The sequence below is a fragment of the Oreochromis niloticus genome, linkage group LG6, assembly GCF_001858045.2.
Source record: "Oreochromis niloticus isolate F11D_XX linkage group LG6, O_niloticus_UMD_NMBU, whole genome shotgun sequence".
NCBI lineage: Eukaryota > Metazoa > Chordata > Actinopteri > Cichliformes > Cichlidae > Oreochromis > Oreochromis niloticus.
Window position 1 is genome coordinate 4,021,901 of NC_031971.2, and position 143,255 is coordinate 4,165,155.

Consider the following 143,255-nt stretch of genomic DNA (forward strand, 5'->3'; position numbering starts at 1 on the left):
TACAATTTATTAGCAAATTTACATGTCACTATATTCACGAGTACAAAGCAGTGACAATGTTTCTCTCTTCTTTGTTGAACTCATAGCTCAGATTTCATGAATTCATTTCAAAGGTGAAGCTAAGTTTGTACATTAACAGGAAGATGTTTGTGATGATGTCATGACTTTGGCTCATATCCCAAATGAATGGCATGAAGGAAAGAAAGGAAATCAAACGAAAGCTTCTTTGCAGCCATCAACTCACACAGCCCGTTACACACAGGGGGGCGTGTCATGAGGCTCCTATTAACCTGGTGTGGACTAATAATCTGTACGATATTAAAGTCAAGGCTGCAGATTAATGAGGACAAAGCTCACCAGGACAGCCATGAGGTGTGATGATAGATTTAAAGGTGGGGGAGGTTTAAAACTTTTCCCCACTGCTGGAAAAACCCACAAAGCCTCGACAAGTTCACAGAAACTTAGTTTCATCAGTCAAAAGAAGAAAGCAGATGGGTTAGCAAGTTAGCCTCTGCTGCTTAAGACAGCAGCTGTGACTCTGTACACTTAATGTGTCTGAATTCAGTCAGTCTGCTGTCCATACAGGTGCTCAGCTCAGCAGCAGGTATGATGGTTCTTGGTTGATTGCTGGATCTGAAACTGACCTGGTTATCAGACATGGTCGTGTTTTTATGAGCACAGAAAAGTTTTTAGTTCTTTCATCAGTGTAGAGGCACCAGGATGATGAGAGCAGTCACTGCCAGTATCCTGTGTCTGAGTGTCAGCATGATGCAGACAGCCAACACTACGGCTGGGAATCAGACACAGACAGCATGCTAACGCTAAGCTAAGAGCCCAGAGTGATGCTACAGCAGAGTGTGTGCTGACCCCAGACCAGCAGCCAGAGCCTTCATCAGGTAACAAAGTGACGAGCAGTCAGCCTCCGTTTCTACCTGAGACGATGGCTTTCAAGTCTCTGTGCTCAGACCTAAAGACTAATACAAACATCACGTGTGCATCCTCACTGGGATTTGTGTTGGTGTGTGGGACACTGGAACACCTCCAGCATGACAAACATTTGACCAGACAGCGTGTAATGAATCTGCATGATGTAATGTCTCTGATATGCTGCTTAGAGATGGTGGAGCCTCTCAAAGCAGTGGCAGTGAGAACATACAGGAGATCTCAGTGATGGAGTTAATCACCAAATCTGTGCCCATCCCCAGCTGATGCTCATGTTGATTTGGTGCTTTTTGTAGAACATTTGTGTTAAACTGATTAGGCGACTTACGTTTCATGTAAATACACACACACACACACAGGAAGCAGGTTACAAAAGACAGAGGTGCAGCAAACTAACGGCAACAAGTGCACCACACACCAACATTTGTGACATCATTTCTGATGTACAGCGTCGTCTGCAAGGAGCTCATAAAGGACTAAATGATGATGATGATGATGATGATGATGATGTGTCAGCATCTCGTCTACTATGGAAAGATCAGAGGTGTTGATGTCTGCCATGTGCCAGCTGATTCATGCTGCTCACAGTTCAGGAGTTACCTACAAGCCCATTCACAGTGTTCATGGTCTGATTGGATACTTCGATAGAAACACCTCTGTGTGTGTGTGTGTGTGTGTGTGTGTGTGTGTGTGTGTGGACTGCTGCGGCTACAGCGGCTCATCCTTACACAGCCCACTCACATACTGCATCCTGTCCCTCATCAATAACAGCGTTTGGCCCTTCGTGTGCTGCAGGTGCGTACACACAGATTCAGATTCCCACACTGCAGATGACTGTGTGGGTGACGTGACAGCAGCTCATGTGATAATATTCTGGTTTAAGCATTCCCACAATCCGGTTCTGTTTCTGATGTAGTTAAGGCTGAGGAAAGTTAGTAGTGTATAAGACTTCCTGTGGAGGAAAAGCTGCAGTGCAGCGGGCTGTGGAGAGTTCGTCTTTGGGTTCAGTGCTGGATCTTCTGATGCCTCTTGAGGTTGCTGGGGTGGGAGAAGCGCCGGTTGCAGACGGAGCAGCTGAAAGGTCTCTCCCCGGTGTGCACGTTGCGGTGGATATCCAGCTGGCTCTGACACACAAAGCTTTTGCCACACAGTAGGCAGGTGTAGGGTTTCTCCCTGGTGTGCCTGGCCATGTGCTTCTGCAGGTCCGACTCCATGAAGAAGCGCTTGGTGCAGATGGTGCAGCCGTACGGACGCTCCATTGTGACGGCCTGGTAGAAGGACAGAGGGAGGGCTTTGTGTTGGACCCCGTGGTGGTGTAAAGTCAGGAGGTGCGTGTCACTGGAGGAGTTGATGCTGGAGGTTCCTGGAGGGTCATCGTGAGGAAGAACAGACCCATCTCCGGCTGAGCACAGACCCGAGGACCGAGTCTGGGGTGATATCGCGTCCTTGTGTCTGTCTCGTCCTCTGATCTGTTCTCTGGTCGTCTGGACTGCATCTGACGAGTCACCCCCCTCCCCTGCGGTCTCTTTGTCCGATGCCCCTCCTCTATCAATGATGATCACTTCTGGCAGCGGGCACTTGGAGAGCTCCAATGCCGCCTGGTTATCTTTGCTGTTATCCTCACAGGAAGCTGTACCCAGCCCGGTGTCAGCACCTTTACTCGAAGGCCGACGGTCCCCTGCTCCGGTCTGCTGCGGCTGGGAACTGTGAAAAGTGTCGCCGCCCTCAATCTCAGCCGTCCCACCGTCAACAAAGCCGACGACATTGGATCCACTGACCTCTTTTTCCCTCAGGTGTCTGGATGTCTGGCCGTCACTGATGCCGAGTGACGTAGCAGTGGTGGAGGCAGCATCTCGTCTCGGCAGCTTGTGGTTAACAGACCCAGCGTCCACTGCTCCCTCCACCTTGACGATCAGCAGCTCGCCCTCCCCCTCAGGCTCTGCTGACTGAGAGGACACACCCACTTTGAGAACAACACTGTTCTTCACATCATCAAACTATTTCAAATGTAATAATTACAACACAAGTCCAAATAAATAGCATGTGTTACATATTTAAAAAAAAACAGGAGGAATTTTCTTTTAACTGTTTCCATCCAGAGCAAAGCTGCAGCTTGTCTGCATATGCATGAAGGTTAACTGACACTTGCACATACCCACCATGATGTTTTGGTTTCTGGTTTTGGAGCATCACACAGGAAATCAGCCCAAGGCCCGTTTTCACAGGCAGACAGGTAACTAGACTGTGCACATTTTAAATATAAGGACTGTTTTTATTAGTTTGCAGTGAATGACGACAGTCTGAAGCCCACAGGCATCAACAAATACTGCGTTTCCTCCCCTGAGACGTTGTGCTGCTTGTCTACTGTGCTGTCATCCTCCAGATATTTATGGACCCAACATTAGATTTCTTATTCACGCTCAACAACGACAAGAACACTTTTCACTTTAAACGAGGGACGCACCAAGGAGATGTTAGACACATGATAGCAGCAGCTAGCTGGAGGGCTATCGTATCACGGAGGACGCTAACAGCAAAGCTGTGGACAGGAACTGAGGGTAGCTGCAAAAACAAACCCTCAAATATTTTGTCAGTGAAGAAATTTGGCTTGGAAAACAGAGACGAGTGAGCATTTCCACCGATCCATACAGGCTTTTGCTAAATGCAGACACGTTAGCTCCTGTTGCTGTAGGTGTTCTTACTACCACATCTGAATGAAAATGCACCAGAAGAAAGAAAAAGCCAATAATGTTTGTCACTGTTGTCTGTGGACGTTACGACATCAGACACATGCTTATCTGTGGGTCACATAAGAAACATCACATCGTGAGAGGAAAGTGTTCACAGGCAGTGGGACAGAAGTGTGAGTACACTCTGTTAGAGAGCGCATTAAAGCACACACACCGTGAAATAACTAAACCACATGTGACTGTGGTCACAGACACTCCACACTCTATTATAGAAATGTCTACATCTGTTCTATTGTGTTCCCTGCAAGCCCACCACGGGGGCCACAAGCTCAGGGAGTCCTCATAGCTCCTCCCACGACTGGAAAAACAGAGAGCGATGGAAGGAGAAGGGTGGGGGGAAGTTAGTGAATCAGGAAGTGAGGTCAGCTACAAGAGGATGAAGAGTGGAAATACACTTGGTCCAGATGACACACCTGTCCAGGTATGAAGATGTCTATGAGAGGCTGTTTACCACAAACTGGGAGAGTGAAGCATGGAGAAGAACTGTACTGGTACAGATCTGCCAACGAGGCTGATGTACAGAGCTGCAGTAACTACAGAGGGACGATGAGCCACAGCAGGAAGACATGAGCTAAGAGCTGTTGAAGCGAGGTTAAAGAGATCAGTGAGCAGCAGATGTTTGCTTTGAGGGTGATGATGGAGAAGAACAGAGAAGGTCAGACAGAGCTTCACTGTGTCTTTGAGGATCAGAGAAAGCAGATGATAGGCTGCTGAGAGAGGAACTGTGGTGCTGCATGGAGAGGTCAGGAGTGTCAGAGCAGTGTGTGAGGGTGGTGCAGGACACGTATGAGGAGACAGTGGTGAGGTGTGTGGGTTACATCAGGGATCTGCTCTGAGCCCATCCATGTTTGAGCAGAAAAAGCCCACACCTGTCATGGATCACATGTTTTAAACGGGGCGTAGAGTAACAAAGGGAGGTCTGCTGTGGCCACTGTGGTCACTCGCAGTCACAGATCCAGCCATGATTATTTAAAAACAACTTAAAACTATAAATAAAACAACTTTTTGTGACAGTCTGTAAGTGTGAAACAGTTTGGACTGGTGTGTAAACGGACGTGTGTGGATGAGGACGGTCTTCTATGGAGGATTTACCTCGGCTTTGGTGGTGGTCACAACCTCCTGATCAGGATCCTGGTCCAGACTGACGAGCTGGATCTTCTGCACAGACTGATGAGCTCCTGGACCTCGGTTCAGAAACCTGGTCCTGCCCTGCAGAGAGGGGCCTTATGGGATACCAGAAGAATGATTAGAGGCTCATGAGTTTGATCATTCAAAATAAAGACTCATATAAACAATCAGGCATTTAATGTAATGCCAAACAAATGTGCAGGTTATGTATTAAAAAGCTCCATGTCCACAGAGTCAGAGGCTCGCCGCTCTGAGTCAGCCCTCCTTACACCGACGGCTGACTCAGTAGATCATCGTAACATCTAAGCTGGATTTCAGTGTTTGGACAAACAGACTTCATCACAGGTGAACAGGTACAAATCACCACCTACTGACCAATCAGATCTCCAGAAAACAGCCACTCCTGGGAGATCCCTGTGACGAGTGTGAGCCGACAGTCTAACGTCTGATATCAACTCTTAAAGGAAACTTTATTGTTTTCTGTTGGCTGCTAACAATTTTACAGTACGTAGTTGTAACCTCTGTGTTGTGTTTATGACTGACAGTCAAACCAACCAGCACTGAGGCTGCAGTAGCTCTGTCCCACTCTACTGAGTGCTTTAACTGGACCAACCAATCAGCTGCTGGTACAATAACCAGTGTGACTGGTCACATGTTGTCAACACCGGGCAGATGAGGGAACCCAGGGTCAGACCGTGGGAGTTTGTTGGGCTCTGCCCTGCTTTGTTACTGAGCAGCCAGCAGTACATATACATATTTACATATTTCATGGCTGTAAATGACAAACAGACACTTTTCTCCTCCAGCCAACGAATCAAAGACAGGAGGAGTGAAATCGCTGACTCAGGCACAGAGGTCAGAGGTCAGCGGTGTGTTTACTATGGACTACACTGAGGCTTTTAAAGGAGATAATCAGCCCACAGAAACAGTGGAACTGCACAAATATTCCTCGGGTACGAGTAAGCCTGGCTATAATAAGCCCGTGGCGTTGACACTCGAGTCCATCAAGCTACAGAGGAGGATGCTCCAAACACAGGACAGGCCCGCTGCTGTGGTCAAACACGAAAATCACTGGGTGCCCAGTGGACTGTGTCACGCTGTGTCACGCTGAGTCACGGCACACTGCCCTCCCTCCGTGTCGTGATCGTGTTTGCCACCCTGTCCTATGACGGTAATGCTTCACCACCCGGTGTCGGTGCTACATACCCGCCTGTGAGTCCCTGCTCTGCCGGCTGAGGAGGCGAACCCCGGGAAAGCGGCTGCTGATGGAGCCCTCTGCCCCCTCGCCCTCTCCGCTCGGTACCGGGCGATCTGCAGCTCCAGCAGCTTGATTTTCCTCCTCAGGAACTCGTTCTCCTTCTGGCTCCGGGACATCTCCAGGTGAACCACCGCGTATCCATCGTCCACAACTTTGCAGATTTCCGCCACGGCCGCGTTAGCCAGCACCTCCATGATGGAGGCGATCTGAGAGTGGAAGTCCACGGCGGCAGACATCTTCAGACCTTCGGCCCTCTCACAGAAGACGGAGCCTGCGCGTTGTTACTGCCGCTATCTGACATGCATAACCCGAGACCACCGCCTGCACCTCGGCTCACAGGATGGACGCTCTTCGAAAGCTTTAACGTCGACGGAGCTTTTCCAGAAGGAAGCCCGGGGATCACAGTGCCCCCTGCGGTCAGGAGCGGTACTGCCTGTGAGCGCTCACCACAGCCAGAGCTGAGGGGACTCCCCGCACTGCTGCACAAGAGCACACAGCCAACCCACGCTGCAGTCACGGACCAGTGTTCACAACAGCACGAGAAGCACCGTGGAGTGGAAACCATGAAACACGTCGCTGGGTCACGGGTGATGCTGATATCAGGGGGCAGTGACACGAGCTGTAGTACATGATGGGTTGTCAGTGGGCTGCTTTCATGATTTGTGTGTAAGTAAACAGCTGTAAAGGGACAGAATGAAAAGATGAAATCCTTGGTTATGATACCAAACTACAGAAACCTGTGAACATGAGGAGAAGCACAGAGCTGTGGGTGGACAGTCGCTCAGAAAGCAGCACTGCCAGTTACACAGCCGTGGGGTGCATCTTACATTACTGCTTCTATTCTACACCTGCACACAGTCACACAGACATGGACCAGTGTTACAGTTCTGTCCACATCTATACTGCGTCACACACAGCGTTCATTGTCCCGGTTTCATGTCAGATTAGGGAAAAGGATCAGCGATGGGCTCTTTGAGCTCTGCAGCCGGACGACGATACAAGACCACCGGTCAGTTTGCAGCTCAGACATCAGAGCACATACTCTAATGAAAGGAGCAAGAAAGGAAAGGACAATGGTTTCAGAAAATCCACCAAACACAGAGAAATGAGACACACGGGAGGGAACAGTTTTCACTCAGGGCCCTGTGACCACTGTGGGAAGCTGAAAGCACAGGACAGGCTTCACTGAAGTGACCCAAAACCACAGGAAGACAAAGAGTCAGCCGGATCTCAGTGAGCTGCTGCAAACGGAGCTCTGCAGCCATGGACGGTTATCAGCAGCTGAGATTTAGTGTTGCTGGTTTTGAACTGTGTAGATCATCCCCCATACCCGCTGATGGCGCTAATGCGCCGTTTTGCTGTTTACCAGCCTCCAATGAAACTTTAAAAAACCCAAGAAGTGTAGCCCCCCCCCGCCGCCGCCGCCGCCAGGAGACACTACGGGAGTTTGAAGTAAGGCCTAAATCTCGCGATGTTTGCCTCCAGTTACACAGGCGAGTTGCACAAGGTCAGTCGGGCCGCTGCAGAGGCGAGCAGGTCGGCGTGTCCAGGCTTTGCGTTGTCCGCTAAATCATCTCCAATGGCCAGAGGAAGCCGCAGCCGTCCCTCGGCTCCAGCCAGGTGAGACTGTCACAGTACCTGTGTGTGAATATCTCAGTGCTGCTGCTGCTGCTGCATTAGTGCAAACTGATTCCGCCGTACACGTGAGTTTGTCACGGGGGCGTGCGCCTGAAACACTTGTGACATTATGGTCACAAAAGGTGAGTGAAGTTTTCCTCCAGGAAGCAGCTTTAGCTAACAGCTTTGAGCTTGGACAATTATACAAATATTAAAAACATAATTTGATCATCTCTGAACTAAAATATGTTTAATGTTAGCTTGAATTCAGTTGTTTAAATAAGAACAGCACAGTTTACATCAGGGGATATGACAGGTGAAATATTCAGTAAAACATATACTGACAGCTCTCCAAATGAAATCAAATGATCCAGTTACAAAGCTGAACTTTAGTCAGGAACAAAGAAACCAAACACTAACATTTAGAAATGATCAAAGTGACTTTGATCGTTTGAGTTTTGGACTGAATGCATTCTGGGATTTTTGGCTGCACCTAGAGCTGGGCGATATAAGATTTTTTCATATCACGATATGTTTTTTTCATTTCAGGCGATAACGATATATATCACGATATAAGCCAAATAACTATATTTGTAAGATTTAAATGTGCCGTTGCTCACAAGTAAAATATGAAATAATTAGCAGCTTGTTTTGATTTAAATATTTATTTCCCATAATAAGTTCAACAGGGCAGATGTACTTAAGGAACATGAGACTTCAGTTTCAGATAAATAAAGGCAAATATTGCAAACTACACAAAAGGCAGCCGCTAAAGCGTTTAAGTTTCAAAATAGAACAAACAAAACAGACTAAATTGTCAATTCCACTTAGAAACAAAATATTAATTCTAAAAATAAATCTTACTTTGTTTTACAGAAGAACAGACAAAATTGACTAACTTTTGTCAATATCAAATAAACTGAGAACTAAAAGGAAATTCTCAATCTCTCCTTGTTGTATAGCTTAGCTTTTCAAACAGTTTTAACAGTTACTTTAGTCTGACAAAAGCCGAATGACAAATTAGCGCTTTCAGTCAGAGATTGAGCATGCACCGCTTTATTGTATTTCCAGACTTGCTTTCGGCACAATTTACAGTGCGCACTACTCTGTTTTTTGTCAGACTTGAAATAGCCGAAATATCTTCACACTACAGAACTTCTGTGGCCCTTCCGTTCGACAAGCTCTCCGGCATTGGACCCATCATCTGTTTTTTCTTCGGTAACCTTCGCTCACGCTCTCGGTTGATTTTTCTCTAGTCGGCAAACTCATTTCCTTCATTACCCGGGCTGCACGGCTGCAAAAACAAATACACATGTGCGCCTTGGCGCTTGTGCTGTACGTAACAAGTCACGTGACGTGACTCTGCGGCTGTGATTGGTTCGGCTCTGCGCTACTTAATTTGGATTGGCTGTTCTTTTTTTTTCTTTTAAGAGGACAAGAGAGATGAGGCCTATCGCAATAGTTTAATTTTTCTATCAAGAAAAAGTTATTTCGCAATACATATCGTTATCGTTCTATCGCCCAGCTCTAGCTGCACCGAGTCCACACAGGTCACCACCATCAATGCACGCTGGATAGGACGGGAGGAGCTGGAACACATCTGGGAATTTTGGGCATACTTTGAATTGGAACAGTACTTAGTCTGCGACGGCTGACGTATCACAAGTCCACACATAACTCCGAGCCTGCTTATTCTGAGCGTCCTCTCTCAGGCTGTGGGACAGTGAACTCTGACGTGAAGCCTACCCTCAGAAACTAACGGCAGCACAGAGAGCACACTCAGCAGCTGGAAGCTCTTGTCCTGCTCTTGTCCTGCTTACAGCAGTGTAGCATGACTTTTTTTTCTCCTGTCTGTAGCCCAGCTCCATCCCACGCTCCAGCTCCTGTTCATGCACCTCCGGCCTCCCTGGCCCCAGCTCCTGCTCAGTCCCAGGGTCCAGGACTCATGGCCCAGATGGCTACCACAGCTGCAGGGGTAGCTGTCGGCTCAGCTGTGGGCCACGTGGTTGGCAGCGCCCTCACGGGAGCATTCAGTGGGGGCAGCAGCAGCAGTCCAGAACCAGCCAAAACTACATACCAGGTAAGAGGTGGTTGGAAATGTCGCCCAGACGACGCCCAGCGTGCCCAACTTGAACCCGTTTCCTCAGCTCTAATGTTGCAGCTGCTGTGGTTTGAAATGCCACGTGTGTGATGTTTCTTTATGCTCTCATTCAGGAGCCCCCCCGGTCTGCTCCAGCCCAGCCGGGCCCCTGTCACTTTGAGGTCAAACAGTTTCTGGATTGTGCCACCAACCAGACAGACCTCACTCTCTGTGAGGGCTTCAATGAGGCGCTCAAACAGTGCAAGTTCTCCCATGGTAAGTCTGGTAAAGGAGGCGTGGAGCCTCATACTGCAGCTCTACTCGGAGCACGCCACAAAAACCTGCAACAACAGCCCACCGGCTTCATGTGATTGCTCTGAGTGTGCAGTCACATGATCAGTGGGGGTGGGCAGTCAATGGAAAACAAACATTCAGAACCTCTAATCCATCCTGGTTATTTTGGTTCCCTCATTAGGAACAATTCCCTTTAAACAAAGTGCGCTGATGGTGTTAGGAGAGTGACTGATGTCTGCAGAGTGGTCACTCGTGTTTGTTTGTGATTGTGCAGGTGTGACATCGCTGGTGTGATGAACGGACCCCACAGTCATGGTGAAGATCACGTGACACCAACGGGAGTGCTGTACTTCAGTGTGTGTGTGTGTGTGTGTGTGCGCGCGCGCTGGTCTGAGCTGACTCTATAACAGTGATGAACTCTTTAATAAATAGCTGCTGTCGACGTCACGTGTTGGTCTGTCCTACTTTGGGATGCTCCAGTGAAACAAAGTACAAATGTTCACTTCCTGCTTTGATTATTTTCATTGTGGGAAACTGATGATGATGATGATGGTGGGTAAACACTGAACATTAAAGGTTTGTTTGCTGGATTGGTGCTATAAGTCTGTTAGCAGCTGGATACTCACTGGTTAAAGTGTGTGCGCCACACACTGCGCTAATGTAAACAGCACACAGATCTGAACATTAAAGAAATGTCAGACTTTTTAACATGAAAGCTGCATTTTAAATTTCACCAGGTGTTTTACTTGTTTTAATAAGCTGTGTCCCAAAACGTCGGCTGCATCCTTCGGAGGACCCGGCCTTCGCGGTCTACGTGGGCCGGGTCCTTCAAAGACCGAGAAGGCCGGAAATGCGAGGCTGTGAAATGGGACAGTCTAGCCTTCAGATTTGCGTCACCGCTGTCTCGGTGGAGTTTAATAAACTCGGCCTTCTGCTCCTTGCTATCTAAAATATAACAGGACACTGGCGTAAATTATCGACCGTCTCACACTTCTGTTTGATCAGTTTTCTGTTTGACGTTTATTCAGCTGTGTGAAAATCCCGGAGGAACCCACCCGATGGATTAATAAAGTTTTAATTAATCTAATAATCTAATAACTTTGATCTCAGCCAAACCGGTTTACTCCGGAACAAATAAAACACCGAAATAAGGCAAACAATTACATTTTTAAGTTATCCAAGTGACTTATATATCATGTTTAACCTGAGTAGCGAAGGAGCGGGGGTCTGAAAACGATGAAGCCGGGAGTCTGCTGCTCTCGCCGGCTGGAGTGACCATTGAACCCCCCCGGCTTGCTATCGAGCAGGTGGGTAACAGACGTCTCCGAAAACGTCGGCGCACTTTTGCAAATATGCGATGTCTTGATAAACCAAGCAGATATTTGAAGTTTACACAGCTACTTTCTCACCTGAAAATATGTTAAAAGTTTATTTTGTGACCCAGAAAGATTCATAAGATTAATTTTAAAACTTAGTAGCGGCCGCCATTGTTGGCAGCTGAAATTTGGCTGGGCCGCGCTATGAATTCTGGGATATGGTGGCCACGAAGGACACACCCGACCCATCCTTCAAATTCGGGGAAATGAAGGACGCATTTGTCGGCCGCATTTGAAGGAGTCGACGAATTGGGACAGCCTTCGTCGCCTGGCTGTGACGTAATCGGCCTTCAAATGCGGCCTCCGGAGGATGCAGTCGACGTTTTGGGACACAGCTACAGTCACATTAAATTTGCAAAAAAAACCACAAAATGAATTGAGCCTTTTTGAGATCTGTGCTGACCGACACACAGGAAACAACAGGCGAGTGTCCTCTGTAGATGTGTCCGTTTGAAAGAACGGCAGCAGCCAGTTAGGACTGTGTGTGTTAGCTCCCAACATGAGCCACACAACACTGCTTTCAAAATAAGACTGACAGTAACTCCAGAAACACTAAATCTAACAGATTATTATCATTGCATCTCTGCCTGACACACGTGCTGTATATCTGAATGATCTCCTGTGTGGCAGCAGAGCTGAGTCTCTTTGCTGCACTGCCTGTTCAGAGGTCGGTGCAGATCATCTATGATGGACACCAGTTTGTTCAGGGCCCTGCTCCCCACCACAGCTTCCAGTTTGCAGCCAATCACAGAGTCTATGGAGGACCAGAAGAGCCACGCGCATCGAAATAAAAATTTCTGTGCTTTAATAATGAATTTTAGAATAAATTCTGCAATTGTAAATTCATTTTTGAATTCCAATTTAATAAACTGCATTTCAAAATCCTTTTTCCAATTGCATTTCAAAATCCTTTTTCCAATTGCACTTTAATAAACTGCATTTCAAAATCCTTTTTCCAGTTGCACTTTAATAAACTGCAGTTCAAAATCCTTTTTCCACTTGCAATTTAATAAACTGCAGTTCAAAATCCTTTTTCCACTTGCAATTTAATAAACTGCAGTTCAAAATCCTTTTTCCACCTGCAATTTAATAAACTGCAGTTCAAAATCCTTTTTCCACCTGCAATTTAATAAACTGCAGTTCAAAATCCTTTTTCCACTTGCAATTTAATAAACTGCAGTTCAAAATCCTTTTCCACTTGCAATTTAATAAACTGCAGTTCAAAATCCTTTTTCCACTTGCAATTTAATAAACTGCAGTTCAAAATCCTTTTTCCACTTGCAATTTAATAAACTGCAGTTCAAAATCCTTTTTTCCACTTGCAATTTAATAAACTGCAGTTCAAAATCCATTTCCCTTTCCTGTTCGCTCTGGGATTAGCTGCTGGATTAGCTGCTGGATTAGCTCTTCGATTAACAACTTGCTGGAGGCTATTCAAATTAGCCACACCGTGGGATGTAAGGAGCTCTCTGATTGGTTGGTTGGACACAGGCTGTCTGCCAGCCTGGATTTTTCTAGCTCAAAGCTTCTCCCTGCTACGAAGCGTGTGTGCTTGTACAAAGGCCGTTCAGCGTCGGGATTTACACTCGGCTCGACACGGATATGTGAAGAATGAAGGGACCCTGCAGCGAAACGGAGAGCCAACCTCTGACTGAGTGCCTGTCTACACATTCTGACCACCTGTTGAAGGTAAGGTGCTAACGTGGCTAACGCTAGCGTCACCGCACGTAGCCCCGTTATTTTAAGATCATCTTAGCTAATGAAAGTTTTACGTCGCAGCTGTACGAGCTCGCTACGTGTTTTATAAGCTGCTGTGCTCTTCACAAATAAAGCTGGAAGCAGCTCAGACTGTTAGAACCAGCACTGAGCCCTGTTACATTTATACGGTGTTAGAGCAATGGCTGCAACCTACAGCCTTTAAACTAGCGATTACAAATGCTGACAGTAAACTCATCAGTCCAGATGTTACCACATTACTCTGTGGTACTTAAGAGTTAAAACAACTGAGACAGGCTGATTAAAATAACAGCTGTCAGTTCTCTCATTCAACATATAAAGACTGGAGATCACACTACTGATTTCAGTTCATTTAATATGTGAGTGCACAGATTCATTCTCAACTGGACATAAATGATGATCAAAGGTTGTATATATGATGAATTCATCAAATCCCAGCCTCTAACACAGTGCGCTGAATCTTAGCTTTGAATGTCCAGTATATTCTAATCAGTGCAATGTAAGCATTCACCGAACCTATAGTATCTACACCTGTGTGGCAAATGTGTGGTAAAGATACAGATAATGAAATTTAATTATTAATACAATATACATCATGAAAAATGAAAGCTGAAATTGATTCAGTTTAGTACTTTTCTCTGTATGCTCTGTGATTATAAAGGCCTTAAATTCTGTGATATATACTGTAAATGATTTTCACAGAGGTCTTAAAGTACTTAAATCACTGCTGATAGTCTGGTTGTTTATATTTTCACATGTTTTTGTGTCTGTAGGGCTGTTTGATGACGATTTGGACTCCTATGGGAGATGAGGACACACCCACATCTGTTCCATACTGCAGCCATTGATGGTGTTACAGCTCTGAGTCAGATTTGGGCCATCAGACGCACACACTGGAAAACCAGCACCTGGACTTCATGCAGGAGAGACGGCCTCAGTGATGTAGGTTCATAAGCGAGTTCAAACATTTCTGGCCTCTTATCACTTAGATTTTGAATGCATTTAAAGCAGGAACTGCACACTAGGGGTGGGTTTTAATAATCGATTCATCGATTAAAATTGCCTGGCTTGGATAACGTGAAATCGATTCATTAAAATCCTGAATCGATTTTTTAATATAAATTTATTTTGCCCGAAACGCCAGAATCTCAGGTGAAACCTCACAAAATTTCAACAACCACCAAACAGCTAAGACAGTAAATGAGAGCAGGTACACGGATTCTGCACAAGGACGTAAACACACAGCGCGGACCCGTGGATCAGAATCAGTGAGATGTCGCCTTTCTCACCCGACGGGCGCTGCAGCTTTAAGCGTCTGCGCGCGTTCCCGCAGACGGCAATCACTTTCTGGCACAACAACTGCACGGACACGGTCGGTGCTGAAAGCTGACAGCTCGCTGATTCTGATGTTTCGGCGGGTAGCGCTTTGTGTTCACGCCCTTTTTGCGCTGATTCTAAAGCTGTTAGTTTTATCTCTCTCCAAACAATATTGACTGAACCAACAGCAAAAGAAGATCCAAACTACGCTTCACGTAAACATCGTCATGAATTCCCTCTGACTTTTACTGTTTTGCTTCACCCACGATAAAATCACACTTCATGCACAGCTCTCTCTCTCTCTGTACTGTTTTCTGCATTATTCGCTTGCTTGTTACGCGCAACTCTACTGTTGTTTACAGAGCTGTCGGCCGCTGTTTTTTTGTTTTGTTTTTTTTGTTTTACATACTTCCGAAAAGAAAACCTAATTTCTGCCGTTCAATACTGAACAAATTTAAACTTTTTAAAATTATGCAAAACCCTTAGCCGTGTCTCTAATAAAACCGCTGTAACGTCAGAGGTAACGTTCATATGTTGATTAATGGTTTTCTTTCGTTTTTGATGTACTGCAGATACATATTTTTATAAAATCCCAGGCCAGGACAACCACCTTCATGTTTTCTGTATTATCTTCAGCTACTTTGACACAAAGGCATCTGCTGTGACGCTCACACCTTTGATAAAGTCTTGCGTGTGTCAGCTTCCTTTTTATAGATACAAAAATATGTCAATGAAATCTGAATTATAATATTTCTGACTGTCAAAATTTCCCAGATTCAAATCGAATTGAATCGAATCGTGGATCGAATCGATTCGGGACCTTGTGAATCGGAAATGAATCGATTCTAGAAATCAGTGACGATACCCAGCCCTACTGCACACCTAGCTGTCAAAAGTTTGGCAGCATGAGTACTGTAAAGTTTTGCAGGGTCCTTGTTAAAAATTCCACAAGCACCACACCACATTTGTCATATACAGTTCCATTTTGTACAGGACATTTTTGAAATTATATCTATATAGATATTATATATCCTAGTTATCCACTTGTCAGTATTTTTTGAGTAAATGGATGTCGCTGATAAATCAGTGGTGATTCACCTGCAAATGTTTTTAACAAACTTTGTTTTTTGTAGAATTCATCAGCAGCTGTGGAGAGATGCATTTGAATATCTTCTGGTTCCACTTTTCCTTACCTGGAAGCTGAGTATTGCTGATTTCTGACAAGGACACAAACCTCAGTGCTTATCATGGGTGTTACATCCTCTGTGCAGCAATTCCAGAGAAAACGAGAGAGCAACGACCACTCATTAAGACCAGCCAGAAATCTGTCCCTTTCTGGCAGCTGTGGAAACTTCCATTAAGAAAGTTTGCATTCTTAGAACAATGCTGGATCATGTGTGATGTGTCATCATATGAGGATATTACATTTTGCCTTAATTCTGCTCAATTAAGTGTTTTGATCGTTGATCCAGTATGGCAGCTTTGTGTTGTGCTGCAAGTTAAAACCCATTGTCCTCATGAGCACAGCATCTAACAACTCTCCTTAAAAAAAGTCGATTGACTTTAACTGGACACAATGGTTTCCAGTGGGAGATACATTCATCACTCATCCGTGACACTGGAGAAGTCACCTGGATGAGTGATAAAACAATTTTCCATGGAAAATCCAGAGGAACTAAACTTTGTTGTTGTTTCTTTGGGCTCAATTTTGCCTGAGGCTGAAATTGAGCCCAAAATGTTTTCTTCTTTCAGAAGAAAACATTTTGCCAATAATCAGATAAAAAGATTGTTGAACCAGGTGGTATTCTCTGGAGTTTAAGACCAAAACTGAACTCAGTGAATTGACATTAGACTGGAAATTCATAAGATGAATAGAAATACTGCTGAAGCTGAATGATATGTGTGTGTATGTATGTGTGTGTGATCTTTGTTTTCTCCAATTCACCAGGTCTGTAAAGTTCAGTATGACTGTGGTACATGATACAAAAGAATAAATACAGAAGAATAACAACTTTATGTGAATAACTTTACTCTTCTTAAAAATAACTCATAAAACAAGTAAAAGTACAAATGTGTACAAGTTAGAGACTTCCTCAGTAAGTTTACACTCTTTTGGAGTGATTTTAATTGTGTGTTAAAGAAGAAAGATTAGAGGTAAAGTAGAGGATGCAGAGTCCATCACTGAGGCCGTCTCTCCTGCATGAAGTCCAGGTGCTGGTTTTCCAGTGTGTGCGTCTGATGGCCCAAATCTGACTCAGAGCTGTAACACCATCAATGGCTGCAGTATGGAACAGATGTGGGTGTGTCCTCATCTCCCATAGGAGTCCAAATCGTCATCAAACAGCCCTACAGACACAAAAACATGTGAAAATATAAACAACCAGACTATCAGCAGTGATTTAAGTACTTTAAGACCTCTGTGAAAATCATTTACAGTATATATCACAGAATTTAAGGCCTTTATAATCACAGAGCATACAGAGAAAAGTACTAAACTGAATCAATTTCAGCTTTCATTTTTCATGATGTATATTGTATTAATAATTAAATTTCATTATCTGTATCTTTACCACACATTTGCCACACAGGTGTAGATACTATAGGTTCGGTGAATGCTTACATTGCACTGATTAGAATATACTGGACATTCAAAGCTAAGATTCAGCGCACTGTGTTAGAGGCTGGGATTTGATGAATTCATCATACAACCTTTGATCATCATTTATGTCTAGCTGAGAATGAATCTGTGCACTCACATATTAAATGAACTGAAATCAGTAGTGTGATCTCCAGTCTTTATATGTTGAATGAGAGAACTGACAGCTGTTATTTTAATCAGCCTGTCTCAGTTGTTTTAACTCTTAAGTACCACAGAGTAATGTGGTAACATCTGGACTGATGAGTTTACTGTCAGCATTTGTAATCGCTAGTTTAAAGGCTGTAGGTTGCAGCCATTGCTCTAACACCGTATAAATGTAACAGGGCTCAGTGCTGGTTCTAACAGTCTGAGCTGCTTCCAGCTTTATTTGTGAAGAGCACAGCAGCTTATAAAACACGTAGCGAGCTCGTACAGCTGCGACGTAAAACTTTCATTAGCTAAGATGATCTTAAAATAACGGGGCTACGTGCGGTGACGCTAGCGTTAGCCACGTTAGCACCTTACCTTCAACAGGTGGTCAGAATGTGTAGACAGGCACTCAGTCAGAGGTTGGCTCTCCGTTTCGCTGCAGGGTCCCTTCATTCTTCACATATCCGTGTCGAGCCGAGTGTAAATCCCGACGCTGAACGGCCTTTGTACAAGCACACACGCTTCGTAGCAGGGAGAAGCTTTGAGCTAGAAAAATCCAGGCTGGCAGACAGCCTGTGTCCAACCAACCAATCAGAGAGCTCCTTACATCCCACGGTGTGGCTAATTTGAATAGCCTCCAGCAAGTTGTTAATCGAAGAGCTAATCCAGCAGCTAATCCAGCAGCTAATCCCAGAGCGAACAGGAAAGGGAAATGGATTTTGAACTGCAGTTTATTAAATTGCAAGTGGAAAAAAGGATTTTGAACTGCAGTTTATTAAATTGCAAGTGGAAAAAAGGATTTTGAACTGCAGTTTATTAAATTGCAAGTGGAAAAGGATTTTGAACTGCAGTTTATTAAATTGCAAGTGGAAAAGGATTTGAACTGCAGTTTATTAAATTGCAAGTGGAAAAAGGATTTTGAACTGCAGTTTATTAAATTGCAGGTGGAAAAAGGATTTTGAACTGCAGTTTATTAAATTGCAGGTGGAAAAAGGATTTTGAACTGCAGTTTATTAAATTGCAAGTGGAAAAGGATTTTGAACTGCAGTTTATTAAAGTGCAACTGGAAAAAGGATTTTGAAATGCAGTTTATTAAAGTGCAATTGGAAAAAGGATTTTGAAATGCAATTGGAAAAAGGATTTTGAAATGCAGTTTATTAAATTGGAATTCAAAAATGAATTTACAATTGCAGAATTTATTCTAAAATTCATTATTAAAGCACAGAAATTTTTATTTCGATGCGCGTGGCTCTTCTGGTCCTCCATAAGAGTCGGCCTTCATTCAGTTTGTTGGTGTCAGCCAAGTGCACCAAGCTCACCGCAGTGACTGAAAAGCAAACCACCTCATCACCTTCTTGTGTGCAGCCTGTGTCGCTCTTCCCTCCTGTTGATGTGGTCGTCCCAGGATACATATAGGTCATGTAGCCCTCCTCCCCCCCGAAGCCCTCTTACTCTCCTTCAGGAGTCTATTCTTCACAGACACTCTGCAAACTCTTCATTATTACCAAATTTCGTCATCATTCAACTGCTGGAGCAAAACTGATAGCAAATAAGGATTTATGAAATATTTCTGATAGCGCTAGTCCTCCGTTTAATTTATATAGCTCCAAGTCACAACAACAGTTGCCTCAAGGCACTTTATATCGTAAGGTAAAGAAAAACCCCAAAATCATATAACCCCCTATGAGCAAGCACTTTGGCGATGGTGGGAAAGAAAAGCTTCTTTTTACAGCACAAACAGGAAACGAGCTCCTACGGAGCCCCGCAAGGTCCACTAGAGAAAAGAACTGAAGCTGTTCTGGTGTGAGATCCTGCAAAAATGTGTTAAGTCCACGTGCCTCCAGGTCAGCACTGAGACCTTGGAAACAACCACAGCGATGGAAGACACGGCCGCTTGGCCTGAACTATGAACACATTAAACCAGCCGTCTGGGAGGGGACAAAGTCATCCCTGTCAGTCTTGGTTTAGTTCATTAACGGTGCTCTGGACAGTCCCTTGTGAGGCTCCGTAGGGCTTCATAAGAACCTGATGTTTAACAGTCCAGACTGAAGCTACCTGCTTCTCTGTGAGTGCTCGCACTTGTTTCTTTCTGCCTTGAAGTGTGGGAGCAGACACAGTCTGTGTGGGGCAGCAGCGACACTGCAGCCGTGGACGGCCTCGTTTATGTTTAAACACATTTGTCCAGGTTTGTAGAAGTGAGAGCAGCTCTGTCCAAAGTGGGACGGATATGTCTCCTGAGGGTTCCAGAAACTTACCTGTAAAGCTCACATCACTTTCTGGACCCCAACCAGAGAGCCGACGATCTAAGGAGAACATGCGGCCAGACATGTGACTGCTGGATGGTGGGGAGGGGGGCAGACATGTGACTGCAGGGGGGCTGTGATTGATGACACCTGACGTCATGAATTACAGTTGTAGTATTTCCCGTGTGTTTACAGCCCAGGTAAAGAGTTAAGGTTTTACATGTTTACTTCCGGTTTCGCCAGCTCTTACGACACATCCGTCTCAGTCTCCCACGGTCACGTCCGTGCGGGCTTCAGCGCTCCAACATGCCTTTCATCGAGCTACAGAGCAACCTGCCCGCCGGCCAGTTCTCGGAGGCCTTTCTGAAGAGGCTGTGCTCCAGCACCGCGGCGGCTCTGGGGAAACCCGAGGACGTGAGTACAGCACACACACACGGACCCCAGCCCGACCTCCAGGCTGACAGGCCTGCGAGCCGAGCGCAGCACACCGAGGATACGTGTCCGCTGTCTGGATCACAGCAGGCCGGTCATCAGCTCTCAGTCAACCCTGATCCACATACGACAGCTGACCAATCACAAGCACCGATCGGGAAGAGTCGGATATGACGCGTGAACCGGTGAAAGTCACCGCGCAGTGAAAGAGCGTCAAAAGTGTTTTTACACGCTTCAAAGAGCCGCTGTGTCAATAAAGTTGATTCAGTATCACAGCTCCATCAGCAGGACTGGATTATGGGCTGTGTCCCAATTAAGAGACCGCACGCTTGAAGTACGCGCACTACGCGTGCTACGTACGGTGCGTACTATAAGTACGGGAAGTGCGGAAGTGAGAGGCTTGTGAAATGGGACGGTCTAGCCTTCGTCGCGCTGTTCAGGTTGCCTAGCAACCATGATACTAACCGCGAGAAATGTTTCAAACAGCTTTGTGTGACAGAAATGAAGGAGAAAAATGTTTTGTTGGTCATTCATTTTTGTCATGACATCACTTTGATTAGTTGAGACCACAGGACTGTAAAACATGATAGTTGGGCTTCATTTCTGTACTGAACAGTCATTTAAGATTAGTTAGTAAATAATAATTAGCTAATGTTGTTCATGAGACTAAAGTCATCTCACTGTGGTAATGTTAATATAATATGGACAATATTATATGTATTGTCAGATTATACACACACACACACACACACACACACACACACACACACACATTACAGCAGTGAGCTTGAACTCTGGGTCAAAGATTCAAGTAGCAGTTATTTATATTTCCTATCACCTTAAATCTTCACTCAAAGACAAGTATCTCTGACAGTGTATATACAGATGTATTATATATAAGAGACAAACATTGTTCTTTCAATATGTTGGCATTATTACATTTGGCTCAATGCTTATATATATGTGTAAAAAGCAAATGTACAAGCTGTGATAACTGTTTCTGATAGAATGAAGATCAGACTGATATATGAAATATTCCTTTATTGGGTGAGAAAATCAGACCATGTCATAACTGCTTTAAGTCATACAGAATAGATATCAGAGCCTTAAACAGGCTGACTTCTGCTAAATGGGTCAAACTGGGCAGAAAGTATACAAACACATAACATCCTTATAGAATATGATGTAACACTATAGATCAACTTACCTCAGAATATATAAAGCATATAAACAATTACAGCAATATGATGCAACAAACACAGCAGTGCTACTAATCCAAAATACTCAAAGCTTCATAGAACTGAAACAAACATTTATTTTTAGCTCCATTCTGCTGCTGATACATACTTTAGGTTTCTGAACATTAAACTTGTTGCTGCCTTTCATAGTGTGTAACTTGAAGGCCCTGAGTACTTTCTCCCACACTGAAAACACTGGGATGATAACATTATTTGAACATTACCTAATAAGACTGATTCAGGACAGACAATTAGTTATGTTAAACTTTCCTAGCAGTCCTTCACAAACAGGGAACAGTCTGTCTATTCTCTCCATCTGTCAGCTGCTGCTGGCTCTTCCTCCTCCTCTTCCTCACACACTGCTGAGTTTGTCCTGGTGGATCATCAGGGGTGCAAAGCCTCACAGATGATGTGCAGCAGTGGGTCCCTCAGTCTGTCCTCACTCTGGACACTTGCAGTCGTCACACATGGAAATCAAATGTGTGATATGCTGCAGGATTCAAACACAAGTGTAACTTATAAATACATGTTCATACTTTTATTCCACAATCAGAGAGAAAGAAACAGAGAGAGAGTGCAGGACAGACAGACAGGTGACAGTCTCAGGTGTACACACTGCTACAAAACAGCACAAGAGAAGGAGGATTTAGTGTTTGTGTTATTACGAGTGCTAAACAAGAAGAGTTCCCAGATGGTCCAGTGGACACATGTGTGACTCCTGTGATTAAAGCATCTTTCTTTCAGCTTAACGAGTGAACCGTCAGCTCGTTCAAACACACGTTAAAGTCCGTTTGGCTCGACACCACCGAACAGAGGCAGCAATATAACATAGCTAACATTAACAGTGCAGTGAATCCTGCTTGTGCCGTCATATTCAGGACTGCAAACCGAGCAGCATCACTGACTTTCAGCTTGTTGTGTTTGTGGATATATGACTGACTTTAATTATCCATAAAATCATCACACTCTGTAAGATTAAGGTCGACTATATATGTATTTAGAAGTAGAGGCTTTAAAACCAAGTTACCGCTGAAAGTACAAACATCACTAATGTCACATAACTTTGCCGACACGTGGCCAACAGTAATGTTTTAATGTTCTTAAACATTCGCACATAAATAAGTGACATCATATTCAGTACTTACTTTTGACAGTTCTCTTCGGCCGCTCCCTTCTGCCGTATTTTGCGGCAAAATTATCCACACCCACCGCCGTGCTATGGATTGTGGGATATATGGGACCACGAAGCGTGCACCGGACCACGCTTGATATTTGGGGAAATTGACGGCGCATTTGGAGTACATTTTGAATTGGAGCTGTGTCCCAAAACGTCGGCTGCATCCTTCGGAGGACCCGGCCTTCGCGGTCTACGTGGGCCGGGTCCTTCGAAGACCGAGAAGGCCGGAAGTAAACGGCTGTGAAATGGGACGGTCTAGCCTTCAGATTTGCGTCACCGCTGTCTCGGTGGAGTTTAATAAACTCGGCCTTCTGCTCCTTGCTATCTAAAATATAACAGGACACTGGCGTAAATTCTCGACCGTCTCACACTTCTGTTTAATCAGTTTTCTGTTTGACGTTTATTCAGCTGTGTGAAAACCAAGGAGGAACCCACCCGATGGATTAATAGAAGTTTTATTTCATCTAATAATCTAATAACTTTGATCTCAGCCAAACCGGTTTACTCCGGAACAAATAAAACACCGAAAAAAGCCAAACAATTACATTTTTAAGTTATCCGAGTGACTTATATATCATGTTTAACCTGAGTAGCGAAGGAGCGGGGGTCTGAAAACGATGAAGCCGGGATTCCGCTGCTCTCGCCGGCTGGAGTGACCATTGAACCCCCCGGCTTGCTATCGAGCAGGTGGGTAACAGACGTCTCCGAAAACGTCGGCACACTTTTGCAAATATAGGATGTCTTGATAAACCGAGCAGATATTTGAAGTTTACACAGCTACTTTCTCACCTGAAAATATGTTAAAAGTTTATTTTGTGACCCAGAAAGATTAATAAGACTAATTTTAAAACGTAGTAGCGGCCGCCATTGTTGGCAGCTGAAATTTGACTGGGCCGCGCTATGAATTCTGGGATATGGTGGGCCACGAAGGACACACCCGACCCATCCTTCAAATTCGGGGAAATGAAGGACGCATTTGTCGGCCACATTTGAAGGAGTCGACGAATTGGGACAGCCTTCGTCGCCTGGCTGTGACGTAATCGGCCTTCAAATGCAGCCTCCGGAGGATGCAGCCGACGTTTTGGGACACAGCTAGAGACAGCCGTCGTCGCGTGGCGGTGACGTAATCGCACTTGAAATGCGTACTTCAAGCGTGCAGATCCTGAATTGGGACACAGCCGTAGTCACGTGTCTGATGAAACGAGGGTGTAGTTTCTATCCTTACAGCTGCAGCCTCTGGATCAGGCGTGGGGACCTGCAGATTTTAGGTCTCACCTGAATTGCATGATGAGTTTATTACCCGGCCTCTGGAGAACTTCAAGACATGCTGAGGAGGTCATTTAGCCATGTAGATCAAGGACACATCTAAAACCTGCAGGACACCGGCCTGAGGCCTGGCGTTCCCCACACCTGCTCTGATGTAAAGAATAAAGTAAATGCTGAATTCCAGCTTTAGCCAGCAGGTACAAACGGGCTCCGTTTAGGACCACTGAGGCTTGGAGAGCTACAAAAGCTTTAAAGTGTTTGGAGCCAACAAGCAGTGAAGCTGCTAATAAGAATCCATATTTAATACTGATGCTCATCAGAGAAACACAAAGACTTTAGACAAACCTGGATGTCGAGGTGATGTTCTGGAGATCTGCTGTCAGTGTTATTGTCTGCTCTTTGTAACAGAACTGTGACTGACAGAGTGAAGAAGAGCACGCTGCTAAAACTAGTTTCCATGGAGCAGAAACACATGAACCGCATTTTAATCAGCATGTTGTTTGTATCGTGATCCAATGATAATATTAACATGTATGTGCATTTGCTTGAACTCTTGTTTTTTACCAAACCTAAAGACATGCTGGCAGAGACCGCTCACATCTGGAGCCCGGACAGAGGACGATGTCTCACCAGTTTACAGGAGAACAGTTAAACTGGGATACTGTGTTAGGTCAGGGCTTGTCAGCATGCAGTTCAATCTGCCACAAGTAGCTTTCAAATACAGTTTATACAGCAGATCAGGTTATTGTGCTATCAGCGTGTAACGTGGCTAATGCATTTCACACAGCTTTGTCTCAACTCAAAAAGAAGGAAAAGCTAATAATAACAATTAAAACATTCTCAGATAAAAAAGACTTACCAAGCAAACAACACAGAAGTATGGAGAGCAAAATGTTCTTACAGGGCGTCGCTTCACCTTCGGTCAGGGTCATAGCCACTGTAGGAGGTCAGAGGTCAGAGTTACTGTTTCCACCTCCACAACTCTGGATTTTAAACACTAATATTTTACACCTCAGATGTACATGAAAGAATGTGACTCTGCTTAGAGAAACATGAACTCTACCTCTGCACCAAGTCTGATAACACCAAACTATTGAACACTGTATTATTCAGTGGATTAACTGAACTGATGCTCGTGACTGTTTAAGGCTACATCATGTTTTGCGTGTGCAGTGAGGACACAGAAGAGTAACTATGGTGCACCTGTGCTGCCCTGCTGTGGAAGTATGCACACTTTGTTTGTTTGATGAAGCCTTGCCCGTGCAGCCTTCTTCCTCAGTCGGGCTTCAATTCGAGTGTCTGTGTCTTTGGTACAGCGGATGAACGTGGTGGTGACGCCGGGGCTGCCGATGCTGATAGCAGGTTCCACCTCTCCGTGTGTGATCCTGTCAGTGTCTGCTATCGGTGTGACTGACACCGCCGAGAAGAACAAGGAGCACAGCGCCAAGATCTTTGAGTTTCTGACCAAGGAGCTCGATCTGAACCAAGACAGGTGAGGTGCACACTCGCTGTAGTTACCTGTTTACTGAGGCTCTGTCTCCTTAACAGCTTGACAGTGATCACATGTAAAGGCTGTGAATGTTAATGATTCACTAACTGAATAAACTAATGGACATGAGCCGCTGAGCCTTTCCTGAATGTAGACAGCTGTTGTATAAATATACTTTGGAAAGAGGAGCATGTATATTTACTACACTCTGCAGAATGCTATAAAGTCAAACTGGGCCCGATCCCAGCACAGCCCAGCACTAATCAATGCCACTGCAGCACACAATCAATCAATCAATCAATCAAGCCTTTTATTTGTCACATGCAAAGTTTACACCTGCAGTGAAATTGGACCCCCCGACCATACATACATAGCACAGGCATCACATGGGAAGACTGGTCGGAGACAGGCAGTAATTTGGAAAAACAATGAAATGTACAACACAATGGGAGGAGTGAAAAAAAGAGACCTCTACTCATACTGGGCTCCTTGTGGGAGGTCAGCATGAGAACAGAAAACAAAAAAACTCCTGTGCACAGAGAGCACATACATGTCCACGTCACAACACCATAAACCACATGACAAGCAATGAGGGTGGGTAAGGGGGTGAGAGGTGAGCCGATGTAGACACAGCCATCTTGCCCTGCAGCTATTAATTCAGCGCTGGGCCTAGACCTGCTGTCTCACCTCGGCCTTGGAGATAAACCTTCCAAGGTGTCCAGGATCCAGGATGGAGGTGTGTAGCATGGGAAGTAACAGTCAGGAACACGTGGCAGGCTTCATCTGATGGTGCGATGGGTTAAGAGTGTCAAGGAGCAAAGTCACAGGAAAGGTTGGAACCATATCAAGCAGAAGGAAAATGAAAATGCTGTGCATTGTAAAACCTTTACATCAGGGACTCCACATCTCTGCAGAGAGCACAGTCTCTGGGAGTGACTGAGGACACCCCGTGAGTCAGAAGCTAAGTTCACGTCTCTGTTGTGGAGGAACGTGGCTCTTATTTACACCCTTGCTTGGATTCATGGAGATTTGTAGGTATTTGTTCATGCACAGCTCTGCTACGGTTCTGGCACACTGTTTGAGTTGAGGTTTGGACTCTGACCATGCTGCTGTAGTGGGGCTCACTGGGCCTCATTCACTTACATTTGTGTGGACATGTACTCGGTCTGTATCCACACAAAGTTACTGTTGGATTCATCAAAGGTACGCACCGTGGTAGTGATTCAGAATCAGTGTAAGCCAACAGCTTGTGCCTGCTGTCTCTGTAAGAGAGAACAGGAGAAAGTCTGAATGACATTAGTGAAACATCAGAGTCTAAGCAGGCAGAGATCTGTCCATAGTGTTTTCCACTGGAGAGATGATGGTTCAAACAAGAAACCGAGGAGGAAAGACCTGACCTGTCAGTCACTCTCAACAATCAGAAAAACAAGCCCAAATCCTCACCTCTGCACCACCGTGCTCGACAAAGCTGGTGCACAGATGTTCGATGTGCTGTGTGTATGTGCTTCTTCCTCCTGTTGTTGCAGATCATCTGGACACATGTGGAACATTTCACATTAGGATGATGTAGAGAACTGATTTGGTAGAAAGATTGGTTTCAGGGCCGATTTTCTGTCTGTGATGATGGTTTAAACACAGTAAGCGTTAGTGCCGCTGTCAGCGATGAGTGTGCTGCTCTCATTTGGATGTCCAGACTGACTGCTGTGTTTGATTGGCAGGATTGTGATTATGTTCAACGCGCTGGAGCCTCACCAAGTGGGGAAAAAGGGAACCGTCATGAGCTTCTTGTGAAGGATCGCCTCCCTGAAAGACCAGCTGTACCACATCAGCACCCGCCCCCCTCTGAACAGTCGTTTAAAGGTCACTTGCTTCATTTTCACACCATGTTCATTTCTGCTGTCTGAACCAAACCCAAGCTCTGCGACTGTTACATTCGCTTGGTTTCTATACTTGTTACGAAGAAGCGCACAGAGAAAGAGCTCGAAAGTTTGAGTTTTGATGCAGCAGAGGGCTCCTCTGGAAACAAGGTTACTGTGATGTGGATGAAATAAACACAGTTCACTTATGTGTGTGTGTTTGCCTTCTTTCACATGTTAGCGGACACGTGTGAACCATCACTGCAGCGTTATTCATCTGCTGCCAGATTCTCAAAGCTCAGCTTCACCTGAAAATGTTCATTGTTTCGTGTGTTCGGCAGGTTCGATATGCATCTTTGCACATTGGTGATTTCAGTCAACATGTTAAAGAAGTGCGACGTACAGCTCGTAGCTCCTGGCTCACACACATCAGTGAGAAAGGTGCCACTTTTTACATGCGTATCCTAAATGTGTTAATATTCCTTATCCAAAGAAGACATGGCTGAATGCCTCGTCCTTACTGAGCGACACGTCTTTATGTGTGAGAGCAGAGTAAAGCTCCTGTGTTGGTTGAGGTAGTGGACCATCTCCATTTGCAGTAAAACTCAATCCTACAGTCGGAAATGTACTGAAAAAGGTGAGTTTAATCTAAGTGATGAACATCAGTGTGAAGGGTTTAGTCTCTGCTAAGTCTTTGGCCTGACTAACACAATGATGAGCTGTAAGATCTGACTTCCCCAGCTGAGGGAACACGGGTACATTTATAAAGGTAGTTCATGCTAGCACGTGTTTGCCATAGGAGGTTACTGACCCTCATCTGTCCCTGAAAGAGCAACAACAGGAGCATATCTCTGAGTTATGTAAATGCTCAGATGACCTTTCACCCAGTGCTCTGCAGCTTGTCTGGAGCCCATCAGATCAGAGAGCACAGAGATGGAGCAAGAGGACTCCCAGTTGGACTGAACTCCCTGAATCATCTGGCTCGCACTGCTGCGGCAGCTGTGAGACCAACCTGCAGAGAACCCTGATATTAAATGGAACACTGATTCTATTCTATTTAAAATAGAACAAGACAAAAACGTTGTAATCACGTAGGTCACCAGTTATCAGTGGAGACGTGATTCATTTTTGGTTAGCGCCATAATAAAAGTTAACGAGGAGCAAAGTTACGATCTTGGGTGATTTTCTTCTTCTTTAGAAGAATCCAAAAACTGCATGTGTTGAATGATAACAGTACTTTTTATGAACTGCTGCAGACGTTCAGCTGGTTGGTTTACGAGTCTCAGCCTCTCCCAGCATCCCTGTGTGACACCAACACCCCTACATCCATGAACCTCCTCTGAGGTCTTCCTCTTTCCCCCCTGCCTGGCTGCTCCATCTTCATCATCCTGTGTCCAGTACATCCACCCTCCCTGCTCTGCACATGTGCAAACCATCCCAGCCTCTCTGACTCTGAGCTGTCCCTCTGATGGACTCATTTCTAGTCCTGTCCATCCTGTTCACTCCCAGTAAACCTGGACATCTGAATATCTTCATGCTGTGGCTCATCAGCCCTCTGTAGTTACTGCAGCTCTGTACCAGTACAGTTCTTCTCCATTCCTCTCTCACTCTCCAGCATTGTGTTAAAATCCTGGTTAGTCCACTGTCCTCCTAAACAACAGACTCCACAGGATTGTCATCTAGAGTAGCTCTTCATAGCTGCCCTCACCTCCTCCTTACTAATCCTCTTCCTAACTGTCCTCCACTTTCTTCATTCATGAGCTGATCAAAGCACTCCTTCCAGCTTTTCAACACTCATCACTCCTAAGTACATTCACATCTCAATCCTGAAATGCCTTCAGTTCAGGCAGATGCTCTGAAAAACGATGACAGATTTGAACTCTTACCATCAGCCAGCGGTGGGACCGTTTTACAAATGCTCTTTAAAGACTCCAGCTCCATTTGTGCTTGGTGCTGCTGTGTGAACACAGACAGAAGCTCCTCCTAGATTTTACCACTCGTGCTTCTCATCACTGCTCAACCATTGTGAGCTAGAGAGAAAATTCAGATGATTCCTAAAGGATGGGACTCATAATTTTACAGTAAAACTGACAAAAATAATTCCAGGTTGCCTGTATGCTACTTTGGTTTGGTGATGATCTCATTAACCTTTTATCACCTAAGTCAAAAGTATTTCTCTCATTTCACATTCAAACATCTGCCAGGATCCACAGATAGATTATTTATCCATGAATCAGTCAAGGTGTGAGATTCCAGCATTCTTTAGCCAGACTTCCTCATCAGACTCCTTAGTTAGTCTGACACTCCACATAAAAGCCAGATGTCTGTTAAACTTGACTCTCAGGTTTGATGCTGAAACACTGCCCATGTTGGCTTCCTCCCAAAACCATCAGGTGACTCTCTAGGAATGAATCAGAGGGAAGGAGGTGCAAGCTAATGCAAGCAAAGCACTACCGGCAGTGCAGCAATGATGACAGACAGGTGGGTCAGCTGGAGTTCAGGTTGCCACACCCATGTGTCTTCCTTCTCTCCATCATACCAACCACCTCTCTGCCTTCGTCAGACTGAGTCTCTGTGTTTATATGTGTGATAAAGTAGGAATATTTTGGGACCCACTGTATATTGTGAAATATTTGTTCTGCCTGGTCCTTAAACGTGTCTCAAGTTGTAATAACTCATTCATGGAACCATGGTTACCTCAGCAACCATATGTTTGTGTAATGAAACAGCTGTTATACCACTTCCTCTTATGCTGGCTGTATGGTCATAATAATATCTTAGACACGCCCACCGTAGAAAACATTCTGGCACGTTGGTGCGGGATTTCCTGCCCCTTGGTGGTTATTAGGGAATAATGCAGGCTTGTCATTGGCTTAATGTACTTTACCTTTGATAGCAACAGATTTGACCTCAAGCACGGCTTTGCGATACTAAGTGCGTCTCATGTAGGGCTGTTGGTAAAAGTTACTGGTGTAGATTCAAAGCGCAGCTTATTTTCAGCTTGTTTCCAGGAGAGTGAAGCCCGTTTGACTCAGTCAGTGTTCTGCAGCTGCAGGGTTTCACCGTCGCCATGAACTCCACTATCAGGGTATCGTGAGGCACACGACAGCAGGGGGCGGGGCGCAAACTATCTTAGAGGGCTTTAAACTCTTTGGTGTCCGCACCCTGCTCAGAAGGAGCCGACACAGGACCGTCAGCTATGGCGCTGGAGCTCTACCTGGACCTGTTCTCGCAGCCCTGCCGCTCCGTGTACATTTTCGCCAAGAAGAACAACATCAGCTTCGACTTCAAGAAGCTTTCTCTGCTGGACGGTGAGTTCACGCACCCACGCACGCACGCACAGAGACAAAGAACGTCGCCAGTTTGACCGTTCACAGCAGCAGTAAGGAGGTTTGGAGCAGCACAGATCTGAGTTGTGAGTCTGTGATGGTGTGGATCAGGGTTTCTTTGAACTTTGGTTCCTTTGCTTGCAGAGCAGCGGCCGCACCGATAAGGCTGCCAGTGTGAACAGCAGATAACTGACGCTGTCTGCAGATCATTCTTACACTTCTTTTCTTGTGACTATGTCTGCGATGATCATGCGATTCTTCCAAATATCTGCTACTAAAATGTGCTCTGTGTGCGTGTGTGCGCGTGTTGGTCCCAGGCGAGCAGTATGGGGAGGACTTTGGGAAGATCAGCCTGATCAGGAAGGCCCCAGCTCTCAGAGATGGAGACTTCTGCCTGGCTGAAAGGTGATTATGTCAAAAAGTCGTGAGTTGAGAAGCGCTGGTCTGCCGTGACGGTCACAGTGATGTCTTCTCTGCAGCATTGCTATCATGTTGTACCTGGCTGAGAAGTTTAAGACTCCCGACTTCTGGTACCCAGCTGATCTCCAACAGCGTGCTCGTGTCAATGAGTACCTGTCGTGGCAGCACACGGCCATCCGGATGCACGGCTCCAAGATCTTCTGGCTCCGGGTACGTTCACCTTCACTGATCTTTGTAAGTGATGTTAGATTAGTAATATCTTATCGCCATCATGTTCTGGCTATGTTGAAATGTCCTTTTGTCTGGTTAGAGTTGTGATGAAGTAAAATCACTGTGAGAGTGATGTCACTGTAGTCTGAGCATGCCTGAGTGTTTCTGGGCCAGCTGGTGAGGGCCAACTGAAAATGATCAGAAATAAATACCACTGCTGGAAAACTGAGAGTTCAGCAGTTCTTACTGTGCACCTCTGTGGTAAAGTTTCATCACTGCCATTTCATTGGTCTGCTCGCTCAGAGAAAGAGAGAGAGAGAGAGAGAGAGAGAGCTGCTCTGAGCCAGTAAGCTAATGTCATGTGAGCAGGTGGAGGCGCAGCACCCAGACACACTTCCTCTGCCTGCTGTGTGACTTATAAACTCAATGCATATAGCTCAAGTCATGATGATGTCATAGCCATTGCCTTAAAATCCACATCATTCGGACATCGTCTCCTCCCCCGGCGTGTGAGAGAAGGCGGCCACGTGTCCGAGCTTTTATTTCCTCGACCACCTCTTTGGGACAGATGCTACTTTTCTAGTTTGTTGGAATTTGCTCCTGAGTCACTGTGTCATCATTCATCTCCTGAGTCAGATCGTGTTTAGCATTAAGCTCATTGTTTCACTCACACTGAATCCATTGTGCCTGTAGCTTATGATTCCCAAGGTCATGGGCGTGGAAGTCCCGGAGGACAAAATGAACGCGGCCTTGGACGATCTGAACTCCTCCCTGAAACTCGTTGAAGAAAAGTTCCTCCAGGACAGGCCCTTTATCGCTGGAGATCAGATTTCACTGGCTGATCTGGTCGCCATTGTGGAGATCATGCAGGTGAGCGGACCAAACGTTCCCGCAGTAGCAGGAATCAGAATCAGTGTTCCCACTATGAGAGGAGCAAACACGTGACCTTAAACTCATTCAGGCCTCTGTCACACCATCATTAAATGCACATCTGTCATTTCTTTGTAAGTTGGTGCATTTTTGGCATATTTGTCACTTTTATCACATTTTAAATGTATTTTCCAGTCCTCTGTCTCTCAGTTTTAGGAATGGTATTTCCTTTTTCCACAAGTTGGAAGTTCATCTAGATTAATGGTGTTTCTCACCAACAATACTTACATTAAATTAAAATGTAAACAGATCCAACGTAACCGTAACCGTAGCAACACTTAGTTGACTATTCGCACACATCCCTGGTGTTTTCAGAGCTCTTCCTGAGCTGAAACAGCTGCTGGGAACGAGGTCGATGAACAAACAGGTCCTGATGAATCCCCTTCTTGTGCTTGTCTCAATGCAGCCTGTGGGCGCCGGCCTGGACGTGTTTGAGGGGAGACCCAAGCTGAGTGCGTGGCGGGACAGAGTCCAGGAAGCTATTGGAAAGGAGCTCTTCGATGAGGCACACCAGTATATCCTGGGAGCACAGGAGAGTGTGAAAACTATGGATTCCAACAAGATGCAGTTCTTCAAGCCCAAGATCCTCAGGCTCTTCATGTGAACAGGATGGCACTGATTCTGGCCAAACGACTTGGATTCATCTCGTATGTGTCAATACAACAAATGCACATAGTGTCTTACATGTATGTCTGTACTAACAGGATAATGTAGTATGCATTCCAGATGTTTCAAGTAAACTCAGTAAACTCTTGTTACATAAGTGCAGGGCTGCTCCATGGAGACAGGCAGACATGGCTCTGCAGACCTGCTTATGTAACAGAGGAATGTGAAACATGAGCTTTCAGAATAAATGCACAGTTATAAAAGTTCAGTCCTCATGTATAATGAACCTGCTGTTAATCTTCCTTCAAGCCTTAATAAACTGTCTGCAGCACTCTGTCAGCCTGGCTTCCTCCCTTTGTGTTTACTGTGTTGGTGCAGATCTGTATGGATGTTTACAAACAACGGTGCACTGCTGCCACCTAGTGTTTCATATTTTCATGCACAGTAATCAGTGCAAGTGTAATACAGAATACAAGCATACTGTAGAACAAACAAGACTTGTACTCACAAGCAGAGATGGCCCTTTCATGTAGAAATTGTTGCCTAATCTGACTGTTCTTCAAAGATGGCCGCCCACCACAACAACATGCTAGTTTACCAGAGGTCTACACTACAAAGCCAGTTCAGTGTACCCAGGATCTCTTCGTTGTCTGGATTCACTTACTCTAACATTAGTGGTCAGGATAATCTGTCACACAGGGCTGGTTATCAACCAGCAGAAGGCTGGAAAGCAGTACCCACAGCACCACCTCAGTGGAAATGACAAATGCATTTATTTGAATGTAATTTCCCCAAACAAATACAAAGAGCTGCCCCAAGGCACTCATTGTCATTAAAGTACATTTATGGATGGTAAACTGAAGTACTCAAAGTAAGGATGTTATTGAAAATGCTCTTTTCATACATGGATATGCGTGTTGTTCTAAAATAAATAATAATAAAGGTGAGAGAAAGTCAAAGTCAGGATGCAGGTCGGTGTCCTGCAGGTTTTTAGATCTCAGCCTGGGTCAACACACCTGAATCTTTACCAGGCCTCTATGGAGAACTTTAAAACACGTTCAGGACAGCGGCCCTTGAGGCCTGGAGTTGACATGTTCAGCTGGTTCAACAGTGAAAAATGTCACAGAGGTAGGCACGCTCAGCTGTGAACTTTGCGTTAGCATAATAATGTACAAGAGGAGATTTTCTTTCTCCGTGAGAAAAGAGAAGACCTCATTCCTCAGTTCCAACAAAAGCTTGATGACCAGTCCTGTCCAAAGGCTTTCACAGTGGAGAAAACAGTGGGTCCACTTAGCTACTGGTGCACGATCAAGAATCTGCCTAATGATGACGTGATGCCTGCCAGTTATTGAAGCTGCGCCATCACACAGTTCTGCTAGCTGCTGTCCCAGCGATAACGAACAAAAATCAGCAGCAAGGCACCATTTCTTACATCAGTGGAGTCGTCTAGTTCCAAAGAGAAAAAAATTGACTACTTTTTATTCTTTCTTGAAGCTGATGCTGTATGTCTAAGGCCATGTCCGTGATACGGTGGCTCACAGTGTCGTTTGAAAGTGGGATGGTCAGTAGCTTCTTTGGAGCAGCCTCTCCGATCATCTCACAGCACATATCTACAGAAATGCCCCAAAATGGCCACGATCCCATGGTTAAGAATCACTGTCTTATATGATTTTAATAACTCCAAATGTTGGTTGCTTGAATCCACTTGTGAACGATTTTCCAGTCATCTGATGTGCAGAGAAGGCAGATTAAACGTAAGGGGAAGCACCAAGACCCAGTGTAAGCTATAACTCAGTGACCAAATGGTCATTTATTGATTCATTATGTTAGTGGTTTGACCCCTGGCTACTCCGGTCTGCATGCCAAAGTGTCCTTGGGCAGGACAGTGAACCCCAAGCTGCTCCAGAGTGTGTGTGAATGTTACATAGAAAGCTTTAAACTTGGAAATTACTGCTTGCATGTTTGCGTGTGAAGGAGACATGTTGTATAAAGTAAGAGCTCAGGCAGAGTAGAAAAGCGTTTCGTAACAACCAGTCTATTAATCTAACAGAGACACACCCTACAACAACTCCAAACGCACGCAAAGTTGCGGCAACTCCCACAGGAAGACAACGCTGTCTTTTATGTAGCTGGTTTTAAGAAGTTTTCCATTGTTTCTTTTATATTATATTAATTTAATGTTTAGGAAAAAAAGATCGTGTTCTGGCTCCGATTGGGATCGACGTGTTATAGTTGCAAGAGCGAGTTATGCATTTTATTTTGAAATTTTTAACCGGAAGCAAAAGTCATTTTTCTTGCGCTACCTTGAAAATAAAGTGGAGGCTGGTGGAAAGCGCTTCTTAAGACGTACATTTTTTTTACAACATGACTCTGTTTACGTGGGGCAGCTAGGAGTCTAAATGTCCACGTGAGACTCCCCGGAGATCAGGCTGTTGGTTAGGCGACACGCTGCGGATGATACATTGCAGCTAGCCTAAAGCTGCTATAGTTAGCTAGCTCCTACTCGCCAGGTTTGACTTTCTTGTGCTTTCCAGGCTGATAGCGCAGTGAGTAATGTGGAAAGTAACGTTAAAAGCGTTCGGCGTTTTGCTGTTGGCATGGTTGTTGGGAAACTTTGTTCTGGGCTGGTTTCAGCAAAACACCAAACCCCAAACGCAGCACAGCGAGCAGCATCCGAGCAGAACCTCGGAGAGCCAGGACCAGAGCTGCTTCTGCCATGTAAGTAGCCCCAAACACGGAGCTTTTGTCACCGGAAAGATACAGCTTGTTTTTTAATAAAAAAGTTTGTTGTTCTTGATGAAGCTTGTAATCTGCGAAAGTCATACCACAGTTTTATTTTTAGGAGCTTCCAGCACTTTCTACTATCATTTTATTTTGACGTCACTGTGTGTACGTGAGATGTTAGTTAGCGACTGTCCATGAGTCCACAAATTGTTTTATTTTCTGCCATTTGATAAATAAATAGATATAGTTACAATTGACCGACGAAATTGGTATTTAAACCGAAATCTCTTCTTGTTTGTACTGAACAGTGAGTCGAGTTCTTAAAGTAGACTAATGAGCAGAGTCAGAGACCGTCCTCCTTCCTCTCCTTGGACCCAGCAGCGAGTTAAACCAGCCGAAGTTCTTGCGAGTTGAGCGAGTAGAAAAGCGTGGTGTGATCTGATTGGCTGTGTCAGAGCGCCCGCTTTCCAGCCTCCTCACGGAGATTGTAGTCTTTTGCGTAGAAGTTGCCAAGTGTTTCTAGCGACCTATGACGTGTAGATGACTACAAACTGGGAGGCGCCGTCAGAGGGGCGGGGTTTGTTTTGACAGCGGCTTGTTTGTAGGCGGGGCTTCTGGCGGGCTTGGAAGTGCGGGTCTGTGATGACAGCACAGCCCACAGACATACAGCTGCTGCTGTGACATATGGACAGTTACATGAGGGGGAAGTTTTAATTTGAAGGAAGTAGAAACACAGAACGCTGAAGGTGAACAACAGGATGCTGAGAAAAATGATTCTTTTCCTGGCGCTCAGTGGACTGCTGCACTCTGAGGTCTGCTGTGGTTTCGGTGTTTGCCATTAGTTTTATGTCACAGTAAGATTGCCTTTGTGTTTATGTAGTATATAAAAGTATATATAATACTAGTGTAAAGGGTTTACAAAGGTTTCTAAAAGTACCCACACGTAGCTTAGGTGTACTGCTCTTTACAGAGCTGAACATTGAAAGTTGCTGCCATATGTTTTGTACGGTCATATCTCTGATAGCTTGAAAAGGAAAAGCCTGTTGTGAAATATAAAGAATGTGGAAGTACTTTACAAGCTTTTACAACTACATACTTGTAAAGTACTTCTGTAGTTAGTTGCTTGGTTTTGGTTCAAATAACTCTCTCGTTCTCTCTCGCTCGCTCGCTCGCTCACACACACACACACACACACACACACACACACACAGACTATTTATTTAAATGCAAAAAAGCCCCCAAACAATACAGTGTGCATCTTTACTCAGTATTAAGGAATCATTACATTGAATATTTTGTTAATAACATCTTATTTATGTTTCATTTTCTCTTAATTTGCAGATTAAAGTGTTAATGAAGCATTTGAGACGCTAATCATGAGCTAACTAAACTGAAAGAGTGTCCAGAGCTGTTCTCCAGCCAGTTAGAGCAGATGTTTGGTGAGGATTGAGGCTCTACCTGCTGTGCACAGAGCTGAGCTACCTAACAAAACTAGCCAGAGCCATTTGACTGAATTTGCTATGTTTACCAAGCTTCTTAACATGTAAAGGCTGGGTTGTGTAATTCTTCAGTTCAAACACATTTGTAGGTTTTAGTCAGCAGCTGACGGTTTATCGAGCACACAATGGGACGTCGGCTTTGTGGGTTCAGGTAACACAGTGTGATGGATGTATTATGTATGAACGTGCAGGTAGGTGGTGGTTTGTCTGATGGTGGAGCATCATCACCTGATCCTAATAGTTTTTCTTACTTATTTTCTTTAATATAATTTCTAGAACATGATTATAAATTTGTAACTGCAGCAAAATTACAATCCAGTATTTATCAGAAATGTGAACCCTACCTGGGGGTGGGGGGTTGTGTCAGGAACGGTATCCTAACTGTTTGCCAAAGCAAACGTGGCTCATTGATAAGAGGAGGCGACGCCACAAAAAGACTTCACAGCAACTGTAATGTCTTCTAACAAGGTGTACTTTAGATTTTTATGGCGTTTTAATTTATTGTAAAGTTATAAAAAGAGCTGCCACCTATGGGGGTCCACAGAACAAGAAGCACAGTAGCAGGTGTAGTGTTCCTTTACATAAAACAACAGTTTTCTATCATGAATTCATGCAAAAGCATACAAATTGCTGCATAAAAATCCACCTCCACGTAGGGAACGACTGTCTAAGTGTCCAAAATAGGGATGTGAGACTGCATGTACCTGCTAATGCTGCATGTTGTCTCCACACAGTGTATGAACTGAGTCTCTGGATCCAGAACATTTCAGCTGAACTTGTGTTTTAACCATTTTGTTCTATCATGCTCTGGTTAAAAAAAATCTTTCCAGGAATTTGTTCACCCAGATTAACTCGAGTCAGTTGGTCAGGAAGACCATTTAAGAATGGGATGATGGTTACTGCTCTTTAAAAACATGGCCAGCTGACAGAGATGTAATAGTGGGCTGCTGTCTCTGTAACTGTTCAAACAGACACTTAGGAGAGGAGCAGATGTATAGCTTTTATTCCAATGTGAGATCTTTCAGGGCTCACTTCTGTTGTCACCCATCAAAGTAAGAGCTTCACGGCATTACTTTTGTCTTTATGTGTTACATCTCCCGCCTCAGTGAAGGCGTAACTATTATCACTGACTTTTAAAGTGCTCTCAGGCTACGTCCACACTAGCCCCAATAGATTTGAAAACGGCGTTTTTGTCTGAAAACGCTCCGCGTCCACACTATCGTTTTCAGTCATTTTCACAGAGTTGTGCGTCCACATTGAAACGGCCGAAAACGCTTACGTTTCAGTCCTGCGCGTGCGTGAAACGCAAGAAGATTCGGCCTGCCTCATTTCTGTCTGCCGTCGAGGAAAAGCACCGAGTTTTTTAAATGGACTAACAATGAGGTGGAGTTGTTGCTGCGAGTAACACAAAAGTACAAAATTGCAAACGCGAGTGAGAATTAAAGAATTTGAAGAAAAGCTATCTGGAACACGTACAGACTGATATTAATCTTTAATAGGGCTGTCAAACAAAACAACTGCTGTGTAATGCCCTCCGCTGTCTTAGTTTAATTGGTCACATGACTGCATCATATGGCTAACATGCGTCATTGTTTTAGAAAGTCTGCGTTTTCGAGTGTGCACACTGCGACGCAAAAGCACAGTTTTCAAATGTATGCGTTTTCGAGAGCGTTTTCAAAACGCTGCGTTTTCCATCAGCGAAAACGCCGTCTCAGTGTGGACAGGAGGCCAAAACGGAGAGAAAACGCATTAGTGTGGACGTAGCCTCAATCTCATCCATGGCAAAACTGAGGCTGCCAAGTCTGGACTGATCGTAAGAGTTTGGTCAGTACAAACTTAAGTGTGCAAACTTTGACTTCTGCGTGACATCAGTCAGGTTTTAGTCCACGCTTATCTCGTGTGTTTCTAGCACAGCTTCATTTAGAACATCTGAAATGACTCGGGGGCATTATGATTATTATTACTGTTTTAAAATGATTAGAGGAAACACTGTGACATAGAGCACAGGTTGTCTGTTATTTAGAACAGATGGGGTGTCATTAGTAAACGAAGCGTCCTGCTTTGCTTCAGCTCACAGGTGTCCTGGACGACTGCTTCTGTGACGTCGAAAGCATCGACATTTTCAACAACTTCAAGATCTACCCTCGCATCAGGAAGCTGACAGAGAGAGACTACTTCAGATACTACAGGGTAAGAGCTGCACCTTCATTCCAGCCACAGGGTGGCTCAGTGCAGTAGTAAAAGTAGTATGTAAAAACAGATGGAAATCACATGGATCTCTTTTCTTTGGCTGCGTGTGTGTGTGTTTGCATCTGTTGTCTTTTTGCAGCTCTTTGTGTTTACTGGTACATGTTGTCACAACAAGAGGTGATTTACTGTTAGACCTCAGTGGTCTGTGTCCTCCCACAGTAAGAGCACATGTGAACATGCAGACACTAGAGCCGGTGCACCTGAACGTCACACCAAAGAGGTTCTTGTTTTAAATACAAGACAGGGCACAGAGATGATACAGGTCCAATCAGTCACGGTTTATTCACAGGCCAGAAAACAATAATAAAACAAACAATCCTAAAAACATATACATGAATATTCCCCAGGAATACATAAACACAATTCTAACAAAACTTTAAAAGTTCTTTGTACGCTAAAATACCACCCAGTCCCACGATGCAACTGCTCCCACAACCCAGAACGAATGTTCTTTATGTTTGAAACCAGGGGAGTAATTTCTCTTTGGAGCAGGGACCACACCAGGCTGGTCCCAGGAGGACGAGGAGAAGCCGCCCGTCTCCGTCTCGTCCCATCACAGCCCAGCTTACGCTCCGCCCTCGAGCCGCACGCTCGCTGCCGCAGCGTCTTCCCTTCCCTGTGGCATCGCCCTGCAAGCAGAGAAACATCGTCTGGGAAACTGGCCTGGTTTATAGCCATGGCGACCCTCTCCCAACACGGCTGCACCTGGTGAACAACAGTGGCGATACTACTCCAATTGCAGGCAGAGGTGCACCTGCACTACGCCCCTGACGAGAGGGCAGCACACTCTTTCCATCACCTGGCTTCTGCATGTTCCTTCCCTTCATATCAGGGCCCCCCAGTGCTCAGCCAGCTTCCTTTCACCAGCTGATAGGCCACCTCAGGACACACCCACACCCAGCAGGTGATCACTATTGGCCAATTTGTCCCAAGCCAAGCCAGTCCACGGTGGGTTAAAACAATGTAAAAACATCAGAATAAATTCATGCAAATAAAAACTACACTCACAAATAAACACTAAAATCAGAATAAAACCAAATATAAAAGACAAATAAAAATTTCCACTGTGGGACAAACATGCTGTGAATGCTTTGGGATGTCAGTCTAAATGATCGTGTGCTGGATGACACGGTCCTAAACATCTGTGTAAATGATTCTCACGTTTAGAATCATGTAGCACTTTCTTTTCCTTTCTTCTTGTGTCTCTAGTTTGGGTGTTACGGAACAGGAAGTGATGAAACAGGCCGCTGCATCTTGAGTCCATGAAAATGTGCGACGCTAGAGAGAAGTTTGAATCCTGTACCAGTGTCGTGTTACGCTGTAGTTTGTCAGTGCTGCCATAAAAAGTCGTGCAGTCTCCTGGAAACAGCTACGTTTGATGATGACGTTGCTACACTTCTATCTAGCTGTGTTTTTATTACTACAGCAGTCTGAACAGTGCTTGTGTAAAGTCAGCAACCATGAGCACGTAAATGCTGTCAGGCGCAGAGGGAGCGAGACACCAGACTGATCTACAGCTACAATGATCTATATCAGTGGTTTCCTCTCAGCACACAGCTGCTTCAGTGCTGCTCTGTGAGCTGGACTGATGAGCTTGTAGATCATCGTGTTTTTAAGGGAAGACAAAATGCTGCGTACCACCTCCCTCATCTGCAGCTTGGAGCACAAACATGTTCCTCTCTTGTTTCTGGCAGCAGTAAACAGGATCGGTCTGTGCTAATGACTGTGTGTGACCTTTCAAACTGCTGACACATTAAAACCTTTTAATGCCATAGTGTTAAACATGTTTTCACAAATCGATTGTGTGCGTTTGGTGTAGGAGGTGGGCTGGAGGCTCGGGGGTCGCCTGCGTAGCACCATCACACTGAGGTGTAGCGACTCGGACGGCTTGAGCGGGAGGCTGGCTGCTCTGTTGGTGTCTATGAGCAGCACAGTCACACACTGTGCTCATTTTATTCATTCACACAGCAGACCTGAGGTCACCTTAATACTGCGTGTCACTTTGATGGATAGTGTAGTCCGAGTGTCATTTCAGTGTGACTTGTACACAGACCAGAGTGTACGTGGAGAGAAGACGCACAGAAGAAGCAGACAAACACTTACCTGTGTCTGCACCCCTGTCAGGTAAACAGACAGAGGAGACGTTGCTCGGCACAGTCTTTGCTTCGTATTGTCTGAGCAGCGACGCCTGTTGTTTAGGAGACTGTGCAGCGACAGCGACTGTGTGATGATGCGGTGACATGCGGCGTGGCTGGTGCAGAGGACATGCTGATGCCTTCACTGTAAAAGGACATAAACTGGGTGCTTGTTAGAGTCCAGTCAAATGTATGACAGCAGGTCGCAGCACTGACAGACACACAACTATGAAGGCTGTACCCGTTCTGCCACACAATGGACCCAACATTGTTTCAGGAAACATGTCGAACATCACCACAGTGCGCCCCGCTGATCCTCCTTCCTCACTTCAGCAGGTTCTAATGGCTCCCTCCATTTCTCCTCGACCGTCTTTGTATCTGAAAGTTTCATGGTCCAAAGTGTGGATATTTTTAGCTTGATGTAGCAGTTACTGTACAGATGCATTAAAGGCCGTCCTTCCCCTCTCAGGCCTTGTTTTTGCACAGCAGCATGAACAGGAACAAAAATGTTCAAAGATCAAAGCCTGAAATGGTTTCGTGTCTTTCTTACCATAAAGTGAAAATGTCAGAGTATGTTTCAAATATTTAAAACAAAAGCATGTTTGAGCACAAACTAATCAAACAAACAAAATCAGACATGTTAAATTTCATGTTTGATGTTGCATTGTGTTTAAATATAACCACACACACACACACACACACACACACACACACACACACACACACACACACACACACACACACACACACACGTTGTGTCGTAACCAGTGCTCTGATTGGTACACTTTAGAAAGGCCAGTGAAAGTTTCAGGCTTGTGTCTTTAATAGTTTTAATATGTTCACGTTGTGAGTGAGGACGAAACATGGTGGGAGTGGCTAAATATACCGTAAAACACATGAATCACAGTAAATATGTTCTTTGGATCATAAAGTGTTCGTATGAATGGCGGCTGGGCGAGCAGAATGATTACAGGTGAAACGAGCGTGTGTCCTATGTGCACCTCAGCAGCTGTCCACAGTTAGTGGGCACTGGCCTCCATTTGCTTCTCCTGTGAAATCTACACTCGCTGCTCCACTTGGGCGTGTCTAAAAACATGATGTGAGCCACCCACCGCTGTGGAGCCGATGCTCTCACACCCTCGTCCTCACACCCAGACTTGATTTTTCTCTGTCACTGAACCTAACCCTCATTGTGCAGTGAGCCTACAGTGACAGGCAGCTAGTGTCTGTTTGTCCTTCACATGTGGACGAGCCACTGCTTGTTTCCTGCCTCTGTCATAATAACAGTAATAATAAATAAGTAGATGCTGCGTCTGACCAAAGGAGGCTGAGTGTCTGTTGTGTCTGTGCTGCAGGTGAACCTGAAGCGACCGTGTCCCTTCTGGCCTGATGACGGACACTGCTCCATCAAAGACTGCCACGTGGAGCCCTGCCCAGAGGTCAGCCAGCCTTACTCCAGCTGCATCCAACATTGTCTCTTTTTACTGCTTAGTCAGTCACATGTTGGCTCATTGAGGACTGAGATAACCACCGCCTCAGTTTACTAAACTAGCTGTCGCATACTGCCTTAAATGTATTTTCTTAGAAGAAGCTGTGTGAACATCGTCACCTATGATTATTTGATGGTCTGTGTTCCATTTTACAGAGCAAGGTTCCTGTTGGCATCAAGTCTGGGAACTACAACAAGGTGAGACCAGCTGTTCCTGACTAAGCTGCACAACTTGGAGTTATCACGTACAGCTGTGGTCACCTGCTTACCTGGGCATGAGTGCTGTATATATTTGGACTGTTGTTTTTCCAGGGTGCAGTTTCTGTGCAGCTCACAGGACTTTAAAAACCAAGACTAAGATGGAGAAAAGTGAAGATATTTTGGGTTTTCTCTCACTCACTCTGGCTCAGAGGTGTAGACCGGGCACTTCTGCTGGTCTGGTGTAATTCTGGCTGATATTTGACTGCGTTGGTTTCAGTGATTCACATGTTAAACAGAGAACAAAGGACTAACAAAGGACATGGAGGCGCTGGAGGACACGAGTGGGCTGACACATAGCACCTTCTTCCTGTATTGACTGTTGGTGCTCCCTCCCAGACAATGAGTGGACTGAAGAAGAGAGTGTCAGTGGGTAGTGAGTGCGTAGCAGTGTTTGTCATCAGTGTGTGTGCAGTTATGAGTGAAGCTTTGTAGTCTTTCCTGAATGTTCCTGTGTACCACAGAATGTCAGTCATGTCTGGGCCCCCTCAGTACTACTTCAGGTCTCTGGGTATAACTAACGTAATAATAGTTGGTGAGTTGTGCAAGTTTGACTGTGGTGATAAAGGTTCCAGTTAACTGCAGCTCGTTCAGTAGTGCACTGCAGCAGTGAAATGTCAAGAGTTTGTTTCACTGCTTGACATATTTACACAGTTTCTACTAGTGGTGCAACGGATCACGGTTGATCCGTAATCCGAACCGATCCCACTCCACGGTTCGGTACGCGCGTGATCCGAAGATTCGAAAAAGAAGAAAAAAGTATGTGTGTGGTGCGCGTGGTCAGTCTGTCCAACGATAGTTATGGCCAGCGCTAGCGGTCCAAGGGGAGGAGCAGAGGAGTTTGCGGCATTTAAGCAGCCCTTTGCTGCCCAGTCCGACCGGGCTAAAGCTATTACAAAAGCTACTGGGGTGTGTAGCTGCAGACGGGAGGCCGTGTTCCCTTGTGCAAAACAAGGGGTTTATACTAGTCAACGCGTTAGTTGACGCATTGACGCCATGCAGCCCCACGCACGGGGCGATCCGCGGTAACTAGTTAACGGAGATTTGCTGCGTCAGTGCAGTTATGGCATTAACGTCATTTGAACGAGATTTACGCTGACAGCACTAGTTTAAACTATGATGAACGTGCTTGAGCCCCGCTATGACATCCCGTTGCGCGTCCACTTCAGTGACAAGATCGTACCCAGGCATGCATGAGCAGGAAAAGTTTAAAGTTATGGCTGAACTGTCCCAGGCATCTTCTGTTGCCCAACTACAAATGGGTGGAGCTCCAGGTCAACGGAAAGCTACGTGACCGTGACCGCTCATTATATCACAGCGGAGTGGTAGATACAAAGCCCTGTACTGCCCTATACTGCACCTCAATTTGTTTTTATATAATTGCGTGGAATGAGTCTTGAGTTGAATGTTTTTTAATAGGCAAAAAATACTTAAATAAGTAAATGGCGAGTTAAATTTTTGTCTTCTTTTTTTTCTGCTGATCCGAAAATTGATCCGATCGGTGATGAAAAAAACGTGATCCGATCCGAACCGTGAGACTTTTGATCCGCTGCACCACAAGTTTCTACCAACATTATTAATTTAGCAGAGATACTTGCTGCAGCTTGGGTCAAAACCAAACCAAAAAGTGAGTCGTGGTCATGAAAGACGGACAGCGAGCAGCTGATCTTCAGCCTAAGTTGACAGAGTCACAGCAGTGAGGGGAAAATCAGGTTCTCCACAGGGACCTGTGGGATCGTGCCAGGAAATCAGACTGTAAGTGAAAGCACCGCTGGAGCCTTCTTAGATCCAAAGGTTAAAGTCCACACCTTCTGTTTTTGATGTCATTGTCAACATTTTGTGGCTTGACGGTAATAATGTTTCACTGTTATTATTATTGTATGAGGCACTTTTGTGCGTGTTGTGTAAACTGTCAGGTATGGAAGCGTTGATGAATCACTGATCTGTGCATCAAACATCCATAACATGATTTGCACACAGGTTTATGGATGAGGCTCGTTCCCCTTCCCTCTGCAGTGAAGTGCTGTATGTGTTTGTGCTAACCAAACAAAGACTACTTACTTGATCAGTGGTCATGACACTTTGCTTATTAATGATCATAACCTGACCTCCCAGCCCGTTGTTCACTCAGAGGGCTGGTTTCAGAACCTTGGGAACATGTCGCTGAGTCATTTCAGTGAATCCACGTTAGGCGGACATGTCAGCGCTGCACTGTTGTGCACGCTCTCTGTGAGATGTGTCGGCCTGTGCAGAACGGAGACAGGAGACACTTGGCCTGGGTTGAATCTCGGCTGTGACGGCGGCCTCGTAGCTGCTGTCGGTCTCTTACTTTAGAGGAAGTTTCAGAGCTGCTGCATTTGTTCCAGCACTTTCTGGACTGACTGCACACACAGCCCCTCTTCTTATCTCCTCTGATAGCTTCTACATGGAGACCCTGAGAGCAGAGTGTTTGTCGCTCTTGGCCAACAGCCTTGTGTTTGCCTTGAAATGACCCAGAAGTGTTTGCACATCTGCTCTGGTCTCAGTCAGGGGCAGATGTTTCCCCGACCATCAGCTGGGAGACGCAGCCAGACTTAAAGCGAGCCTTTCTCAGAGTGGCAGTGAGAAGGGACCGGAGGTGCTTTGACAGTCAGGGAGAGGTCACAGTGAAATCAAAGGATTTGAATATGATATAAATATTAAAAACACCTTTAGATGTAACTGGGACACAGAGGCTGTTGTTTCAGACACAAACCGGTTTGACTGCTCTGGCTTGGGTACTACTGAATATCCCCTTTAGGTGGAGTTTTCTGTTTAAAATAAAAACATGGCACCAAGATCGGACGAGTCACATGTTTGTGGTACAAACTGTTTGTGCTTCTTTGTTTCAGTTCCTGAAATATTTCACTTTGACTGAGCCAAATAATTTCATTTAGAAGATTTCAGTTTGCAGCTGTGTTTATGGAGCACTCGCTGCTCCTCTGATTCTTCATGTGAGTCAATGATTGGAGCTGGGAGTGGGGCTGGGGGCTGAAGGGGACTGAGATGTGTCAAAGTGTCTGTGCAGCAGATATTTACAGAGATTTATAAGAATCATGTATTTAGCTCAGTGTTGTATTATCAGGTCACACTGGCCTGTGCTTACCTGGCACGAGCAGGAAGTGGAGCAGGATTTAACCTCTGAGTTGAGCGTTATGTTTGTGTCTTTGTGAGACGGTTGAATGTTGGACTGTTGTGTACATAATTACAGACCCACTTTGCTATGAAGGCTGGAACGCTTTCATCGAGCCCAGTGAAGTAAACATGACATGTGACATCTGAGTGGTGTCATTACTGTGATAAGCAGTGTTACTAAGAATCCCTCCTGTGTCCAGTACTCGCAGGCGGCCAATACGATGTCGGACGTGGTGGAGTGCGAGCAGGCCAAGGAGCTGGGTGCCATCAACAGCACCCTGAGGTGAGTCCAGACCTCCTGCTGTGTCTTTATCTGCAGCTTGTTTTCACTGTGCAAAGCCGCCTCAGCAGCTCAAACATTTACCAGTGTGTGACCGGCAGCTGCTGCTAGTTTTCCACCAGGCGGCACTTCAAAGTGCAGACCGAGCCCACCAGGACTTTCTCCTACAGGAAACATGGAGGTTCCTTTGTGAAGCAGAGGACCGGCTGGTGCAAACAGAGAGGATGTGACAGTGTAAAATCTTTGTATTACAAATACCAAGCCGCTTTACTCACCTGGGTTTGAAATGTAACAAATAAAGAGGCAGGAAGAAGCGTCTCCTGATGAAGGCAGCGTGCCACCACACTCACATCACGTCTGCTGATGTGGCCAGATGTGCACCTCTCAGACTGTCTAACCTCACGTGACGCAGTGACCACACGAGTGAACGCTGCTCCGTGTTAATGACACGTCAGTAAAGAAGAACCACTCCATGATTTCTGGTTGGCACTTCCTCTCCTCCAACAGCAGCGCCGATGTGACATCATGTTTACAGTTTGTGCTGCGCGTGTGCACGGCAGTCTGTGCCTTCATGCTGTCCTCGCCCAAGCAGCACAATGCAGTGAGCGAAGATGACACGTCAGAGCTGAAATGCACAACTCTGACCTTTACATGCATCTTTGCATATTCTGATCCTGAGTCAGTTTTCACAGGGCAAGTGTGAACATCTGGAATTGAAAGAATCCTTAGGTCTGGATCAGTTATTGGAAGTCTGGTTTAACGACTTCATGCTTGTCTTGTAAACCTCCATGTGATCTCCCAGTCTCCTCTCTTAGCAGAATATCTCACCCATGTAGTTTTTAGAGATGTTGAGCTTCTCTTACTTCCTTTCATTTAGTTTAATGACATTGTGTTTACCTGGAATTTGAAATGGGCCTGAGCTCATCACAGATCTGAGCCATCAGTTGGCTGCACTGGTTTCTCCCCCGTCTCTGCTCCCAGTGTCCAGTTTGTGCACCTCCTCACACATAGAGGAGCAGATGAGACTGGGCTTAAGCAAAGGCACGTGTAATAAACTGACAGCAACTCCCCAGACGCACACTTAAGTGCATGTGGCGTTTGCGTGTGCAGTAAGGTAAACATCCCTGCAGCTTTTGCAGGGTGATGCTGGTTTCAGAATCACATGACCTTTACTGGAAACATGTTTAAAGTCAACAAACATCCTTTATTAAGAATGAAGTGATGGGAGACAACTTTTAAGAAAAGTTTGAAAATGAACATTTACATGGACATTGTGATCAAACTGTGATCTCCTGTTGGCTCTTCATGTCTTGTTAGCTGTCGAGTAAAGCTCATGGTTAGAACATGTGTGTATTTTTTCTGGTTCCAGTAACCAGAGTAAGGAGGCGTTCGCTGACTGGGCGAGACACGACGACGCTCAGGATCACTTCTGTGAGCTGGACGGTGAGCATCTCTTTACTCTGTGTATCTGTGAGGGCAGCACTATGAGGCATCAAACTTCACTACCAGGACAAATTCCTCTCGTTTACAAAAACACAAAACTGTAACAGGCACGATGTGTCCTTATCGCAGCTCTTTACATGAACTTTCCTGTACTGAGTTAAACAGCACATTTGTAGCCGCACTGCTAAGAAGGAAATATCTCTAATGATGACCCTGAGCCACTACCATCAGAGGCTTTTTTAATCCATGAACTGTGTTTCAGATGAGACGTCTCCAGATGCCGAGTATGTGGATCTGCTCCTGAATCCGGAGCGATACACCGGATATAAGGGTCCTTCAGCCTGGAGAGTCTGGAACAGCATCTACGAGGAGAACTGCTTCAAGTAAGCCTGGAGCTCACTGCACAGAAACGCTCATCTTTGAGGTTCTACTGAAAATGTGTTTTTGTGTCCACAGGCCCAGGTCGGTGTACCGACCTCTGAACCCTCTGGCTCCCAGCAGAGGTGAGGATCAAAGTTAGAGCTGCTACCTTTACAGACCCTGCTGTGCACGTATACGTGGGAGGAGGGCTTAGCAGCAGGCTCACAGGTTCAGTTGTTGGAATTTTAATGAGCAGTGAGAGCAATCCTAGAACGACTCCAGAGCTTTAACCAGACTGATGGGCACAGGTGAGAGAAGGACAGGTGGAAACTGAATGGGGAAGCAGGTGTGTGGGGATAGGCAGCTGCGTCCCTGTTTGGATGCTGTCAGTTTTGCTCATAGCAGACTGAGTGATGTCATGCTGCCAGCACACAGTCTGCCACCTGAATGAAGGCGTGCTCTCAGGGAGCCGAGTGCCTGCACAGGCCATTCCGGTTCTTCCGCACTGGTCACCGTTTCCAGAAAGACCGGCCTGTAGTCAGACTGCAGGAGGCGTGCAGTGGGTTGCTTCTACAGCAAACACGTAAACAGCACCTCACGAGCTGTTTCATGGACTCTCAAACATGCAGACATTAGTCAGGTATAAATGAAGACTCTGACCTAACTGAAGTATTTCTGAGAACTTCCTGTCATGTTGATCTTCTGGCTGTTCACACATCAGTGTACCTGCTTCAGTCTCCATCCACACATGCTAGCCTCCTCCTGTTTATTACATACTGTGTCACAGTGTACTACAGCTTGAATATAGAGCTGGATTAAACGCAGGCTCTCACAGATGTCTGTATGTGAAACTAGAGCTCATACGTTCATGGGTTAGTTAGTGTGTGGTATGTGTATGCCTAATCACTGCACCGATCTAACAGCTTCCTTCCTTTCTTCTGTTTCTGTGTTCAGGAGACGATGATGGTGAGTAAACTAAACTTCTCTGGACTTGAATGTGTTTCTAGCCGTGTTGAAACCTAACTCTTCTTGTCCGTGTCGCTCATGTTGCAGGGGAAGGTTTCTACACCTGGCTTGAAGGTGGGTTCTGCCTCGTGTGCTCACGCCTCCACCACCCAGACTGACCTGAAGAACGCTGTTATCATTCCTTAGACCCATCTCTTGTCACGTAAATCACATAAAGCTTAAGCGTCTGTGTAGCTACAGCAGGCATGTCACTTCCTGTGGTTTTCAGCGTCTGTGTTCTGAAGTTAAACTGGTCTCGTCTCTGCTTCCTTTGGAAGACTTTGTGTGGGCAGGCTGACTGCTAACAGGAGGCCACAGAACACAGAGCTGTGGCTCATCACAGCCTGATGTGTAGATGCCGGACGCCTCATGGTGCTGTGATAAAATGCTGCTTCAAGCATTCCTGTGGGTGTGATGTACCACCCACGTTAAAGTTGCAGCTGAAACACACACCCCCTCTCTGTTTGATGATAGCTGGCCTCTCATGTCACGTCCATGTCCCTTATTTAAAGTCCTATGCTCAATAGCTGTGGATCATCTGCTGGGTGTAGTATCACTTCCTGTTCCTGCTCAAACACAGTGGTGTTTCTGAGTAGCTTTTCTGCTTAGCAATTTAATTTAAATCTTTTGATACATCCCTTTTTCATAGTATAATCTTAACGTGCTTCATCTGAATCACCCTTTCTGTGTGCTCACTACCTAATTTATAGCCAAAGTATTCACTCACTGTCTCTTTACTGTTTCGCTAGCTTAGCTTAGCTCGTAGCCGACTCGTTAGCACCATGGCTACTTCACCTGTCCCTCCTGCACTTTCCTGCTCATTGTGTCAGATGTTTAGTTACTCCTCGGCCTCCTTTAGCAGTAATGATACCTGTAATAAATGTAGCATATTTGCAGCTCTGGAGGCCAGGATTACTGAATTGGAGACTCAGCAAATCGATTTACTCTGCCTTACAGAAACCTGGTTGCAGCAGGATGGGTATGTTAGTTTAAATGAATCAACACCCCCGAGTCATTCTAACTACCAGAAACCTCGAAGCACAGGCCGAGGGGGCGGTGTGGCAGCAATTTTTCACACCAGCCTATTAATTAACGAAAGACCCAGACAGACTTTTAATTCATTTGAAAGCCTGATGCTTAGCCTCGTCCACCCCAGCTGTAAAACTCAGAAACCAGTCTTACTTGTTATCATCTATCGTCCACCTGGGCCTTACACAGAGTTTCTCTCTGATTTCTCAGACTTTTTATCTGATTTAGCGCTCAGCTCAGATAAAATCATTATTGTGGGTGATTTTAACATCCATGTAGATGCTAACAATGACAGCCTCAACATCGCATTTAATCTGTTTTTAGACTCAATTGGCTTCTCTCAAAATGTAAAAGAACCCACCCACCACTTTAATCACACTCTAGATCTTGTTTTAACATATGGCATAGAAACTGAACATTTAACAGTGTTTCCTGAAAACCCTCTGCTGTCTGATCATTTCCTGATAACATTTACATTTACAATAATTGATTACACAGCAGTGGAGAGTAGACTTTATCACAGTAGATGTCTTTCTGAAAGTGCTGTAACTAAGTTTAAGAATATAATCCACCCACTGTTATCATCTTCAATGCCCTGTACCAACATAGAGCAGAGCAGCTATCTGAACGCTACTCCAACAGAGGTCGATTATCTTGTTAATAATTTTACCTCCTCACTACGTACGACTCTGGATACTGTAGCTCCTGTGAAAACTAAGGCCTCAAATCCAAAGTCCCTGACTCCGTGGTATAATTCTCAAACACGTAGCCTAAAGCAGATAACTCGTAAGCTGGAGAGGAAATGGCGTGTCACAAATTTAGAGGATCATCATTTAGCCTGGAGAAATAGTTTGCTGCTTTATAAGAAAGCCCTCCGTAAAGCCAGAACATCTTACTATTCATCACTGATTGAAGAAAATAAGAACAACCCCAGGTTTCTCTTCAGCACTGTAGCCAGGCTGACAAACAGTCAGAGCTCTACTGAGCCAACCATCCCTTTAACGTTAACTAGTAATGACTTCATGAACTTCTTCACAAATAAAATTCTTATCATTAGAGAAAAAATTACCAATAATCATCCCACAGATGTAATATTATCTACAGCTACTTTTAGTACCATCGATGTTAAGTTAGACTCTTTTTCTCCAATTGATCTTTCTGAGTTAACTTCAATAATTAATTCCTCCAAACCATCAACGTGTCTTTTAGACCCCATTCCTACAAAACTGCTCAAAGAAGTCCTGCCATTAATTAATTCTTCAATCTTAAATATGATCAACCTATCTCTAATAATCGGCTATGTACCACAGGTCTTCAAGCTGGCTGTAGTTAAACCTTTACTTAAAAAGCATCTCTAGACCCAGCTGTCTTAGCTAATTATAGGCCAATCTCCAACCTTCCTTTCATATCAAACATCCTTGAAAGAGTAGTTGTCAAACAGCTAACAGATCATCTGCAGAGGAATGGCTTATTTGAAGAGTTTCAGTCAGGTTTCAGAGCTCATCACAGCACAGAAACAGCTTTAGTGAAGGTTACAAATGATCTTCTTATGGCCTCTGACAGTGGACTCATCTCTGTGCTTGTCCTGCTAGACCTCAGTGCAGTGTTCGATACTGTCGACCATAATATCCTATTAGAGCGATTAGAACATGCTGTAGGTATTACAGGTACTGCACTGCAGTGGTTTGTATCATATCTATCTAATAGACTCCAATTTGTACATGTAAATGGAGAGTCCTCTTCACACACTAAGGTCAATTATGGTGTTCCACAGGGTTCAGTGCTAGGACCAATTCTGTTTACATTATACATGCTTGCCTTAGGCAGCATCATTAGAAGACATAGCATAAATTTTCACTGCTATGCAGATGACACGCAGCTCTATCTATCCATGAAGCCAGGTAACACACACCAATGAGTTAAACTGCAGGAATGTCTTAAAGACATAAAGACCTGGATGGCCGCTAACTTTCTGCTTCTTAATTCAGATCAAACTGAGGTTATTGTACTCGGCCCTGAAAATCTTAGAAATATGGTATCTAAGCAGATTCTTACTCTGGATGGCATTACCTTGGCCTCCAGTAACACTGTGAGGAACCTTGGAGTCATTTTTGACCAGGACATGTCCTTCAATGCACATATTAAACAGATATGTAAGACTGCTTTCTTCCATTTGCGCAACATCTCTAAAATTAGAAATATCCTGTCTCAGAGTGACGCTGAAAAACTAGTTCATGCATTTATTACTTCCAGGCTGGACTACTGTAATTCACTATTATCAGGATGTCCTAAAAACTCGCTGAAAAGCCTTCAGCTGATCCAAAATGCTGCAGCAAGAGTCCTGACAGGGACTAGAAAGAGAGAGCAGATTTCTCCTGTTTTGGCTTCCCTTCATTGGCTTCCTGTTAAATCCAGAATTGAATTCAAAATCCTGCTCCTCACATACAAGGTCTTAAATAATCAGGCCCCATCTTATCTTAATGACCTTGTAGTACCATATCACCCTATTAGAGCACTTCGCTCTCACACTGCAGGCCTACTTGTTGTTCCTAGAGTATTTAAAAGTAGAATGGGAGGCAGAGCCTTCAGTTTTCAGGCCCCTCTTCTGTGGAACCAGCTTCCAGTTTGGATTCAGGAGACAGACACTATCTCTACTTTCAAGATTAGGCTTCAAACTTTCCTTTTCGCTAAAGCATATAGTTAGGGCTGGACCAGGTGACCCTGAATCCTCCCTTAGTTATGCTGCAATAGACGTAGGCTGCCGGGGATTCCCATGATGCATTGAGTTTTTCCCTTCCACTCACCTTTCTCACTCACTATGTGTTAATAGACCTCTCTGCATCGAATCATATCTGTTATTAATCTCTGTCTCTCTTCCACAGCATGTCTTTATCCTGTTTTTCTTCTTTCACCCCAACCAATCACAGCAGATGGCCCCGCCCCTCCCTGAGCCTGGTTCTGCCGGAGGTTTCTTCCTGTTAAAAGGGAGTTTTTCCTTCCCACTGTCGCCAAAGTGCTTGCTCATAGGGGGTCATATGATTGTTGGGTTTTTCTCTGTATTTATTATTGTGCGATCTACTGTACAATATAAAGCGCCTTGAGGCGACTTTTGTTGTGATTTGGCGCTATATAAATAAAATTGAATTGAATTGAATTGAATTGAATGGTGCGTCTGGATCGCTGCACCGTCTCAAGTAAAGCTGATGTCCCAACACTACCAAACACATTTATTACAGATTTTGAGGTTTTCATCACCACAACAGTTACATCTGTGGGAGGGTATAAGTCTGCCTGTAGTGTGGCACCGGGTCCAGGGTTATACCGCAGTTCTGGTTGATGTTTAAGGCAGGACTATAAATCAGACATCCCTTTGTCAGTGTTATACAGTTTTGGGTGGACTGAACCTTTAAGCTGAGCTTGATTTTAAGAAACCTGTTGTCATCACTGTCTCTCCAGGTTTATGTTTGGAGAAGAGAGTTTTCTACCGACTCATCTCAGGCCTCCACAGCAGCATCAACATCCACCTGTGTGCCGAGTACCTGCTGGACGGTACAACATCATACAGAGCAAACACACCCTGGGTGTTATGGCCACCACAGTATTGTTTTATTTGGATGACAGTGTAGTGTGCTAAGATACCAGCTAATGTTAGCTAGCTTGGTTAGCAGCAGCCTGCTAGTTATTGCTAAAGTAACAGACTAATAAAATAAATCACTGACCAAAGCTGGAGCACAAACTGGGATGTGATCATTTTACAGTACATGTCTCTTTAGCAGAATCAGGGTCTGCTGAAGCACGGCTGATGAGTCGCATGTACATTTTGCTTTTGGAATTAGTTATGCTGATGAACTGACACAGTGATGGTGTTTTTCATGCTGTAAGTTGTTGTTGTCTGGCTCTTCAGAGGGCTGGGGACGCTCAGTGTGGGGTCCAAACATCCAGGAGTTTCGTCAGCGTTTTGACATGGCAGAGACAAAGGGGGAGGGCACGCGACGCCTGAAAAACCTCTACTTCCTGTACCTGATCGAGCTTCGGGCGCTCTACAAGGTGGCTCCGTACTTTGAACGAGCCATCGTCAACCTATACACGGGAAATGCTCAGGAGGACGGAGAGACCAAAGACCTGCTGCTGCAGATCTTCAATGAGATCAAGTAAGAAGGAAGAGCTTGATTCTTGTCAGGAGAGTCCAAGACCAGCATGAGCTGAAACTCATGGATATCTTAGTGGGGTTGTTTTGTTTCCTACAGACAGTGGGACCTACTACATCAGTGTTTTATTTTCTTATTTGACCCCTTAAAAGAAATGTTGTGGGGTAAAGCAGCTTCTGTGACTCAATATAGACCCAGACATCCAGCCAAAAACACCTGGAGTCGGCACCCAGCTAAGCTCTGATAGCTTCCTCCCTCTATGGTTGCCATTGATGTGCTTCAGTCCTGTACAGGATTCACTGTTCTGAAAGCTGTTGTGACTGAGCCTTTAGCTAACACAATGTTGTCACGGTAACAAGCAGGTTAAATGATCCACACAGCCCAAAGATCACGCTGATCGCTGACTGTGATGTCCATGTTGTTGCCTGCCACATGGTCCATGCTGTGTGAGGCTGCACACCAGGATTATGTTTGCTCTACTTTTATGTACATGGCACCAAAGCACATTAGTCACTTCAAAGCTTTTTATATTCTTAGGTAAAGACCCCACAGTAATACAAAGAAAACCCAACAGTCACACGACCCCCCATGAGCAAGCATTGGGTGACAGTGGGAAGGAAACACTCCCTTTTAATAACTTGATGTAAGATGGAAACCAGAAGAATTTGGATTTAAATGAGTTCAGTTCATTTTTGCTACATATTAGGTTTGTGGTGAAAAATCAATCATCAGCAGATCAGTGAAGCTGTCACATGGAGACAAAGGCACACCCTTCCTACTGCAGCAATAAATACTATATTACTCATGTAGAGAGTATTATTATCATCATCACTGTTTCTGGACCTCTGTGTGTCTTCCAGAGCCTTCCCCATGCACTTTGATGAGAAGTCCATGTTTGCTGGACACAAACTGGAAGCCAAAACATTAAAGGTAAAAACTAAAGCTGCTACATCTACATGTGAACATCAGCGCATGAAACTCTGTTTAGTCTCCATTCTGTATTATACTTCACCTCCTTATGTGAAGGTGTAGCTCCTTCTGCATGTCTGCCGTTGTGTGTCTGTGTGTGTGTCTGTCTGTCTGTCTGTGTTTCTGTCTGTCTGTCTCTCTGTCTGTGTGTGTCTGTCTGTCTGTCTGTCTGTCTGTGTGTGTCTGTCTTTGTGTCTGTCTGTCTGTCTGTCTGTCTGTGTGTGTCTGTGTTTCTGTCTGTCTGTCTGTCTGTCTGTCTGTGTGTCTGTCTGTCTGTGTGTCTGTCTGTCTGTCTGTGTGTGTGTGTGTGTGTGTGTGTGTGTGTGTGTGTGTGTGTGTGTTTGACGAGGTGTGTGGTCCTTTGATAGTCAGCAGGATAAAGAGGACTCTGCCATGATGCTTGTTGCTGCCCTGGCTTCAGTCACTTTCTCCACAGCATGAGCAGCAGCGCAGTCATAATCCACACCTTTGCTCCTGATTGTAGTTCTAAACAGTCTGAAACAGCGTCCTGTAATTGTTCTTGTTGCAGGAGGAGTTTCGTCTCCATTTCAAGAACATCTCCAGGATCATGGACTGTGTGGGCTGCAGTAAATGTCGCCTCTGGGGGAAACTGCAGGTGTGTCTTTGTACATGTTCATCCTAATTTGTGCATTTTAAAGCCAGCAGAGTCTCAGGTCTACAGGTGGAAGAAGCCTTCATTTGGAAGAAAGACACACTCGCCATGTTTGTTAGAGCTCAGGTGTAAAAGGCTACGTAGCACTGAATGTAATCACAGTTCCACAATAGTAACGGTTAATATGTAGCATCATATATGACCGCACTATGGTGTCCTTAACACGTCTTCAGTTTCCACACAGTAAGACATCATTGTTAAGGTTCAAGTCATGGTTAGCCTGCTGTCATGAGTCTGTAAAATCAGTGTTGTCCCAGTACGTGAACAAATGTCAACTTTAGGCAAATCCAACATAAAGCTCTGTGCACGCTGGAGCTGCAGGGCTGTTGTGTCTGTTCTGCTGGTGAACCTCTCTACAGACTCTCTCACACCCGTCATGTTACTGTCAGTTTACCCGTACAATGTTCCTGCAGCCTCTGTGGTGTTCATGAAACAGTCTAAAAACATCTCATACTGTAAATCAAATACAGGTTTATGAGATGTTTTATTTGAATGTAACACAGCCTTCCAGCATCTTTGGAACTGGGCTTGTGTAGAAACGTCTGTAATTCAGAGCTATTGCAATTAAACCCTTTAAACTAAAGCTTGTTGGATTTAAAATGCACTGTGGTGATTTAGGCTACGTTCACACTGCAGGTCTTAATGCTCAATTCCGATTTTTTGATCAAATCCGATTTTTTTGTCTGCTTGTTCACACTACAAATAAAATGTGACAGCAAACGCGCTCTAGTGTGATGCGCAAAGAAGACGTCACACACAACGCGCTCTGTTTAGCTCCAGAGCAAACAGTATTGTTTGACCGATGGCCCTTAATATAAAGACTTCGGACTTTACGTTTACCAATTTTGCTTTAAGTAATAAAGTTATTTTGTTATTTACATAATAATGATCCTTATTGCTGTTTTAGAGAGGAGCGGTGCTTCAAAGGATAGTGTCAGATTTCTGTCAGAATCTGCAGATTATACAGTACAAATAAAATGTTTACATTCCCCCAACGTTGTCTTCCCAACAGTTTCACTAACATTTACTAGAGATGACACGATACCACTTTTTTATGTCCGATACCGATATCATAAATGTGGATATCTGCCGATACCGATATGAATCCGATATAGTGTATTTTTTAATCAATAAAACTGTTTTTTTAATATCTTGCTGCATTTTGTATAAGTTCATACTCAAGTGTAAATAAACAACAACACTAAAGCTATACTGTTATACCTGTATGTAAAAAATACACTGCACCCAAAATATTTCATAGTTCAGCAACACTGATCAATCTAATAAACTTAAACCTGCTCCATCCTTCCTATTCTGGTATTTTAAAGAGTAAGCAACCTAACTAATAGGGTTCTAAAACTCCCAGCAAAAAAAAAAAAAAAAAATAGGGAACCACCCCCCACCCTCCACCTCATGATGCTTAATCGACGTAATCAACTTTAATTTGATGCAGGGTGAAAAAAAATGCACAGAAATAAATTATTTTTCAAGAATAATTAAATAGATTCAACATCTTTCTTCAACAGAATTGCAGACTGCACAGATGGTACCTTCCCAAAGGAAAAAGTACTATAGCTTACTAGGGTATATTAGACTTAACAGTTACTATATACAGTAATGGACTTCTATACATTTTACATCAGATTAAAACTTTGGGTGTAAGATTCAGATAATTATTTATTAAAAGCGAGACATTTTAAATGAGAATAAGAAAGAAAAGTATGTCTTTGTGCCCCCTTTTCCCTGTTCATGCCCTATCGGCCCCCCTGGCTAAACTTTGCTAGATCCGCCCCTGCACAGTTACCAGCCGTCAGCTACGTAGAAAAGGATCCTGGTGTAGAAAGTAATATTAAATACATTCTAACAACAGCTTATCAAGCTTAAACGTGCTGCTGTTGTTCAGCCGCTGGTTTCCTCTTTCTGGTGCAAAGTGGACCAAAAACAAAGAAGAGAGACGGACTCGCGACAGAAAAGCCGATCAGCTGATTATTGATCAGTTTCATGATTGAAGTAGCAGCAGGAGAGAGAGAGAAGAGGCAGTCGCTGCATATATCGGTTGTTAAGCTTAACGTGGGAACGCTTTACAAACATTCAGAGATGAACTTACACACTTGCTTTACTTCTCTCTGGGATAACTTCCTCGGAGATGAAATGCTGGTTTGGTAGCGAGGCTACAAATACACACAGCCGCTCTATCACGTGACGCACACTGCTCCGATGTGCTACGGTTATGAGCCGAGTTACGCGGTGTCGCAAGTTTTGTGAGGTGCTTTTTTGATATTTAATGGATCGGATTACATTTTTTATTTCTCTCCGATATTCGATCCAGTAATTTAGGTCAGTATCTGACCGATACCGATATGTAATATCGGATCTGTCCATCTCTAACATCTACACGGGATGGCCTGAAACATTCGCAATGTCTTCTCCGGTGCTGATAATTGGCGTCTGTCTTGTGTCAGTGATGTAAAAGACGGATTTAATGCGACATGACCGTTCAAACAGCAGTCGCTTTCTAAAACATCGGATATGTATCGGATTCAGTACCACATACGAAAGTGACCCAGATCGGATTTGAAAATATTGGATTTGTGCCGTTCACACTGTCAGACCATGATCGGATACGGGTCACATAGGGTCAAAAAAGTCGGATTTGATGCGCTTTTGCCTGCAGTGTGAACGTAGCCTTAGAGGCCAGTTTGCCCCCCAAACTGTGGATCAGACTGTATGTTCTCCATTCATGTGTGTGTGATTTGTAGGCTTGGTCCTCAAACTGAAGTGTTATAGAGTTTGTGTTGTGTGCAGACTCAGGGTCTCGGTACTGCTCTGAAGATCCTCTTCTCTGAGAAGGAGATCAAGAACCTTCCTGAACACAGCCCATCCAAAGGCTTCCAGCTTACTCGTCAGGAGATCGTGGCCTTGATGAACGGCTTCGGCAGGTATGGTTCTGCTCCGTGTGAGTGTGGGCTACTGCCCACAGGTCACTGTGCACTCTGTCCTGTCCAACAGTCTAATATGTTGGTGCTATTTGTCTCCGATCTCCGTAGGTTATCCACCAGCATATATCAGCTCCATCACTTCCGTCAGCTGTTGAAGGAGAAAAGGTAACAGGAGGCGATGCTCCACCTGGACAGCAGGCATCACCGTCCCACACTGCAACAGTCTACCTGCTCTCAGAAGAAGGCCTCCTGCATGGACCTGACGACCAGCAGTGACCCCTGTTTTTGTCCCATGAACCACCCCTCTATAAGCCCCTCCCCCCCGTCACACATCATGAATGTTAATTCTTCAGCCTCCTCTCGCCTTCATCAGAAAATATTTGGAACATTTAAACCGACACGTTTTTCTCTACTCTTGAAACGTGTCCTAGAATTATTTTTGAAAAGAAAAAAGCAGCAGATGTTGATGTAGGACAACAGGAACAGAGCGAGGCCTCAGCGACCAGAGGCCCGCCGCAGCAGGAGACTCTGTGGTTTACAGCTGCTGGGGACACCCACCCTCTGCTGACCTCACATCCTGTTGTATTTTATACTGACACCTGATCTCCTGTAGAAGAAGGAAGGACGGGCGCCAAGCCTGTCAGCGCACAGCTGCCTGTGTTTGTGTTTGTCTTTACTTTTTACTGTTGTTGCTCCAAGTCTGCTCGTGTCTGCCACCTCAGGCCTAACTCATGTCAGCTCACTGTGTGTGTGTGTGTGTGTGTGTGTGTGTGTGTGTGTGCGTGCGATGGTGAGAGCTCACAGACCATCTTTTGCTTTGTTTTCTCTCACGTCCAGCCTCACTGCATCAAACCAATGATGGACACAGTCAGTGTGTCCCTGACTTCTTTGATTATCGGCCCTCAGAACACCAGGCTTCAGTCCTTACAGGCACAAGTAAAATGACTAACTCGGCCCTCATAGGAGTTCATATTTGTTTGTTTTAACAGTAACAAATGTTGATGTAATCATTTGTTTTTAAAATAATGAATCGCTCATCAGTTTGATGAGGAACTGATGCAAACAAGCTTTAGAGTCAGCATGAAGCCAGCTGAAGTTTGGAGGGTTGCCCACATTGGTGAGCATGTGTAGGACAGACACGCCTCGGTCATACTTCACTGGATGTGCACGCCGCTAGCGACTGCTGCCAGGACTTCAAACGTCTCACCAACTGTCACAGAAATCAGAGACTTGCACCTTCATCGTGTGTGTGCGTGTGTGTTCCTGTCTAGCTATCTTTGTGAGGACCGAAATCTGCATTCTACTATACTTGTGAGAACCAACAGTCACTTGTGAGGACACACACACCGGTCCTCACAAATTTGAAGGCATTTAAAGCCATTTTTGAGGCTCAAAATGTGGTTTTAGTGTCAGGGTTGCAGTTAGGTTATGGTTAGGTTTAGGGTAAGGGAAACCATTATGTCAATGAGGATCCTCACTAAGATAGCTGAACGGGGTTGTGTGTGTGTGTGTGTGTGTGTGTGTGTGTGTTGGCCAGTACAGTGAAGCTGATGGGACTGCTGTCTCCTGCTGTGTGGGTGGGTGAGCCGTGCTGCTAAGGCTCCACTTAGCTTGCTTTGCTGCTGTTTGGCTCCAGGTCTGTTGGCTTAAAGACACATTTGTTTAAAAAGAGTTAGAAATGAGTTGTTGCTTCAGTATTTTATTTCACACTGTAAACTGGATTTATTCACACAGAAATCAGATGTCTTTTCATACGAATGAAGCTGAGGTGGGATGACAGGCACAGGTTCAGGGGTGCTGTGCATGATTAACAGCTGTAATCATATAGATCCATACATGTTAATAGAACACAAATAAACCGCCATGTCAGCCCCACAGTGATTAAAAAAGATCCACCTCCTCAAACCAATCGGGCTAACGTCTTTTTCAGACCAACTCTTTTGTTTGCTCAGCAGTTAAAGCAGCAGGTGGACCAAAGAATTCTGTGTTGCCTTTATTTGAAATTTTGTCCTTTTATCCTTCTTTAATGCTCTTTGTTTTCTTTGTAAAATAGAAGTAAAAATAGGAATGTCATCCAGCTGCAGCTGTACGAGTGTGTGTGTGTGCAGAGGCCTGGGCATGCCAACTGAATATGGAAAAAATGAAGATTTTTAACACAGTTTTTCAAACAAGCAAGAGCAGGTTGTTCAGCTGTTTGTGATGCTTGGTGAAGGTCACTGCTGTTAAACTGGGTTTTCATTGTTAGCTGAGTAAGTAATGCCACCATGATGGACCAGAAAATTTTTTTTCAAAAGACCTTAAAGATCATTTTAAGAATTCACATTATTTGAAAGCACAGGTCTATAAGGTGTGCCACCTAATCATAATCATCATAAGTTTTTATTCTAATGCTAAACAAAAATAACATTTGCAGCTTTCAACAACCGAAACCTAAAACTAAGAAATCAGTTTGGTTTTTACATTTTTATGTATTTCTTGGTTTTTGTTGTTGAGCTGGGAAGATGAAAGGTTAATGATGCTGATATGAGAGGGTCACGGGAGCTGCCGCGGGGCGAGAGGCGGCGTACACGCTGCACAGGTGGTCGGTCTGTAGCGAGGCTGACGCATTCACACCCGTAAAATGTCAGAATAGCTCGAAGCTTTGAGAATCAAAGGTTTCAGATCCAGAATCCAGATGTTGTGATCATCAACCAATAACCAATCAGTTATTGATGCGTTATTATTGGTTACTCTCAAGCCAATAAGACAACAGATGAGGTGTGTGCTGTGTACTGGTCAGACATGCTGTGATACCTGAGTTTCAGAGCACACACCTCCCACTGTGGCAGTGAGTTAGCCCACTGATGGCCAGTGACGGCTGACTGGTTATTTGAGAGTAGATATAAAGTTACCCGACATTAGTTTCAGTTTGTGGCTCAGCCTCCATCAGAGACGTGCAGGGAGACGTTATCTCTGTGTGTGTGAGAGAGACGTGCTTGCCTTTCTCTGAGCCTCGCTTGCCCAGCAGCAGTCTTGTACAGTCCACTCACCAGCCTTAAAAACCAAACCAGTTCAGAAGTTTGACACAAAAGGGTCAAAAAGGGTGTACCTGTGAACTTTATTTATTTGACAAGAGGAATAAATATTGCTGAACCTAAATGCAGTGTTTACTTATTCTCTCCATTTCCTTTCTTCTGACACTGATATATTGTGTCTGCCCCCAAAACTGAGTGCTGTCCTTCACTGGCTGTATGTCTTTATTTCACACCACAAACACACAAAAGCTCAACAACAAAACGCATGATGGGTTACAAATCTTACAAAAGCAGTAAATCTGTTAGAAATCTGGAGCTGAAGCTTGTCCCGAGCCGTGCAGCACACACTAATAGGTGTGCTTTGGAAACAGGGATCGATACCCAACCTTGAAGTGATTTTCAGATGTGGATATACAACACGTGGAGTGATTGGCTGCCTGGTTATTGATTAAATCAGTGTCGTTCCCACACATGTGGCTTCTTCACCAACTCTTCCTGCTTTTCTCACAAAGTAAAAAGAGAAAAAAATTCATGAGGAATTTTTCAAGGATTAAGGGAAAGGATTTGCTAGTTCCTTTCAGAAATACTACCTACAGCCCTCCATTAACACTGAATACTTTCTTCAAAGTGACTAATAAGTCGTTTTGGTCATTTCTGCCTGCCTTTTCCCACTTCATGAATTGCACTGGAGCACTCTGAGTTGCCTAAGAAGCCTTTCAGTTTAGTTTCAGTTTCCAAGGAATGCTCCAAGATGTCACGTAATGACAGAACAACGTTTACAGCAATGTATTCAGGAGGGGTGACAGACAGCCTTCAAAAGTACAAGGAAACAAAGTCTGCCAAATGCAGATAACCCCAGAGTCACCACTGAGAGTTCACACTGGTCTAATTTCTTTCATCTGAAATAAAGTGAACAAGGGTTGAGCAAAGCAAGGTTTGATCCTGGTTATTGGTTCTCCAATCAGCTGATTTCAGTTGGTGTGCAGGAGGAGGAAAATAATGGCTGAGTCTGCAGCGTGAACATGGATGTTACTTTAATTATTATTGCACAAAGGACGAGAGCGTGATGGTAAAGTGTAAACTGCATCCAGGACACATCAGCTGCATTATGCTGCTAACACAACATCAGCTGCACAGACAGCATGCTAACCCCATGTTTGCTCTGTGCTCAGACCTGAATACTGAGACACAGATCACATGTGTGTGTCCTGATCTATGTTGGTGTGTGGCCTACAAACCAGCACCTGGGTTTATGTTCTTTCAGGCCATTTTAGGAAGAAATGTTAGAATAATGTAATGAGCAGCATAATGATTGCTTTTCTACTAGAATTAGGTGATGTGCTGTGTAACCTTTAAGAAACACAATCCTTTGTTGAGTAATGACCCCATAATGAGTACTGATCACAGCAAAGAGGGGAAACACCTTCAGCATTCACAAACATTTGACCAGACAGCGTGTAATTAATCATGTGATGTGCTGCTTAGAGATGGTGGAGCCTCTCAAAGAAGAGCCAATGAGAACCCAGTGATAATGGACAAGAGACTCAATAAGGGATTGATTCAATGAGTGATATCAACAATGGAGTCAGAATTGCTAAATTCTCATCAATATTCATCCCTATTAGCACATGAGCATTTGTGCATTATCATCACAACAACAGCGCTCTGCCACTTCAAAGAAACCAAAATAGAAATCTCTGCCACACATCTGTGCTCCGTTTTTCAGACAGAGCAGCCCACCGTGTCTATGTAGACTCTGAAATATCTATGATTACTTGATATTGTTGGATGGTTTAAACACAGGATGACTGTTTTTCATGTAAGCTTTGCTCACTGTGAAAGCCTTAAATCTGTAGGTGCGCACCACAACTTGTGCTTCTGTGTTTCAGTATTGTCATTCTGATCATCAGGTGGCATTATCCATGGATGGATGGATGGAAAGACGGATCGATGGACAGATGGATGGATGGGTGGATGGATGGATGGATGGACGGATGGATGGATGGATGGACGGATAGACGGACGGATCGACGGATGGATTGATGGATGGATGGATGGGTGGATGGACGGATGGACCGACGGATAGACGGATGGATTGATGGATGGATCGATGGATGGATGGGTGGATGGATGGACGGATCGATGGATGGACGGATCGATGGATGGATTGATGGATGGATGGACGGACGGATCGACGGATGGATTGATGGATGGATGGATGGATGGGTGGATGGACGGATCGATGGATGGATGGACGGACGGATCGACGGATAGACGGATGGATTGATGGATGGATGGATGGACGGACGGACTAGCGCACAGCACTTGGGTGACTGTCTTTAAGGGTGTGACATCCAGTTGGGTGTAATGCACGTGTTCTTGGCTTTTGGTTCAAATGAACCTATCAGATGTTTGGGCAGAATCCCAGCTGACCTGTCAACACTGACGAGTACAGGATGTGGTAAACCAGTACGCTGCTGCATGTCCTGATCAAACTTAATCAAACTTAATCAAAGTGGCTCCAGATGAATTTTTAATGAAGCATTTTGTGCATCTCCGTCTTTTAAAAAGCTGCAGAGGTCTTCTCCATTGAAGATATTTGAACACATTATTAAATCGTTACTTTTAAAACACATCTGATCTGGACAGATGTTTCCTGCTTATATTATGTCGCTAACATTAGCAATGATCCTTCTCTTTTAATGGTTCTGACTTGTATTTGTTGAAAATAGTTTTCTAACCTTTTTCAGCCAAAAATGACTCTCACACATTTACAATAAGAGAAAGCTTAAAACACATTTAGACAGGCTGAAAACAGGTTAGCTTTATGGTAGTACCTACTTTGTCTCATATAGTAATATGAGAGTACCAGTATGATGTGCAGTGTTCTCCTTTCCTGTTTAACTTTGACCTGCTGCAGTATTTTACAGAAGAACAACGTGGACTAAGCAGATGTGCAGATGACGGCCACCTTTAACTGGCTTTCTTATCAGCTAACCCCTACAGTCTCCCAGCACAGCAGAGATGGACGTCTCTCTGATTGCCTGCAGCACTGAGGCTGCTCGGTTGTCTTTGTGAGTGTGTTCATAAATACAAAGAAACTGACTTCATGAAAAGAAGAACTGTTTCCAATTTAATTTACTACCTGGATTATCTTCATTGAAATACTCCTCGAAACATTCATCACAACATCATATTCATACCACGAGTCTTAGAAGCAGCAATATTGGAACTGTGGGAAAAGTCCAACATCATGAAGCCAAATTCAAATGTTTTTGTTTACAGCTAAACACTTGATTTTCTGGGACTGTTTGGGGCGATCAGCTGGGGGGTCAAAAATTAAGGACACATAGTGATTAACTGTGTTGTGAAACCTGTAAGGCAGGGGTCTCAAACTGAAATGAGCTGTGGACCACTGTTGTCTCATTGGACGGCCACTTTAGTGTTTTAGGAGTACAAAACAAACAAACAAGGAAACACAAACAAATATTTCTGAAAGTGTTTTGTTTGTTTGTTTAAATTTCAAATGTTGTATAAGAAGTCCGTGCAGACACGTGGCACACTTCAAGGGCCAAACTGCATTATATTTCTTCACGTCAATATATGGGCCGCAAGTGGCCCCCAGGCCGCGAGTTTGAAATCCCTGCTGTAAGACATTCTTCTTTATTTTCTACAGTGACTCCACAAAGCCTTATGTCAGTGACAATAACAAACACAATAACCGATCAGTGTCAAAGTGCAGAGTGATGCTGTACACAGAGCAGCGGACTCATGGATAAGGGCGGAGCTCCCCGGCAGCGGTGGTCAGGCGCTGTTCGTCACTGTTGGGATGCACGGTGAAGCTGCTGTGGCGGCTGCCCCAGTCGTAGCAGTCAGAGGAAAGGCTGTCAGAGAAAATATGGCAGTCAGGACCAAGCCTGTGAAAAAAGCTTTTCTATGTTTTGGTTGTGAAACTGTCAGGTCAGCTCTGCAGACTCACTGTCCTTCAGAAGCTTGTACAACTTCAACAGTCTCATATTGAATATCTATACACAGGCAAAGGCACACAGCTGACTGTTTAAAGTCAGAGTTCAAGTTATACACTTTATGGACAAATGCACTAGGCCAGCTCCATAATGCACCTACAGGAGCCGCTCTGTCACAGAGACCGGTGTCAACAAGCTCCTGATGTTAGTGTCAGAGGAGATTTGGAGCTCTCCAGTAAGGAAATCCTAAAAGGCTGATTCTGTTCATCTGGACGTTTCAGTGGGAGAAATGTTTCTTCACTGATCCAGTCATTTCGTTACACCCACTGAAAACACTACGTCCAGATGAATGGAGTCAACCTTCACTATCTCTACTACTTGCACGCCCACCATTACACCTGCTTCATTGTCATTCAGAGGGGCAGCCATAAATGTAGCAGTCCAACAATCAGGCCTTAATGGTAGTCCTGTCTGAAGTTATATGCGGGTCACGGTGAACTCCAGTTCACCGTGACCCGCATATAGCTTCCCGCATATAGCTTCCCGCATATAGCTTCCCGCATATAGCTTCCCGCATATAGCCTGTCCCAGTTGTCTGTTGCAGGGCTACCACAGAGAGACAGACATCCATTCACGCTCACATTCATACCTATGGGCAATTTAGAATCACCAGTTAACCCAGCCACAGGCATCCATAAGTACCAGTGACAGTGACATTGTAAAGTCATAAATGATGTTCACACCTCGCTGAGGCATTCTGGGGAGGAATGCTCCATGCCAAGTCATCATCGCTGTCATAGCGACGAGGATTGTCAAAGAAATATCCTCTGGAGGAGAGAACGTGGTTAGGGATTCCCGTGGTGCTCTGTTGGACCAAATTTATCAGAGCGTCAGTCAAACACAGTGATGGCCTATCGTTAACTTTTAAATTAAGAGAGAAAAACTTAAATAAATATCATGCCAACTGTAAGAACCTGCAGGAGTACTGACCCGATCCTGAGGTGGCCGTCTCACCCTGAAGAAGAACACAACTAGTGAGGTGGGCAGCAGCTCCCACACAAACAGGATCACCCCAAATACGATGTAACCGGCGTCTCCAAGAGAGGAACGCAAGTCTGCCTGAGGACGCACACACAGGTCAGAGGCAACAAAAACACAGCTTTCCAAACCTGCTGACATGTAGCGGCACATTGGTCTGTGCACACCACGTGGCACATTCAGTTTTGTTGACCATCCGTCTGGTCTCACACTCCTACAGTGAGGGACGGGCAATCAAGCTTCATTTTTGGGTCCATCCTTTCTCTGCTGCTTAGTTTTAACCAGCATCAGACTTGGCCCATGTTATACCCAGGTCAGGTCAGGTCAGTTCAGGTATGGGTTTGATTGAATAAACACATGTATGGAGATCAGGTCAGCTTTATGCAGGACCTCTACAATGAGCACTACTACAGTCCCAGTCACATGATATTGAAATAAGAAGCTGGCTCCTGTTTACAGCTGTAAACCCCGATGAAGGTCTAACCTGGTCGGAGACGTTGTACCAGTCATAGTCAAAGGAGTTGATGGTCTCGATGTCAGTGAGGGCAAGCACCACCAGGTTGTAACAGGCTCTTGATGCGTATAACAACACCACCGTGATGCCGATCAGGGTCACCTGACACACAGACGTTCCCTACACACAGAGACATTTCATCAGTTTATTCAAACAATTTTGTGCAGCGTGATCTCTCGTTCCTCATAGTTTAGCACATGTTGTAAATGAGAGCAGACTCTACCTTTGACTCCAGGTAGATGTTGGCCAATGACATCTTGGCCACCTTGTAGAGGCAGACGGACAGTGAGATGGCGCAGAGTACGAACAAGCTGTCGTTAACGGTCACCCTCACCAGAACGATGGTCTTCACGTCGGCAGCAGTCATCTTGACCATCAGGGCACAGATCAGGTTAACCACCAGAAAAATGAGACTGACGCAAAGGAAGACCAGGTACAGAGGAAGTCTGGGAGAGGGGAGACAGTGCTGTGGATTCTGGAAAAGCTAGGAAAGTACCAACTCCACTTCCTGCTTTGATAACCTTCTTTGATTTCATAAGTTAGTCAAGTTACCTGTACTTCAGTAGTGCTGGTGTGTACTTGGACTTTGCCTTAAAATAAACCTGTGAGGAAGAAGCAGAGAGAGGCAGAGACTGATTATTCGAACAGGCTGCTCACACCTCTGAGAGGTAATCTGATGGACACATTTACTCCTCAATGACTGCTGGCCAGTCAGAACTCTGTTCTCCTTTTGTTAATGCAGGATCCAGGCTCTAGGTCTATTCAAAGGAATACCTATCAGTTGGATCTTCCCTAAAAGCATACTGTTATACTGACTGTGATGATCTCAGGGTAGAAATGGCTGCTCTACCTCCACAACCAGGAAGCAGGAAAAGCTTTATTTTGTCAGATTATCAGTTCATAAATGAAACAGCACTTCTTTATGTCATTCAAAAATAAAACTCAGGTATAAAATAAGCTTATTAATATCGTTCACTGCCAACGAGCACGATCAACAGTTTCCCCCCAAAAGCTCCAGGTTTCACTGCCTACGGCTGAACAATGAGTCACAAGTTAATGTCAGTCATAACCGAGGCTTTCTACGATATGCAAATGCACTTGGATCACTTCTAAAACAACAACTGGACATTTACAGCACACCGACTTTTGTCTGAGCTTCACTCTGACCACACAGCTTCATCTGTCTCTGTCATGTGTTCAGCATGCAAGCATTACAAACTGTGTGTGTGCTGCCTCAGAGCCTGCAGCAGCTCATCTCATTGATTTGTTCCTGAAGGTACCCCCATTAAGGACATAAGACACTATAGTAAAATAACCTGTGTCATCTTTCTCACAGGCAAGAGCTGCTGGTTAATGAGTCTCCTCTCGTGTGAAAAGAAAACACTCTCTGTTTCCTGGTCTAGTTGAGCAGCTGCTGTTGATGAATGAGTGAAGAAAGGAGGCAGCTGCACTCATCAGAGCTGATCAGTGACAGATGTCATGGCAGTAAACAGTGTTAGCTGTTATATGAAGGCAGCAAGTGCAGAAAAGTCCAAATGTGGTTTGAAGCTTTGTTTGCCTGACAAAACCACCCCAAACACTGTATATAAAAGATGGAAGTTGGTAATGTTGCTGTTCTGGAAACCTCAGTGTTAGCTCTACTTTTACTATTTGCAGTTATTAACTAATACTAGCAAGATGCTGATATCAGGAGTGCAGGTAAAACACACATACATACTAATTAGTACTAAGTACCAGACACTTTCACTTCCTAAAACTGAAATACAAACTTGTTGGACTTCAAAGAGCACGAGCACCACAAACTCAGTCAGCGAGGGTGACTCTATCTGTAATAATGTGAATTATTGTTTGTAAGATGGTTTGTTCCGCAGTGGATTGTGTTGCTGCACGGACGTTTTAGGGTGTCACACAAGTCAGGAGTGTTGGCCCAGACTGTATGTTGCTGTGTACTTATTAATAAACCTTACTACCCCGTTGGGTAGGAAATAGATATTCTGGAGTCTGTTGTGAATGAGACCAGAATATAACATGGTGGCAGCGGAGCGGACAGCGGAGCAGGCAGCGGAGTGAGCAGCACGGCCGGAGTGGACCCCCGGGAGACGCCTGTCGGAGCGGTGAGCAACTAGCGGCTAATTGAGTTAGCACCGCCGCGAGGCATGGAGGGCCTTAAAGCGCCGCCGACGCTGCTATTGGACTCCGGTAACCTATCGCGGACATGGAAGACCTGGAGGGACGAGTTTATGCTCTATGTGGAGCTGACCATGGACTCAGACGGGGAACAGAAAAAAGTAAGCCTGTTCAGTTATCTCGTTGGTGAGAGCGGCAGGGAGCTGCTAGACACGCTAATGGGCGACACGGCGAGAGATCAGTGGACAGTTAAGGACATTGTCGAGAAGTTTGATAATCATTGCAACCCTGTAGTTAATGAAACTGTGGAGCGTTATCGGTTCTTCACGAGAAACCAAGGCGCCAGTGAGACAATCGACATCTATGTGACGGAGTTAAGGCTGCTGGCAAAAACGTGCAATTTTGGAGTAATAAGAGACTCACTGATTCGAGACAGGATTGTATGTGGGCTTAACAACCCGAGTTTGAGGGAGAGACTGCTGCGTGAGAAAAACATGACACTGGATGCATGCATACAGCACTGCAGAGCCGCGGAGCTGTCGCGGGAAAACAGCAAAACCATTTCGGGCGCTGCAGTGGAGGAGGTGCATGCTGTGCGTGGAGCTGCGCGCCAGAAACAGATCGGCGATGCAGTGGACTGTAAGTTTTGTGGCAGAACACATGAAAAAAAGAAAGAAAAATGTCCAGCATACAGGAAGAAATGTAAAAAGTGTGGCAGAGAAAACCACTTTGCAGTTAAATGCAAGGGTCATTCAGAGCAGAAAAGAAGGATGAATGTACACAACGTGACAGCATGTGAGAGTGATGAGTATGAGGACGTTCTCTGTGTTACAGAGGCAGACACACATGATTCAACTGCAAAGAACACTGACAAAGTGAGAGGCACTCAACTCTTTGCAGGCATGTTGATGGGCAAAGAGATTGTAAATTTTCAGATTGACTGTGGTGCCAGTTGTAATGTAATGCCAATCCACATGCTAAGCCCGAACACACAGTTGGAGGACTCACAGACAGTGTTGATGATGTACAACAAAAGTAAGATAAAGCCATTGGGAAAGTGCAAAGTTAAGCTACGTAACCCGAGAAATCAGAAACTGTATCGGTTGGAGTTTCAAGTGGTTGACAAAGACTGTAAAGTACCACTGCTGGGCAAGAGAGCCAGCGAAGCAATGAAACTCATAAAGGTGCACTATGAAAACATCTTGAAACTGGACAGCATCGTTACTTCAGAGCACCCAACAGCCAATGAGTGGAACATGGATCAGATTAAAGTAGAATATGCTGATGTTTTCACAGGAGATGGCTGTTTGGAGGGAGAGTTAAGGCTCGAGGTAGATGAAACTGTGAAACCAGTGCAGTTACCAAAACGGCGTGTCCCTATTGCAATGATAAAGCCGTTGAAAAAGGAGCTTCAAGATCTTCAGCGCAGAGGGATCATTACACCAGTAGAATGCAGCACAGACTGGATCAGTGGGATGGTTGTGGTCCAAAAGCAGAGTGGGGACTTAAGGGTGTGCATAGATCCAAAACCCTTAAACAAAGCCCTACAACGGAGCCACTTCCCATTGCCCACCATTGAGGACATTTTGCCAGATCTGTCAAAGGCTAAAGTGTTCTCTGTCTGCGATGTGAAGAGTGGATTCTGGCATGTGAAACTGGAGGAGGAGTCGAGCTACCTGACAACATTTTCGACTCCGTTTGGACGCTACAGATGGCTGAGGATGCCAATGGGGATAAGTCCAGCTCCGGAAGTGTTTCAGAGAAAGCTCACACAAGCTTTGGATGGACTGGCAGGGATCTACATCATTGCAGATGATGTGCTGATCACGGGTCAGGGAGACACGGATGCTGAAGCAGTGCATGACCATGACGAGAAGCTGCGACAGTTTTTGACTCGTTGCAGGCAGAAAAACATTAAGTTAAACGCAGACAAGTTTAAACTTAAACAGAAGGAGACTACGTACATTGGACATCAGCTGACATGCAACGGTCTGAAAATAGACCCAGAGAAGGTTAGGGCTATAGAGCAGATGCCCAGACCTACAGATGTGAAGGCAGTGCAGAGACTGTTAGGTATGGTGAACTACTTAGCAAAGTTTTGCCCACATCTGTCAGACCACTGTGACTTACTGAGACAACTGACACACAAAGACAGTGAGTGGAACTGGACGACTCAACATGACGACGCATTCCAGAGACTGAAAGAGACTATAGCAGAGGCTCCAGTCCTGAAATACTACTGCCCAGAGGAAGAGCTGACAGTACAATGTGACGCTTCTGACAAAGGGTTAGGTGCAGCGCTTATGCAGAAGGGTAAGCCTGTGGCTTTTGCGAGTAGAGCTCTTACACGTACAGAGCAAGGTTATGCCCAGATAGAAAAGGAGCTTTTGGCTGTAGTTTTCAGTATGGAGAAGTTTCATCAGTACACATATGGTCGTAAAGTGGTAGTACACAGTGATCACAAACCCTTAGAGACCATTGTAAGAAAACCGCTGTTGAGTGCGCCCAAACGGTTGCAAAGGATGCTTATGCGCATTCAGAAATATGACTTAGATGTGGTGTATGTGCCAGGCAAAGACATGTTATTAGCAGACACGTTGAGTAGGGCATATCTTCCAGAGTGCTCACCACAGGGCTCCATAGAGGAGGAAATAGAGAGCATTAACATGGTCACTCATGCACCCATCTCACCTGACAGACTAAACAGCATAAGGATTGCTACACGAGAGGACAAAGCACTACAGATCCTCATAGATACAATTCACAGAGGTTGGCCGACTGACAAAAGAGACACCGACGGTGACATCAGACCATACTTCTCATTCCAGGATGAACTGAGTAGTCAGGATGGACTTGTGTTCAGAGGTGAACGTGTGGTTGTCCCGACTGCCATGAGACAGCAGATCATAGCCAGACTGCACTCGACACACTTAGGTGTAGAAGGTTGTCTAAGGAGAGCCAGAGAGTGTGTGTATTGGCCAGGCATGAATGAACAAATTAAGACTTATGTGACTAAGTGTGACATCTGCAGGTCAGTTGATTACAGACAGCAGAAAGAGACTTTGGTCCCTCACGAGATCCCGACTAGACCATGGGCTAAGGTGGGCTCAGACCTGTTCATGTTTGACAACAAGGACTACCTTATCACAGTGGACTACTATTCAAACTTCTGGGAAATTGACTATCTCCCGGACACTAAGTCCACCACAGTGATTAGGAAGTTGAAGGCTCACTTTGCCAGACAGGGCATCCCAGACATTGTTGTTTCAGATAATGGACCACAGTATACGTCCGGTGAGTTTCTGAGATTTAGTCGACTGTGGGATTTCCAGCACAAAACATCTTCACCAGGTTACCCTCAGAGTAATGGGAAGGCTGAATCAGCAGTAAAGACAGCAAAAAGGCTGCTGCTAAAGGCAAAAATGGCGGGGCAGGACCCGTATCTTGCGATTCTGGACCATCGCAACACACCATCACAAGGCCTGGAGACCAGCCCAGCTCAGAGGCTGCTCAGCAGGAGAACACGGACGCTTTTGCCAACCAGGACGAGCCTGCTAAGGCCAAAAGTCATTCCTGCCCTGCGGGAGTTGGAGATGAAACAGAAGCGCCAAAAAGTGTGCTATGATCGTTCAGCACGAGACATGGACTCTTTGGAGCTTGGGGACAGTGTCAGAGTTCAGCCTTTTGACCGCCATTCCACTTGGAGCAAGGGAGTGGTTATTGGGACTGTTGACCCGAGGTCCTATGAGGTTCAGTTGGACTCTGGAAGTGTCCTGAGGAGGAATCGGAGGCACCTGAGACATGCAGGCGTGATGGATCCAGAAACTGCTATGACAGACACTGGGGCACTGAGCAGCTCAGTGACGGATCCGTCAGAAAGTCGTGAGCAGCAGATCAAGACTGACATGGTAACAGGGGGTATCAGGACAAGGTCAGGCCGCAAAGTGGTTCCACCACTTCGGTACAAGGACTATGTTACATAATGTGGACTTGACAGTCTTTATTGTTGGAGGGGAAAGTTGTGTATTCTGTGGAAATTGATGTTCACTACAGTTTGCAGAAATGTACATGTTTGAATAGTGGAATGTTTTTGTATTCTTTGAGTGTTTCATATTGTTTTCTCCCTCAGTAAGAAGAAGGACAAATCAAAACAAAAATGGACTTCTGTGTTTTTTCCCAAGAACAAAGGAAAAAAAAAAAAGAGAGAAGGGATGTAATAATGTGAATTATTGTTTGTAAGATGGTTTGTTCCGCAGTGGATTGTGTTGCTGCACGGACGTTTTAGGGTGTCACACAAGTCAGGAGTGTTGGCCCAGACTGTATGTTGCTGTGTACTTATTAATAAACCTTACTACCCCGTTGGGTAGGAAATAGATATTCTGGAGTCTGTTGTGAATGAGACCAGAATATAACACTATCGGCTACAGCTCTATGTGCTATTGGGCATCCACCTACGAACTGAAGCATCCTAACATCAAACCCTTATGCAGTATAGAGGAAACTATCCACAGAGGCCAAAGCGACCAGGCTGTAAACATGTTCCTGTCACACTGACTCACGTTTAGAGCCAGCCTCAAGTGGCTGTTTCAAGAACTGAGATTCCTGAGTTAACAGACCCCCCCACTGTTATTCAGACTGGCTTTTACTATGTCACTGTCTGCCACTGGGACTAGTGAAGGTGGGAACCTGCTTATTTAATCATTCATGTTCTTACCATCAGGGGCCACAGATGGCAGCACATCAACAATACATGAAAGGATACCTCAGATTTGTTGCAGATTAACCCTGTACTAAAGCCTGCCAGAGTCTGAACCCTGTTAGCCAATCCCAGAGCCACCGGTCTCTGCTACAACAGTAACAGCAGCAGAAGCCCGCTTACCTGTGCACAGTAGAGGTTCATGAGACTGAGCGTGAAGAACTGCAGGCACACGGGGAAGCAGTACAGAAGCCAGAAGGCAAAGGGTCCAAGTGCATTGGCAGTCACACAGTCTCTGAAATAGAAGGAGAAGAGAAGGGCGCGCAGGGCGGCCCACAGCAGACACAGGAACAGGAAGGCCGTCTGGTAGCTGAAGCGCTTGTGCCGGTACCGCAGCACCAGCCAAAGCTGGGCATAGACGAAGGCAAAGAGCAGTGAGTAGAAGACGGTGTAGGCGATGGTTAGACCCAGCTTCACATAGGGGGGAATGGCTGGTGTGATGGTTGGAGGGGGAGGTAGGTGTGAGGTGTTACCGGCATTCTGCTGCTGCTCTTGTGCTTGGTCCATCGCCTCCCCATTCATCTCCTCTGTGTGCCAGTAGCAGAGGGAGGGAGGGAGGGAGGGAGGGATGCAGTAGGTGTTAAAGATGGAGCAGCACGCTTCCTCCTCAGGGTGAAATAAAAAGGAGAACCGTCTCCGTGCTAGTCAGATGAATCCTGCGTGTCCATCCATCCATTCTCATCCACGGACGCTGTCTGACTCACAGTGAAGAGGAGAAGAACGCAGAGAGGCACCTCCCCTCTTTTTGCCGGTGCCTGGTAGTACGCTATTGGTAGTTGTTGGTCACATGACGCTGCTGTGCACCAGGTGATTGGCTTAGCAGGAGGAGGGATGCTGCAGGGAGGAAACTGGAGAGATGGATCTGGAAGGAGAGAGGGGTAAGCTGGAATCTGTGGTCCACGCGCACACACACACACTTACACACACACCCCGACCAACTGTGTCACAGCAGCGTCACACAGACAGACTAATGCTGGTTTAGAGTGTTACACCCATGTCTGTATAAAGAAATGAGGGAATGGACTAAATCAGTGTGCACGCAGATGAATGAGGTATCCATTTATTACCCGACTGATATTGTAATCCACACTTTATTTCAATAAAATGACTATCACATCTCTTTTGTTGTTAATAACTGATTTTAAAAAAAAAAGAAAAAACAAAGCGTGCTTTAATTAAAAACTGTTGAATGTAGAATTTGACTAACGTGCTTATTTTCATGTGACTTTCTGAACAGTGTAGCAGACTTACAGTTTTAAGAACTCTCTAATTGTACTTCTTATAACCTTTCTTTATTAACTGTTATAATAAACTGTGAATATAAATGGTCTCCATTTTTTTAAAGAGTAATAGGTCACAATATTTCACTTGTGTGACGGATTGGATGGATTGATATGGTCCATGCACTGCACACTCACAGAATTGCTGGTTTTATTAATATTAGAACAACCCCGAGTAAAAACAGCAGCGAGCAGGCATTCATCATTACAGCAGTCGTAGTCATGGTGGGCTATGAAGACACTGTGCTTGGCCACATTTACACATCCAGAAGCATCAAAAATGACAAGTGTAACAAAAAGGGAACAAAGAAGGTTACAATAAACTGAATGTGTGTGATGTACTATGACACTTTAACATGGTTACAGGAGCATGAATTCAAAAGCTGAGGCTGAAAACTTTAAAGGTATCTGCAGAGATCCAGCAGGATCCTTTGAACTGTAAATTCATATTTACATCACTGATCATGACAGCATGAATCCAAGGATTCATTCACTAGTACAGATGTGATCCTTTCCTTTGTCTCAGGCTCCTCTGTGGTTTTAATAAACAGTATCGACTTTGATATCAGTCTAAGCCTAATGCAGACCACCTGCTCCTCATCCTCCTCCTCCTCATGTCTTTGCAAAATGTTCTTGTGTGGTGTTACATAACAGGCAGGTTGTTAGATAACAGGAGGTGCTGTGAAGCTGGTCTCACCTCACCACACTGAAGACAAACCAGGCTCCTCCCACAGCTCTATTTTTATTCACTGCTGTGACTTGAAGAAATAGTATAAATACCCCAAATATCTGACTCCTTTACATCAAGCTTTGGCCTTTAATATGGGCTTTTTAGCACAATCCCATCAGACCATTTCACTTTCTGTCAGTAGCATACTCCACGCTCTTTGTTACTTCTATTATATCACAGCATCTGTCTGTCTGTAAGCAGTGTTTTCTACTGTTAGCCAACAGTCGGTCCAGCTTTTCAACACCATCGAGATCAGGGCTTCAGGAAGATCAGGAAGGTATTCTTTTTTTTCCTGTCCTGTTTGGCACTGTAACAATCAAAGTTATTGTCTGAAGGCCAAGAAAGATGCCCAGCTGATTTATTTTCCCAAGTGGATCTTTATGGCTTTGCTATATTGGGCCACTTGATTGATCTTTATTTTATTTTATTTTATTTTATTTTATTTTATTTTATTTTATTTTAAGTTATTACAAACTGGACAGACATGACTGGGAGAAAGAAAGGGAGGGAAAGAAAAACAGAGGGGAAGAAAAACAGAGAAAACACACTAAAAATCTGCTGGATCACCTGTTGGAAGAAAAGAAAAAGAAAACCAGCAAAAATAGAACAACACAGTAGGGAGACCACAGCAACAATCTAGATAAGTACAAGTAACAGTAAATAATAAATATTGAATGTTACTGAGCAGCACGGAAGATCCACAACACTCAATATTCTTTGAGGCAGCAGCCAAGGACGACAATGTGTGTCTGTGAACACTCGTGTGCACACCTGTGTGCATGAGCGCGCTTGTATTGAAAAGGTTTCTCCATGTAACTATCTGCTAGAGCAGTGGTCCCCAACCCCCGGGCCAGTCCGTGAGTCATTTGGTACCAGGATGCGAGAGTTGAGGCTTGGGTGTGAAATTTGTGCTTTTTGGGGGGTTTTATCGGTTTTATCATTAACTTGGTTTCCCTGGGTCTTTTTCCGTGTGTTATGAATGAATCCTCTTTTTGGTACTGGTACTAGTTTTATTTTGTTGTATTTATCTGCGACACCTTAAAGGTCGGTCTATGAAAATATTGTCAGACATAAGTCGGTCCGTGGCGCAAAAAAGGTTGGGGACCCCTGCACTAGAGGGTGTGGGGAGCCATAGCCCCGTCCCCAGGACATGAAGCAGGCATGGAGGAGATCCAGGCCCCAGACATCCAGAGGCCACAGCAGAAGCCACAGGGGGCTGCGGTAACATGCCTGCAGGCCCTGCCGGCAGCCAGCCATGCCAGTGTGGACCGAGCCCTGGGCCCAGAGGTCCGAGGGCCCCCCAACCCCCAGAAGGAGCCCGACCGAGCCATGAGTGCCAGGCCCCGTCTAGCAGCCACCAGGAGTAAGCCAGTACATACCTGAGCAACCAGCTCCAGACACTGAGAAACCATCAATGCACCGATGGTTGAGGACATCAGCCACCAGCAGGTAGTGTGGAGGTGGGGGACCAGACCCCCACACCTGGGAGGGCCTGAGATTTTCCCAGACAGGTGGAGTCTAAGAACCAACCTGACACATAGACATAGACGAACAGGCACACATAGACACAAACATGTATTCCTGCCCTCATGCACACATATACAATAACTCAGCATTCACATAACATGGAGACAAACAGAAATGAACGCACATCACACACTCACACTCCCCAAACATGCCTTATACCCCCAGGTCCAGGTGCCATCCTCCCCAGAGGGGCAATCTTCCCCCAGACCCAGACCCTCAGTAGGCACCCCTGCTCTCTGGAATCCACCAAGGGCAGGGAGCCCAGGCCCATCCAGACCGGGGCCGGCAGCAGTAGCACCGCCCAGCCCCATAGAGCCCGGGGTGGCCTGCCTGACCTCACCCGAGAGGAAACTACACCCACCCCATCATCCAATCACCTCCCAGACTACATAAGACAATAGACACCCAGATTGAGTTCATTCACCATCTTTCCTATATCTCTCCCCCACCTGCAGAATGAACTCCTGGAGAGCAGAGAACTTCTGGAAGGATGTAACAACATCCCCACCAGTTGAAGACACCCCCAATTCCGCCAATGCACCAGGAGACCCCCGAGAGCCCCAGCCTGGAGGGGGGGTACCCCCAGAACCCCAAGCTCGCAAGCCCACCCCGGACCCACCCAGGGGCAGCTAGGCTACCAGGCCAGTAACCCATGTCCGCCAGCACAGACCCTCCCCGGCCCTGCTGCATGCAGCCATCAGGAAAACACCATCCAAGAGCCACCAGAGCCCCAACCAGTTCATGACCCCGGGTTGAACCCTCCAGAAAAAACGTCCCTAGGGAATCCCCAGACACCCAAAGCCTGTACCTACCCCCACATCAACCACAATAGTGAAGGCAGGAAAAAAAAACATGACCCCCCACCCCCACAAGTGATGGAGCTGATCAAAGAAGCCCAGATGGATTGATCTAATGTGGTGGCAGAGGCAGTCGTGTAAAATAAAGAAGAAAAGACCCGGGCCTGGCAGCCTGGCCACCCCCAATTAAGGTGGACGCAGTCTGTGTATCTGAATTGAGCTCTAACCAACCTTAGATCTCATTGCAGGATTACATGAATCCACATACAGTATTAAGAGGGGGGTAAAATGGAGAGAATGTTGTCTCTGGGAGTTTAGCTGATTTAGAGTGGCAAGGTATGGTGGCTGTGTTCCGGTTAAAGAACACGGAGGCAGCTTCCAAGTTCGGTTTGCTTATTCAGCCATGGTCTGTAGTAGTGATACATAAAGCAACTATCAGTACAGCACGTGTCAAACATTCAACACGCCCAAACATAATTCTAGCACAGAGATTACAGAAGGAAATTGTATTCAACACTCACCTATATAACAACTTCCCAAATTACACAAGGTTTATAATTAGCATTAACTAGCTTAGTAGCTTACATAGCGTATTAGCGTAAGATAACATTAGCATAGTCACAAGGGAACAAATACACACAACAGCATTTGACCTACACAACATCACGTAAACATAGCCCACCTTCTGGCATTCACACACAGCAATAAACCAAGAACCCACAAGTTGCTGGTGAGAGGACACAAGGAAAAAATGCTGGCTTTCAGCAGCTTCGAAGGCAGACTAGCAGCGCATGGCACAGAGTAGTGCATTCACGGAGCGTCAGCATAGACATGGTGGGTTCAATGACGTAGGACATATCAATTTCCACAGTGAAAACATTATCAATAAACAAACCACAACACTTCAACCAAGCAAACTGTCATGTTACGGCTGTGTGGCAGGCAGGAATGGACCCAAACGTAAACTCATCAGAACAAAACTTAAACTCAAAAGTGCAGCTTTATTGCGGGGAAACAGGCGATACAAACAATACAAAACTAAACTGGGAAAACTAATTATAATATGCATGAGGAGACAGGAAGAATTACACACAGCTATGAGGGAGGACGCAACACAGAACTGAGGGAGACACGGACATAAATAAACGGAAGGATAACAAGGGACGTGGGATCACACGGGGAACACAGGTGACACTGATAACCTTACGAGACAGGGTAGGAGCAAACACAATGGGACGTACACTGACGGGAGACTATCAAAGTAAAACAGGAAGTACACAGAGACGCAGACCACAGGGGAAGAGAGAATACGAGGAGAGCACAGACATAACGGGCTGGGGAAAACATGGAAATAAACGCAAGAAGGAGAAACGATGCATGGGAATTCATAGATACACGGAGGAGGCCACAGGGGGAGAACCTACTAAATACTCAGAACATTAAAATGGAGAATACAAAAAAAACTTAAACTAGGGCACTAGACTCTGTAGAATAAACTAGGGCAACAAAGTGAACTTTAAACAAAACATAATACAAAATCACAAGGACACAAGAAAACTCAAAACGCTGGGTCGAGAGACCCAGGATCCTGACACAAACAACCTGCAAACAGTGGGCTTTCCAACACAGCTGCCCCCGATTATCTGCACAGACAGTTGAATCCAAGGTAGAAAGGCCACTCAGGTAGGTGGATCCTTATTGTCATCTTCAAGCTTAGGGAGTTAGACCAAGCAGGTTATTGGTCGAATATATGTTCGATCTTTGACCTTAACGGCAGCAGTCCGCATGTGTCTTTCAGCTCCAGGGTAAGTACTCGTCACCTTATCGACAAACCATAAAGCTCGTGGCAGCTGGGGCAGCTGAGGCAGGTTGTGACGGATGAATTGGGACCAGAAGTGGTCGACGAGAACTTGGCTATGTCTCCATCTGCGACTTCTGATGAGGTTACTGGGGTTGTAAACCACTTGGAGGGAGTGATGCATCATAGCGTCCCATCAGCAAAATGTTAGGCGTGATGGGATTTGGATCTGCTATGTCTGATGAGACGTAGCCGAGAAGCTTAGCGTTTACGATGCCTTTAACCACCAGAAGGACTGTAGAAAGCACAGTTTCAGAGACCGTCTGCTTCTTGAGCACAACCTTAAGAGCAGTTTTCACTGAGCTGACCTCTCTCTCCCAGGTGCCACCGAAGTGAGGAGCACTGGGGGAGTTTAAACTGAAAGCAATCTGCTGCCAACCACTCTTTCAACTGAGGAGCCATGGTCTCAAAGGCCTCATGTAGCTCTCGGGTTCCACTGACAATATTTGGCCCGTTGTCACACAGGAGCTCAAAGGGTTTGCCTCTTCTGGCAATAGAGCGCCTTAGCGACATCAGGAAGGAGTCAGTGTCAAGGCTCTCGAGGAGGTCTAGATGCACACAACGGGTTGTGATGCACTTGAAGACTATGCCCCAACACTTCTCTGTTCGACGTCCAATTTTCACAGTAAAGGGTCTGAAACAATCGACTCCGGTCGAATAAACGGGTGGATACAGACGCAGACGAGCTGGTGGCAAATCTGCCATCTTAGGGATGGAAGGATTGGCACGCCAAGCCTGACACTGCACGCAGTCTTTCTGATACCGCCTGACTGCTTCCCTCCCCCGCAGGATCCAGAACCAGCGACGCAGTTCAGCCAACACTCTCTCAGGTCCAGGATGAAGGAGGGTCTCATTGAAATTCTGAATGATGATATGCTTAGTCAGAGGATGTTTTGGGTCTAGTATGATCGGGTGGATGGTGTCTAACTCCAGCTGCTCAACACTTCGTAACCTTCCACCAACTCTGATGAGTTCTGTATCCTTATCATATTCGGGTGATAAGGAAATCAAACGGCTGTTGGTTGGCAATGGTCTGCCAGACCTGAGTGCGTTGACCTCCTCTGGAAATGACTCTGACTGGGACTTTATCGGGAGGAGATTCTCAGCTTTGATGTAATCAGCTGCTTCACTGGGCGAGTTAGAGTTTCGGTCCGCTGCCCCATGTAGGGACCGCGGTGTAGTCTGCATGATGTGGACATGTCTGCAGGTGGAGAACATGCCAATATGAGGAAGTTGAGGGCAGGAGTTAACCATCACCTGTCCACAGAAATATGATTTCTTCAGCTCACCATCTTCTGGCTCTGGATATGCTGGTGGGCTGGTCGGCCAATACTCCTCAGATTGACATAAAAATTCAGGGCCTTGGCGCTACCGGTGTGATTGTGAAAGCTCCTTCAAGGTCTTGCCCCGGGTAATGTCATCAGCAGGGTTGTTCGTGCTATCCACATATCTCCATGTACTTCCATCTGTAAGACTGGATCTCTGCCACCTGCGTGCCCATGAAAACTTTATAGCTGGAAGATTCTGGCTTGATCCAATGGAGAACAGTAGTGGAGTCCGACAAGAGAATAACCTTTCGGATGGGTAGCATGAGCTCAACTTGAACGAAATAGCTAGTTGGACACCAATGAGAGTGGCACTCAGCTCCAACCGCGGGATGGACAATTGTTTCTTTGGAGTCACATGGGATCTAGCCAGTACAAAGGCAACATAGACTTCCTTCTGAGCGGTTTCTGTCCACAGGTAAGCGACAGACCCGTATGCTCTCTCAGAAGCGTCGCAAAATATGTGAAGATTTAAGCACCAGACTTAAGACTACTGGACGCCACCTGAAATGTCTCTTCAGGAAAACTGGATTTACTATTCATAAGGACATGTATCTCAGTAACATACAACATTATAAAGAAGCGTTTTATCAAGCTAAATATGCCTACTACACTTCTATTCTTGCATCCGCTGAAGGAAACACTTGCACTTTGTTTTCTACATTACACAATATTGTTAAACCTCCAGATACCTTTGCCATACATACACACTTTGCTGCAGTTTGCAACAAATTTATGGATTGTTTTTTGTACCTTCATCAACAATTGCCCCTCGTCCTGTGATATGGTCAATTGCTCTATCTGCATTTTTTGTCCTACTCAACTGTCATCCTCTCTATCCAATTTTGAACTTCCTACAATAATTCAGCTATCTTCCATAATTACTAAGTTGAAGTCCTCATCGTGTAAACTTGATCCACTGCCGACTAATCTTGTTAAACTCTCGCTCCCCTCTCTTGGCTCACTGATTGCTAATATAGTACACTCCTCTCTTAATTCTGGAAAAGATAGTGGCTGCACAGGTTCATAGACATCTCACTGGAAATAACTTGTACAAACGGTTTCAGTCCGGCTTCCATTCATTTCATAGTACAGAAACAGCTCTAGTAAAAATCACCAATGATCTTCTGCTTGCAGCTGACTCTGGACTCATCTCCATCCTCATTCTCCTTGACCTTACAGCAGCACTATTTCCCACCACATCCTTCTTCACAGATTAGCATCTATTGGCATCAATGGTACAGCACTCGCCTGATTTACCTCATATCTCTCTGACCGCTTACAGTTTGTTCAGTTACTCACTCACAGATCACAATCTACTCCAGTTAATTCCGGTGTACCCCAAGGCTCTGTCCTGGGTCCTTTACTTTTTATCATTTATCTCCTACCCCCTAGGTAATATTTTCAGGAAACATAACATCCAGTTTCACTGCTATGCAGATGACACCCAGCTCTACCTATCCTCCATACCCACAGCTACTCTCCCACCCACATCCATTTCTGACTGTTTAAGTTAAATCAAGGTCTGATTTACTCACAACTTTCTTAAACTTAATGGCAATAAAACTTAGCACTAGGGGATAGATCACTCTAAATTGCCCATAGCTGTGAATGCGGGAGTGAATGTGAGTGCAAATGGTTGTCTGTCATTCTGTATTAGCCCTGCGATAGACTGGCAACCTGTCCAGGGTGCACCCCGCCTCTACCCGTATGACAGCTGGGATAGTCTTTCATTATCCTTTGATAACTCTGTTATCACAGCCTCCCCTCAGGTTAAGAGTCTTGGTGTCATCTTTGATAGCACTCTTTCCTTCACAGCACATATAAATAATATCACTTGGCCTTCCTATTTTCATCTCCCTTATGTTAACCGCCTTCGTCCTTCACTCACACCACACAGTACCGCCATATTTGTCAATGCTCTTGTCACATCTCATTTAGATTGCTGTAATTCTCTTCTCTATGGTCTACCTCATAAATCACTCCATAAATTGCAGTTAGTTCAAAATACAGCTGCTCGTATTATTTCCAGAATTAGATCCATTGAACATATAACACGTGTTCTTAAACAGCTCCATTGGCTTCCAGTTCACCTCCACATCAATTTCAAGATCCTGCTTCTTACTTTCAAAGCGCTTCATAACCTCGCTCCTCTATATTTATCTGATCTTCTCCATACATACTCACCCCCTCGTACACTCCGCTCTTCTTCAGCTTCCCTTCTGTCTGTTCCACCTGCTTGCCTGACTACCCTGGGACTCAGAGCCTTTAGTTGTTCTGCCCCGAGACTTTGGAATGCACTTCCACCAGATCTCCGTACCACAAACTCTCTCACCACTTTTAAATCGCGTCTCTTATCTCTTCAGTTCAGAATTGGAGACCCTTGATTCTGTCTTAGTCTATTTTTTACCTTCCTCAGCTTTTATGCTGCCTTTTATACTTTCATGTTTTTTTTCTCTTCTTATTTACCTTATGTCTAAATTTTTACTTTGCCATGTATTCTTGCTATTGTTCTGTACTATTGTAAGGGGACCTTGAGGGTCTTAAAGGCGCCTATAAATAAAAAAACAAAGAAGAACTCCTAGCAATGATGGACCTAGAGCAGGTCCAGGGATGAGAATATTGTTGAGGGACTTCCCTTCATATTAGAAAGAGCAGTTAAAGACAATCCTGTCCTTGTTATTGTGTCGCACCATGTGGTAAGGTATGAACCAGGATTCTGCAGTGGTCCTCGCTATCTTATCTGACACCTTGGCTACATAGCTCTTGAGTAGCCAACAGCCCTTGAGGCGACTGTTGTTGTGATTTGGCACTATATAAATAAAATTGAATTGAATTGAACTGAATAGCCTATCTTCTCTAGCTTCTGAATCTCCTGACAATATACTTCAGCACGTTGTGGGTCTTTGACAAGTCTCCTCTCTGTACTCCGTAGACTTGGCAAGACTGCTTCCATAGGAGCTTGAAGCGTGGTGGAGTTGGCGCAACGAAGCAGTGGTGTGGTATACCTCTGTATCCCATCGACAGTGACCTGGAGTAGGTTTAGAGCTTGCTGATCTTGCTTTGATCAAGTTACCTGCTTCTCGCTCACATAAGGCAGCGTATCAATCTGCCAAAGACGATCAAAATTCCTGAAAAGCTCACAGGTCGGCACAACTGTTGCTGTGAACAGGCACTGCTGCTTAGATGCAGGAGTCTGGTCGATACTGATAAGACCTCGGAGCGACCAACCATGCTTGGTATGGACAGCGATTGGTCCCCCTGTCGGGCCCAAAAGAACTGGTTCTGTGGGTGTCAGGAGATGAGGCATGTCAGAGCCAATAAGCAACAGAAACTGAACGTGGTCTACCAAAGGCAGAGGCAGGTCACGCGGGTGTTTATAGCGACGTTGGAGAATCTTCACCGGATAAGAATATTCTGAGAGACCAAGAGCATCAGTGGTGAATGCCTTGTGTATATGATACTTCTACCCAGGTTTGTAGGTGGAGGACATATGGAAGGAAACTGAGTATTGCATGAGTCTCCAGTGTTTGGTCCCCATTGTACAGCAAGACCTTTGCAACCTTCAGCATCACCTTGGGGGACCGATTTGGCCTATCCAAGTACACCGTTGTAGTCAGAGCAGTCATCATGAGCACACTCCTCTGGATTTGCTGGACTGCATCATGCAGTACCGTCAGGTGTTGCTCTCTGCAGGCATTACAAGGTTGTTTGAGGGTGCAAACCTCTGGCTGGTGAGTTCTTCCACATTTCCAGCAGCGTTGTTCATTAGTTAACCACCTCACCATCTGGCCCATGGTCAGTTTCTTAAACTCTACGCAAGCGTTTAGGAAATGCTCCTTATTGTCGCAGCGGGGGCAATGTGGTTTAGTTTTAGATGAGGACTTTGGTCGGGCTTCCAGAACTTCCTTGGGAGCTGGGGGTTTCCTGGGAAGTGAGGAAGAAGGTTGGGGTGAAAGAAGGAAAACAGGATAAAGACATGCTGTGGAAGAGAGGCAGAGATTAATAACAGATATGATTTAATGCAGAGAGGTCTATTAACACATAGTGAGTGAGAAAGGTGACTGGAAAGGAAAAACTCAATGCATCATGGGAATCCCCGGCAGCCTACGTCTATTGCAGCATAACTAAGGGAGGATTCAGGGTCACCTGGTCCAGCCCTAACTATATGCTTTAGCAAAAAGGAAAGTTTGAAGCCTAATCTTGAAAGTAGAGATAGTGTCTGTCTCCTGAATCCAAACTGGAAGCTGGTTCCACAGAAGAGGGGCCTGAAAACTGAAGGCTCTGCCTCCCATTCTACTTTTAAATACTCTAGGAACAACAAGTAGGCCTGCAGTGTGAGAGCGAAGTGCTCTAATAGGGGGATATGGTACTACAAGGTCATTAAGATAAGATGGGGCCTGATTATTTAAGACCTTGTATGTGAGGAGCAGGATTTTGAATTCTGGATTTAACAGGAAGCCAATGAAGGGAAGCCAAAACAGGAGAAATCTGCTCTCTCTTTCTAGTCCCTGTCAGGACTCTTGCTGCAGCATTTTGGATCAGCTGAAGGCTTTTCAGCGAGTTTTTAGGACATCCTGATAATAATGAATTACAGTAGTCCAGCCTGGAAGTGATGAATGCATGAACTAGTTTTTCAGCATCACTCTGAGACAGGATATTTCTAACTTTAGAGATGTTGCACAAATGGAAGAAAGCAGTCTTACATATTTGTTTAATATGTGCATTGAAGGACATGTCCTGGTCAAAAATGACTCCAAGGTTCCTCACAGCATTACTGGAGGCCAAGGTAATGCCATCCAGAGTAAGAATCTGCTTAGATACCATATTTCTAAGATTTTCAGGGCCGAGTACAATAACCTCAGTTTGATCTGAATTAAGAAGCAGAAAGTTAGCGGCCATCCAGGTCTTTATGTCTTTAAGACATTCCTGCAGTTTAACTAATTGGTGTGTGTTACCTGGCTTCATGGACAGATAGAGCTGCGTGTCATCTGCATAGCAGTGAAAATTTATGCTATGTCTTCTAATGATGCTGCCTAAGGGACGCATGTATAATGTAAATAGAATTGGTCCTAGCACTGAACCCTGTGGAACACCATAATTGACCTTAGTGTGTGAAGAGGACTCTCCATTTACATGTACAAATTGGAGTCTATTAGATAGATATGATACAAACCACTGCAGTGCAGTACCTGTAATACCTACAGCATGTTCTAATCGCTCTAATAGGATATTATGGTCAACAGTATCGAACGCAGCACTGAGGTCTAGCAGGACAAGCACAGAGATGAGTCCACTGTCAGAGGCCATAAGAAGATCATTTGTAACCTTCACTAAAGCTGTTTCTGTGCTGTGATGAGCTCTGAAACCTGACTGAAACTCTTCAAATAAGCCATTCCTCTGCAGATGATCTGTTAGCTGTTTGACAACTACTCTTTCAAGGATGTTTGATATGAAAGGAAGGTTGGAGATTGGCCTATAATTAGCTAAGACTGCTGGGTCTAAAGATGGCTTTTTAAGTAAAGGTTTAACTACAGCCAGCTTGAAGGCCTGTGGTACATAGCCGATTATTAGAGATAGGTTGATCATATTTAAGATTGAAGAATTAATTAATGGCAGGACTTCTTTGAGCAGTTTTGTAGGAATGGGGTCTAAAAGACACGTTGATGGTTTGGAGGAATTAATTATTGAAGTTAACTCAGAAAGATCAATTAGATTATTGCATCAAAGGCTTCTGAGTTGCCGAATTTGATAGCTGGAGCATTCAGAATTGTGCCCAGTTCACTTTGGATGAGCCGACGGGGTTGTCCATACTTATCCTGCAGGGTGTGCATGACCGTGGTGTATGGCGTTGGGTCGTGCATGTATGCCTTAGCTAGCTGGAGTGCACTAGGTGGCTGTAGGTGTCCAAACAGCACTTGATGTGTACTGCTCATTCAGGTGTGGATGACTGTTCAACAGGTTGTCAAGGGCCATTTTCAATAAGGCAAAATCACTTTCTCGGCCACTGTCAAAGGAAGGAACCATAGGTTTGTGAATGCCATACCCTGTGGTGAGGAAAGGGTATGCATTAGTTGTCGGTAGTTGATGTAGCTCGGACTTAGTCAGGGCTGTAGTGCAGGATAATAATAATAATGATAATAATAGTAATAATAATAATAATAATAATAATAATAATAATAATAATGATAATAATGAATTTTATTTAAGGGCGCCTTTCAAAAAACCCAGGGTCACTTTACAAAAGAACAAAATGAATAAAAGAAGCAATAGTGATAAAATACATAAAATAAGTTAAAAATTGGAAAACAGAACAGAACTTGACAACAGATAAAATCAGCACTAAAGCGAATAAGCCAGTTTGAACAGATGTGTTTTGAGCTGTGACTTAAATGCGGGAAGAGAGTCTATATTTCTTATGGCTGGAGGAAGAGAGTTCCAGACCCGAGGAGCAGAGCGACTCAAGGCTCTGATCCCCATAATGATAAGGCGTGAGGACGGAACAGTAAGATGAATAGCAGATGAGGATCTGAGAGGGCGGGAAACAGTGGTGATATGGAGCAGGTCACACAAATAGGAAGGAGCAGATTTATGGATACACTTGTACGTGAGAAGTAAGATTTTAAAGTTTATCCTGGCTTTTATGGGCAACCAGTGAAGCTGCTGAAGAACTGGGGTGATATGAGCTCTTGACGGAGTAAAAATTTTGACCCGAGCTGGAGAATTTTGAAGAAGTTGGAGTTTATGAAGGAACCTTTTAGGGAGACCAAATAAGAGGGAATTGCAGTAATCAATACGGGACGTAATAAGACTATGGATAAGGATGGCAGCAGCATGGGGAGTAAGGAAAGGACGGAGTCGGTTAATATTACGTAATTGGAAGTATGCAGACCGGGTTATGTAATTAATGTGAGACTGGAATGAAAGAGTATTATCAAGTATGACACCCAAACTCTTAACCTGAGGGGAGGGAATGTTAATGGAAAAGCTGTGGGATTTGGATAAGATAGAGGCTATACCAACAAGTAAAACCTCTGTTTTATTACTGTTAAGGTTAAGAAAATTGGAGGAGAACCATGATCTGATCTCGATAAGACAGTTTGAGAGGGAGGGAGGTGGGAGGGATGAATTGGGTTTAGAAGAAATGTAGAGCTGGGTGTCATCGGCATAACAGTGAAAATTTATATTATATTTTCGGAATATATGACCAAGAGGGAGCATGTAGATAATGAATAAAAGAGGCCCTTATACTGAACCCTGGGGCACACCAGCAGAAACAGGATGGAGACTTGAAGAGTGGGATTTAAATTGGATAAACTGAGTGCGGTCTGAGAGATAGGAGGTGAACCAGGTAAGGGGGGGGTGTGACTAATGCCAATGGATGCTAACCAGTTCAGGAGGATATTGTGAGAATTGGTATTAAACGCCGCAGATCAAAAAGAATGAGGATGGATAGGAGACCAGAATCAGCTGCCATCAGAAGGTCATTGGTAATCTTTAACAAAGCAGTTTCTGTGCTATGATTGGGGTGGAAACCAGATTGAAATTGTTCATAGAGATTATGGTTACTGAGGTGTAAGTGAAGCTGGGAGGCGACAACTTTTTCAAGAATTTTTGAAATAAAGGATAACAGGATCCTAAGCAGGAAAACTCTGCTTTGGCAGGGTTGGTGAAGGCTGCACGGGCATACTGCGCTGGCTGAACTGCGAATGGAGTAGATACATGGTAAGAGGTATCAGATGCGAAAGAAAGATCCAGCTGGAACAGTTGGGTGCAGCACTTAGGGCATGCATTGAGATCGCAATGGATGTGAGGCAATGGTTACTGGAGGTGGAGGTACCGAGGGCGCTGGAGGCTGAGCCACAGTAAGTGTTGAGGGCGGAGTGACCAGTTGTACTGGAGGCTGACCCACGGGACCGACTGAAGATAGAGCTGCATGGGTGCTCGAATTACTATCCTCCGATGGGCATGGTGAGACTCTGGAACCACTGGGTTCTTGTGCTTTCTCTTTAAGGAGAGAAGTAACCATCTTGGCTATTTCCAACTCGTTTACCCTCTTCTTTAGCTGTCGCGGCCTCTCCAGTTGTCTGGTCAATGACACTTGGGTTCTAATGGCTTCCTCCTGTAGCTGTTGGGCCTCTCTGACTTGGGCTTGAAGTCGTTGACATTCATATTCAACTTGTTGATCCTCTTCTAGGTGCTGTTGCAATTCCTCAAGTCCCATCTGCTTTACTCGCTGAGCTGGGCTGTTTCCAGGTCTGATAAAACATTGGTAGGGAATCTTATCCAAGAGCGTAATACCCTTGTGGACCTGGAGTTGGAGCTCCTCTGGGATGAGCGTGTTTTACCACTATGTAAACACTGGGAAGCGGTAGCCAGTTGTGTGGTTTGGGATTGTCCTTCAAGAGGGAGTGTTGAAACCACATAATCAGTCAAGGAAGCAGGTGGCCGTCGCTCTCTCTGCAAAACATGTGGGGGTGCTGATTCAGCCTGGACATTTGTCTGTTCCATACCTTGATTAGTACTCTAATCCAGCTCGAAGGACCATAAAATGGAGAGAATGTTGATTCCAGGAGTTTAGCTGATTTAGAGTGGCAAGGTATGGTGGTTGTGTTCCAGCTAAAGAACACGGAGGCAGCTTCCAAGTTCGGTTGATTTATTCAGCTGTGGTCTGTAGTAATGATACATAAAGCAACTATCAGTACAGCACGCGTCAAACATTCAACACGCCCAAACATAATTCTAGCACAGAGATTACAGAAGGAAACCAAATTCAACATTCATGTTGATACGTGTCTGCAGGCTGCATGTTTTCTTTCCCTCTCCTTTGTCTTGCCATTTCCTCAGGTACACAGACTGCAGGCTGGTGTCAATTTGGGGATCTCCAGCTAATTAGAGGAAGGAGGCTTTGATGGGACAACCCAGGAGTGCACACCTTGATAAGGAGGCTCACCTGTGGCTGGGCGCAGGGCTCTCTTCCTTGCTTAGAATTATTTGGCACATGTGTAGAGCTCCTCTGGTGTATTTCTTTTGTTTGAAGGTTGTGGTGGGAGTAAAGAGGACTAGGTTAGTCTGGGGACCCAATACACTTACTCACCTAGAATCTTTTCTGTTAGAAACATTAGGTAAGTAGATTGGTGCCACCCATGTAATTTTTGAGCTTGTTTTGATTTGAGGATTAGGGCCCCCCCCCCCCCCCCCCCCTCTTTTTGTTTTTCTAGGGTAAGAGCTCAGCTAAGTTTTGGTTTTGTCCTTTTTGGTGGTTTTTTTTTTTTGGCACAACCTAACTGCCCCTTTCTCCCCCACATTTGTTGTATGAATTTGGGTTATTGTTTTTGTGAGAAAGCTGCCATTAAACTTGTTTCAGTTTATAACACTTGTACCGAGTTTCTTGAGTTGCATGTGTTACGCCTCCCCTGCGTAACACACGTGTATAACAACTTCAACAATTACACAAGGTTTATAATTAGCATTAAGTAGCTTAGTAGCTTTCAAAGTGTATTAGCGTAAGACAGTGGTTCCCAAACTTTTTTTGCTGGGCCCCCCTTAGTTTTACAACAAAAATGTTCGCCCCCCCAACCCCCCCCCCCCCGGGCGCACATGCGCGCACAAACACATCCTCCAAACACACACACCCATATTTTGCTCCATTGCGGTTTATTTCACACCTCAAACATTTAGTAAACAATTAAGCAAATACAAGTAAACGGCAATAAATTACAGGTAGTAAGAAAGTAAACTACTAACTCTTTTACGCTACGTCCGCACCTACACGGGTATTTTTGAAAACTCAGCTGTTTCTATGGGTTTGGGTCTTTCGTCAACACGTAAACGGCGTTGCGATTCACCAAAAACGGAGATTATTTAAAACTCCTTTTTTTGCGTTTACGTGTGGACGAGGATTACAGAGTTCGTCACGCAACGTCAAAGGTATGTGCCTCTTTTCACGTCACGCTGTGCGCCACGTTATTGTTTACATGAGATGAATTGCAGAATGGCAGATAGAGACAAAATACTGTTACTGTTAATCTATCTGCAGTTTTTACACGCTTACATATACACACGCAGTTACTGTCCCTCCATTTAGAAAGGCAGAGGCGTCACGGTGTGATTATTTTACATATAGTTGTTTTTTTTCCTGTGTAATAATATTCAACATTGCTGTCAATACATTTTTCAAAAACTGTCTCTCTGTGCAAAATGGGTTTAAACACAAAAACAGCTGTGGGATACTGTTTGTCCGTGATTTGAACCGGGGGAACAAATTACAGCAGGATCAGCCTGATGTTATTTGTATCCCACTGTAACTTTATTGCATAAAGAGCTAACATGTCCAAAATGTCAGGAGTAGTTAGTCAAGAAGTGTTTGTAATGGGACATATCAATTTCCACAGCGAAAACACTATAAATAAACAAACCACAACATTTCAACCAAGCAAACAACATGTAAACAGTGGGCTTTCTAACAGGGGGGGTTATCTTCTCTAATCTCTTTGAGAGAGCTTTGCAGATTTGAGGTCCACATTAATAAGGGATATTGGACGATAACTTGAGGGAAATACAGGGTCTTTGCCTGGTTTTAGTAGGAGACTAATGTTGGCAGAATTCAGATTTGGTGGTAGCCTGCCATTTTCCTTGATTTCCTGCAATGTTCTGTGGAATACTGGTGCCAGAATTGTGCAGAATATTTTGTAGAATTCTGCTGGAAATCCATCTGCACCTGGAGCCTTATTATTGGGCACACTTATCAGGGCTTCCTGGAGTTCACCTGATGTCAGTGGTGACTCCAGTGCCATTGCTTGACTGTCTAGTAAATTTGGAAGAGTTACATTGTCAAGAAACTCATCAATTTCATTTTTAGATGGGTTTATTTGTGGTGAGTATTAATCATTTTTAATAATATTTAATAATAAGCTATTAATAATTTCATTTAATTCTATTGTATTAATTTTTGTATTTATAAAACTAAATACAAGTTATTCTGATGTGCCACCACTTTGCTGAGGTCTGGAAAAAGACCCAAACTGTCACCCTTCAGATGCTATGACCTGGAAACTGTTGGAATACCAGTGTCACTGTGAACTGTCTGAGCCAGTTTCACATTACTGTGCACTGAGAATGCGCTCAAGCTCAATGCGCTTAAGCTCCACTGAAATGTGCAGATACCTCATAAACAAGCCAAGTTCCTTTTGCAGGTTTATGGTCAGCAGACACAAAGATTGAGCTGTTTGGCCCCAACAAAAACAGGTATGTTTGGATGAGTAAAGCTGAGTCTTACAACAAAACACTGTACGGTCTGTCAAACGTGGTGGCGGTAGCATCATGCTCTGGAGATGTTTTGTTGCCAGTGATAATGGTACACTGGACAAAATGGATGGAATAATGATTCAAAGTAATTATTAGAAACCCCCAAATTTCCATGGCATGATGCCCCAGATGCATAGACCACGACTATAGCTGCACATTCAGCACTTCACTGGTAATCTGGCTTATTGGGCCTTTGCCCAGTGGGCTGATGCAACTGTGGGCCAATAGAATTTTGTTTTCTTTGTCGATATAATTATGCAGGCTATGGACTGACTCAAAGTGCCAGTGCCCGCCCGCCTTACAAACACAGACAGCAGTTCATTTGTTCATTTTCATGAACATGATAGAAAATAGCTAATATAGCTAATACCTAACCCCCTCCTCTACTAATTTCAGGGTGAATGCACACTGCACTTAATCTCAGGTTATCTCAGGACACACACACACACACACGGACACTTTAAAAAGCACTCTTGCACTGCAGATTTAGGTTTATAGTTTACTTGTATTGTGGCTTTACTGGGGAAGCAGTACATGCCTCTTACATGTATTACACACCTGTTTTCATTTACATGACAGTTTTCACAGAGCAGCTTAAGTTGAGGAAGAGTTGGAGTACACACCAGTCACTGAACTGGGACTCTATGGTGTTATTTTAGTGCCTCTATTCTGAGCGCACGTAAAAACTTTTTTGCAAGCACAAATGTTGCGTGTTGAGGAGAAAATTATTTTGAGTAAAATAAAAGTTTCATTTGAGCGAACAAAGTTTATTTCTGCATGCAAGAAATGTATTTCAGTGTTTGCGATGATCCATATACACACAATAACAGCCCCTCTCGCTCAAATCTCTGCTCTGTGTGCTCACAGACATCTGCAGACCTGCTCTCAGTGTGTCGTTCGCGCTCACAAGATCTCTGCTTCGTGCACGCTCAGCTCTCTGTACACCTTTATAAGTGTGCCACAAAACCAACCAATCACAGACTTGGATGCAAAAAATCCTGATTGGCTGTTACAGTCTCCAGCTACTGTAGCCAAACCCAGGCAAATATCCCAGAATGCATTTTGTCTGAAACTCAAATGAGGCAGTTGTGGAGGAACGCAGAGTGGCGGAGTTTAAAATATAACTCTTTCTGGATCACAAAATAAACTTTTAAGATATTTTCAGGCTGGAAAGTTGCTGTGTAAACATAGAACTCTACTGTTGTTGTACTGTTGGTGCCTCTTGGAGCAAATAACACAACTTGCTGAGTGCTGCAGTCTGTCCACAAAGTTTAAAATCCTTGGTTTGTTGGTTTGTAAAGAAAACAGAAATTAGTCCAGAAACCAATAAGCAACAATTGCTACTTCCATCCTTTACATACAGGCTTTGTAAGGAAAATTAATCTGTTGAAGGTTTAAAAAAATATTTTGCAGGTGATTGGATGTTGCCTGCATCACACCTCACACCAGATTCAAATATGTGACCTTACTGTCCTTTTTAAAAAAGCTCCTGTGACGATGCTTCTGTGTAAACTGGCCTTTTCATGGGGTCCAACAACTCAAACCAAATGTCCCAATTTATATCAGAGAGTCAAGAGACCCTATGCCAGTGATGAAAGCAGCACGCTGTAGTGACGTCATCACAAGCTTCATTCCCTCACAGGCCCTGGAACACCTGAGGAAGCTGCACACCTGACTCCCTGCTGACCCCAGCAGCACAAATCAGCTCCATCATCTTCTCGGGTTTCCGGAACAAGTCCGATTGTGGTTGTATGAAGTTACAGAGTGCGCTCAGTAGATGGCAGTGATGCATGGGACCATGCACTGTGTAACAAACTTTACAGACACAAGTTCAACTTATAAAAAACGTCACATGTAAAGGCTAAAAGCAAAAAAGGATGGCGCACATTTCTAAAGCTGTCCCTCACTCAGTTTTTTAAACAATAATCTTTTAAAAAGCGGCTTCAATAAAATAAAATGTTCTAACTTTACATCACGTTATTTTGAAAAAGTCCCCGGAAGTTGTGCGGTCGTTACTCCCATCGCTCTCCATCCATCCATCCGTGCGCCCGTCCTCCCGCCGGTGTCACTCCTCCGCTGCGCTCAGCTCGTGGGTCGGTGGGAATCCTCAGGTGAAGATGAAGACGATGAAGGCCGTGTCCCGGATCTGCTGGTGGCTCTGCTGGTACTTGGCGGGTCTGGGTGCTGTGACTCGGGCTCTGAAGCTGGAGGAGCTGTTTGAGTTTGGAGAAAAAGCCGGAGACCTGCAGCTGCCACCCGGCTCCGACTCCACGGCCGAGCTGCCTCTGAAAGGGTCACTGGTGTACTTGGAGGAAAAATACGACAGAGTTTATGTGAGTTTCATATCCAGAGGATGATGATTATGTGTTAAAGTTTGTTTGTAAAAAGAAAAAGAGGAGTACGCAGAAAAAAGAATGCAGAATCAGGTTTTTGTCACCTTTCAAAGCCATCAAATACCAAAGTGATATGAAGCTGGTAAAGACTGAGAGTCTCAGTGGGACAAATCATTTCTGATTTAGTAGAGTTTCTAAGTACAAACCTGAGGGCTGAAGTAAAAGTCGGTTGAGGTTTTGTGTCCTGTAGGATCTGCTCATGGTCAGGTTTTCAGTGCGCTGCGTGCGCATGTTGGCTGAACGATGAAGTTTAACGAAACATTTCTGGGAACTGCTTTCAGAGGTGTGTGGTCAGAGAGGTGATGATCTTCACTGCCGCAGATGCTCATGTCCTCCTCCATCTTTATAACCTGCAGTTTTTTCTTGGCGCTGAGCACATGTTTAAGTGACTTTAAACATGTGCTCACAGCTCTTCATCCTTTTGTTCAGCTCCCTTTGCATCCCTTTGCTCCAGGACACTCAGCTCTGTCTTTCACTCACACTTGGATGATTCAAACTTAGTTCACTTTGTAAACACAGCTCTGCCTTCAAATGTTTCAGACTCCACACACCTAACCGATGAGTGAATTTCTTTTTCTCAGAGCAATCTTTGTCTGTTTCTCACCTGATAAGCTTTTTTATTGGTCACCATCACACATGTCTATACCTTTGTCCTCTGAGAGCTGTGAGCTCCCCATCCTCCTGCTGCTTTCTGACTTTCATTCTTTCATTTGTGGGTTTGTGTGAAATATCTCAGGTTTTGTCTGTGCTGTTGACGTGTGAACAGACAGGTGTGTGCAGGGTTTGGATTGGCTCAGTCCGACACAGGTGCTCGATTCTTTGTGAATATGTGAATTTAAGGCTGGAATGTGAGCTGTTACTGACACAAAGCCCTCCCCCCTCACACACACACACACACACACACACACACACACACACACACACACACACACACATTCCTCAGGTCATGTGACATCTAATCCAGATCGGAGCATCTACACTGCATTGACCTCAGATGAAACACATAATTCACTCCAGGTTTTGGATTTGGGTTTGTAGATGTGTTATTTAATATTCTCAGACTTTAATCTCAGAGGAAATATCTGCAAGTTATTCAAAAAAATAAGTTGTGCCTAATTTATTTTGTGAAGTCAGAGCAAATGTACTTGGAAACATCTTGATGCATGCTCAATCATCCAGGTAGGAAAATCTTGTTCATCTGGACGTGGCGTTTTCAGCTTTCTCTGAAAACGCCACGTCCAGATGAACAGAATCAACTTTTGAGGTGCTTGTAAATGCATAGGTGGCAAAAACAGAGAACACCTGAGATGGTAATGAGCACCTTCATTCTTCAGCACAGTCTGTCTTTAAGTGTCTCCAGGAATAATTCTTCAGATGTCTTGAAGGACATTCAAAGCTCTTCTTTAGGTAGAGGTAATGGCGAGGACAGACTGATAATGTGCTGCTGTGTATGCTGTCACTGCTTTAAAAACATGCACGTCAAAGTGTCAAGGAGAGGACCACTGCGAAGACCTCCTACGTAGTAGTGGAATGAGCATGTTGGAGCAGTAGGACACCATCAGCACCACCCTGGAGCAAAGCCAGGGTGCTCCAAGCTCGCTCGTGTCCAAAGCTTCAGTGTTTGATCAAAGATTATTTTACTCTATAATTTATAAAATTAACTGTGACAGAAACTATAGTATCATAGTAACAATGAAAATATTAAATATGCGATACTAATTATTATTAGCTCAGTGCAGAGTGCATATACTTCATAGACTGTGTCAGCCTCAATATCGTTTGTGGCTTTTTTGGGGTGCAAAAATAGCTCCGAAACAACGATAGTCAGAGTTGCTGACTGTAGTTTACTGTAAACATATGTGTTACTGCAGTCGTCTCTACAGAGATACGCCCATCAGGGACATCCAGTCAGAGTGTGTGGATGACACACAGAGCTCTGTCACACACTTTTAGACTGATGTGCTCAGATTTACACATGCTGCTGAACGCTCTCGTCACCCTCATGCATCCATGTCGACTGCTCTTCTCGCCCATTTCCGTCCCACAACTGTTTGCTTTCCATCCCCCTGTTAAAACAAAAAGACCACACACATCTCCCTGGTTCAACAGGAAGTTGACGAGACACAGTCAAGGTCCTGCTCCAGTGAACTCCTGTCTTTTCACATTATTTCAGACACAGAGAGCTGTTACTGGAGGAAGAACGAGTTAAGCCATGTTTGCATATAGGACAGAAAATGTATGACTGTTGGCTCCCTGTTGGTTTTAACCCACAGGTAAAGCTAACAGTCAAAGAGCTTTGAGGAGCTGTGGCAAAATCTATCAATCAGAAGTTGGTGGTTTGATCCCCGTCCACGCCGGTCTGCACATCAGTGTGTCACTGGGTGAGATAGTGAACGCTGATGTGTTCATCATTACATCAAGTCTGAGTGAGTGAGTGGGTGGGTGACATGAGGCTCAAGTGGAAAAGCTTCAAGGTGCTGGTGGTGATTCAAACTCGGGGTGTGCTTTCCAAACTATATTCCTTTTGTAAATGTGCTGTGCTAGGACGTGTTTTCTCACTTCCAAAGAAATGTCTCTGATTTTATGGTTGTTTTATTTTCATGCAGACTGACAGAATATCAACCAAAGGTTATGTGTGTTAATTAGGGCTGTGCGATATGACCAAAATCTCATATCCCGATATTAAGACATCTATCGTCCGATAACGATATAAATCACAAAAATGTAACATTTTCTGTAAATTCTGTGATTGTCGGGCAGCTCGACTTGCGTGAAGTGTTTCCAGCTGGGCGTCGCGTACCTGGAGTCGAGTGTTTTAACAGATGCATGAAACGATACATTTTTAGACATAAGTTGTAACGGCCGCCGTTTTCTTTGTGAGTATTTATTACACAGCGTGCTGCGGGGAAAAGCCTGTTCTAACGTTTGAGTCTAAGGTTTATTTTTTAGCACCTGACGGCTCTTTTTTGCTTCTCATCCGTAAATACTCTGCATCTTTCACGTGATTCAGTTTATTTTGAAAAGTCTCAACAGGATCTTGAGCTTTATTGTGAAAGGTTTATGTGGAAAATAAACAAGCAGACATGCGGTGGTTTTACCGTCGTTGTTGCTAACGACAATGCTTAAAAACAAGCGCTTGTCCATCTGTAGTGTGGTTATATTAAATATAAGAGAAAGAGAGAACTTTAGGAAATTAATATAGCCACTACAGTGACCATCAAAATGGTGAAAAATATTGCCGTAAACAGTTTATTTTGCGACACCACGAAACAAACGATAGCGTAAAATGAAACGATAGACGTTTTTATATCGTCATCCGATATATATCGTTATATCGAACAGCCCTAGTGTTAATGTCTGCTCGTTTAAACATTATGAATTTGTATTAACAGAGTTTTTCAGAGTGAAAGCATGAAACTACAAGATGCTCTAAACCTCTGCTGCTGGGTTTCCCTCAGTGTGAAGATCTAATATTACGTGTGTAGTTGGACCCCACTAGCTCTTTTTCAAGCATCTCCAACTATCCATCACCACTCTCACCCTGTAGCGCGTCAGAACGAGTAATATCCTGCTGCTTTGTGCTTCTCCAGTGTTTATGAATCCTTTACATTTAATATGATGTCTGGCTGAAAACCACAAGACGCAATCTCCTGGCTCAGCTCCAGTGTTTGCTGCTGAGGAGGTTTTCTGGGCTGTAGTGCACATCTGGAACATGGAAGAATGACACATTTGTCCTCCCAAACCAGATGTCACGTCTCAGGGTGTTCCCTCCCTGTGTCGTTCTCACACTGATAATGATGATCTCAGGGGTCAGACATGTGTGATGTCAGCAACGTCCTGGCAAGTTTGCCCGGGGTACTGCTACAGCTCCTTAAACAGTACATGCAGTACTGCATGTTGAGCTAGGCTTTTAAAAGCTTCACACAGTGTCATCCAACATATCGTATTTTTCGGACCATAAGGCGCACTGTCGACAAACGGGTCTGTTTTCATACATAAGGCACACCGGATTATAAAACGCATTAAGCCAAACAACAAAATCAGATAGAACTTTACTCAACTCATTCTTCTTTCTTCCTCCACTTCTGTACCATTGATTCATTAATGTTGAATTCTCTCACAATTCAATTCAATTCAGTTTTATTTACACAGCGCCAAATCACAACAACAGTCGCCTCAAGGTGCTTTATATTGTACGGTAGACCCTACAATAATAGATACAGAGAAGAACCCAACAATCATATGACCCTCTATGAGCAAGCACTTTGGTGACAGTGGGAAGGAAAAACTCCCTTTTAACAGGAAGAAACCTCCGGCAGAACCAGGCTCAGGGAGGGGCGGGGCCACCAGCTGTGATTGGTTGGGGTGAGAGAAGGAAGACAGGATAAAGACATGTGACTGGAAAGGAAAAACTCAATGCATCATGGGAATCCCCGGCAGCCTACGTCTATTGCAGCATAACTAACGGTGTGTTCACACCGAACGCGATAGGCGCGAGCGAAAACACCCCAAACGCCCCTAATTTGACGCGTGCACATTCGCACCTCGACGCGTGTCCAAGAAAAATCCATCGCGCGTCAAAATTGCATATTTTGACGCGCGTGAACCGGAAATGTGGGAGGGATGTGGGAGGAAGTTGTGCCAGACGGTATCTTTGCTAGATGGCAGCTGTCGAGCTAGCGTTTGAAGAGAGAGTCTCCCTCCTCTATTTACTGTGGAGAGCAGAGCAGCGGCGTTAAGGACGTCCTCGCCGTACCTGGGTCCATCAGGTCCTCCAGAGGCGTGAGCAGTTTGGTGAGTTTCACCACTTGCTCCAGGAGCTGCGCCTGGATGACGGCCGCTTTCAGCGATATCACCGTCTTTCACTCGCCCAGTTTGAGGACCTGCTGTCCCGCGTCGGTCCCAGAATCGCCCGCCTAGACACCAACTACAGGCGCTCAATCCCACCTGCAGAGCGCCTGTCCATCTGCCTGAGGTTAGTAAAAGTGTTTAATACGGTAGTCCTTTATTGATACCTGTGCTAATATATGCTAAACTATCGTTTATACACTGCTAACATGGCTGTGGTATGCTAACAGTGAATGCCGTCGGTGTTTACTGATAGCAAACTGCGGTATGGAGACGACTGTTTATAATATTTCTAGTGATACTCGAAAGGTCTCATCAAGTCCCGATTTAATTCAATTTATGCTGTTATCAGTGTTGCAATGATAGCATGGCTGTGGTGTCTATCAATGTATGCTCTCGGTGTTTGCTGATATCAAACTGTGGTATGAGGACCACTGTTGGTAATCTTTGTAGTGATACTCACTCCTTTTTTCTTTTTTCTTTAGACCTGGTTTAATTCTGGTATAGTTGAATATTTGTATATAATCCCCGCAGCTGTCAGACTCTATAACAGGGGTCAGCAGCCTTTCTTTAAACTGAGAGCTAGATGAAATTGTGAAGTTTGGTTCATCTTTAGTTATATGGTTCTATCTAGCATATTCTATCTTGATAAGCTATGTCTTATCACAGGTTAATTTTTCAAAAATATTAACAATGATTTAAGCAAGGAAAGGGCTACATGTCAACATACAACTCTTTATTTCTATTAATGTCTTACTTCATTCCTACCTGATTGACATGTCTAGGAATTATGAGTGATTGGCTCACTGTAGGGGTAAAAGTTGTTACCAATCAAATTATGATATGGTAAAGTTAAAACAAAACACAACTGACTGTTTTATATTATATCTAATATATATTATGTAATTATCCTTATAATTACAAAATGTTTTATGTAAGATTTATGTTTTGTAATTTAAATCTGACATCACAAAAGTATTTTGGAATTTGAATAATGTATTTTGTAACTGCAGTACACATAATACTAATTTTGAACAATTTTGTCCAGGTTCCTTGCCACCGGGGACTCCTTCAGGACCATCGCGTTCAGTTTCAGAGTCGGTGTGTCCACGGTGTGCCAGATCACCCCCCAGGTAGCGACGGCCATCTGGGACTGTCTAGTGGGCGACTTCATGGCTGTGCCTTCACCTGGAGACTGGCGGTCCATCACAGAGGGATTCCAGGAGCGCTGGAACTTCCCTCTCTGCTGTGGAGCTCTGGATGGGAAGCACGTCCAGACAAAGGCCCCCCATATATCACATAGGAGACACACACATTGATATACACTAAATATATATTTCATTTCTTTTTTTTGTGGTGCCCAAATTTATGCACCTGCTTGACTTTGTTTAAACAATTATTGCACACTTTTTGTAAATCCAGTAAACTTCTTTTCACTTCTCAAATATCACTGTGTGTGTCTCCTGTATGATATATTTAACTGACATTTTTTATTGTAACAACCAACGATTTATACAGGAAAATAATGGCTATTAACAAGGTTGCCCAAACCTTTGCATCCCACTGTATTAGTATATTCTGTCATTAGTATAATATGAAATAAATTCTACATGTGTCAAGTCGTGTGCCAACATTTGCTGTGTAGTAGAACTGAGACATTAGTCATTATAAAAATTTATTTGAAATAATATTAAAATTCTCACAGAGAAAAACATTAAATATAAATATATAAAATATAAGTATTTACAGAGAGACAAGAATAAAAAAAAAAAAGACCCAGCAGGAACAAGGCTGAGGAGGAAATGCTCCATTGGAGACTGGCGTGGCCTCTTCAGGGACACCAGGATGGCCAGCTCCACCACCGATGGACCGTCCTGGGACCAGTCCCTCATCTGCCTCGGAGCTGTCCTCCTCTCTGGGCCTGTAAAACAGCACAAAACACAAAGAAATGAGAAGGCTGCTACTAGATTTTAATTTCAACATTGAAAAAAACAAAACAAAACAAAAAACAGGATATAATCAGATTAGTTGTAGATATTTAGTAAAGGTGATCACAAGGGAATCCCACCGAGTAAAAAGCTATCAGTGCTGCTGTACATCTGATGCTACAATTGCATACCTGTGGGTGCAGCAGCAGGAGCTCAGGGACTGGGGAGCAAGGAGAAGCAACAGGGGATGCTCTGCTGCAGAATCAGTTGGTTCTATCAAGACAATATTAAATGTTAACAGGTTGAAAACAATAGTCATAGAGAAAGTATATACAGTGGTCCCTCATTTATTGCAGCAGGGGTTGTCAGAATAACTAGCCCCTCGCCACGCACTCTATACACTTTTTTCCCCACACACATGAACATTAGTCACAGTTCTCACAAGTTGATTCTCAAAGTGCAAACCTTTGTAGATTGCAAAACGTAAAAGTATTATGCCGTGTTTTGTCTTCATCTGCCTGCCACTTTCGTGCGCCTTTTTCCCTCGCGGTGCAGGTGTCTATTTCCGAATGAGGGTCATAGTTATGGGTGTTTTTGTGCTGTTTTATCTATTGGACGTGATGGTTATAAAAACAAAACATGATAAATTTGACAAGCGCAGGAGACACAGCACGGAGGAGATTTGTCAATCAGGCTGCAGAATGCAATGCTGTACTGTGCAAAAAAAAAAAAAAAATCAGTGAAAAAGCGAGGCAGTGACGGATGAGCGGGACCACTGTGTGCTGTTTATTAATAAACAAAATATATTCCTATATGACAACATGCATAAAAGCAGAACGGTATTTGTACATCAGTGGGAAAATAGCGGTGGCTTGCTAGCTTTTGTGCAGCTTCCCCGGGTCAGTGAAAAATGTAAAAAGAGAAATGAATGAACTTACCAGGTTGCCCGATCTCTTCATATATCTTCCTCCAAGCTCGGTCCTTTATATTCCTGTCTCGGTACACAAAGCAGCTGGTGTCATACAGCTCCGGGTTGTTTGCTACGGCGTTGATTAGCCTTCCCTCCATTGAAGAATGAAGGGCTTTGGTTTGATCTGCCCCTTTGACCTAGGTTACAGCCACGTCACCAGGCTCCTGATTGGTTGTCGCGGCGCGATTTGATGCTGGAGTTCAAATTTTTCCAACTCGAGCGGTAGAGGCGAAACACGCGTATGCACAAAATGCAACACAAAGACTCACGCGCGTGGTTTTTTTCGCGAGTCAAACGCACCAGACGCGGTACACTGACGCACGTTTCACGCGTTTTGGCGTTTTCGCGACGCAAATCTGCCTCCGAATTTTCGCTGGACGCGCAATCGCGTGTCATCGCGCCCTTTCCATTGACTTTACATGTAAACCTGACGCTCTGGCCGCCTCTATCGCGTTGTGTTCACACCGAACGCGATAGGCGCGAGCGAAAACGCCCCAAACGCCCCTAATTTGACGCGTGCACATTCGCACCTCAACGTGTGTCCAAGAAAAATCCATCGCGCGTCAAAAACCGGAAATGTGGGAGGAATGTGGGAGGAAGTTTTATTATGCCGTGCTTTTTCTCCGTCTGCCCGCCACTTTCGTGCGCCTTTTGCAGGTGTGTATCTCCAAATGAGGGTCATAGTTATGAGTGTTTTTGTGCTGTTTTTTCTATTGGACGTGATGGTTATCAAAACCAAACATGATAAGTTTGGCAAGCGCAGGAGACACGACACGGAGGAGATTTCTCAATCAGGCTGCAGAATGCAATGCGCATTGTTGAAAGCTGTACGGTGCAATAAAAAAAATCAGCGAAATGTGACGGGTGAACAGCGGGACCACTGTATACTGTTTTATTAATAAACAAAATATATTCCTATATGACAACACGCATAAATTAACTGCCTACATTAATTCACTGTAAACCTTGTCCTTCTGACTGACACTCCCCTGCTGCCTCTCCGGGCTGTCCCTGGTCCTCGGGGGGAGAAGTTCTCCACGGTCCGCACCATATTGCCGCTAGTCTCCCGCGGGGTGAGGAAGGGGTCCAGAAACCCCATGACCGCGAAGAACTTCCATCTCTTCCCCGATACTGCTGCAGACCCACTCCTCTTCTCCTTCTCTGTCCTCTTCTCCTTATTATATGTGTCCCTGAGGCTCTTCCACTTTCTCCTGCAGATGTCCTCTGAATAAACACATTATTGTGTTAGCGGAAAGGTATTTGTACATCAGTGGGAAAATAGTGGGACAGTACGCGTCAGTACCTAGGTCAGAGCCACGTCACCAGCCTCCTGATTGGTTGTCGCGGCGCGAATTGACGCCGGAGTTCAGATTTTCCAACTTGAGCGGTAGAGGCGAAACACGCGTATGCACAAAATGCAACACAAAAACTCACGCGCGTGGTTTTTTTCGCGAGTCAAACGCGCCAGACGCGCTACACTGACGCGCGTTTCACGCGTTTTCGCGTTTTCGCGACGCAAATCTGCTTCCGAATTTTCGCCGGACGCGCAATCGCGTGTCATCGCGCTTTTTCCATTGACTTTACATGTAAACCTGATGCTCTGGCTGCCTCTATCGCGTTCGGTGTGAACACACCGTAAGGGAGGATTCAGGGTCACCTGGTCCAGCCCTAACTATATGCTTTAGCAAAAAGGAAAGTTTGAAGCCTAATCTTGAAAGTAGAGATAGTGTCTGTCTCCTGAATCCAAACTGGAAGTTGGTTCCACAGAAGAGGGGCCTGAAAACTGAAGGCTCTGCCTCCCATTCTACTTTTAAATACTCTAGGAACAACAAGTAGGCCTGCAGTGTGAGAGCGAAGTGCTCTAATAGGGTGATATGGTACTACAAGGTCATTAAGATAAGATGGGGCCTGATTTTTTAAGACCTTGTATGTGAGGAGCAGGATTTTGAATTCTGGATTTAACAGGAAGCCAATGAAGGGAAGCCAAAACAGGAGAAATCTGCTCTCTCTTTCTAGTCCCTGTCAGGACTCTTGCTGCAGCATTTTGGATCAGCTGAAGGCTTTTCAGGGAGTTTTTAGGACATCCTGATAATAAAGAATTACAGTAGTCCAGCCTAGGGCTGTGCGATATGACCAAAATCTCATATCCCGATATTAAGACATCTATCGTCCCGATAACGATATAAATCACAAAAATGTAACATTTTCTGTAAATTCTGTGAATCTCGGGCAGCTCGTCTTGCGGGAAGTGTTTCCAGCTGCGCGTCATGCAGCTGGAGTCGAGTGTTTTAACCGATGCATGAAACGATACATTTTTAGACATAAGTTGTAACGGCCGCCATTTTCTTTGTAGAGTATTTATTACACAGCGTGCTGCAGGGAAAAGCCTGTTCTAACGTTTGAGTCTAAGGTTTATTTTTTAGCACCTGACGGCTCTTTTTTACTTCTCATCCGTAAATACTCTGCATCTTTCACGTGATTCAGTTTATTTTGAAAAGTCTCAACAGGATCTTGAGCTTTATTGTGAAAGGTTTATGTGGAACATAAACAAGCGGACACGCGATGCTGTTACCATCGTTGTTGCTAACCACAACGCATAAAAACAGGCGCTTGTCCGTCTGTAGTGTGGTTATATAAAATATAAGAGAAAGAGAGAACTTTAGGAAATTAATATAGCCACTACAGTGACCATCAAAACGATGAAAAAATATTGCCTTAAACAGTTTATTTTGCGACACCACGAAACAAACGATAGCGTAAAATGAAACGATAGACGTTTTTATATTGTCATCAGATATATATCGTTATATCGAACAGCCCTAGTCCAGCCTGGAAGTAATGAATGCATGAACTACTTTTTCAGCGTCACTCTGAGACAGGATATTTCTAATTTGGAAGTGATAGCAGAGCTGTACGTTTGAATTTTGTCAGAAATCTCTCAGTCAGAACATGCTATATCATGTTTTGGTGGAAACTAGCGAGCTAACTTCCTGCTAACTTCTAACTCCGTTAAATTTAATAAATTCTGTTTTCATGGATGCCTGGATGTTAAACTTAATTGTTACACCTGGTAAAGCAGCAACGCTGATCATTTTATTACAGATGAAAGAATTTAGACAGTTTTTAACTCTCAGTGATGCCGCAGTGTTTGTTTGACTTTGGGACCTGAAGCTGATGGAGTTTAGGACCCAGATTACTCCGCGAGGCTCCTGCCTACGATAGCCGTAATGCTCCGACAATCCATCAAGCGGTGCGGCTTCGTACCTTAGCAAAGTCGTACTAAAACATTTGACAGATTTTCGAGCGCAACGTACCACATAAAATCGTTTCGAGGTCAGTAAACACAACCAGAATTCACACATAAGGCACGCGGGATTATAAGGGGCACTGTTGATTTTCAGAAAAATCAAAGGATTGATTTTAAGTGTGCCGTATTTTCCAAAAAACACGGTAATAATGACGGCCCGCTAGCATGCTCTACCAAAAATAGTGCTTTGTTGTGTATCTGACGGACGAAAGCTAAACCAGTTCCACACCACTGAAGTTGCAGCATTTTTACAAACCAATTCTGGTTCATCCGTTTCATTTAATGATCCACTTTCGCTCTTCTCATTCTACGTCGCTGCCATGTGCGTATGTAAACATAGGCACTGTGCATGCGCGTTTTACCCATATTCTATCACGATATTTCATTTTCTTATCATTGCCCAAAATTACACCGGTATTACCGTGAACGGTATGATATGGCCCAGCCCTAACTCAGACCCTAATGCCTGATTTGGCAGGAAACCTACACTGTAACTTAGCCGGAAACCCTTTGTAAGCCTACGCTGGAACCTTCAGCATAACCTGACGCTGGCATCCAGAGAACTGTAGCTGCACGTCAGGTCAACATGGCCCACAGCTGCTGTTACCGGCCAGTTCAGCACCCTCGATTCCTCCCGTGCATTTCCACCTACGTTTTCACTGTTGTTTTTGAATCAGTGAGTAAATAGGAATCATCATCTTAGTATAAAGAATAATATTAATAACATCAATATAAGGACCTGAGGAACAAATATTTTTCAGAATATGTTCTGAAAAACAAACAAACAAATAAACAAAAACCTGACCGAAACAAGAAGGAAAAAAAATCCCAGCGTTTTATTTTTTCTATTGGCTGGCACCACGTATGAAACCCCGGGAGACGACCGCACATGAACACATCATTACACACAAGCATGAATGCTGACAGCGGCGTTGGACATTTAGCTAGGTTACATCGTAGGCTCTATAAAGGCTCCCCGCAGCAGCTGGGTCATGTGTTTTGGCCCAACATTGACCTCTTGTAGTGGTGCCTAGGTTTTCATTCAGTACACCTTTTGTTACCATGATGAGACCCAGGCAGCTGCTGGTTTAATCCCTCGCTCCCCTTGTCTTTGTGTAACAAATGGTTTATTAGTGAGATGCAAATTATAAATGCAGTATTTTATCAGTGACTTTTTGAAGAGCCATTTTCACCCTTGATTTTCCATCACTGGGCTTTGCCTCAGTGTAACACACATCGAAAACAGTCTCGCCATGTAGTTCGGGTGATGCAGATGTCTTGGTATAGCCGGTGTGGGATAAAATGAGCTATCTTGCTGCCATTTTAATATCAGTATTATCATTTCATTAGAACCATATAACAAGCATTGCAGTAAAGCATTTATTGAAGCTGATGACATCATGTTAAAGTCTGTATTACAGGTGATATCATACTCATATAAGAATCTTTTATTGCAGGTGCAACTGTAATCACTTTTATACACATTGCATTATGTACTTTTAAAGGAGTCGTGGCTCAGTCCGCTAATTGAGGGTCAAGAGCTTTTGGCTGACGTTATGATCAGCCAATCCACTGTGATGTTGACTAGAGCTGTGGAAGGATTGCATGCACGCTTACAACACATTTATACCAGGTTATTCTTTGTTATCCTTTATCCATTTATGTTCTTATACTAGGAAGAAGATTAAGTTTTAAGTGGTACCATTTGATTAAAACATTTATTCAATATGTTACACATATAGTTTCAGTTGTGTACGTGCGGGCCTTCTGTCTGGTTGCAAGTTTTAGCTGGTGAGGTGAGAGGTGAAACTGAGTGCAGTTAAGGTCGACACATACACCCACACACACACACAGTAGATAGATTCATTTATGGGTGAAAGTTTAATCATATTGTGCTTGTGACTGCAAAAGAACAGTTTGTTGCAGAATGAGTGCCTGATGTTCCAGACGATAAGCGGGTGTCTGGCGGCGACAGGAAGACACCTGGGATGGGGACGAGGCGATGTTCTTTTCAAACTATGTCAAAAGTCGTTAACAGAATTGTGGTTTTGATTTGACGTATGCATGTATTGTATCTGCTTAACGCATGAAGGGGCGTTATAAATTTCCCTGATGATATAAAATAACTTTTTGTGTATTGTTGGAGAGATCTACAGCTGATGTTTTGCAGTGTACATCTCCCACACGTGTGTTCATTAAAAATTATCGTTTGACTCCACCCGGCCGGATCAGTGTTGTTATTTTGGATTTTCCTCCTGTATCCCTCCTTAATATTTGAACCCTAACACCGGGAAGAGGCAGCGTGCTCACTACCAGTAGCATTTTGTGTACATTGGTACAATATGGCATCTGATTTTAGCTACAGACACTAATCATTACATACGTACATACACTCATCATGTGCGTGATTGTCAGTTTTTTTGAACTGTTCGTTTTCTATGGTGGAGTGATTGTACAGCCAGCATCATTAATTACTTTGAAATGCTTGAGTTGGATTAAAATTTGGATTTTCTCTAATCCAAACCGGGTCAAAAATATATATACGGCTCAAATAGATGCATACACCCCCACTAATATTGGGTTAAACATCTCTTAGCATGTTGCACATGTAGCCATCAACAAGCTTCTGCATAATTCAGCCCGGATATTTGACGAGTCTTCTGGGCAGAAGACCGCAGAGTTTGGGAGCGTCTAGAAGGACATTCCGGAAGCTTAATGCTAGCTTGCTTTATCCATTCCAAAAACAGTTTTGATGTGTGCTTGGGATTCTTGTTCTGTTGGAACTCCCAACTGTGTCCAAGTTTCAATCCTCTAACTGTTGATTTGAGGTGAAGTTGAGGAATTTGGAGGTAGTGCTCCTTCTTCATTATTCTGTTACTGCACAGTGTACCAGTGGCAGCGAACCAGTCCCAGAGCACGGTGCTATCACCAACATGCAACACTGGCAAGTCCATGCATGTGCCACATGCTTTTTTGGCATGCATGCAGAGCATGCTCTCCGATGCATCCATCGGAGTGTGAGTGTGTGTGTGAATGTTAGTTAGAAAGCACTAAGAAAATGTGCTGGTGTGAATGGGTGAATGCACAAGTTGTGTAGAGCGCTTTGAGTGCTCAGAAGAGTAGAAAAGCGCTGTATAAGAACCAGTCCATTTACCATTTTAAATAGTGTTAAAATCAGGAGAGGTGTCTTCTCAAAGTTCATTAGTAGATTCAGGAAATGGCCACACATCAGGACGTTACTAGCTGTGAGGCTTTCTATTCTACTCTGGCTGTAGATCATCTGGACACATGTCAGGCCCCATAAGTACTTTTGCACCAGCATCACCAGTGTTCAGTAAAAACACTACCTCCACCATCATCCTGTACACTACATGCAAGAAAGGGAAACTGCATAAAATATCTCAATTCTCAATGTTTTTGTGAGCATAATTTTATATTCTGCTAAAGATGACAGATGATTATCTTTAAATAAAAAATTACCAGTATTTTCCTTGTTGTTCCACTAGTAGAAATGAAATCTGAATTATTAAGAGAGTTGCTGTCCAGGCGCTCTGCTTTAAAAACATTAAATCGTGTGCTGCTCATATTAAAGTGGGCATGAAGGAACTACATGTATGAAGAACCCCGCTGGAAAACTGATGCAGATTTAACACCTAAAAAAGTGCTTTTAGTTACAGTGTTAACATCAGAATATAGTAGAGAATATGACATCAGTGGGTGGGTTAGTTAATACTAAAACAAAGTCATGTTAGCTAACCAGTGACAGCATGGAAGCACATTTCACTGAACTGGACACACACAGCTGTTTGCAGAGTTTCTCATCAGCCTCGTTCCTTTGCAGTGTGTTTAGCTGTTAGCTTGTTCACACCAAAGCGTTGCTGTCTGCTCTGTGATGAAGGTGGAGCTTCTTCAGCTCTGCAGATGCAGTGTCAGATACCTGCTGGGAGAGCAGCCATTCGAGCCGCTCATGCATTTCTCTGAAGGAAGCCTGTCTCTGGGAGGAGGATATGATGGGGGAGGGTGGGGGAAAAGCTCCTCTTTACAGAGGCACTCAAGCAATGTGGCTTTCCTCTTTGTCTCATGTTTCCTCTCCTCTTCTCATCTCATCTCAAGGTTGCAGATATGTTTTCAACATTTTTGATGCTGGCTGCTTGTAAAGATATCAGATGTGCCTGCTCAGTATGTGTTTTGTCTCTGCTGTTCTTTGATGATTACGTGACCTTCAAAGCTACGATTGTCACAAACACACATTTAGGTTCGACTCAGCTCCAGTTAAAGCTCGATCCCAGAGGTCACAGAGGTTGGATTGTTTCTGCATAAAGATGTAGAAAAACCACGTAGAGCCCAAAATGTTCCAGTTAAAATAAATCAAAGTCTTTACTGGGAACAGTACGAGACCATTTCACATACCATGGGTAAACGCCACACTGCAAGGTCAGATCGGGGAGTCGAACTTGGGACCTTTATCTGTGCAGATGATCAGTTAGCTGTTTGACAGCTACTCTTTTATGAATTATGGAAATAAAAGGAAGTTGGTGATTGGCCTATGATTAGCTAAGACAGCCGGGTCGGGTGATGGCTTTTTAAGTAATGATTTAACTATTTAAGGGCCTGTGCTTCGGTAGGTAATCATATTTAATATTGAAGCAGAGATGAGACTACAGATAGGATTTACCATAGTTGTAGACATATTTACTCTACACCTCTAAGATTTCTACAAATTTAGAGTCAGCTTTAGATCAAATGTTAAAGATGAAAGCAGGACATAAAGGCTACGTTCACACTGCAGGCGAAAGCGCATCAAATCCGATTTTTTCGCCCCTATGCGACCCGTATCCGATCTTGGTATGACAGTGTGAACGGCACAAATCCGATATTTTCAAATCCGATCTGGGTCACTTTCGTATGTGGTACTGAATCCGATACGTATCCGATGTTTTAGAAAGCGACTGCTGTCTGAATGGTCATGTCGCATTAAATCCGTCTTTTACGTCACTGACACAAGACAGACGCCAATTATCAGCGCCGGAGAAGCGCCCGAGAAGACATCGCGAACGATTTCTTGCCATCCGGTGAAACTGTTAGGAAGACCACGTTGGAGAAATGTGAACATTTTATTTTTACTGTATTTTCTGCAGATTCTGACAGAAATCTGCAACTATCCTTTGAAGCACCGCTCCTCTAAAACAGCAATAAGGATCATTATTAGGTTATTTGCATTATTATGTAAATAACAAAATAACTTAAAGCAAAAATTTGGAAACATAAAGTCCGAAGTCTTTATATTAAGGGCCGTCAGTCAAACAATACTGTTGGTCTGGGTCTAAACAGAGCGCGTTGTGTGTGACGTCTTCTTTTGCGCATGCGGGCCGCTTTGAGCGTTCACACTAGAGCGCGTTTGCTGTCGCATTTTATTTGTAGTGTGAACAAGCAGACAAAAAAATCGGATTTGATCAAAAAATCGGAATTGAGCATTAAGACCTGCAGTGTGAACGTAGCCAAAGATGGCATTAGGAGTGTGTGTGCGTGTGTGCCTTGTACATATGGATAGGGATGGGTATTGATAAGATTTTCACGATTCCGATTCCATTTTCGATTCTGTTTAACGATTCGATTCTTTATCGATTCTTTTTAAAAAAGGAGAACACTAAGGTTGATTAGCTTAGAACTTTGTTTTATATCTTCTCTTTGAACAAGATAGAAATTTAGGAGTAACATGGCCTTACAAACCCAACAGTGAGATCTTAAGAGATCCACAGCCTACGGCTCTTCAATGGGGTGTCACAGGGTCCCCGGGGAAAATTGTAAATGTAAAATAATAAAATAAATATTCTTCTGCAGCAATAACAAAGTATAACATAAATTATTCTGTAGCAATTACACAAGAATATCCAGTAATGTCCCTGCCTACAATTAAACACATTCACTTACCGAAAATCGGGTGCATCTGCTGTGGCACATGGGTGCAAGGCTTTGACCACAAACTTAGTCACTGCTCGGTGACATTCGTCTATCCTGGCCTGAAAGGAGACGCTGCCGGTAGACTGCAGCGAGAACTGCCAGCCAGACTCTGTCTCTCTCATCATGGTCACCTAAATGCACAGTAATGGCAGGTTTTGTAATAAGGCAGATCGCGCTAACATAATATGCACTGTTAGTTGATTATTTACCTGCCGTATTAACGGGAGAGGACGTGCAAACGTTACCGCTGCTGCTGGGTTGAGATTCACGAGTCCGGAGCGGAATTAAAAACACGACATTCATTTAAGGTCATCGCGTGTTTTGTGATCAAATGCTTTTGCATATTCGTAGTGTTTCCTCCCTTAAATGAAATATCTACTTTGCAAGTATTGCAAGTTGCCCTGTTGTCATCCGTTCTCGTAAAGTATAACCAAACTTTTGAGCGTTTGAGCCGCTTAGGCGCCCTGCCAGGTAAATGACGCTCCGCAACGTGGTGACGTCATTCGGGGCGACTGGAATCGATAAGGGAATCGTTTGCAAAAATGGCAAACAATTCCAAGGAATTGAAACAGTGGGAACCGGTTCTCAACAAGAACCGGGTTTCGATACCCATCCCTACATGTGGATGTGTGATGAATGACTCATACATATACAGTTTATTTCTAGTGCAGTGAGTGTGTAAAAACAGATAAGATCGGTGTGTTTTTGAGAGTTTTTTAGTGTCAGCTTGTTGATTAAAATAATCCAAAACATCAGAAACAAGACTAAAACCACAAATGAAAAATCATTTAATGATTCAATGTAATTTAATTTAAAAGTTAGCAGTCTTTTCCCTCTGATGTCTGGTTGATAAAGTTCTGGATTGCTTAGTTTTGCTGCTGAATGTTTCCCATGATGCACTCAGTACTTCTTCTGTTTATACAGTGCATTAAGTGATGATCCTGTCTGGCTCTCTTCCACAGTCTGCCTTTGTCCTCCACTCATACCCAACCAGTTATAGCCGCCCCTCCCTGAGCCTGGCTCTGCCAGAGGCTTCTTCCTCTCCACTGTCACCATGTGTTTGCTCATAGGGGGTCATATGATTGTTGCATTTTCTCTGTATTACTGTAGGGTCTTTACCTTACAGTATAAAGCGCCCTGAGGCGACTGTTGTTGTGATTTGGTGCTGTATAAATTAAACTGAATTTGTTTCCTTTTGGGTCGCACATCATCAGCTGTGAGCATCTCAGAATCAGAATACTTTATCAGTGCCAAGGAGATGATGTGGTCAGAGTTCCTCCTGGACAGTAAGAACAGTAACTAACACTGAAACAGGCTGCATGCCGGCTGACACATGTGCACTGGAAGACGCATGTTTGTAAAGCCTTGTGCTTTGTTGGAGGTTTTTGATAAATGGCTGACATATCTGGTCTGTCTCATTGTTGTATGCAACAGTGAATGTAAACCTGTGTCGTGGCACAGCTACGGTGAAATTCTGCTTTACTTTGTTAAAAATGCTAAAGGTGACGGTTGGTTTAGTGACTGATCGTCAGGTTTGGGAAAGAATCTGAATCTGTGACACTAAGAATGTGGCCTGAACAGATGATGAACATCACTGCCTGTGAGCACGATGTTGGGAAGGTTTAACTGTCAGAATGAGATAAAATCACGGAGCTATGACTTCATATCCAAAGTACACACTACCCACTTATATGAAGCGGGTAGTGTGTACTGGATGTTTGACAAATGAATATTACCAAATAACTTCGAGCACAAACTGCTTTGCATACCTCTCTCTGTCTGTGTCTTGTCATATAATATGCAGATAGCATATTAAAGCAGTCACGGGGGGGCCTGGGCCTCTCTGGGTTTATCTCCTGTTGTGGAAATCCTGCGTCAGTCATCAGCATTGCTCATATTTTTAAACCTAAACAAACGAATGGTTGTCTCATTATCTGAACTGAAGAAGTTGATTATTATGACATAAATTGAAGCTATTTTGTCTGTATTTACTGCCTTGTCCTTGAAAGGAGACTGTACTTGGTTCTGGCCTCACACGGTCACTATGGCAGTCAGTGTTAGACGGATTCGAGTTAATCAGGTTAAAGAGATCTTTCTTTTCTGAGTGAATGGGAATTATTTGTGTGGAATTCCTGGGACTGACAGAGCGCGCAGGATAGCAGTAAGAGAACTTTGTGCACTCTGCTTACAGTTTGTGCTGAATAAGCAAATCATTCATTTAAATAATCCTAAGTTATCATTCTTAGAATAATTGTAGTGCAGAGTTTGTTTGTCTTGGCTTTGAGAAACTGGTTTATAATAATGACGATCAGGAGCATCAACAGTCCTCAGTTACTGGCCTCTTGAATTATAATCAGACAGTACTGGACTCTATTTATACTTCAGACCTGAGGATTGTGGGAAATGTCCAGATTGGTCAACAGTAAAATCATTTAACCTTGAAATAAAATGATACAATCTCACAATTACTAAAATCTGAGGTGCATAAATGCACTGTGTGATTTCACATGCAATATGAGGTGTCTGTTCATTAACCAAAGAACCTGATCCTCCTGTTTCAGATTAACACCAATGGGTTTGTGGCTGTTGTGGAGCCTCCAGCTGAGGAGAAATACCTGGGGAAGATGCCCAGTGAGTTTAAAATGATTGCAGTCCTTCTGGGAGACCTGGACAACAGTGACGGACAAGGCAAGGTGTACTTCAGACAGGACAGCACCCCAAATATCCTGGGTCGAGCTGCTGACCACATCAGGCAGGGATTTCCAGATGGTAAGGTAGAGAAGCCCACCAACACCTTCATTGTCACCTGGGAGAACATGGCTGCCCAGGGGACATCTGGACGAGGAGACCAACTGGACACTAAGGTGAGGATTTCAATTTCTCTCAATTAGAGAGTATGTATTTATTTTTTTAAATATATATTATATACTTTTATTTACTCATTTATTCTGAATGTATTTTCCTTAGTGTGGAAAAACTAAGGAAATCTTCTACGGCATAAACACTCATAAACACTCATTTTACCCTGTCTCTGTCTAATTCAGCTTTATCTATACAGCGCCAAATCACAACCACAGTCGCCTCAAGGTGCTTTATATTGTAAGGTAGACCCTACAATAATACATACAGAGAAAACCCAACAATCATATGACCCCCTATGAGCAAGCACTTTGGCGACAGTGGGAAGGAAAAACTCCCTTTTAACAGGAAGAAACCTCCAGCAGAACCAGGCTCAGGGAGGGGCGGGGCCATAATGGGAGAGAGACAAGACATGGTGTGGAATATAAGTGATGATTGAATGTAGAGTGGTGTATAAACACACAGTGAGCAAAAACACACACAAACCCACCCAGGATGAAAAATAATCAGTGGTGTGGATAAAAATGGGAATTTCTTCTTAAAAACATGTTATTTTGCACTTTCAGAGAATCACCTTCCAGCTGGTTGTAGCCTACACAGCATCATCTGCCTGGGCCATCCTCTTGTACCCCAGGAGCAGCCTGCAGTTTCTCTACACATCAGTAGGAGGAGAACGAAAGCTGCTCGAGGCTTGCTTCAATGAAGGCCTGGTGGGCTGGTTCTGGAAAAAACAGGGGCTGTACTTCCGCATTACCTCTGATGAAGAGGCCTCCGTCAGCCAACTTACCAAGTATGACTGCTGCTGCTGTTTTTTCTATAGCGGAACTGAAAGTATGAAGTCTGTGTTTGTACATGGTGCTGTGATAAAGTGTTTGCTCCCTTCCTGCTCTATTTGTCACTTTAATGGTTCAGAACAAACAAGTTTTAATGTTTGACAAAGAAAACCTGAGTAAATCCAAAATCCTGTTAAAGAAGCTGTCCAAACCTACTGTATGTGAAAAAGGAGTCATGGCTGTGGCGCCCTAATCAAATGTCTGAAACATCACTAGTCCCACTCTTTGCAGGATTGTTTGAACTCAGCCACAGTGGAGGGTTTCTCAGCATGGTCTGTTTAAGGTCAGACCAGACTTTCATCAGGACTCTTCAAAACCTTCATTTGGAGGTTTTTTGTTTGGAACCATTCACAGGTCGACTTGCTGCTGTGTTTTGCATCATTGTTGCAAAACCCGAATGTGCTCGAGCTTTGGTAAATGATAGTCGGATGTTTTCCATCAGGACTTTCTGGCAGAGATCAGAATTCACAATTCAATCAATTACAGCAAGTCGTCCAGGTCCTGAAGCAGGAGGCAGCCCCAGACCATCACACTGTTGGTATGATGATTAGGAAATGCTGTTAATTTTGGAGCAGATGTAACCGGACACAAGCCTGCCAGAAAGTTTGGCTTTTGTCTTGTCAGTCCACATATTTACCCAAACGCTTTGGAGATAATCAAGAGGTTTCTTATGTTTCTTTTGGTCAGCAGTGGTTTTCTCCTCAGTTCTACAACAGATGCCATCTTTCCCAGTCTCTTTCTTACTGTTGAACTTTGACCTTGACTACAGTAAGGAAAGCCTGCAGTTCTTCAGATGTTGTACTTCAGTTACGTTTTCACATAGAGCCAAGATGGTTTGGATCAGTTGTTTTTTTTCAATAATCAATGAAATCATCTTTAAAAATACTGGCAACCTCTGACCTTGAGGATGATGTCACTGAGATTCATCTTCTGAGACATTTAGTAGATGCACCTGTGGTATCAGTTTCAAGCTCCCGTATTGCCTCGTTATCACAAAGTTGCATGTCCCGCCCGCCAGGGCGATGACACTACCCCATCGATGTTTCATGGCCAATGGGTAGAAGCTCAAATTTAAAAAAAATGTAAAATGAAGAAGAGAGCAAATCCCAAAAGGTTGATTCTATTCATCTGGACGTTTTCAGTGGGAGAAACATTTCATCATCATCAGCTGACTGCAGGTTTCCAACCTTATAAACAGGACATCTGCACAATGACTGAAACCAGCACCACTGAATGAACAGTGGGCTGGGAGTGACGTCCGGATGAACAGAATCCACGTGACTGATGATTGAGCGTGCATCCAGACAAGAGAGTAAACACCTTTTCACAGAGCTGTAGGCTTTAATTAAGCAAAATCAAAGTTCCACTAGTCCTTGTAATTAAATAAGTTCTGAAATACATCTTTCAGATGTCTTAAAAATGCTTGTCTGTCATTTCTAGTTTCCACTTCATTAGTTTGTTTTTCACTGTCATCCACTTTAGAAACATTTCATGTTATTCTTTATCCAACCAGAAAGACCAACGCAGCACAGAGTGGAGTTTGGGTGTACAAGATTGGATCCTCCTCGTTCTTCGTTGAGATCGAACCAGGGAAAGTGACTAGCTCTCCTGAGAATGAGGGTGTTACTAAGCCTCCTGTGACCATGTTAGCAACACAGACTGATCATCATGTGGGGATGGACTTCTTGACCTATACAACCCAGGGGATAAAGACAGCTGGAACAGTACCAGAACAAAAGCAAGCGTATCCATCTGAGACCCCCAGCAGCTACCAAACCGGTTATCCACAAACCGTCACACCAGGAAACACAACGCTGAAAACTCAGGAGCCCCACTTTGTGGAATCAGACACTGTTGCACCAGCACCCACCAGCACTGGGACAATTCAACTAATTCATCCAACTGAGCAAGATCCGAATGAAACCAGATACACCACCTCTGAGATTTTGCAACCAAGACACACCACTCCTGCGCCCAGTGAACCCAGATACACTACAGAGAAGCCGGGGCACCCTCCTGATCAAGTGCAACAGCGCAACGTACCAGCACCACCGCGTTCAGCTCCACAGCATCCTCAGATCATTGTGGTCGATGAAGATTTGGATGTAAACGGTAGATTTCAATAACAGGACGTTGGTGTTTTATTTTCTTTGGGTGAGATTGTCATAGGCTACGTCCACACTAGCCCCAATAGATTTGAAAACGGCGTTTTTGTCTGAAAACGCTCCGCGTCCACACTATCGTTTTCAGTCATTTTCACAGAGTTGTGCGTCCACATGGAAACGGCCGAAAACGCTTACGTTTCAGTCCTGCGCGTGCGTGAAACGCAAGAAGATTCGGCCTGCCTCATTTCTGTCTGCCGTCGAGGAAAAGCACCGAGTTTTTTAAATGGACCAACAATGAGGTGGAGTTGTTGCTGCGAGTAACACAAAAGTACAAAGTTGCAAACGCGAGTGAGAATTAAAGAATTTGAAGTAAAGCTATCTGGAACACGTACAGACTGTTATTAATCTTTAATAGGGCTGTCAAACAAAACAACTGCTGTGTAATGCCCTCCGCTGTCTTAGTTTAATTGGTCACATGACTGCATCATATGGCTAACATGCGTCATTGTTTTAGAAAGTCTGCGTTTTCGAGTGTGCACACTGCGACGCAAAAGCACAGTTTTCAAATGTATGCGTTTTCGAGAGCGTTTTCAAAACGCTGCGTTTTCCATCAGCGAAAACGCCGTCTCAGTGTGGACAGGAGGCCAAAACGGAGAGAAAACGCATTAGTGTGGACGTGGTCTTAGTTTCATTCTAAAGCCATCCTGCCTGCCTTCTTTTGTTCCTTTCACAGTGTTTGCATACAATTTGGAGACGTGTGCCCACAACAGGCACAAATGCTCGGCTTTTGCTGACTGCAGAGATCACAGCAGGGGGTATTGCTGCCACTGCAGGCCTGGTTATTATGGGAATGGGAAGGACTGTGTTGCAGAAGGTAAGAAGAACTCAGTTCCTTATCAGTGAACCTAATGATTATTTTAATAACAGGAAAGCAGCTTTGGTAATTTCTTATTGTATAAGATAGTGCAGTCTAAGCTTTTTCCTCTAATAAAGCTTCTTTAAAAGCATTAAATGTTGGTAAATGTCATGTAAATATTATTCCATTTGTCTATATTTATCAGGATTTTCCGTAAGAAAAAAGACGACTGAAGAGAAAAGAAACAATAAAATGATTTAATGGAGAAGTTGTTTTTCAGGCAAACCCCAGAGGATGAATGGAAAAGTGAACGGCGAAGTGTTTGTGGGAAACTTACCTTCACCGGTAAGGCTCACTAACAACGATTTGCACTCATACGTGGTAGCCAATGATGGACGGGCCTATGTGGCCATCAGCAACATCCCCGACAGTGTGGGGCCCTCCCTGCAGCTTCTGTCCTCACTGGGGGAGTCATCGGCTGGGCCTTTGCCTTGGAACAGCCCGGCTACGAGAATGGATTCAGTCTCATTGGTAAGGGTGCAGGTTGTTGATGATTGTTGTGTAAAGCTGCATCAATTTGTCCCTCATGTGCTCACAAAACTGCTCAGAACTGCCAAGACTCTGGGCCTCCAGAGCCTGGGAACAGCTCTGTTAAATACTGTAACTGTAACGTTGGGGGTATCATGTTTGTTACTGATGCAGAAAGTCCAAAACAGATTCAGAAATAATTAATTTCATGCTGAGCTCACTGTGAGCTGGAAGCAGCAAACCTCAGAGATGGTTGTGTGGGAAAATCCCTGCAGATCAGCAGCTTCTGAAATACTCACACCAGCCTGTCTGGCACAAACAACCACGCAAGGTGGACAGTCTTCTTCATTCTGACGCTCAGTTTGCACTAAATGCACTTTGCACTCAGTAGGTTGTCTTTGCCTAAATGCATTGAATTGTTGTCATATGATGGATGGTTAGATATGTGCATTAACAAGCATTTGAGCAGGTGCACCTTATAAAGTGGCTGGTCACTGCATATCCATCTCCTGGAGTTTCTTCATCCACCCTCTTGGACAGCTGCCTGTGACGGTTGTTCCTCTTCCTGTGTTTTTTCACATTCCTGTAGGCGGGGTGTTTTCCCGACAGGCCGAGGTGGTCTTCCAGCCGGGCAACGAGCGTCTGAGCATCAAGCAAGAGTTTAAAGGCATCGATGAACATGACCACCTGGTGATGAGCACAGACCTGGATGGACGTCTGCCGGCTGTCCCGTTAGGCTCCATTGTTCAGATCGAGCCATACAAAGAGATTTACCAGTACAACAGAAACTGTAAGGCCAACAGCTCATTGTCTGAAACTAAGCTCGTCACCCAGTGAGGGTCTAACAGTCCATTTTTCTGTTTTCAATCTTTCTGTGTAAATATTTCAGCCAAATCAATGTTTCAGGACATTAAAAGATTCATTTCCTATCCCACTGAAGGTAGCTCAATGCTCTACCCGCTCACTGCTAAAGTGTTTCTTCTCCTTTCTAGTCATCATCTCCTCCTCCAGCCGCAACTACACCATCACCTCTCCTGACGGAGATGTCCAGATGAGAAGCTACCAGTGGCGTCAGACCATCGTCTTTCAGACCTGCCCGTATGATGAGGCTGGGTGGGCGGGGGCAACGCTGACCACACAGCAGCTCAGTGTAGACCAAATCTTTGTGATGTTTGACGCTAACAACCATCTTATCCGCTACGCCATGAGCAACAAAATTGGTCCCATCCACAGTACGTTACACGTCCACATATGTATCCGTGTGTGTGTCTGTGAGTGTGTATGTTGGAGCACCACCACTAATTGCATTTTTGAGTCACTAGTGACAGTACTGGTGACCTGTCCAGGGTGTACCCCGCCTCCTGCCCTAAGATAGCTGGGATAGGCTCCCCCCCCGCAACCCTGAAAAAGGATAAGCAGAAGTGGATGAATGGGTGGGTGGATGGATAGTGACAGTACTTAGATAGAAGGTGGAGTGCTAAACCAGCAGTCAGCATTAGGAAGCTTGAAGCTAAGAAGTTACTCAGTAAGATGTACAGGTGCAGCGAGTTAGTGCTACATAACGAACAAAACTAGAATCTGACTGAGCGAAAATGAAACAAACGTCTTCGATGACCTTTAGCAAAAAGTGAGGTGTGGTTCATTAAAAATACTGGAAATGAACCAAAAGCACAAACATGGCTGAGCTGTAGAAAAAAGGTGGACGTAGCACTGTTGTTGTATTTAACAAACCAGAATAAGTCATACATGTTTTCACTGATCACAATGAGAGTCTGTAGTAGAAATCAGAGACACAGGTGACACGAATCTTTTCAGCATTTCTTTTCCTGCTGAAATGGGCTGTAAAATTATTCCTGATGTAACCTGGAAGGACAAGGCCACAGTCTTTGTGAAATGTGTTAAACCTGCCACAGAGTTTGTTTTATTTTAAGGCCAACCTGACGTCTCATTTATGGATGGACCCTACAGGGGCTCAAAGTTTAGCCTCTACATATTTAACGGAACAGCATTTGGAGGCTGTGATTATTAGTACTTCAGTTCTTGGCACAAACAACAGTGATGAAAAAATCTGCCTCTGTGAATGTGTGGTGTATTTATTTTAGTTCCACACGTGTCACAGATGCAGACAGCACAGGTCAGTGAGCAGACTCAGGCTGAAGGTCATAGAAGGTTTCCCACATTGTCAGGGACAGTCACAGTGAAGCGGTGCGTGTTGTTACTCCGAGGAATGTTCGGAAACACATATCCAATAGTTTAAACTCTCAGCGGTGTTGCCGTGGGACATTGGAGGAAGGTAAACAGTAATCTGAGCCTGGCTCTGTTTCCTCAGCTGCAATCAGAGAGGCCTTGAGAGTGCTGCAGGCAGGGGGCGAAGATCAGCGGCTGATGTCAACAAGATACCAACCTGGGCTGGGGGTGGGGGTTGGGGGAGGGGCAGGAGGAGGGTTCGAGGTAAATATGCAGGTGAGGCTGGTTGGAGAACCTCGGGGGTTTCAGATTTATACAAGCAAACAACACTGAGCTGGCTTTGTTGGCAAACAGGGAACATCTGGGACATGTTTCCTGCCAGGAGCTCCGCCCAGCTGCATGAGTCGTGAATGAAAGCAGTCAGTGAGTGAACCACAGATTAGTTTTTATCCATTAATCCTTTAATCACGAAGAAGAAAGAGAGCAGCAGTCTCCTATAACAGGCATGTCTCAATATTCCACGAAAATGTCTCCAAAATATTTAAATTCTCATTTCTGCAAACTCGACAAACAAATCGATATTTTCCTTAAATACTTTGAGGGATTGAATAACAGAGCAGCTCTGATGTTACACAACAGCTGTACTTCATGTATTCACATCAAACCATGGTGACATTGGAAGAAACACTCTGGAATTTATTAATTAATGTTGACATCACGGTGGTTAGGTCCATCTTTTATATACAGTCTATAGATGTTTGTGTTGCTGACAGTGAAAACTAAGCGTCTCTCTGTGACCAGGCAAAGAAGAACAAAGTGAAACTGTCTGTAACGGATGAAGAGATGGATGGGAGACCTTTCTAACACTGACACATGTAACAAACGTGTGCATATATGTGTTTTTGCACATTTACGTGATGTTTGTTGTTCTTCATTGGTAGATTTTATTGGTCAACAACGTGCAGGTGACACAGCTCATTTTCTGTAATATTTACTGTAATATTTAATAATAATAATGAATAGAAATGTGTTGAGTCCATATTCTCTCTTGCTGCCTCGCTTTCTTACTGTGCTGGTGGTTTAGCGTGAGTGCTGCTTTCTGGAGACACTGGATCTATTTTCAGGGTTATCATCATCTGGTTGACCTTCAGAGTTTGTTGCCAAACTGCACAAATTTTCCACCGTGTGTGTTGTCAAGTAGAAGATTGAAGAAAAGATGTGTAAATCTGTTGGCATATAGATCAAGTAGCTGCAGGCCAAAGAAGACATGAGCTGCCACTAATTACGTGGCCCACTCTCTGGTTGGACTGTGGGTGGTTCAGGTGCAACGTATGGATCTTTTCTGCTCTGTGTGCGCGGTACTGCATTTGCGTGCTGTGAAGAGTCACATTGAGGAGGTGTGTCTAATTTTCTGACAGGCAGTCTTCTGGAGCAGAATCCATGTTTCAGCGGTCGACACGGCTGCGACATAAACGCTGTCTGTAGACCTGGGGAGGGCGTCCGGTTCAGCTGTGAATGCACAGCTGGTTTCACTGGAGATGGACGATATTGCCACGGTAACAAACCCACACTTGGTAACATGGGCAGTGCTGAAAATGGGAAAGAACTACAAAACAGATGAGAGAATCATTTCAAAAATGTGACAGTCACATGGAAACGGTCCATTATTAGTAAAATGATGATCTGAACCTGGATTACATTTAATCTGAGTGTCTACAAGCAGCACATGGAGCAGAGATTATGTAATGTGGCAGTAACATTACATATATGTTATTGGCAGATATTGACGAGTGCAGAGAGACTCCTTCAGTGTGTGGACCCAACGCCGTCTGCAGTAATCAGCCTGGAAGTTTCCGCTGCGAGTGCTCCATCGGCTTTGTGTTCGCCAGCGATGGAAAGACGTGTGTCGGTGAGTTTAGCGTGTGTGTGTTTGTGTGTGTGTTGACAGCTGGCAGGTGGGTGGGATATCTGGTTCCTGTGGGTGAGTATGACTTTGTTGCACATACAGATGTTCCTAAAGCTGACAACACACATAAACAATAACGATCTGTCCAGCACAGACTAAATGTTTCCGCCCTGCCTGGTCTGTAGTAGCGAGACGTGTCTGCTTCAACCTAAAATGATGATGATTACTGTACAATATAAAGCGCCTTGAGGCGACTTTTGTTGTGATTTGGCGCTATATAAATAAAATTGAATTGAATTGAATTGAATTGATGCTGTCGGGTTCGTTGGTTGGACCTTGTCCCTCTGATGTGATATTGTAATGTAGGATGTGTTTAAATATAATAGTTTGGACATGGTTAATGAGTGCTGTGGAACTTTAGCTTCATAAGTCAAGTACTCTTCAAGATCAGTCTTTTTTTCAAAATGACCTGTCCACCCACCTACAGCAGGGGGCTTTGAGGCGATCTCAAAAACTGAACACTAAAAGCCTGAAAGTATCACCGGGGCAGTAAGATCAACAGATGGATGGGTGCTGCGGCTGCAGTGATGCGGACGCTGTACCGGTCCGTCGTGGTGAAGAGAGAGCTGAGTGTAAAAGCCAAGCTCTCAATTTACCGGTCCATCTACGTCCCTGCCCTCACCTGTGGTCACGAGCTGTGGGTAGTGACCGAAAGAATGAGATCTCAGATACAAGCAGCAGAAATGGGCTTCCTCTGAAGGGTGGCTGGCCTTAGAGACAGGGTGAGGAGTTCAGCCATCTGGGAGGGGCTCAGAGTAGAGCCGCTGCTCCTCTGCATTGAAAAGAGGTGAGGTGGTTCGGGCATCTGACAAGGATGCCCCCTGGGCGCCTACTGGTTGAGGTGCTCCGGGCATGTCCCACCGGGAGGAGGCCCCGGGGCAGGTCCAGGACATGCTGGAGAGATATAATCTCTCCAGCATGTCCTGGGAATGCCTTGGAGGTGGTGGAGGTGGTGGAGAAATGGAGGTGGCCAGAAAGAGTGAGGTCTGGGCTTCTCTGCTTAGGCTGCTGCCCCCACGACCCAGCCCAGGATAAGGGGGAAGAAGATGGATGGATAGATAGACACCACTGGTCTTCATTATCATACTAATGAATGGGGATCTGTAGTTTGGGACAGATTCATCAAAACATGTTTGTCTCTGGTCCTGCAGAGGAGAACCGTCCAGTAGATCACTGCCAGAGAGGATCTCACGACTGCGATGTTCCACAGAGAGCACTGTGCAGCTACACCGGAGGCTCAGCCTACATCTGCTCCTGTCTGCCGGGGTTTGAGGGTAACGGCCGGGTGTGTCGGGGTGAGTTCACGGTGCTCGCTTTTTCAGCTGTGTTATCAGGTTGAGTTTGACGTTGTGTCTCATCCTTAATAAAACAGATGTACTGTAAATGTAAGAGAAACTGCTGCATGAATACAACATATGTTTGGGATCGTATGCCTGACAGGTGTGTTCACCTGTCACATCTTTACAGGCTCGTATCAGTGTGTGCTGCACAGCAGTCAGTCCTCTGTCTGTCCACAGTCACAGCTACTGAGTGTTAAGACCGGCAGGTAGAGCTTTTACAGAAGAAGTGTGGGCAGTAAAGGCTCAGCACACCCTCATGCAGTTCAGAGTTGTCCATAGACTACACCTGTCTCCAGCTACATGACAGAAACCCTTCAAAGGCTCTGTGTGTGAAATGTTCAACAGAGCCAGGACCTTTGTGTCATCGGTTTACTCAGATTACAGGCTTTTTTGGGGTGAAAGGTCACCATGGGGCTCAGGCCCATCTCAACACTGTCTCTTACAGCCTGTTTGAATAGCTGGATCTTTATGGGTTTGAAGGATTATGGATTAACACGCTGACACTCGTGGCTCGAGTAATAATGCGTTCTAGTTTGCTGTTAGGTTTCAGAGTCATTTTCAGCACATTGCTGTAAATATCTGTAAGCTGATTGGATGTCTGTCGTCCTCCATGTAAAACTGTGTTTCCTTGAGTCTGGAGATGTTTGTCGTGCCCCAGACAGCACAAGGCTGCATGTCACGTGCATCATGCTTCAGTACTCGTGGTACAGACTATAAAGTGCTTTGAGTGCTCGGGTAGAGAAGAGTTCAGAATCAGTTTACTGTGTACTTACTTACAGTTACAAACATAACCTGGCCGATGTTCGGGTCTGACACCTTTAGCCTCTGTTATTTAACTGTCCATCGATGTTGTGCTGAAACATGCAGCTACGCCTCACAGCTCTGTGGGTGTGGCTTGGTAGTGCTCAGCCCTGTCTCAGACTGGCTGCTTAGATCAGGGCTCTGTGGGGCAGGACTCTTTGTTCTTCTTGTGGCTGAAGATGGCTCGTGATGACTGGCTGGATGTTTGGGCTACAGAATGAGATGAAGATGCTTTCCTCTCATAGCATTTATGCTACCTGTCACTAGCTCAGCCGTGGAGCCACTAGACTTATGGCCACTGGCTGGATCTGAGCCTCTGTGGACAGAGGTGCAAGACAGGAGGACAAAACTATTGCTGCTAAAAATACACCGTCTGGTTAAAGAGACGGGTCTGTCAGCATATTTTGTCGATTCAACGTTGGGTGAAGAAGAGTCTACTCAGAGCCCGTAATTAGCAGCTGCAAAAAGGGACTATGCTAAAACCTGTACCTCACCCAGCCACCAGGGGGTCATTTGGGTGTTTTGTTGTCACTTTAGGGAGCTGTCAAGTGATTTATCTTTAAATTCAGTCTGTGATGCACATAGTCATCTAAATCCTGCCCACAGACTTACGACTGCTCAGTGTCCTGTGGCTGTTGTGTTCGGGTCCATATTCACAAGCAGTGATAACACAGCTGCTGTTGGATGGCTACACGACCTCTCAAAGACACGACCAAACAGGTTTAGGAGGACTTTGCTGCTGCAGGAGCCTGCCAGGCTGTCGTGCCCGAGGAACTCTGGCGTTATGGCTTTATTACAATAGACCATGTGCACAAGAAAATGCTAACTTCCTGTTTTAAAACCGGATGTAGGGTTGTACATTTCCAGTAGCTTTATTTTGCGGTCAATCGCTACTGTGCAGATGGACTCCAAAATCATGTCTAAAATACGAAAACAGAAAGATTGTGTTAAGTTACAAAGAGCAGAATGTGGGAACACTCACCACTGCTGTGTCATAAAAAGATCAAATAATCAATTTTGACGTTTGAAGAGTGTAGATCGATTGGTTGTTTACATCACTCAACACAAGCAGAACTGCATTACTGCATGCAGAAGCACATCTCTGTATAGTGACTGGTCTTATGATTTAAACAGGCAAATGTTCAGCATTCAGACTACAGGTGAAGAATAGTCAAAGCCAGATGTTTCCCCGATATCAGCTGGTCAAGTACAGACCTACACAGCATGTTAACAAACCGTGAAAAAAAGCCACAGGATATAAAAGTGATTGAATGATTGCTGGTAAAGGTCTCTATATATTAGTATTTACGAAGGGTGTGTTGGGACTTACCTGTAAAATTACAGCGGTCCCTCGCTATCACGCGGTTCACTTTTCTCCGCCTCACTGTTTGGTGGATTTTTTAGTGCAATTTTGCATGCTTTTTTTTTTTTTACAGCATTGTGTTCTGCGTCCTGATCGGCTGCAGGCCAATGTTGATCTCCTCTGTGCTGTCTCTCCTGTGCAGTACAGGATTGCTACTTCGATCCTAGCAGTGTGACTCTGAAATGCTGTATGTTTGTACGTTTTCTCTCCAACAAACACAACAATGTCGACAAAACATTTTGCACCGTCAAAGGCAGCTGCAGTAGCACCCAAAAGGCAGAGGAAGATGACCATCGCACAGAAAGTTGGACTTCTTATTCAGTGATTCATTAATGATTCATTGATGTTGAATTCTCTGGCAGCGGCTCTATTCTCATGTTCTGGTTTGATCTTTGGTTTCAGTCTATAATACTGGACTTATTTTTCTACAAAGGTTTGAACTTTGTGTTTAAACAAGAGAGAAAAGTGTGAAAATGCTCATGCCTGTCTGAGAAAAGTGTATTAGGTGTGTAGTGAGGGGTTTTACAGCCTTTAAAAAATCTATAACAATTGTAAAAAATAAAGTTGGCTACACGGATTTCACCTATCGGGCGATAAACGAGGGATGGCTGTTTACAAATACTGAGAAATATAAAATTTGAATCCTTTCTCTCTTTTGCTCTGAGGCACGGGGGAAAAATATTGACAAGTCAATGAACATCATCTACAGATATATTCGGTAAATGCCCAAGACACCTTGAGAAATGTAAATCGCTGCTTGATTCATCTATTTGGTTGACTTGTTTTGGAAAATCCGACCGTAAACAAGGAGCGAATATCACACCGGAAACGAAGCGCTCTACCGGAGTTTCCCCACCGGAAGTAGCACACGCTAAGGCGCACAGAGTCTATTTGCAGCATTCAGTTAAAGATCTACTTTCAAACTTTTCTCCATCTGGTGGCTGTTACTGGCACTGCTACTTAAAGTGACAAGATCCAGAATGTGAGGAGCTTCTGTTTTTTCTGTTTGTTCAGACGTGGATGAGTGTCAGCAGCAGGATCGATGCCACGCTGAGGCCTCCTGCTCCAACACACAGGGCTCCTTTACCTGTCAGTGTCGTCCTGGTTTCCACGGAGATGGCTTCCACTGCAGTCCCACGTCCTCAGGTGGGTAACTGGCACATTCACAGGTTTACAGAAAGAGGGTTGCTGGTTCCAGAATGACTGCACATTTCAGTGAAATAAAGATGTCCTCATCTATTTGTCCCTTCTTCCCCCATTCATTGCTTTAATCCTGAAACAGGTCATCTTGGAGAAGTCTGTTTGAACACCCCAGCTATGCATTTATCACTGTAAACGGAGACACTGTCTGATTTGGAGGAATCAGACTTAACGACACATTCATTAAGTAATGAGAGAAAACGAGATCATTTCAACGTTAAAGGCTTTAACCAGAGAACAGTGGCTGCTCGTCCAGACTGGAGGTAGTTTTCATCTGGGTAAACTTTTGACAATAAACATTTATCTTTATAAAACGAAGCTGAAGGTTGTTTGGGACAGAGGGGCGACAGCATGGCGGTGAGAGATGCAGCATCAGTCTATAAACCAGTTTAACGTCAGACTCATGAGAGAGAGTGTGCATGTTTTGATTTGTGCTTTCCAGTAAGAGTCTCATCCTGCAGCTCCGGCTGCATGGTTCTGGGCTGCAGCGGCTGATGCTGCTCTGAGAACCGCAGCACGTTCTCTGTCTGATCTAACTGAACATGTGATGCATTCAAGTACAGTTGGTGTTTAGGAAACAGCAGAGTTTTTTGTTCCTGATTCATGTTTCCTTTCTTGTGTATTTCTGATTGAAAGTGTGTGTGTTACTAAAAGAAGACAAACAGAAACACAGTCAGCAGTCAGAGTAATACTGCTTCAGTGATTCCAGCTGTCAGCAGCTGGAGGCGCACAGCTAATTACAGCTTTACTCCTCTGCACCACAGTTTTGTCATATTTCCATCCTTTATTATGACCTGTCTGGCCTCTGAAGGCATCATTTAGTGTCCCGTGTCAAAACTTGTCCGTGACTTTTAACATCAGCAGCATCTTTGAGATGCCTTTAGTGTCGACGGCGGGGCTTTGATCGTCTCCGCCACCATCAGGGATCCTTTGTCCCGTCAGACTGTTGGGGGCAGATGTGGCGCTGTGAGGACAGCCTGCTGTCGTGTGTGATGACACTGTTGTGGCTGGCTTGTGGTTTGTCTTATGGATACCTTTGAGGACACTCCCAGAGGACGCTGTGGGACCACAGAGATGAAGAGCCTGCTGCTTTAATCACTCATTCTTTGTATCTGCAGCTGCCACGTGCTGAAGTCTGTTCAGGAGCACGGACCTTTGAAATAAGCCACGTGTCATATGTGTTCATGAGGTGATTTTGTTTTTCCACATGACCAAGTCATTAAAGTTTGATATATTTGAAAATGACAAGTCCTTTGTTTTCTAATAGTGATTCATTCCAGACTCCTAGTCCATAGAAACAAATCCACCCTGATCTTCCTCCTGATTCTAATGCTAACACTGTAGCATCATTTTCAGTTCCTGATCACCTGCTGAAGACAGTTTTTTAGGCCTCACGTCTCTTTTTAGCCTCCAGTTTCCTCAGACTTCCTACAGACACAGTGTCACGTTGTTGGGTTTGGGAATCATCCTGTTGGTGCAAAAATATTTTTGTATGGAGTGTTTTTCAACATGCTGCTTTTAACAAAGATACACTTTAAACTGTGTTCTTTGCTAGGTTGTCTGTTATGTGCTGACTGCTTCGTCCCTTTAGTAAACAGCTCTTTTATGCTTTAGTGATTCAGAGGTCAAAGTGAAGTGGTTTAACTAACAAACACACTTTAAAAAATTCTCTAAAAGTTATCTGGTACATGGATAAAAGCATCCAGTGTCCAAAGAAAAGCCTGGAGAGGTATCGGAGAAGTCTGACTGCTTGGATGCTAAATAGAAAGGGGCGGGGCTGGTGATGTCAATCACAGAACAAGTCATTTCTCAAAGTGCTGGTTGACTTTCAGAGCAGGTTTAACTTGACAGGTGTTGGAGTCTTATGTTTTCTTCCTGTTCCCTGGGACCGTGTGGATGCATTATACTGACTGCTAATGTAATCAGATGTTACTAGTGTGTGGCCGTAAACATTTGAATCTCTAAAGAGAGGGACATTGGCGGTCACTCGGTGAACGTGTTTAGTTCTTGTGTGTCCTCAGAGCGGGAGAAGACCCGGTGTGAGCGGCAGAGAGAGAGCGCCGTAGCCGGCTCTGACGTTCTCTTCTCTTCATTCCGTCCTCGTCCGACTGTCGGTCGGTATGTTCCCCGGTGTGACGAGCACGGAGCTTACGAGCCCACGCAGTGCCACCAAAGCATTGGGCAGTGCTGGTGTGTGGATGCCAACGGGCAGGAGATCCCCAACACCCGCACAGGACCTCACACTAGCCCTCCTCTTTGTGAGTCTCTGTTTCTGCTTATTGCGCTATCGGAAAAAATCCTTTTTATCAAGTCATTCTATCGATAAATAAATACAGTCTTAAGATTAAACTTTTGACTCATTAGAGAGAACATGAGGTTCATTTCAATTTAAATATGATTTATTTTCTGTCTGAAGCTGCACATGATAAATGTACTGTAGAACATTATATAACTGAAAAGCCTCTTTTGGTTGATCATGTCTGAATAACATTTACAGTAATGGATTACACAGCAGTGCGAAATAGACTTCATCACAGTCACAGTATCTACACCTACTTTCAGTACCATTAATATTCATTTACACTCTCCAATTGATCTTTCTGAGTTAACTTCAATAATTAATTCCTTCAAACCATCAACGTGTCTTTTAGACCCCACTGTTGACCATAATATCCTATTAGAGCGATTAGAACATGCTGTAGGTATTACAGGTACTGCGCTGCAGTGGTTTGTATCATATCTATCTAATAGACTCCAATTTGTACATGTAAATGGAGAGTCCTCTTCACACACTAAGGTCAACTATGGAGTTCCACAGGGTTCAGTGCTAGGACCAATTCTATTTACATTATACATGCTTCCCTTAGGCAGCATCATTAGAAGACATAGCATACATTTTCACTGCTATGCAGATGACACGCAGCTCTATCTGTCCATGAAGCCAGGTAACACACACCAATTAGTTAAACTGCAGGAATGTCTTAAAGACATAAAGACCTGGATGGCCGCTAACTTTCTGCTTCTTAATTCAGATAAAACTGAGGTTATTGTACTCGGCCCTGAAAATCTTAGAAATATGGTATCTAAGCAGATTCTTACTCTGGATGGCATTACCTTGGCCTCCAGTAACACTGTGAGAAACCTTGGAGTCATTTTTGACCAGGACATGTCCTTCAATGCACATATTAAACAAATATGTAAGACTGCTTTCTTCCATTTGTGCAACATCTCTAAAGTTAGAAATATCCTGTCTCGGAGTGACGCTGAAAAACTAGTTCATGCATTTATTACTTCCAGGCTGGACTACTGTAATTCTTTATTATCAGGATGTCCTAAAAACTCCCTGAAAAGCCTTCAGCTGATCCAAAATGCTGCAGCAAGAGTCCTGACAGGGACTAGAAAGAGAGAGCAGATTTCTCCTATACTAAGAAATATACCCATACCACTACTTGGTAATAATAAATTCATACATTAAATTCATAGCACAGCACTGCAAACAGCTGGGAATCAGTGCTGTGTGTGACCTGTAATGGGTTTACAGGGGAAGTGGCACAAACAAACAAACAAACAAAGAGGTTGCTCCGCCCTTACAAGGCTCGTCCCAGTCGTTCATGATGGTGTACACAGCTGAGCAGAGTAACTAAAGCCTAACTACAAAAACATTAAAGGAAACAAAGGACAGCAGAGACAGCACAACAACAGCTGCACACCACACACAAGTTAAGATTACACTCAATAAAAACATCCATTTGATTAAAGCATTGAAAATAATTATAGATCTAAAAGCCCAATAAATCCAAGATCAGGAAGGTTACTTTTAAAATGTATTCCACTACAGATTACAGAATACATGCCTCAAATGTATTTTGTAACGTATTCTGAATACTTTGGATTACTTAATATATTATCATGCTTTTTACAACATGAATGTACTATTGCTGCGTGATTTATTACTATTACTGAAGGTTACTCGCCATACCAATACCAACTAGATGTTTAAATCTTAATATAAATGAGTAACAGTAGGTGGACATTAGGTAAGGCTGCACTCGCAGCGATCTCCTATAGAAAACTATTCCACACGTATATAAAACAGGTCCGCGGCTCCGAACCGTAGTAAAGGGACCTCTGGCTAATACGTCGGGTTCGTGTCGGGCTCGTAGCCGAAAACTAGCTTTACTTTGTTGTCTGGGTCAACTTTGCTAGCGAGAGACAGAGAGAGGCGTTGAAAGGCTGCTCCAACTGAACTTATTGTTTCGGAGGAAAACATGAACACAGTGTACAGTTGAGTCTTAATAGCTTACTTACAGCTGGGCTACACTGCCCATGAGGCTACATTCTTTATGGCTATGCCTGTAACACTCTGCCTATTGCCTTCATATTAAATAATTTTTTAAAAACATTTCTTCACGTCATTATGCGGCCGCAAGTAGAGGTGACATTTGCCATGAGATTGAGATGCAGGCGTTAGAGCCTCTTAATGCGTGTTTTGTTTGGGTTTCCACCAGCGTGAAATTACCAAAAATAGAGAGGGCACAGCCTAACATATGAAACAGGAAAGTACCGCTGTGTAATCCATTTATTTCAGCAAAGTAACTGTATTCTGAATACCACCTTTTTAAACGGTAAGTGTAACGGAATACAGTTACTCATATTTCGTATTTTAAATACGTAACGCTGGTACATGTACTCTGTTACTCCCCAACACTCCCCATGATGCTAATCAGTTTCCCAGGCACAGTCCATCTGGATCTGGATCAGTTCAGCCATTCAGACTTGTGGCTACACGAAAATTATACCCACTCACACCAGAATGACCTCACCTCACACACCCACTACCTTAATAGATCAATAAATGGCAGCGTTCAAATATCTAAATACCCAAAGATGAAATCAGTCTGTGATTAGAAACATAATCACAGCATACCATGGCCATATATAGTTTTAATATGTAGCAGAGCATAGCAGAGTTTAGCTGGTGTATGCGTGTAATATAATGCTGTACATGTACCTTTACATAAACTTGGTTAAAAAAAAGTGATTAACAGCCGTGTGGATGTGTCAGACATGTCAGGTGATGTTTTAGAGAGATCAGTGTCATCTTGGTGAACTGAAGGTTGTAGGCTAAGTGTTACATCTCTACACAAAGCCCACTGCCAGCATGACTCTTCTCCTGCACAGGCATCGATCAGGCAGTTACTCCTGCTCCGATTGGTCCCACGCCACGGCCTGATGTCCAGCCCATCTCTCCTGGAGCATACCTGCTGTTCGCTCAAAGCGGGAAGATCGAACATGTGCCACTTGATGGATACATCATGAAGAAGGAGGAGGCCAAACCTCTGCTGCACGTCCCTGTAAGAACATTGACACTGCTGCTGCCGACAGCCTCCACAGATACTGCAGTGTTTTTGTCTGGACTTTATCAGCCCGTCCAGCTGCCTGAGATGGTTTAGTGTCGGGTCTTTACCTTACAGTATAAAGCACCCTGAGGCAGCTGCTGCTGTGATCTAGTGCTGAATTGAATGTGTTGTGGCCATAATGATATTCTCTTCAGAGAGATGCCGCTTGGTTGTTTGACTTGGTGTTTCAGTAATATTTTACTCACCAGTTTAGTTATCTACATTTGGCACCATGGTGACATCAATGCAATGATCTCTGTCTCTAGACTCGGATGAAGGTCTTTTGAAAAGAACAAAAACAAATCAAACCAGATGTCTGTAAGACCCTGAATGTGTTCATGGATTATGATTTTTGTGTTTATGGCATTTAGTCCTCACACATTTTCAGCTGCAGAGCTCTTCGTCTCTGTCATGAAGTCTATAAATCATCTGGCACATCTATTAATGTGTTGCAGCTGAACACACAGCTGTCTATTAAAATAATGAAAAGTTGACCGTCTTAATGCATTCTCAATCATCCAGGAAAGTAAATGGGAGAAACGTTTCGTCACTCATCCAAGTGACTTCTTCAGTCTCAGCTGACTGCAGGTTTCCAATCTTATAAACAGTACATTTGCATAATGACTGAAACCAGCCCACTCTTTATAAGATCTGGGAAACCTGCAGTCAGCTGAGACTGAAGAAGCCACTTGGATGAGTGACGAAACGTTTCTCCCACAAAACGCCACGTCCAGATGAACAGAATCAACTTTTGGAGAATGAAAAGTTGATATTTTTCTTCTTTCATGACCAGGATCGAGTGGTGATCGCTGTGGCCTATGACTGTGTGGAGAAGATGGTTTACTGGACGGACATCACCAGACCAGCAATCAGCAAGGCCAATCTCACTGGAGGAGACATCGTTCCAGTTGTTACTAAAGGTACAGCACGTGTCGTGACTGGGCATCCCAGAAGCACTTTTATATGTGGCTCCACTTTGGTTGGTTTGGTTGGTTTTTGTGTTTGGTTACTCAGATGAAGGAGAAGTTATACCCAGGACCTCTTTGTTCTAGCAGTGGGATGGTTTCATTTCAGTTGCTGTCACAAGAGATAAACTATATTTTCAAAACCAAAAATCAAACTGTCCCAGTATTAGGGATTGAACATCCGATGCTTCATCAAAAAACATTTGAAAAGGCTGGTCAGTATTTTTCAGGTGTTCCTGAGCAGTTTGTGTAGCCACAGGAATGTTCTTGGTCTGTACTTCTTAGCTGTATGCTAGTGACTTGTGGTTTAAGTAGTTTTCTTTTTCGATGTTCCTACCAGGCCCCTCATGAAGTTGAGCTCTTTGTCCTTTGGCAGTTAAGTACAGTGGTGCCATCAGTCCCTGTATTCAGTGTTAAGTATGTCTGCTCCTCCTCAGAGCTGCAGAGTCCTGAAGGCATCGCCATTGACCACGTGGCCCGCCTTCTATTCTGGACCGACTCCATGCGAGACACCATAGAGGTCTCAAAGCTGGACGGCAGTCACCGGAGAGTCCTTTTTGACACTGACCTGGTGAACCCTCGACCCATCGTCACCAACCCAGCATACGGGTAATAGTATTTGTATTGGTATTAGCAGTAATACTATGTAATCGTACAACGAGCCCTATGTGTACTACATCTTTTGGTTGTTTCTTTTAGAAGGCTCCCACAGCCTTCATCTCACAATGCCTCTATCATCCTCCTCATCCTCCCAGCATCTTCCTCTGTCACTCCAACCCTCTGCATGTCCTCCTTCACTATATCCATGAATCAGCATCCTTTGTCCAATATATTCATTACTATATGCCATATAATTCTAATTACTAGCAATAACTTCAGGACTCTTGATGAAAGCTAATGCGCTTGAGTCTAGTAGTGAAAGTCTAGTAGTGAAATTAATATCAGAGCAGAAGTTGTATCATGAACCCAGCAGTAGCAGTTTCTTGTAACTGGATTTTGTGATGTCGGTCTCAGGCGGCTGTACTGGGCAGACTGGAATAGAGACGGGCCTAAAATTGAGATGTCCAACATGGATGGGACTGAGCGAATTGTCCTGGTCAAAGACAATCTAGCACTTCCCAACGGTCTCACCTTTGACTACGAAAACCACCAGCTGTGCTGGGCAGATGCAGGTAGGAAAAAGCCTTCCTCAGATCCATACACAGCACTCAGAGCTCCTACTGGTAATGTGTTCCTGGATTACTTATCCCAATGAATCTGCAGGGACTCGGAAGGTGGAGTGTATGGATCCTCACCGCCAACTGAGGCGGAATATCGTCGAAGGAATCCAGTATCCGTTTGCCCTGGTTTCCTTTGGGAGAAACCTGTATTACACTGACTGGAGGAGGTACCAACTAAGACACATAGTTTGCATTTTTCTTTATTTAGAGCTCTGCTGATCTAAATCCAGAAAGTCCTGGCTCACACTGTCAGATGGTACATGGACTGATTCTTATATCTGGTCTTTAAGCGATGCTGTATGAACCCTGATTTCAGCTCCAAACTACTCTTCGTTTATTAAGGCTGTTGTGTTTTTAACATGTTTTAATGCTTTGTATCTTCTTCTACTTAATCTGAACAAGCTAGCGATCACGTAGCACATCATTATATAGCAGCTAGCCCAACTTCAGTAACCCTACAAACGTCACTGCTGTTTAGTTTTCTGTCTTCATTTATGTTGGAAGTGATAGCAGAGCTGTACGTTTGAATCTTTCAGAAATCTCTCAGTCAGAACATGCTATATCATAGTCAAAGGAGTTTGCAAAGAAAAGCGTCTGGACTTCTTTAAGTTGCTTGAAGACGTTTCACCTCTCATCCGAGAAGCTTCTTCAGTTCTAAGGTCAAATGGCCGAGAGTCCCTCGGGTTTTAGCCAAAGGACTCAATTTCGCCATTTCTCCGCAACAGTTGCCCATAGTGGACCTCATCACAGCCACAGAAACCGCCATACGGATTAATAAATTATCACAGACAGAAGCAGAGCAAATCAGGATGAAAGTCTCAGCCACCCTCTCCAGTGCAAAAGTCCCTCCGTCTAACCTCACACTACAAGAAAAGAGGGCCGTCGCTTCCCTGAGCAAAGACCACAACATCACTATATTACCAGCTGATAAGGGAAGGTGCACCGTGGTCCTAAACACAACAGATTACCACACAAAGATCACTACTCTCCTCAGTGACAACAACACCTACGAAGCTTTAAAACGAGACCCCACAAGCAGCTACAAAAAGAAAGTTATAGCTTGCCTTCAAGACCTTGAAAAGGACAAAACCACTGACCGCCTCACATATCACCGCCTTTATCCAGGGGATGCCATACCCTGCATTTATGGACTTCCTAAGATCCACAAGGAAGGGGTCCCACTCAGACCCATAGTCAGTAGCATAAACTCAGCTACTTACAACATTGCAAAACACCTTGCTACCATCCTGGCACCTCTCGTGGGGAACACCCCACACCACATCAAGAACTCCACCGACTTCACCGACAAGGTCCAGAAACTTACCCTGGATCCAGATGAAACCATGGTGTCCTTTGATGTAGTCTCTCTCTTCACTTGCATACCCACCACGGAGGCAGTGGAGACTGTCAGAAAACGACTACAAGAAGACAGCTCCTTGGAAGACAGGACCAACTTCACACCCGATCAGATTTGCACACTGTTAGACCTCTGCCTTACCACAACATACTTCAAATACAACGAAGGCTTCTACAGACAAAAACATGGCTGTGCCATGGGCTCCCCCGTGTCACCTATTGTAGCCAACCTTTACATGGAGGAAGTGGAAAGAAAGGCTCTTGGCTCTTTTAAAGGGAGAGTACCCAGCCACTGGTACAGATATGTAGATGACACCTGGGTCAAAATCAAGACACAAGAAGTGGAATCCTTCACTGCGCACATTAACGCCGTGGATAAAAACATCAAGTTCACCAGGGAAGACACAAAGGATAACTGTTTGCCTTTCCTGGACTGCGCCGTGCACATTGAAGAGAATGGCAACCTCAACATTGAAGTTTATCGGAAGCCCACACACACGGACCAGTACCTCCTCTTTGACTCCCATCACCCTCTGGAACACAAACTTGGAGTAATTAGGACCCTACACCACCGGGCAGAACATGTTCCCTCTAAGCCTGAAGGGAAAAAGAAGGAACACACACATGTAAAGGAAGCACTGAAAACATGCGGTTATCCTAACTGGGCGTTTATAAAGTCAGCAAAGATGCAGAGAAAAGAAGACCAGACACCAGCGAGGGAGGATAAGAAAGACAGACGCAACAACGTTGTCATCCCCTATGTAGCCGGTGTATCAGAGAAACTCAGGAGAGTTTTCTCCAAGCACGACATCCCAGTGTACTTCAGACCCAGCAACACACTCAGACACAAACTGGTTCACCCGAAAGACAAAACTCCAAAACACAAAGTTAACAATGTGGTGTATGCTGTACAGTGCAGCGAGGAATGCCCAGACCTCTACATTGGAGAGACCAAACAGCCACTTCACAAGCGCATGGCACAACATAGAAGAGCCACCTCCACAGGACAAGACTCAGCAGTCCATCTGCATCTTAAGGATAAAGGTCACTCTTTCGAGGATGCCAATGTTCACATTTTGGACAGAGAGGACAGATGGTTTGAAAGAGGAGTGAAAGAAGCCATCTATGTCCACTGTGAGCGACCATCTTTGAACAGAGGCGGTGGTTTACGACACCAACTGTCTGCCATCTATAATCCAGTTTTGAGTTCCCTCCCCAGACGCCTTAACGCCCACTCACATCCTGGGCCATCTGACCTCAGGAATTCACATGACAAGGTGGGGCCAGGTTTCACAATGAGCTCACCCGAAACCCTGGCTGATTAGGTCCCACACCCGCTTTCACACCTTGGCTCAGGTGATTAGAGGATCACCAGGGGGTCCTTTGTCCCTCTTTGGGGGGATACTCCCACTTGGTTTAAATCTGGGACTCTCGGCCATTTGACCTTAGAACTGAAGAAGCTTCTCGGATGAGAAGTGAAACGTCTTCAAGCAACTTAAAGAAGTCCAGACGCTTTTCTTTGCAAGCTCCTTTGACTACGATGACCTGGATGACTGAGAACCTTCACAGACATGCTATATCATGTTTAGCTGGAAACTAGCAAGCTAACTTCCTGCTAACTTCTAACTCCGTTAAATGTAATAAATTCTGTTTTCATGGATGTTAAACTTAATTGTTACACCTGGTAAAGCAGCAACACTGATCATTTTATTAAAGATAAAAGAATTTAGACAGTTTGTAACTCTCAGTGATGCCGCAGTGTTCGTTTGACTTTGGGACCTGAAGCGGAGTTTGGGCCCACGGCTGATGACGTCAGACTTAAAGAGCAGATAGCACTTTCCTACTCTCCCGGAGAACTCAAAACGTTTTATACAACATGCCTCATTCACCTATTCATACAAGCCCTTTTTCCTATCCTTAAGTGCTTTGTATCTTACATTCACTACACATGACTAATGGCAGTGTTAATGTGACATATCTGACACATCACTATGTGGCCTCTGAGATATTTAAAAGACTGTGGGTGTTTTACAGGGAGGCCGTGGTGGCTGTGGATCGTCACTTGGAGAAAGAGACAGAAGAGTTTCTGCCACAGAAACGCTCTCGGCTGTATGGCATCACCACAACAGCAATGCAGTGTCCACAGGGTATGACTTCTATCAGCCACAGCAGTGACTGAAACCAGAGAGACAAATGTAGGGAGTAAAGACGATGAGAGATCGTAGAGTACAGTCTGTGGGAGGAAGGTTTACAAAGGTTTTTTAAAAAGGGGAAAAACTGAGTGTAATTAGCTTAGCTTAGCATGAATACTGAGAGTGGAGGAAAAGGTTAAAATGTTGGTTTTGTTTGGGTATTACTAGTTTTTAATTGGTTTTTTTTACATTATGAAATATTGTCAGAGGTCATAAACCTGTCAGGAAATAAGGGAACCAGCTGTGATTTTCCCATCTTGTCTTTTTGTGAGCAGAGAAGTTTCCAGTTTGTTGGAACTTTGTGGGCTGAGAGTTTCGAGCTCTGTGGAGTCTGTTTCACAGCAGTTTAATGCAGTGGGAATAGATGTGTGTAATAATTGATTCCAGATTCCATAGCATGTGAAGTATGGGAATTTCAGGCTGACATGACCTCAGAGAAGCCAGCTGTGGATATGGAGACTGGCTCAGAGCCCAGAACTGTACAGCAGGCCACGATGAAAAACTGCTTCACCTGCTGGATGATGAAGTGTTCAGTCACTTCCTCAGGCTGCAGATCCTCTAAACATATAGTCATGTTTATACACTCGTCCTGCCAGCTGGCCCTTCTGTTAACACAGACATGAGAACTCTGATGCATTTTCACTCTTGGCTGTTTCAGTCCACATGAAAACATTATGGGTTCTTCCCAGTATAAAAGATGGGCACGCTAACTCTGATGTGAAATCTTTATTTCAAACACGTACGTAGCACATAGATCTGTTTTTGCTACTGCTGGTCTTCACACACAAACTCTATGAAAGAGCAGCCATCCAGAGAACTCTACCCCTGCTCTATTGCCCATTACTGTTTTTATGTTTTTACACTGTTGTGCTGCTCTAAGGCTCTCTTTGCATTTAGTTTGAGAACACATGTGAATACAGTATTTGTAACTAAAATGACATTTGACAGTCAGTCTGAATTATTCATAAGTAAGTATTCATAAGTGGTGCACATGGGTGACATCATCAATCCTCTGCCATTTGGCCTTTCAGACATCCTGTCCTGTCAAAATAAAAGCCTTGCTTTAAAGATCTTTGTGACATTGTTGCCTTGTCTTCCCTTTGATGCTTTAGTGTATAACTACTGTGCTGACAACGGCGGATGTTCTCACCTGTGCCTGCCACGGCTCGGAGGGCTCTCCTGTCGGTGCCCGGACACGACCGATGGTCAGTGCGAGGAGAGGGTCCTGTGAGCCGAAGACGACGTGACGATTTCAACTTTTCTTACTTGAACTTTAACATTTCTGTAGTCATTTTAGAGTCTTATGAGCTTTTGAAAGCTGTTCAAACCTCACTGTGTCTGTCCTCACTTGTTCTACATCTGCTCTTATTGTTGCAGTCCAAAGTGAAAAACACAGATTTACCTGATTGGGTGATGAATATGTGACAAGGTACTGAACAGTTGTTTATAGTTTATATTGTGTACTTTCAGCCTGCTTACTGCTTTCTGATGGATGTGCTCTAAAAGGGTTTTGTGTCAAAGATTCTTCTGGAGTTAGTGACGACCACAGTGCCTCAGAGTTTTGTGAACAGCGTTTTCCTGCTTTGACGCTTTTTTACTGGATTTCTTGATTAAAACGTTGACTTGTCTCAGGTTTGACTCCTGGATTTTCACACTAGTGAGTTAGCTTCTGCTTCATTTACAGGAAACAAATGGAATAACTGTTGCATTGTTTCATACATAACCACATGGAGCATTTCTTCAGTTCAACTGTATCAACGTGACATGATTATATAGCTCAGCAACCTTACATGATGAAATGAAATGTGAATTTTCGGCAGGACTAACAGACTCAGTGATTTTAAAGTGTGCAGGTGGACCTCTAACAGTGAGCCTGTGACAAACATTTATTCTGATTGTTCTAAACCCCACAGTGTATTTTTATATGAATGTAAATATTTACCCAATATGCCAACAGTATTCTCTCTTGTTTAAATGGTGCTGATGTAAGCCTGAGATCTACCTGATGATGGTGATTGCTGTGACGGTGTGTGAAACAGTGCTCCTGTTGAACTGTACCTCCAGTCTGTGCTTCAGTGATGATTAAAGATAAACAACTGGTCTAACTGAAGCTCTCGCTTTTTTGAAGCCATGTTTGCTCAGGTATGGAAGACCTAACAGCCAACATGTTCATCAAACCATTTAATCAAATCACAATCACGACTTTTTTTCTTAAAAACTGGATAAATTCAGGACATTCAGCTGAATTTCCATGTTTAGGATGTGATCCATGGAATGTTTAAATACAGTGTAAAACTTTATTGGCATTGTGATGGACCGAGTTGAAAAACAGGAGGAGTCTCAGGAATTATTTGAAAAATAGGGTTGCCATTTATTTAACCCCAAAATATATTTACAAAAGCAATAAACGTTGAGCTCATAAAAGAGGTCAAAGAAACAAAACTGAACTCAGGCTAAGACTACAAACTTAACAAACCAAATGACTGCCCAAACAAACATAATTGACCTAAACATGAAATGACACACAGGGGTATATATAATGGCTGATCAGACCATTGTGACACATGAGGGGTGACAAACGAACACAATCATAAATCACAAAACAATGCAGTACATTCTAATTTGTTAATAAAGTAAACACTAAAGAAGAAAATCAAAACCATCAAACCCTAAACCCAAATATTTAATTAAATACAAATACTTTGTTTTTAAATGAAAGAAAACACATATTCTCCCCTTCAGTAGGAAGTGGTGGTGTGGTCCAATTAGCCCTCTTTGTATTTAATGGTTTCAAACCCTGGCTACCATCTTTTGTCCAGCAACTCCCAGGGATGATAGCAGGTAAGAAATAAAAAGATAAAGGTTAGTCAAAAATGAAAATAATGAAGTGGTGGGAATACATAAGTAAACTAAATGTGCGCGCTTACAAATAGAACAAATGTATCCAAACCAATCAATAAAGTTATTGGAAACTAAAGAGTGTTACTATGTTCAAATGAAAAATGAAAATACAAAAGTTACCGACTTTAGAGTGTGGCCACGGGTTTGGCCATCACACACCCCCCACTTCTGGATCTTCCATCAGGCAGCGAGAGAGGTAATCAGCAGTGGTGTTGTCTTTACCAGGGATGTAGTGAACCTTAAACCGGTATGGCTGCATAGCCAGATACCACCTGGTGATTCTCCCATTGGTGTCTTTCATTCTTTCCAGCCACTGCAGGGCTTTGTGGTCCGTTTGAAGGATGAATTCTCTTCCCAACAAATAATATTTGAAAGAGTCAAGTGCCCATTTAATGACCAAGGCTTCCTTCTCAACCGTTGCATAGCGGCTCTCCCTTGGTAGCAGCTTACGGCTGATGTAGGCGACAGGATGTCGATCCTCTGGTGGTCCCTGCAGAAGCACTGCTCCCAGACCCCTTTCAGAAGCATCAGTCTGCAACGTAAAGTCTTTTGTAAAATCTGGTGAGTGCAGAACGGGGTCCTTACTCAGGGACTGGCGAATGTCTTTGAAAGCTGCAATGGCTTCAGCTGTCCACCGAATCTTATTGGGACATCTTGAGCCAGTGCTGTCCGTCAGTGGGGCTGCTCTCGCTGAGAAGTTGG

At 44.3% G+C, this 143,255-nt stretch overlaps 6 protein-coding genes and 3 long non-coding RNA genes across 11 annotated transcripts; 5 read left to right on the forward strand and 4 right to left on the reverse strand.

The window, feature by feature from the left end:
• Positions 1 to 7,519: 7,519 nt before the first annotated feature.
• On the forward strand, positions 7,520 to 10,516 carry chchd10 (coiled-coil-helix-coiled-coil-helix domain containing 10). Its single transcript, XM_003456549.5, has 4 exons — positions 7,520 to 7,698; positions 9,553 to 9,775; positions 9,910 to 10,051; positions 10,344 to 10,516. The coding sequence occupies exons 1-4, from the start codon at positions 7,550 to 7,552 to the stop codon at positions 10,361 to 10,363; spliced, it is 534 nt and encodes a 177-aa protein (XP_003456597.2). The 5' UTR covers positions 7,520 to 7,549; the 3' UTR covers positions 10,364 to 10,516.
• Positions 10,517 to 19,625: 9,109 nt separating this feature from the next.
• Positions 19,626 to 27,199, forward strand: ddt (D-dopachrome tautomerase). Its single transcript, XM_003456548.5, has 3 exons — positions 19,626 to 19,944; positions 24,960 to 25,135; positions 26,851 to 27,199. Exons 1-3 carry the CDS (start codon positions 19,837 to 19,839, stop codon positions 26,921 to 26,923), a joined length of 357 nt encoding a protein of 118 aa, XP_003456596.1. The 5' UTR covers positions 19,626 to 19,836; the 3' UTR covers positions 26,924 to 27,199.
• LOC112847154 (uncharacterized) lies at positions 23,960 to 24,955 on the reverse strand. The gene is made up of 2 exons (XR_003220534.1): positions 24,847 to 24,955; positions 23,960 to 24,580 (listed from the first exon to the last, which is right to left on the reverse strand). It is a non-coding gene; the product is annotated as an uncharacterized LOC112847154 (long non-coding RNA).
• Positions 25,429 to 26,844, reverse strand: LOC112847156 (uncharacterized). The gene is made up of 2 exons (XR_003220536.1): positions 26,576 to 26,844; positions 25,429 to 26,394 (listed from the first exon to the last, which is right to left on the reverse strand). It is a non-coding gene; the product is annotated as an uncharacterized LOC112847156 (long non-coding RNA).
• A 2,659-nt stretch (positions 27,200 to 29,858) lies between the features above and the next one.
• On the forward strand, positions 29,859 to 32,822 carry gstt1b (glutathione S-transferase theta 1b). 2 transcript variants are annotated; one of them, XM_025908151.1, is made up of 5 exons: positions 29,859 to 30,299; positions 30,635 to 30,722; positions 30,797 to 30,971; positions 31,641 to 31,817; positions 32,284 to 32,822. In XM_025908151.1, the coding sequence occupies exons 1-5, from the start codon at positions 30,188 to 30,190 to the stop codon at positions 32,479 to 32,481; spliced, it is 750 nt and encodes a 249-aa protein (XP_025763936.1). In that variant the 5' UTR covers positions 29,859 to 30,187; the 3' UTR covers positions 32,482 to 32,822. The 2 variants fall into 2 exon arrangements, with proteins under 2 accessions (XP_025763936.1, XP_003456595.1); XM_003456547.5 differs by having other exon boundaries at positions 29,870 to 30,299; positions 30,797 to 30,947.
• A 1,774-nt stretch (positions 32,823 to 34,596) lies between these two features.
• Positions 34,597 to 61,975, forward strand: ero1b (endoplasmic reticulum oxidoreductase 1 beta). Of its 2 annotated transcripts, none has more exons than XM_003456533.5 (16): positions 34,597 to 35,201; positions 38,777 to 38,896; positions 42,447 to 42,530; positions 42,737 to 42,778; positions 46,192 to 46,274; positions 47,641 to 47,714; positions 47,977 to 48,097; positions 48,171 to 48,217; positions 49,029 to 49,040; positions 49,128 to 49,154; positions 53,565 to 53,657; positions 54,013 to 54,259; positions 55,117 to 55,186; positions 55,755 to 55,841; positions 58,704 to 58,837; positions 58,946 to 61,975. In XM_003456533.5, the coding sequence occupies exons 1-16, from the start codon at positions 35,037 to 35,039 to the stop codon at positions 59,004 to 59,006; spliced, it is 1,467 nt and encodes a 488-aa protein (XP_003456581.1). In that variant the 5' UTR covers positions 34,597 to 35,036; the 3' UTR covers positions 59,007 to 61,975. The 2 variants fall into 2 exon arrangements, with proteins under 2 accessions (XP_003456581.1, XP_005461391.1); XM_005461334.4 differs by lacking the exon at positions 34,597 to 35,201 and adding an exon at positions 35,851 to 36,019.
• A 2,986-nt stretch (positions 61,976 to 64,961) lies between these two features.
• gpr137bb (G protein-coupled receptor 137Bb) lies at positions 64,962 to 79,359 on the reverse strand. The gene is made up of 8 exons (XM_005461333.3): positions 79,268 to 79,359; positions 74,375 to 75,113; positions 67,921 to 67,970; positions 67,592 to 67,814; positions 67,339 to 67,488; positions 66,807 to 66,935; positions 66,560 to 66,681; positions 64,962 to 65,735 (listed from the first exon to the last, which is right to left on the reverse strand). The coding sequence occupies exons 2-8, from the start codon at positions 74,771 to 74,773 to the stop codon at positions 65,621 to 65,623; spliced, it is 1,188 nt and encodes a 395-aa protein (XP_005461390.1). The 5' UTR covers positions 74,774 to 75,113; positions 79,268 to 79,359; the 3' UTR covers positions 64,962 to 65,620.
• A 15,147-nt stretch (positions 79,360 to 94,506) lies between these two features.
• Positions 94,507 to 141,762, forward strand: LOC100698708 (nidogen-1). The gene is given in 21 exon segments (XM_005461331.4): positions 94,507 to 95,408; positions 115,044 to 115,346; positions 115,908 to 116,131; positions 117,688 to 118,286; positions 119,013 to 119,153; positions 119,416 to 119,592; positions 119,595 to 119,666; positions 120,253 to 120,453; positions 120,656 to 120,895; positions 123,269 to 123,406; positions 123,631 to 123,759; positions 124,968 to 125,111; positions 128,335 to 128,466; positions 130,542 to 130,778; positions 133,702 to 133,874; positions 134,713 to 134,839; positions 135,322 to 135,493; positions 135,899 to 136,056; positions 136,148 to 136,271; positions 139,495 to 139,607; positions 140,765 to 141,762. Coding segments are annotated over 21 exon segments (3,939 nt in total). The 5' UTR covers positions 94,507 to 95,192; the 3' UTR covers positions 140,884 to 141,762.
• LOC112847153 (uncharacterized) lies at positions 95,238 to 96,281 on the reverse strand. Its single transcript, XR_003220533.1, has 2 exons — positions 95,615 to 96,281; positions 95,238 to 95,380 (listed from the first exon to the last, which is right to left on the reverse strand). It is a non-coding gene; the product is annotated as an uncharacterized LOC112847153 (long non-coding RNA).
• Positions 141,763 to 143,255: the final 1,493 nt, after the last annotated feature.

What these genes read in the sequence shown, in the direction of transcription:
- ero1b (XM_003456533.5), top strand. Translation starts at nt 35,037, where the DNA reads ATGTGGAAAGTAACGTTAAAAGCGTTCGGCGTTTTGCTGTTGGCATGG. An exon ending in TGCCGAGTACCTGCTGGACG is followed by an intron (nt 53,658 to 54,012) that starts GTACAACATCAT and finishes CTGGCTCTTCAG; the next exon opens with AGGGCTGGGGACGCTCAGTG. An exon ending in TGGAAGCCAAAACATTAAAG is followed by an intron (nt 55,187 to 55,754) that starts GTAAAAACTAAA and finishes TTCTTGTTGCAG; the next exon opens with GAGGAGTTTCGTCTCCATTT.
- gstt1b (XM_025908151.1), top strand. Translation starts at nt 30,188, where the DNA reads ATGGCGCTGGAGCTCTACCTGGACCTGTTCTCGCAGCCCTGCCGCTCC. An exon ending in GACTTCTGCCTGGCTGAAAG is followed by an intron (nt 30,723 to 30,796) that starts GTGATTATGTCA and finishes TCTTCTCTGCAG; the next exon opens with CATTGCTATCATGTTGTACC. An exon ending in GTTCACCTTCACTGATCTTT is followed by an intron (nt 30,972 to 31,640) that starts GTAAGTGATGTT and finishes TTGTGCCTGTAG; the next exon opens with CTTATGATTCCCAAGGTCAT.
- ddt (XM_003456548.5), top strand. Translation starts at nt 19,837, where the DNA reads ATGCCTTTCATCGAGCTACAGAGCAACCTGCCCGCCGGCCAGTTCTCG. An exon ending in CTCTGGGGAAACCCGAGGAC is followed by an intron (nt 19,945 to 24,959) that starts GTGAGTACAGCA and finishes TCTTTGGTACAG; the next exon opens with CGGATGAACGTGGTGGTGAC. An exon ending in CTCGATCTGAACCAAGACAG is followed by an intron (nt 25,136 to 26,850) that starts GTGAGGTGCACA and finishes TTTGATTGGCAG; the next exon opens with GATTGTGATTATGTTCAACG.
- chchd10 (XM_003456549.5), top strand. Translation starts at nt 7,550, where the DNA reads ATGTTTGCCTCCAGTTACACAGGCGAGTTGCACAAGGTCAGTCGGGCC. An exon ending in CGTCCCTCGGCTCCAGCCAG is followed by an intron (nt 7,699 to 9,552) that starts GTGAGACTGTCA and finishes TCCTGTCTGTAG; the next exon opens with CCCAGCTCCATCCCACGCTC. An exon ending in CAGCCAAAACTACATACCAG is followed by an intron (nt 9,776 to 9,909) that starts GTAAGAGGTGGT and finishes GCTCTCATTCAG; the next exon opens with GAGCCCCCCCGGTCTGCTCC.
- gpr137bb (XM_005461333.3), bottom strand. Translation starts at nt 74,773, where the DNA reads ATGAATGGGGAGGCGATGGACCAAGCACAAGAGCAGCAGCAGAATGCC. An exon ending in GACGGCCACCTCAGGATCGG is followed by an intron (nt 66,682 to 66,806) that starts GTCAGTACTCCT and finishes TTGGTCCAACAG; the next exon opens with AGCACCACGGGAATCCCTAA. An exon ending in CCCCAGAATGCCTCAGCGAG is followed by an intron (nt 65,736 to 66,559) that starts GTGTGAACATCA and finishes TTTCTCTGACAG; the next exon opens with CCTTTCCTCTGACTGCTACG.